Genomic DNA, 141,101 nt, shown 5'->3' with positions numbered 1-141,101 from the left:
ATGAGTCACCCCTAAATCAAGAGACAACTTCTACACAAACTAAGAACGGTGTGAAAGTATTAGAGATATTAGTATTTGTGTACTATATATGACATATTGTATAGGTTGTCTCTCAGTTTATGAGTAAATGATATGGATAAAATTGAAGGGGTAGTCACATCTCACATAGCACTTGCTCTTATCTCCAAACATACCCTACTACTCCTGCCTAGGCACATCTACCATAGCACTTGTTCTTATCTCCAAGCATACCCTATTACTCCTGCCTCTGCACATGTCAGACTCCTTTATCTTAGCCTCATGCATCATCTCTCCTCTTGGGTCATTAGGCATTGTTTAGTTCCCAAAACAAAAACTTTTCACCCATCACATCGAATGTTTGACACACACATGGAGTATTTGATAACAATCCGGCCTAGGTGGGGTTGGCCGAGGCCCAATAACTTAAGGTTATCCGGACCCCAACAGTTCTTTGGCACACCCACTCAGGGAAAGGCCCAATCTCCCTAAAAGACTAGTCCAATAGGGGAAAGGTGGCTCTCCCTTTTAAGGTGGCTTCCTCCTCCCAAGCTAAGCAAGGTGGGATTATTCAGAGGCTCACACGGTCGCCGCCCGACTTTAGCGTCTTTGCCAGCGGGTAATAGTGGAGGATGTCCTCATCAGTATTAAATGTGGACAAAACAAAAAAAACCAATTATACAGTTTGCGTGTAAATTGCGAGACGAATCGTTTAAGCCTAATTGCGCCATGATTTGACAATATGGTGCTACAGTAAACATTTGCTAATGTCAGATTAATTAGGCTTAATAAATTCGTTTCGCAGTTTTCAGGCGGAATCTGTAATTTGTTATTAGACTGCGTTTAATACTTCAAATGTGTGTTCGTATATCCAATGTGACAACCAAACCCAAAAATTTTCCCAAACTAAAAAAGGCCTTAGCCATGCAAGCTACTCAAACTGAATGGCCCTATGAAAAAGTTGCTTCCACATTGGATAGAACTACTCAAAAAAACTCATCCCACAGTGCAGAATCCCTAGACACGAAATTTTCTATTTTAGCCCTTATGTTTTCTATTCCAGTCCTCCCGAATCTGATAAATCTAGAATTTTATAGAGGGGACCCTAGCAACCACAAAATAATCACAAAGAGAATATAAAACAACCATCACTCTCCATTCCCCCAACCTCTCCCCGTCGGCCATCACTCCCTCTCCCGGTTTCTCTCGTCGGAAGCGTCGGCGACGCCTCTCCCTCCTCTATCTTTGCCGGCGCCCTACTCCTCATCTCCTCCTCACCTGGACGGAACGAGCTTGGCGGGATCATGGTCAGTGGGCGGGTCGAGCCTGGTAGGCGCGAACTGAGCTCAAGGACGGCGGAGCGAGCCCTTCCACCACCCGTTCCTCCCTCGCCGTGGCAAATCAAGGTTGCACCTCCTGCAGCGACAAGCTCGTGTGCCATCATCAGCACAGAGACGCGGGGCGGCACGGCCGGAGATGGAGCTTGGCGGCACAAATCTAGTCGGCGGCGGCTCTGAGCAGGGCTACAGCTGCCGCCTGCCGTCAAGCTCGGAGTGGCCCCATTCCCCTCGACGACCGTCGTGGAGCTTCGACGTTGACCAAATTAGGGTGCTAGGGTCGTTAGTCCCGTCGCAGGCTACCAGCGCCGTTTCTCTCCTCCACGTTCACTGATGGATCTGCCCGATGGCGGTGGAGGAGCCCCTGGTATATCCCTCGTAGTTGTTGTCTTTCCCTTACTCCGGTCGTCGTTTTCCCCTACTCCGGCGGCCACCTCAGCTTCCTCCTACCGTGTTGTAGCCAAAATCATACGGGGTAGGTAGTGCTAAGGGACTGCACGGGGACGCGCATCTCTCCCACAACGCAGCTCGTTCGAGTTCTTTACCCTTCTGCCTGACATTTTCTGACGAGGTTATTCGTTCCTCAACAGAGAGACGAATGGCTATATGGTGGCGCGACCAAAGCCGAGGTGGAGGGGAATCTCCTAGCCAGCACAACGAAGTAACGCTCCACGTCTACGCACTGTGAAAGGCCTTATATACTCTTATATACATGCATCACTATTAAAGTATTAAGATTTAAATGATTCTTTTAAAATTACTTTAATTATGATCAAACACACATCATTGTATTCGGTTAAAATTATATCTTTACAACAACTTACATGATTATATTCTATTAAAAATATATATTTTAACCATTGAAATTTGAAGTTCGACATGTGAGAAACAAATGTTGTCCAATGAAATTTGACTTTGTTTCATATTTCAAGTTCTAATTTTTATGAATTCTTTCGATGTTTTAGTCATAGTTGGGAATAATGTTTTGTTTTGTGGGTATCCGTGTTGCAGACATGCAATTAATATACATTAATTGTAGTTGCACTTTTTTAATATCAAATGAACAAAATATTGAACTAAGTGATGAAACAATTGTATTTGGAATTTTCTAAAAGAGTAAAATAACACCATATTTTTTAAAAAATAATTAAATCGAACGCCTGAGTCATAGTATATATCGTCCGATGGATTTTATTACTTTTAGTCATACGGGAAGAGCTGCATGCTAGCCGTGCTAGGCTGCATAATGCAACCAGAAATTGCATGGAACTGCGCAGCAAACTAGCTAGTCATTAGCCCATGAGGTATGTGCGTGCATTATCAGATGTTGTTGATGTTGTTTGGGCTGTTTTTGCTTAGGTAAATGACTTTGACTTGGACTTGACCTACATAGTACTATGTGGTAACTTAATGAGTGCGTGATGAGGTGTTGTTTGGTGGGTTTTCTTGCTAAGGGACAGGTAGCTTGCTGACCCATTTGCTATACCTCTTTGGCTCAATATAGTATCTCTGTCTCTCTCATGGCATCTAGAGAGCGCTCTGTGAAGCAACTTCGAGGAAGTTTCATCCCTAACTCAAATACTCACAATTTCACTCCGTAAGTATACAGAGAAAAAGAAACAATAAAGAGGTTTCTCTAACAAGCATTATTTCAGTTAGCCCCCTTGAATTCTTAATGCTCCCCTCCGTATAAAGAGGATGCATGCACTTAAAAAAAAAGGTCAAGAGTTATAGCTTTTAAGTAACAACTATAGCCAGATGAATACCCCCACCGTGTTGTTAAGGGAAATTAAGTTGCATAATATGTACAAATAATTAAGATGTAATATGATTGTTAAAACTAAAACAAATCAATATAATTTTGAGCTTAAAATAATTGAGATCGCATGGTTTTATGAGAGAAGAAAGAAGAGATAATTTGAATCATAGATCTATCATTTAAAGGCTAAAAATAATTGGGGTGATATGATTTAATAAGAGAAGAAACAAAATCCTAGCAGAAACTAGGGAGAGCGGAGGAAATGGGGCAAAGGCGACTGCAGTGCAAAAATCCTAGCAAAAACTGACAGGGGGAAGAGCTGAAGAGGAGGATGCCACCGGTGGTTTACAGATGGGAGGAGATTGGAGGAGCTATCCATCTCCGCTTGTAGCAGCGGTGCGGTTGCCACGAAGAGATGGAGAGCAAGAGGGAGGGACAGAAGAGATGGAGAGAGAGAGAGGGAAGGAGAGAAGGAGATGTTTATTAGGGCCTGTTTAGATCCCCAGGTAAAACATTTTACCCTGTCACATCGAATGTTTGGACGTATGTATGAAGTATTAAATAATATACGAAAAAAATAACTAATTATATAGATTGCATGTAAATTGTGAGACGAATCTTTCAAGCCTAATTGCTTCATGATTTGACAATGTGGTGCTGCGGTAAACATTTACTAATGATAGATTAATTAGGCTTAATAAATTTATCTCGCAGTTTACAGGAGGAATATGTAATTTGTTTTGTTATTAGTCTACGTTTAATACTTTAAATGTGTATCCATATATCCGATGTGACACGCTAAAACTTTACGCCATACATCTAAACACCCCCTTAGTTGTTTTTTCCTATCGGATCGGCTTTCTTGATGGATGAGCTTACCGATTTACCTAAACAACCGACATTGGTCTTATATCAGTGATGATTTATTAAAAAACCGACACTGAATACGTTAGTATCAGTTCATTTAAATAACTGGTGATGGTGACCTTATATTAGTGCCAGATATTTACTCTCGTACGCTCTCAGGGGGTGTGTAATCCCCTATCAGTATACCAGTTTTTTTTTGCTAGACGGCACTGAGCATCCTTGATGATGTACTCTCCAATGCATGAAAATTTATAGATTTCCAGCCAATTAGATGCTTAGCAAGAGAAACTAAGTAACTAAAAATTCAAAATTTATGACCGAAAGGAAATTGTTTCTTTAACCATAATATATATATATATATATATATATATATATATATATATATATGTTTGAATTATATGCGAATAGAATACTCTTGTGTAAATGTTTTTATGTAAATCATTATTCACATGCTATACAATTTTTTTATGCGGCGTATGTGATTCTTCTTTTATATGCTACATAAAAATAGTTTTGGAAAAAATCATGAAAGAAAATATTAAAATACACACAAACTTCTATATTTTGTAACAAGTCTATGTACACAAAAACTTTTATATCTTTTTTTCTGAAAGTGGGTCAATCAATTGTTTGTCCTTATATGACTTATTGGGTATTTTAGGTAGTTTTCTTGAAAAGTATCTACCCTAATAGTACATTGTAAAAGAATTTAACAAATTCAGTGTCATATTAATAAAGAGAAAAAGTTGATAGCAGAACTAAAGTAAACTCATTAGCGTAGAATAGATTCTCTAATAATTATTGCTCTACATGCATGTTCGATCAAGTACATAAGTACATAAGATAAACCAAATCACCTACTTGGAATATATCTCAATCACATCGGTGCTCCTTTTGTAAAGCATGCAACCCCAACCCCCAACCCTTCTTCTTCTTATTTATTTTTAACCCGAAAACGTTCTCCCTTTTGAACGTAGTTGGAGGAAAAGCAACCTTCCGATCGATACGGCCAGCAAATCACCAACATCATCATCATGTGTTACCCCAAATCCATTTTTTTCCTGACGGATTTTGTGATCAACCGACCGGAGAAATAAATGTCATGATTTTGGATGGTGGATAGCTCTTGTGGTCATGAACTCATGATGTGACTCAACACATTCTAAGCAATAGGACTCGATCCCGTAAAATAAGATTTAGTCAAACTTTAAGATTTCGATGATCAATAATTACTTAAAAAGGAGATAGGGCGTTTGCAGAATTGTCTTCAAAGTACTACTCCGTATTCTATATCACAAACTTAAAGTAGTAAGTTATTCTACTACAAAATTAATGTTCAATATGATATCATAAATTAGTAAAACTTATGAACTTATTCTATGATAAAAATCAAAACTGGATCTTGAACCATACGTGAATTGACACATAATTGAAAAGAGCAACCCCTACTGCTTGTATGGATAATTCAGTGATTCTAGAAAAAAATAATCAAGTGCTCGATACAGTCTGTTTTCTTAAACTAATATAATGATTAATACGATATAAAATAGTTAAAAATAGATGCGCTATGTCCGGTTTGTTCATGTCACCAGGTATTTGCACGTAGGAACACCACTGCGTTAAATAACTTCATAGCAACAAATGTCAACCATCCACTTTATGTTATTGACTTGAATCTTGGCAACGGGTCGTAGGTTTTCTTTTTTTCTCTGCAGATAATTAATGGAAGCAACAACCAGGCAGGCATGGTAATTAGCCCAACATTTTGACCTACAAATTGTGAGGGCCAGACCTATAAAGGGTTGTGCTAAAATTTAATAGTTTTTGCGCTAAAAATATTTAAGAGTTGAGATGGGTTTTGAAAAGGCCCATGGCCTAACCCATTACCACCCCTGCAACCAGGTCAGTCGTGGTTGATCATCGGTCCAACATAGTCGTTTGATCACATATCAGTTTACCAGATTGATAGTCTCTACATGCGTTGACCACCGCGATGTGTTATCGATTTTTTTTTAGAAATAATACGATTTTAATGGAAAATCGCAAAAATATAGGCTGGTTAGGTGAAATCGCAAGTTTAGTACCCTGTCGAACAACCGCCTATTGAATAACCGCAGTTCGACAGGGTACGGCAATTCAATAGGTGATAACAAAATTTTTTAAAAAAAGAGAATTATCACTGTAGCGGCAATGTGAACCCTAAACCCTAACATATTGAACATTGGCAGTTCGATATGCCCCTGTCGATCATTGTAGCAGCACTATTTGTGTACCTTTTTTTTATTGGACCAACTACCCTGTCGAACTGCCATTCAATGTTCGACAGGGTGCAAACTTGCGATTTCGTCTAACCAACCTATATTTTTGTGATTTTCCATTAAAAATCGTATTATTTTAAAAAAATCTGCATGCATTACACAAGTGAATAAGGTCTGTGCGTCGAACGAATAGTGCTGCTTTGGCAAATCCATAGCTAAGCTACAGTTATAGCTAAAGATTCTCACCACTGGCGACGACTTGCTACTTGAAAGCTATACTTCACTGGTTTTGTACTTCACTACTCCCATAATTCTTAATATTTTGAATAAGTTTGAGATCAAACTTTTAAACGTTAACTATAAATAGCTTTGAAATACTTAGTCTGAAGGCACTAAAACAAAAATATATAAATTAGTCTTAAAATGAACTATAATAAAAACAAATATTTATATATTTATTATATATTATATATAAAAAATATAGTTAAAGATATGTTTTGGACACATATCATTGTCCAAAATGTGAACCGGAGGGAGTAGCTAATTAAGCTTGCCGATTTGATCATTGCTACTTGTATAGTATGTTATTAATAGCCAGCTGTAGAATGGGTTCCAATAAAATATGAGAGAGATAAGTAGATTGAATATTAATAATGTAGTGGACTATTATATACTGGACTATTATATTGACTATAGATGATGTTTCAAATTTTGAACCTTTGGCTATATTATTAAACTTGCTCTATAACTATAGGGAGTGACTGTAGCATGGGCTCCAATAAAGATAAGTAGATTGAATATTAATAACGTAGTGGACTATTTTATATTGACTGTAGATGATGTTTCAAATTTTGAAGCTAGTAGTTGGCTATATTATTAAACTTGCTATAACTTGAGGGAGCGACTATTATTAACCGATTTTACTCATAACTAATTAAGCTGGCGCATGAATTAGAGTGATTGGTTGTTACTCCTACATCACAGGTTTAGCTTGGGTCTACTTGTGGTGCTCCTGAATATTCTATTTAAGCCTTCATATATGATTCAATAAAGTTTCCACCGTTTCACTAGATTGGTGGCTCGATACGAGTTGCTCGTATAGATGGTAATAAGGCCCAAGGTCCGAAGGCCCAGCCTACGGTACGGTATTTTGGCTCAGCTAAAACACGACACGGCCTGACTTGGGTCGGGCCCATGCTGGCCCGGCCTGACCATCGGGCTGTGCCTGGGCCTCCCCACCGGCACGCTGGGCTGGTCCGACACGATTGGGCCAGCTCGACACGATGGGCCGACAGGCCAGGCCCGACACACAAAGTATAGGGACTAAAAAAGACATGAATGTCACGGTCCAAAGAATAGGATCTAAAATAGGCTTATTTTAGCTATTTATATGTCACAGCCCAAACAAGAGGGAGGAAATATAGACTTTTTAGCTATATACATGTCACAGCCCAAGAGGGACCATCGTGCCTTCGAGCCTGCCCGGCACGGCCCGAGTCATGTTGGGCCATGCCTGGGCTGTGTGTGTAGGTCGGGCTGTGCCGGCCCGACTACCCTCGGCCCAGGCACGGCCAGGCCTAGGCCGTGCCACCCGTTTGGCCATCTATAGTCGCTCGCCATGATAACAAACTAATCCTTAGTCCAGATCAATCATTTTCATTAGAACAGATCTGAATATATTTGCCACATGCCTACTTTAGAAGGGTTCGGGTAAATTTGGCAGCATAGGCCAGCCCAGTCGATATTAGAGGAATCTAAATGACTCCAACAGGAACTAGCACAGTTTAGACAGGAGACAGGAGAACAAGTGACGGATCTTGCTAAACGCATGACGGATCCAAACCACTCGGTGAGGAACGACAGTCTTGCTAAGCTGCCTCTTGTTTGGACTCCCCTGGTACAAGTCCTCGAATCTTCACATCATAATACACCTCCTCTACCCTCCTCAAATCATACTTCATCCCTGCAAAACAAAGTACGGAAAATGAGAAAAGAAAACATGTCACAACTTAACAAGGAGTATCGTGATAAAAGTAATGCTCCTAAGTAAATACGAAGAGTGAGGCAATTTATCATGTGATGCCCAAAAATTATTACCTGCCAGTTACACGAATTATAGATTTTGCAAGAAACTCACCATCAAACTTCTTACGCAGAAAGTCATTGCGCAGGTTCAGCATCCTAAATGAAGCATGAAGGTCTGTCAGAAATGTCAACACCTTTCTTGGACAGTCATAGTCTCCAGCAGTGACACGATTCACTACATATCTCGGCTGCACAAAATAGCATTACAGTTATGTACTACATCATAACATCAATCAAAATGTAATAACCATACACATAATAATAAAACATTCAGTTCGAGAAAATACAGACATCATCGTGGTCACGCACAAGTACACATACAGTAAAAACGGTCTGGGTCAACTGACCAACTTTAAATGTTAGTACAATTCTACATGTGTATTTTTTTTATTCAGGTAGGATTTTATAGTTTGTAGACACATAAAATGAATGTTCATATAACCAGAACATTATCAAGTTTAAATGTTTTGTGTTTTACTTAAGTAGTGCTATAGCCTGTTTTTCTGTCTCACATGAAAAAAGGTGCTTATCGTCTCAAAAGGAAAATGAGATATTTATTCCAGTCATTTGTTCCCCTCTATCAACTAGTACCATTTAACAGATTAAACAAGAAAAATAGGTGGAGAATACAACTAAAGCATGACTACATGACAAAAATTGGAAAGAAGAATGCATAGGATGCTAGGATAGAATATAAGGATTTTGTTTCTCTTTTGTGTGATGGGCAATTCAGTTGCTGTTTTGCTTCAGTTTGCTGCTGCTGGCGTTCCCAGCGCTTTGTATCGAACATCTTTAAGCTTTGAGTAAAAGCCGGGCCCTCTGAGCCCTTTCTCTAAAATAGAATATAAGGATTTTCACAAGTGCAAAGTACAATTAAAGCATGAAATACATGACAGAAATTGGAAATGAGAATGTATCATATGATGCTAGGATAGAATATAAGGATTTGACAGAACGAAACCAACAAACCTAGGAAGCATTTCAATAAAAAAATACAAATCAGATTGACAAACTATGGATTTGGCATAACATTCATACTCCTATCACTGATCCTTTTGCCTTACAGGCAACAAAAAACAGAACCATCAATTTCATCTAAGCAGATCATTGCTGTTTCCTTATTTTGGGGAATAGTACATTCTACTACTTTATTGTGTTTAACTTGCTGGAATCCTCATGTCTCACAAAAACTTAATCCGCAGTCCATGAATGTAATAGAAATTCATAACCAATATCCATTTGCACCAACAAAGTTGCAACCATAATGTGCTCTATTACTGTACATACTAAGGTGGAACACTGGAACTTGTGTTTGTGAACTGAAGTGTCAAGAACTCTGACATCAATATTTATTTTCAATAATCAAACATAATCAGCTAGCAGCCAACCAGAAAATTCTAAAATATATTGATACGTAAATTTTAATCGTCCTTGAAGCCAGAATACAGTTTATACCAGATCACATGACAGCTAGTCCTAATTTCCCAGTTACCATTTTTTCATCAATCTGAACTAACACAACTGCACCAGTACTATTATATGCTACATTTTCAACTTTCACATGTAGTCAAGATAAATATATTTACTTTCTAGGTTGCAGGTTAAGCACACATACTGAGACAGAAAGGGCAGCATGCAATTATTTCTAAACATGAAAAAACACCTCATATATGAGGTAGTATATCTGTAGTAAGTATTCACCCAACGGTTAATGCATGGTTCGAAAACCGATGATTGTCTACATAAAAAAGGGTAATAGAAGCATATCTACCAAAAAAAGTGCCAAGACCCAATGAACAGCTTAAAATGTACTTTATGCTATACAACAAACCAAAGGATGAAAGGAATAGCACCATATGGTAATAGGCACTGAAGCTATCCAAAGTTGTACATATCAATTGATTGTTCTTTATATATATCACATTCTAGTTCTCAGACAATCTCGGGCTCTCGACAAAGTCAAATACAGTATTCTCTAAGGACACGTCAGATATGAAACTATGAATTAATATTTTCTAACACCGGTCCTTTGGGACTCTTCAGACAAGTCATACTTATTATTCTTTCCAAACACATAGCTAATGAAAAGGTAGCCTGTTACTGCAAGATAAAATCACATGAACACTGTATGATAGTAGGCAAAAAATTGCATAGTGATGATGAACTTACGAAATCGTTGGACATGAAGCACAGTCCTGCAAAGCAAAGAAGTTTCATGTGAGCAGGCAGTGTAATTTGAACACAACATGTTTCAACAAACATAAGTGTAATAGATATAGAAGAAAATCGATTTTTGACAAAAGCAGGTTCTGATATTTTTAGCATTTTTTCAACACATAAATTTCAATGCCAATAACATGCTAAATGATGTTATCTGCATAAAGATCACCACTTAGTTCCAATTCAAAAGAAGGGGCTAACCACCATTTCTATTTCCCCTGTATAGTCCAGGCCCATTTTTCCCCACTAACCAACATTATATAGCCCGTGAGAAAAACATTTTAACAACAATGACCAGTAGATGCCATGAATAACATCCAATTCACAAAGCAATGAAAATAGCATATAGCATAAAGCAAAACTAACCAGTAAGGTAATCTTCAACATCCAGACCAAACTCCCCGGAGCTCACTGCAAAGAAGAGAGACAGAAAACACCTTTCAGCTTCATCAAACACAAAACACAATCAATGTGCACCACGCCACCATCACAAGGTCCTGGCATACATCCTAGCTTCTCCTGGGCCTCGGCGTGCATGAGGAGGCCGCCGGTCTCAAGCCAGTGCATGAAGGCGAGCATCGACACCACCGCCTGCGTCTCGCTCCTCCAATCGCCGTGGTACCTAGGCAGCAAATGCAAATCCCCACAAGCACATTGAGCAATTCCTACAAAAACCCTATCCCCCCAGCATCATCCTGCGAAAGGAGGAGGAGCCGGAAGCGATCTGTCACCTGTAGTACTGGCCCGGGCACTCCTTGAGGATCTCGGCGAGCCGCGAGTAGAGCCCCTTGATCACCTCCACCTGCGCCTTCGCCTTCCCGAGCACATCTACACACACGAGAGTAGGAAACCACTTGCGGAATCAGCAACGAGGCTAAGCGCGAGGGAGCGGCGAAACCCTAATCTAGTAGGAGGTGGGGGGGATGCGGGGAGGAAGTGGAAACAACCTGCGAGGTGGACGGGCTGGTGGACGAGGAGGAGCGCGGCGGAGGCGACGCGGGAGGCGGACTCGACCTCGGAGACGACGGCGCGGATGCGGTCGCGGAGCGTGGAGGACTCGTCGAGCTGCGCGCGGAAGGACTCGAACTGCGCGTCCATCACCGGCGACGGCTGCGAGCTGCTTCCGGTGCCGGCGGCGCCTACCGCGTGGGGAGGGACGGAGCAGAGGCGGCGCAGGGGGAGGAGGAGGATGGAGGCGGTGGGCCGGCGAGGGAGGAGCCTCGAAGCTGCGGCGGCGGAGGCGGCGGGAGGAGGAGGAGGGGAGAGGAAGGCGGCTCGGAGTCGGAGCGCGGCGGTGGCGGTGGCTGCGGGTCTCATCGCGCCGGCGGCGAGGGGTTTCGGGGGGAGTTTTGGGAGAGACGCGTGAGATTTTTTTCATTTTTAATTTTTTTTAAAAAAAAATATTTACAGAAATAATCTATTGTCGGAAAAATTTAAAAAATAGACCCTGCCTCCCTAGTGGACGGCGGCAAGCTGACGTAGCAACGGAGAGGGATGGCCGATTGCTTTTTTACACCTAACACCCTTGCCGCCCACTGCTAGGGCGGTAAGGGGCCTACATGTAAAAAAAAGCCAGCCCGGATCTGCCATTTTGCAGGCGGCCCCTTGCCGCTCTCTGCCAGGGCGGCAGGCCTCCTCGCCTATAAAAGGTGCCGCCCTGCACTCCCTCCTCATTTCTCCTCGCCTCTACTCTGAGAAAAAAAAAAGAGAGGGGGAGAAGAAGAGAAGAAGAGGCGAAGCCATGCCGGTTTGAGAATCCGATTTCAGGTAAAATTTATAGATCATATATGTGACTATTTAGTTAACTAGTGTATATATTTTAAAAAACTTTCCTTGAATAAATGTATTATATTATCTAGGGTTTTAGTTGTACTGCTGTAGAACTGTGTGTTATATATAGGTAACTACGTAGATCTGTAGTCTTTGTAGTTTTAAATATTGTTGAGTACCATTATATTAGTATACATAACAAGATATTAGATGTAGGTAACTAAGTAGATATGTAGTCTTTGTAGTTTTAAATATTGTTGAGTACCATTACATTAGCATACATATAAGATATTACGTTGTAGGCGTTTATTACATGAAAGAATGATCTAGTTATTTCGTTGACAGATATGTCCAACAACTATATATTTCAAGTATACCATGACCCAGGAAACATCCGTTACGGGCCAACTAGGGTAAATCTGTCAGAATTTATTGTAACACCAAGGGAAATTGATAGACCGACTGATAAGAGTGTACCTTCTATAAAAGGTGGTTGATGAGAGACTTGGGAGTTGATCCACAGACAAGTGACGTAACAATCTATGTTGTAGTAAGTCGGGCAACTGAGGGTTTTTATTGGGAACTAATGCCAGTTCAAAACTCTCTGAAAGTGCATCTAGGCCCTTAATGTTTTTGGTGATTAATTACAATGCGATTAGAGAGGACTAATATTTTTATTTAAGCAAATGTGAAGGTTGTTATGTCCTCAATGAGTTAGCGTAATGTATATCCCGCCGAATACGTTGATCTGTGTGAAGCGGCAAATGAGCAAATGGTATATTGTACCTTTTTTCTTTCGTTTGAGTCAATAGGAATGCCGCACTATTAAGAGGGATGATGCATTGACATCTGAGGAGTGATCAAAGTGCTCAAAATCAATTTTTAAAAAGTGTTTCTCCTCAGTTTGGTGTGTTCTGGAAATTTTCGGAGTTTTCCGAAAGTCATTTTCGGACTTTCCGAAAATGCACAGAACCAATTTTCGCTTCTGGAAATTTTCGGATATGTCCGAAAGACATTTTCGGACTTTCCGAAAATGATTGTGAAGGCAAATGTGGTTCTGTTTATTTTCGGACTTTTCCGAAATTGATTTTCAGAGTTTTCGAAAAACTTCAGCAAAGGCAAAAATCGCTTCTATGTATTTTCGGACTTGTCCGAAAGTGATTTTCGGACTTTTCCGAAAACATCCCGAACGATGTTTTGGTGCTAGAAATTTTCGGACTTATCCGAAAAATTTTCGGAATGTCCGAAAAATCTTTCGTTGACTTTGCTGTTGGTGCTGAGCTGGAATTTTCGGACTTGTCCGAAAATCTTTCGGAATATCCGAAAATCTCAATTATTGTACATAACGGGCAGAATTTGGGCTGTGGCTATAAATAGCCCCCTCCCCTCACTTGTGAGGGCTGCTGGTTCCATTCCAACCATTTGTGCCATTGGCTTGCTCTCTCTCTCTAGCACTTTTGAGCCTTGCTTTCTTGTTTCCCCTCTCACCCGTGTTCGATTTGGATTTGGTGTATGTGTGAGAGATGTGGATTCGAGTTTATGTGAGTGCTTGTTGTTGACTTCGTGAAGATTTGTGAGCACTTGCATCATCTCCTGGAGTTCTTTGCTTCATTTGTTACTCTTGGAGGTTGAGGACTCCGAGGCGGCTAGGTGTCACTCCCGAGCCACTGTTCTACTTGTGGTTGGCCGGGAGAAGTTTGTGAAGGTCGGGTCTCACCTCCGAAAGGGAAGAGATACCCTTAGTGGAAGGAGGAGTGCTTAGTGCAACCTCTTGAGGAAAGGGTTAGCTAAGACCCGGCTCTTAGTGAGCTCCTCAACAGAGAGTAGAATCCCCTCAAGGATTCGAACTTCGGGAACAACTTCGTGAGCTTCATCTTTGGTGACTTTACTTCCTCCCTCTCCACTAGCTTTGCTTGTTTGAGCCGCTATAAGTCTAGTTGTTGTTTGTGCTAGCATATTCTTGTTGTAGGCAACTAGATCTAGGATTTACTTTGCTATTTTATGCTGACTCCGAAAATTTTCGGATATATCCGAAAATTTCGGAAATATCTGAAAATTACTGCTTCCGCTTTTAATTGATTTTTTGAATTAGCATATTCCCCCCCCCCCTCTAGGCCTAATTGACACTTTCAATTGGTATCAGAGCCTAATCTCCTAATTAGGCTTAACCGCTTGGAGAGATCATGTCGGGCCAAGCGGGGGATGGGAACGATGGTGATAAGGGAGCTAAGATCCCTTATGACTATCCCCCTACATCTACATCTTATGTGAGTACCTATAGCGGCAAAGCTCCGTACTTCAATGGTACAGACTATGCCGCTTGGAAGCATAAGATGAAGATGCATTTGAAGTCTATTAACCCATCTATTTGGAGAATAGTCGAAAAAGGCTATGTTTTGCATAATCCCGAAGATCCCACCAAGGATGATGACGAGAACGAGCACAAGAACGCTCAAGCCGCTAATGCAATACTTAGCGCCTTGAGGGGAAGTGAGTTCAACCGTGTGGATGGCATTAAGAGTGCCAAAGTGATTTGGGACACGCTTCGGAACTTGCATGAAGGCATGAATAGTGTTCGTGAGTCCAAGGTAGAGATCCTCAAGGGGCAATTTGAGAGATTTGTGATGTTGGATGTTGAGAGCCCAAGCGACATGTACGACCGGTTGAGCAAGATCGTCAATGAGATCAAGGGACTTGGTTCCAAGGACATGACCGATGAAGTTGTGGTCAAGAAGATGGTTCGAGCAATCACTCCAAGGAACTCTACCTTGGTGACCATCATTCGTGAGCGTCCAGACTACAAGACTCTCACACCTCATGATTTGCTCGGACGCATCCTTGCCCATGACATGCTCATGCAAGAGTCCAAGGATGTCATCCAATACATCAACCAAAGCTCAACCGCAAGCATCAAGAAGGATGACTTGGCTTTGAAGGCAAAGGAAGAAGAAGAGAACCGCAAGAGCAAGAGCAAGGCAGAGATTGATGATGAAGAGATGGCTCTCTTCGTCAAGAAGTTCGACAAGTTCATGAGGCGAAGCGGCTTCTTCAAGGGAGGATCTTCCAAGCACTACTCCAACAAGTCAAGTGGAAGACACTCCGCAAGAGTGTGCTTTACGTGTGCAAAGAGCCCAGGCACTTCATTACGGATTGCCCCCATCTCAAGGATGGTTCCCACATCAAGGTAGATAAGAAGAAGAGTGAGAAGAAGGATGAGAAGAAGGAGAAGCACAAGCATAGCAAGAGGGAACATTATGACCAAGCTCACCTTGGGATGATTTTCGGCTCCGACTCCGAGTCAAGCTCAAGTGATAAAGGAGTCGCCACGTTTGCCGTCAAGCCTTCATCATCACCGAGACTCTTCGACTACTCAAGTGATGAGGATGCTCCCGTTTGCCTCATGGCAAAGGAGCCTAAGGTACCTTCTCCTCACAAGTCATTTAATGTTGATCTTGTTAGTGATGAGGAGGATGAGGTTGAGGATGAGGTTATGGATGACGAATTGTTCAAGTCCATAACTAAGGAATCCCTACCACACTTGAGTTAGTTGCTTGGAAGAATTGAGGACCAATATGCAACTCTTGAGAGGCAAGAGGCTTTGCTCATTCGTGAGAAAGAGCGGTCCCATGAACTCAAGAGTGAGCTTGCTAAGGAGAGAGAGAAAAATGAGGCATTGGTACGACCTTACAAGCAAACCAAAGAGTCTCATGCTAATCTTGAGGTGGCGAACGCTCAACTTCAAGAGAGAGTGGATGGCTTGGACAAAGCATACCTCACTCTTGAAGAGAAGTTTGAAACCTTAAAGAATAGTGTCTCTCTCCCTAGCGAGCCATCTTGTTCCAAAATTGTCCCAAGCAATGAACCATGTGTGAGATGCAAAGATATTGATATTGAAGTTCCCACAAGCAAGACGAGGCCGGGGTCGTAATAAGGAACAAGGCAAGGTTAGTGGCGCAAGGATTCACCCAAATCGAAGGATTAGATTTCGGTGAAACTTTTGCGCCGGTATCTAGACTTGAGTCGATTCGCATATTGCTTGCTTTTGCTACTAACCTCAATTTTAAGCTATATCAAATGGATGTCAAAAGCGCCTTCCTCAACGGGCCTATCAACGAGTTGGTATACGTGGAGCAACCACCGGGCTTCGAGGATCCAAAGTATCCCAACCACGTGTACAAGCTCCACAAGGCACTCTACGGGCTTAAGCAAGCTCCTAGAGCTTGGTATGAGTGTCTTCGCAATTTTCTTGTGAAAAAGGCTTTGAAATCGGGAAAGCCGATTCAACTCTTTTTACTAAAAGACATGATAATGATATTTTTGTGTACCAAATATATGTCGATGACATTATATTTGGTTCTACTAACAAGTCTTTTAGTGAAGAGTTTAGTAGGACGATGACCAAACGTTTTGAGATGTCCATGATGGGTGAATTGAAGTTCTTCTTCGGCCTTCAAATAGAGCAACTCAAGGAAGGAACCTTCATTTGCCAAACAAAGTATTTGAAGGACATGCTCAAGAAGTTTGGAATGGAGAACGCCAAGCCAATCCACACTCCCATGCCATCAAATGGTCACCTCGACCTCAACGAGCAAGGTAAAGGCGTCGATCAAAAGGTATACCGTTCCATCATTGGCTCACTTCTTTACCTTTGTGCATCTAGGCCCGATATTATGCTTAGTGTGTGCATGTGTGCAAGATTTCAAGCCGCTCCGAAGGAGTGTCACCTTGTGGCCGTAAAGAGAATTCTTAGATATTTAGTGCACACTCCTAACCTTGGTCTTTGGTATCCTAAGGGAGCGAGGTTTGATCTCATTGGCTATGCCGATGCGAATTATGCCGGGTGCAAAGTGGATAGGAAAAGCACATCGGGTACTTGCCAATTCTTGGGTAGGTCCCTTGTTTCTTAGTCTACCAAGAAGCAAAACTCCGTCGCCCTATCCACCGCTGAAGCGGAATATGTTTCGGCGGGGAGTTGTTGTGCTCAACTTCTTTGGATGAAGCAAACCTTGAGAGACTATGGCCTCAATGTATCCAAAATCCCACTCCTATGTGACAATGAGAGTGCCATTAAGATAGCCAACAACCCCGTCCAACACTCTCGAACCAAACATATTGATATTCGCCACCATTTCTTGAGAGATCATTCCACAAGAGGCGACATAGACATCCAACATGTGAGAACCGACAAACAATTGGCGGATATCTTTACCAAGCCTCTAGATGAAGCTAGGTTTTGTGAGTTGAGGAGTGAACTAAATATTTTGGATTCTCGGAATGTGGCTTGATCTATTGCATGCATGTTTGCTTGGTAGAATAGGTTTGCATATCACTTTGTGACAAAATGGTCATTCAACTCATGGATGGACACTAGTCACTTTTGTGGAGAACTTGAATCTATGTGTATGGGGATCTCACTTTTGTGGAGAACTAAATATTTTGGATTCTCGGAATGTGGCTTGATCTATTGCATGCATGTTTGCTTGGTAGAATAGGTTTGCATATCACTTTGTGACAAAATGGTCATTCAACTCATGGATGGACACTAGTCACTTTTGTGGAGAACTTGAATCTATGTGTATGGGGATCTCATTTTTCAATGAATTTTGGTCCTAGCACAACTTGAAATAGATTCACACATTCCCTCTCTCGAGGGTGAATTATCTTGTCTCATGGTAATTCCCTCTCTTTTGATCCCTCGGATCGTCCATTTGACTTGTGGCTATTGTTTTGTGTGATTGATTGTGTGCTAGTCACAAGTTCAAATAGAGCCTCTCGTGCTCAACCATCCCCTCCTTCCTAAATCCTATAAAAAATCCTTGTGAAAATTGTTTTTGTCAAAATTCCCGGTGCTTGTCCCTTGCAAAAATCCTTTAAAAATGTTTGAAAAATAGTTTCATCAAAATTCCCGGCGAAATCTCATTGCAAAACTGTGTTTTCCAGGAATTTTTGGACTTTCCGAAAAATTTTCGGACGTTCCGAAAATCTCTGTCCTGTAGCTTTTTCAATCGTTGCAATCCCAGGATTTTTCGGACTTTCCGAAAAATTTTCGGACATATCCGAAAAACATCATAACCGTGCGCAACCCTTCTGGATCCTTTCGGACATATCCAAAATTTTTTGGAGAAGTCCGAAAATTTCGGGGCCCATATAATCTCACCCCGTGGACTCTCTTCTCTCTCCTTTCCACTCTTTTTCCCCACGGGTTGACTCCCTCCTCCCTCCGCACCGGCAACCCCCCGGCGACCACCTCCTCTCCGGCGACCTCCCGCGGCTCCCCTCCTCTTCAACCTCGTGGGAGCGCGTTTGGGGCCCTCCTTGGGATCTACATTGTCGATCTTCACCGCGTTCTTCAAGTGTTCTTCGCGTTCTTGAGGTATTCGCCCTAAAATCAAATCTTTGATTCCTCAAGTTTTATCTTGTGATTTCCTTTGGTGGAGATGTTCCCCTAGTGCCATAGGACCTGCAGATTCAATTTCACAAGTTTTTGTTGGTGGATTTGTGCGGCATCTGAGTTATAGGGTTTGGCCAGAATTTTTCGGACTTTTCCGAAAATTTTCGGATATGTCCGAAAATCCCTGGCCGACCCCTATCACTTCGGATTTGCACGATTCTTGCCTTCACTCACTTGTTTCTTGCTTCCTTGGCTTCTATTCACTTATCCCGTGTATCTCTTGTGTTTGAAGGATGCCTCCCCGCAAGCAAACCTCCCACAAGTCCAAGCGCCCGAGGGACCGCTCTCCCACTCCATCCTCTCATGATGATTCGGACAGTGATTGGTCCGGTGGAGAGGATGCAGTTCCTCAGGGTGCACGGATGGCTCGGGGCGGCAACCTCCCTCCTTGGCGATCAACTCCTGGTGGTGGTGGTGGTGGTGATGGTGAGGGCTCCACTCGTCAATCGCAAACGCCGCTGCACCAACCCAATGTCCCCATTGGGCCTCTCCGCATTCATACCCCCGAGAGGGATCCGGCGGTGATTCGCCAAGTGTATGATTGGAGGCGCAAGTCTGAGGTTGTTGCTCCTCGCCAGGATGAGGATCCGCGCTCCCTTCGCCGCACCGCCACGGATCCGCGGTTTTGGACTCTCTTTCAACAAGACTTTTATGAGTCTGTGATTAAGTCCAAAGCTCATCCCACTGTTCCCATGCAATGGATCAATTGGGAGGAGTTGCAGGCGCACAATGATCCGGTGATAGACTCTGTGATTGCCAATTGTGATCTCATGGGTATTCGCTCCTTCATGACCTTGCAGCAAAATTGGTGCAACGAGATCATTGCTCAGTTTTATGCCATCGTCTACTTTGATCGTTATCGTGCCATGCACTGGATGACTCAGGGGTCCTGGTATTCTGTTTCTTATCAACAGTTGGCTAAGATTTGGGGCTTCCATCTTCGTTCTTTGCTCAACCTTGATGACCTTCATAATCTTCAAATTCCTGCCAACACAGAATTGCTCCCTCTTTACACTCCAAATGATCCTAATGTGGTGTTGGGCAAGGTCGACGGCCTCAAGCCGTACTTTGCCTACTTGAACCGGATGTTTCGCCGGTCCTTTGTGCCTAAGGATGGTGATGCTAGCAGCATTAACCACCTCTATAGGACCGTGCTTCTCAGGTTTGATCCCCCTCCTCATCGATTTCATGTTTATCACTTTGTGTGGGAGGAGATCCGCATGGCTTCCATCCAGTACAAGAAGGGGTTGGTCTATGCCCCTCACATTATGCGGATGATCGAGACTGTCACTCAGCTGCAGTTTTGCCATGATGTGACTCATTCTCAGCTTGACTTGCGCCTTATTAAGGCCCCCCGCTCCTCTTCCACTCAGCTGCTCGGGACATCCCCTCCTCTTCCACTCAGCCGCCTCCTGCTCCTGAGCGCCCTGCCTCTGTGGCTCGTCGTGAGCCATCTCCCTTATTCCGTATTTTGTGGAGTCTTTTTGGTCTTTACTCCGCGGAGGCCAAAAAGAACTGCCGATTGCGGAATTCGGCGAAGAAAACGGCTCGTGACGTCAATTCCTCAAGGCAAGGTATTATGAGAACCACCACATTGATATTCCTCCTTCTCCTCTGGGTTTCGAGGCCGAGCCCGATGAGCCAGAGGATGAAGAGATTGAGGATCCATTTGCTGGGTTGCGTCCTGACTTCGACTTCTTTGGATATGGCCATGGCTATGGCTATCCTCCTCCACCACCTCCAGAGGATCCTCCTCAGGCGCCCTTCGCTTGAATCGTCGTCTCATCGTCCTCTCTCTTTTTGGTGTCTTGATGCCAAAGGGGGAGACTATCTATCAGGTTTTTAGATTTTCTATCTGTCCTTAGGGTCGAGCACAGTTGGCTTTTATCTGTATGAGACTATTTGTGGTTTTTATGTTAAGTTTAAAGCTTTGTAAGACTATTGTTTAATTATGGATGCTTGAGATGTAATGGATCTTATTATGTTTAATGTGGTGCAATGCCTTATTCTCTTTATATGGTGCTTGTGATAAGATGTAATTATTCTTTTGCATGTGATGTGTTGGATGTGATGAGCATATGTGATATATTTGTTCTCTTGTGAGCCTCAATGTGGATGCAAAGTTTTAGGGGGAGCTCTCCACTTGCTTTTATGCACACTCTTAGGGGGAGCTTTCACTAAACCTTTGCACCAAAAACCTCAAATTATATTCATTCTCTCTTGTGTTCTAATCGTATTGTCATCAATCACCAAAAAGGGGAGATTGAAAGTGCATCTAGGCCCTTAATGTTTTTGGTGATTAATTACAATGCGATTAGAGAGGACTAACATTTTTATTTAAGCAAATGTGAAGGTTGTTATGTCCTCAATGAGTTAGCGTAATGCATATCCCGCCGAATACGTTGATGTGTGTGATGCGGCAAATGAGCAAATGGTATATTGTACCTTTTTTCTTTCATTTGAGTCAATAGGAATGCCGCACTATTAAGAGAGATGATGCATTGACATATGAGGAGTGATCAAAGTGCTCAAAATCAATTTTTAAAAAGTGTTTCTCCTCGGTTTGGTGTGTTCTGGAAATTTTCGGAGTTTTCCGAAAGTCATTTTCGGACTTTCCGAAAATGCACATAACCAATTTTCGCTTCTGGAAATTTTCGGATATGTCCGAAAGACATTTCCGGACTTTCCAAAAATGACTGTGAAGGCAAATGTGGTTCTGTTTATTTCGGACTTTTCCGAAATTGATTTTCAGAGTTTCCGAAAAACTTCAGCAAAGGCAAAAATCGCTTCTGTGTATTTTCGGACTTGTCCGAAAGTGATTTTCGGACTTTTCCGAAAACATCCAGAACGATGTTTTGGTGCTGGAAATTTTCGGACTTATCCGAAAAAATTTCGGAATGTCCGAAAAATCTTTCGTTCACTTTGCTGTTGGTGCTGAGCTGGAATTTTCGGACTTGTCCGAAAATCTTTCGGAATATCCGAAAATCTCAATTATTGTGCATAACGGGCAGAATTTGGGCTGTGGCTATAAATAGCCCCCTCCCCTCACTTGTGAGGGCTGCTGGTTCCATTCCAATCATTTGTGCCCTTGGCTTGCTCTCTCTCTCTAGCACTTTTGAGCCTTGCTTTCTTGTTTCCCCTCTCACCTGTGTTCGATTTGGATTTGGTGTGTGTGAGAGAGTTGTGGATTCGAGTTTGTGTGAGTGCTTGTTGTTGACTTCGTGAAGATTTGTGAGCACTTGTATCATCTCCGGGAGTTCTTTGCTTCATTTGTTACTCTTGGAGGTTGAGGACTCCTAGGCGGCTAGGTGTCGCTCCCGAGCCACCGATCTACTTGTGGTTGGCCGGGAGAAGTTTGTGAAGGTTGGATCTCACCTCCGAAAGGGAAGAGATACCCTTAGTGGAAGGAGGAGTGCTTAGTGCAACCTCTTGAGGAAAGGGTTAGCTAAGACCCGGCTCTTAGTGAGCTCCTCAACGGAGAGTAGAATCCCCTCAAGGATTCGAACTTCGGGAACAACTTTGTGAGCTTCATCTTTGGTGACTTTACTTCCTCCCTCTCCACTAGCTTTGCTTGTTTGAGCCGCTATAGGTCTAGTTGCTGTTTGTGCTAGCATATTCTTGTTGTAGGCAACTAGATCTAGGATTTACTTTGCTATTTATGCTGACTCCGAAAATTTTCGGATATATCCAAAAATTACTGCTTCCGCTTTTAATTGATTTTTTGAATTAGCCTATTCACCCCCCCCCCTCTAGGCCTAATTGACACTTTCACTCTCAAATGTGGAGATGGTATGTGGAGAATGCATTACAACACGGGTGGCCTCTAGGTATGGTTCCGTATGTTCACCCGCAGGATCCGACTGTACAGATGAACATGGATGATGGCGAGGGAACAAGTGCTGAAGTGAATGAGACTTCCGTGGAAGAGGTCAACGCACTAGAGGAAGGTGGCGTAGTAGCACCAGTGGGCATTCAACCCGGTGGAGTGGCTGACCAGGAGGAGACTGTCGGTGCCATTGTGGATGAAATGGAGAGAGAGGATTCTAACAAGCGTGTAGAGGAAGATGATTCGTCAGATGATAAGGACACCGATATTAATCCAGCCGAATGAGCTAGTGAGGATTTTAACTGATTGGTGGGGCACACGGCGGCAAGGACCTAAGTGCAAAAATACACACACGGCGCCGTCGCGCCGCCGCCTGCCATGTCAGCTTGCCGCCCTCCACTAGGGCGACAGGATCTATTTTTGTAAATCTTTTCACCGATAGATTATTTCTGTAAATATTTTTAAAAAAATTAAAAACGAAAAAATTTCTCTCCTCGTAGGCTCATAGTAAGCATTAGTTAAACACACCTGATCCCGTCAAACAATATAAGCTAAGCACACTTTAAGCGATCTGACGCAGAAGCACTCTCGTTGAGTCCTCTCTATGGAGTCCTACCTGATTTCTCGTACTTAAGAGGGTTACACTGCAAAAACATTCAACTTTTCGGTACACCGGTCACCCAGACCCGTGAGCCGTGACCCCCCAAAAGCAAAAGACGAGGCAAAAAGTCGCACCAAATGCTCTGATTTCCGGTGCTTTCCTCCAAAGCCAGCCACTCGCCAGCCTTGCCAAAAGCCGTCGACTCCATGCATTGGCCGGATCGCCACCACTCGCGGTCGCAGCACGCAGCGCGTTCCTGCCCCATCTGCACCCAAACTTACCCCGTAAAACTGGGAGGTTGCTACACATCGGACGTCCGATATTTAGCAAAAGATCGAACTCGGACATTGTTCACCCACATATTTAACTGCATGAAAAAAAAACATTGTAGTTAAGCTGATATGCTGCAAGCCTATACCCTACTCTCGTGCATGCATACATGTAGTCTCTCTTCATCTTCCATACCAATAAACATTTAAACTATTTTCCCTTCTAAATTACTTATTGGATCTACCATCCAATTTTACCATTGTGTTCGTTACAATTAAATCTTTACAATAAGATCTCACTTGGCTATATTTCTAATAAAATTTATAAATATGATTATATTACTAATTGAAACATTTATATATTATACGTGAAACAGCAAGTTATAATTATTGAAACATTAGAAAATATTCACTGCAACATCCCAAGCAACACGTGCAACATTTATAAATGAATTAGTGAAACATTAGAAAATACAGACTGAAACATCCAATAATACCGTGTGCAACATTCACAAATAAACTAGTGAAACGTCAGAAAAATATTTATTGAAACATCGAAATAATGCCATGCACCATTTTATATGTGTTTTAGAAAAATCAACCTTTTGTTGCACCATAAAATTGTTTTATCACTTGTACGGATAACTCAACTCGCTTTAAAAAAATGTTTCAGAGAGAGATGTAACTTATAAAAATTACTAAATGCAGCAATAACCACCGTCACATAAAACATTAGGTCCTAACTACTTAAACATAAAAAAAATATGATGCAACATATTTGCAAATATTGATTTGTTAAATTTTATATCATTCTTGAAACATTAACCTGTAATTTTTGAAACATAAAAAATTTATTTGCTGAAACATATAAATAGATCACGTGCAACAATAACTATATAAAAATTATTGGCTGCAACAATAACCACCATTATATGAAACATTATGTCCTATCTAGGGAAACATAAAAATATATATGATGCAACATATTTGCAAATACTTTATATTGTTAAAACTTTATATCACTCTTGAAGCGTCAAGTTGTATTTTTTGAAACACAAAATATATTTACTGAAGCATATAAAAAGACCACATGCAACATTACATCTGAATCAGTGAAAGATGAGTAAATACTTATTGAAACATCGGAATAACATTATGTGATAAAAATCATCGGAATATTTTCATGTGAGATCTTGTTATAAAAAGTTAATTATAACAAATCCAATGGTATAATTAGTTCATAATTCCGATAAATAGTTTAAGAGAAAAGATCATTTAAATTTTGAATCCATGTGACTTGCATGCACGCTTCATTGGCTGCATGCACTTGTCATGCACCTACGCTACTACCACTCTGTTGGGTTGAGGTGTCCGATTTTTTCTCCTTCCTTAGACGTCTGACGACAAGCATTTTCAGTAAAACTCGCGCAGATCAACCAGCGTTGGAGTTGGATGGATGGATTTGGATGAATGGATGGGGACAAACTGAAAGATTCCGCTCCCCCCGGCCTGCGCCGGTCGCCAAACTGCCACCAAAAACCTCACTAAAACACACCATTTTATTAAATCAGTACTATACGTTTTTAATAGTGCTAGGGAGACCCAAGCCCCGCTCACCCTACAATTGACCGAATCGGATCACCCCGATTGGCCCAAATCCTCCTCCCCTTCGTCGCCGCTACTGCAGTGGCTACCCAAATCTCGTCGATCGCTGCCTGCACCATGTGCGGTGACTGCTGCGGCGCCGGTGCCGGGGGAGCCGCCGAGGCGAGGGCGGCCGGCGCCGGCGGCGGGAGAAAGCGGGGGTGCGTGGGGACGGCGCTCGCCCTCGTGGCACTGGCGGCCGCCGCGGCGGTCGCCGTCCTGGAGGGCACCGCCGGCGGGGTCTCCTACGTGGGCAACGGGTGGCTCCACGAGTGCGCCTAGTGGGACGCCGACGGGCAGCGCCTGCTCGTGTCCAACTTCTTCGGCGCCGGCGTGTCCGAGCTCCGCACCAAAACGAAAGGGAAGGAGGAGGAGGAGGAGCGCGTGGTCCTAGCGGATCCCGACGTCGCCGGGAGGGTCACGCTGGGTCTCACCGTCGACGCGCCAAGGGGGCGGCTGCTCATCGTCTACGCCGACCGGATACCGCGGTTCGGGTACTCCGCCGTGGCCGTGTACGAGCTCACCTCGTGGCGCCGCCTCTTCCTCACCCGCCTCGACGGACCAGGTGCGTGATGGATGGCCTCCTCCTGGCCGCACGATCTTTACCTTTCCCTCCTCCGTGGACTCGTCGTGTGATCGTGTCAGTATTTTTTTTTTTAACTGAGCGGTGGGGCCCAGGTATTTGACAGTGTGAAAAGCGTTCCACGAGAAGGTACAATATGACATGGGGACAGATACGCTGTGGCTGCATGGTCTGCGCATGTGCATTTAATTTGTAGGGAACGTCCATGAATATATGGTGGTTGGTTGCACTTCTGTTTGGGTTCTCTGGGACAAGAGAGATATGATGAAGAGCAGCAGCATATTTTCAGGCCTAAAACCCAAACTATGATTTGCCATTTAGATCCACTAAAGTCAGAAGCTTCTTTTCCTTCCCTTCGTCACCAAACACCAACTTCCCTCTTTGGCTACTCCAGTTTGCATCTAGCGAAAGTTTTACTGACAGAACTGAACACTTCCGGACTCCCCGTCCTCTCGTGTTCGCATACTAAAATCAACCACAAACCAGTGAGGAGAAGCTGCGAGTTCACACTCAAGTAGTAATCCAGAAGTGGCTTTTTTCCTGGCCTAACACCAACTGCACGCGCGTTGGCTGCCTCTTCCCCTTGGTCTCTAGGAAGTCCGAGGCCTCCTTTGCTCCTCATCTCATGACACAGGTGTTGATGCGAAAAACACGTATTGGCCTGAAAAATCTGTTTAACTCCTGTGCAGGTCTAGAATCTTGCTTTTAGGTTCGCGAGCGTGCCAGTTGATTTGATCCTGCAATCAATAAGAACAAAAGACAAAAAAAAAAGGAGATTAAATCCATAAACGATGATAACAACAGGCCGGTCTGGGCATCTACTCTATTTCGCTGTCAAGACATGCCATCCCCAATCACTTGACCAATGTGGCGCTCATGTTGTAAGGAACACCGGAATTTTTTTCTCTGTCCGTCACCATCGAAGTTAATCTTGCCGATTGACCTCATGCCTGATGCATCCATTTTGTGGTCCTGCGACTCACCTTTACGACTACGAGGACGCCATGTGCTTAAGGACTGAAGTATGTACATGAAACAACGAGTGAGTGATAAGTGATAGGTACTTGGGAGAGGAGGCTTGGTAGCGAATTGCTTCTCCTCTTACCACGAGAATAGAGGCGCGATTCCATGATACTCCCTCCATTTCACAATGTAAGTCATTCTAGCATATTCCCCATTCATATTGATGCTAATGAATCTAGACATATATATATCTATCTAGATTTATTAACATCAATATGAATGTGGGAAATGATAGAATGACTTACATTGTGAAACGGAGGAAGTAAGTTATCTTGATGATGATTTTTCACTCTTTAGAAATAAGATATGATAATTCGGCATGCTGACTTACATGTTACTGTACACAGCCGCTAAAAAGCGGCAAATCATCAAATTTCCACGGGACAATGCCCACCGTCTCCACTGCCAAGTTCTACCCTTATAAGGCAAATCAGGCAATCATCAAATTTTCACTCTTATCTCTAACTGATATATCTATACTTCTTACACTCGGCTCCTAGCGCCGCCTCTTCCTCGTCCGCCTCGATCGGCCAGGTGCGTCCGCGTGTCCGCGCCATCTATGGCCGCCATGGGTTTGTAGCTTCTAGGTGTCCATTTCGAGCATTGTTCACTCGAGAGGGAGCCACCAATCTATTGTTTATTTACTCTCCTCTGAGCAAATTACAACGATCATTATATTTTCCTAGTTTGTAGTAGTAAATTCAATTTGAAATTCAAGAAATTCCGGGGGTTCTTGCTGTTCGAGAATATGAATAGATTGTTGTCTAATTTTGTAGGTGATTCAACGCTCGCCGACGACGTGGCCGTCGACGACGAGGGGAACGCGTACGTGACGGACGCCAAGGGCAACAAGATCTGGAAGGTGAGCCCGGAAGGCGAGCCGCTGTCCGTCATCAAGAACGCCACCTTCTCCCAGAGGCCAGGGTGGATCAACAACCTCGTCGGCCTCAACGGCATCGTCTACCACCCCAGCGGCTACCTCCTCGTCATCCACACCTCCGGCGGCGACCTCTTCAAGGTCGACCCGAAGACGGGGAGCGTGCGCGTCGTCGAGGTGAAGGGCTCGCTGAAGGCCGGAGACGGGCTGGCGCTGCTGTCTCCGGCGAGGCTGTGGTCGCCGCCGGCCTGGTGAGCCGGCTGGTCGAGAGCGACGACGACTGGGAGACCGCCGCCGTCACCGGCCGGTACGTCGGCCCGGCTCACCGGATCGGCTCGTCGGCGACGGTGAAGGACGGCGACGTGTACATCAACCACATCATCGGGTTCGGGCTCGGCAAGAAGACGCATGTCATCTCCAAGGCGGCGTTCGCGCCTTTGTAGGCGCTGGCGGGTGGATCCAGGAAAAAAAAATTGGGGGAACTCAATTGCATAGTTTTTTCAATCTCTAGCCATCAGATATTTAGTTTATCATTTATAGTGAAAAAATCAAAGGGGTGCTCCGAGGGTATCCATGGGTTTTGTGGGTGTAGGGGGGACTTAAGCCCCCCCGCACCCACGTTGCATCCGCACTGGCGGGACTGATTGTTGACGCCTGAGGATTATGCTTCAAGGTTCTTAATTTGATCTCGTGTTACTTCGGTGACAGATTGATAGTTTTATGCCTGAGGAGTATGCATCTATGCATATGCTCGTCCAACGTCCTTTTTTGCAATCCATTGCCAGTTTGTTTAGAAATTAGAACAATCTCTGCTGCTTGCAATTGCACGTGTTAATTTTGTGCAAATACCAGATTAATAGGCGAAGAGTGCACACCTGACTGTCAATAGAAGTATGACTATGAACTAGTCCTACTATTTCAGTTTCAATTATAGGAGAGTAAATTTCGCAATAATGCAATTATTTTGTCAACCATATGGACAGGGATTCTGATTAGTGACTTGTACAGCAGGCAAGATGATTCCATTTCCCAGGGTTTCATCTAATTTAGGTGATGCTTCCGAAGACCGCAGAGTGCCGTGTGTCCGGGGCTCTCTCCATCCATGATTAATGATACTCTCCCCAGTTCTGGCATGATGCCGGGACTTCGTCACAGGCAGCCGGCACGTCGAGTCAAGGTCCACCACTGGACCATGCCGGGACATCGTTGGAGTACAGGTGGGCTTCCGCCTTGCACTTCGACATCAGCGACTTCGACTTCCAGCACTCGACAGAGGACGTCATCGGCCCCTCACAGCTGAGAGGCGCACCGCTGGTGCAGACGCAGGACCAGTCACCCTCTACTCCGCCACCATATAGTCGTGCTACCCGTGCTGTGCCACCGGATCGCTTCACGTACTCCCAGGACCACATGCGAGCACAGGCCCGGAGGACCAAGCGTGGTCGCGGCGCGGGGCAAGGCCAGTAGAGCGGCCTTCTCTTTGTTTATTTACTTTACATGCCAGTACTGTATGCTTGTATAATGAATACGTTGTTTCTATTCGGGTTTCGCATCCCTAAATTTCGCTGTTACTTTTTACGAAAGCACGATACCTTTCGGCATATGCACGAGTACTTTCTACCGCACCGATGCAGCCTCCTTTATTCACGTGTGATACGACCGCGGAATGGCTGACCCACCATGGCCCGCATACATCCAATCTTACTTTCGGCGCCAATTAGGCTGACCCACCATAGCCCACGATGTAGACATGTCAAGGTTATCACTAAGATTTTGGTGCCTATATAAGTCGCCATAACAAGCAATGCCTCACAATCTTTCATAACTCAGTCACATTCAATACTCTCTTCCTCACTGGTTTTATTACAAATACCACCAACTTTCGGTAATGGCTAGATGCCGGGGCGTTGAGGATTTGAACTGGCGTAGCGATCCTTGTGCATACCTACTACCACTTTGGTGCCAGCGGCCTCTCTGCCTTTGCTGTGACCGATGCCAACTAATGGCTTCGATGAATCTTGACATTCGAGGAAGGCGTTTTTTTAGGTACCCTAACTATGACTGTGAGGTATTTTATTATCTGCATATGCTTATTTATTTTATATGGGCAATTGTTTTATTCTTCATCATACTACTCTATTCGTCAGACCCACGCTACGGCTTACGGATACATCGAGTGGGTCGATACAGAAAATCCCGTTCTCGACCTAACCACTTGTTTACAAGGACGCTGGTATTTCGCATCCGAAAGTACTGAGCAATACTTGCAGAGAAAAGTGGCTTACGAACGACAACGTCGTGAACAACAGTGCAACTGGCGGGTGCTAACTACAGCACTCCCTCCATGGGAAGCCCGTCCAAGATGCAGATGCGGTGATCGTTGTTAGGTTCTTCGTTCCATAAACTCTACGACTTTGGGTTGAAGATTCTTTGTTTGTCCAAATATTCTAGACGACAATTTCATGGTAAGAATATTTAGGGGTATATATTTCTGGTTTTGTGGTTAAGGGACCTCAAAAAATCTCACTGTTAAGTTGAGGGACCTCCGGTGAACTTATTCCCAATCTGAAATAACTAATGATGCCCTGCGCCTTGCCGCAGGATATATGTTAGATATTGGAGAAATGATGAAATGATTTGGATTGAAATATTACGAAAATGTTTTGAGAATGATGATTTAGCGTGTGTATATTTAGTTTTAGAATGAAATAAATTATACATATAATTATTATATGCTTGCATATTGAGTTTTTGTGTATGTTGAATTTTTGTGTGTTTAATGAGTTGATGTGGTATGCTTGTATGTAAGTTTTAGGAGTTATGGTTGTATATTGAGTTTTAGGTATTTAGTGGATATTAGCTTTATAAAAAAAAAAGTGGATTCTATCGTGATGTCTGATCTTCTGTAAACTTCAAAACACGCTGTACATTTAAAAATTCGGAACAGATAGGACGTGGAAATGTCTACATGGGTAGAGAGGAAATCAGGCTATGTTTAAATAATGGGAAATGAGAGGTGAGATTGGGATTGGGAAATGAACGAAGGGTTAGGATTAAATGAAAGAGGAGGAATGAATGGTTAGGATTTAAAGATGTCTTTTGGTGGGTGGAAAATTATTAACCCATTAACCAAACAAAGCCTCAGGTTTAACACGCTGTACGTTCTTGAGGGGAAGCAGATGAGCCGAAATTTATTTATCACTGAATAGGGCAATGACAAATTTACATGTATAACAGTCTTATTTGTGCACTATATAGTATATACAAAAAAATATGGACTAATGTTCCAATTATAAGAAAAATTGATGGTGCAAATTTTTAAAAATCTGTACAAAAAATGCTATCATTGCAGTAATCTTATGTACAAATTCCAGAGCCTTCCTCTATTCTTCACTCTTCTGTACTCTTCAAGACAACAAAACACAACCCTTGTTTTTACCTGCCCTGCTGTCCAGTCCATAAAAGATGATCAGATATTCACGAATCACATGCTAAGATTGTTTAGCCCCGTGAGTAAAAATGTAAAAAAAAAAAACGAGGAAATGGCCAGAATTCAGTAATCTGCATACTTACATCTATTTTAGCTTCAACAGGCTAAGCAGAGCGATAAACCGGAAGAGTACCCCCATGAGCATGACAATGACGATGCAAAGAACAAAGTTGTTGATATCATAACCACCTTTTAGCAGTGCTCCACATCGAGTAATCAGCCACACGCCGGAATATCTGAAAGTTGAAAAAATGTGTTACACAAAAGTTCATATAGCTTTTGGGACATACAGACTTGAAAAAAAATCTATCTAATGCTGATTAGAGAGAGAAAAGTGCTAACTTTTTTGCTCCTGCAATAATGAGAGCCTCTAGTGCCCATTTGGGATAGCATAATCCCTTTATAAAGTTTGGAATGTTTGGTTGAGTGCCTACCAAAACCAATACCACAGGTATTAACGCAGAACACTGCAAGAGAAAAGTTCATTTAGCCAAATGACACCGCCAATGTCATGATGAAGATATTTTAAGTTATTATGCTTACCAATTGAGCTAATCCGAGCTCAAACCAAATAGCAAAAGTATAACCTATGCCAGTTACACAATAAACCAGTGCCAAAAACACCAAATAGTTGTCTTTAAATTCAGAACGTGGGTTGTTGAAGAAATAAAATGTCGAGAGGAAGGCAACGGGCTTCACCAAGGTGTTGAAATGATCAATTGTATCTCTTGCAAGAAAATAAGCTAGAGTGCTCATGCCAGATTCTCTTTCCCTCCAATATTGCAATCTTTCGGGTGAAAATGACCGCAGTGCTGCAAGCTGGCACAGCAGCGCTGTACAAAATACAGTAAAGTTAGCTAAAATGTTGCTGTGTCTTTTTTTAGGGAACATTGTGTATCATTGCATTAAGAAGTGATATAAGTGACCTGTGTGGAACTGTAGTTTATTTGGCAATGAAACAGAATGCTGCTGTTGTATAATCATTAGGTTTCATAACTGGAACTGCTAAATTTCTGGTATATCTTTCTGTGACAACAGGGAAGGTTAAGATGGGATTCTATTTCCTCCTATTTTTCTAATAGCGCACATTTTATGTTATCCAGGTATATGTTCGAGGCTGAAATGTGTATATAGCTACTTGAAAATTCAATGCAGTTAAAAATGTAACACTATGATGTTGTAAAGGATAAATGTTCTAAAATGTGGCAAGTGGTATTTGTGCGGTCACCCACTAGCAGTGATTTTATGGCCTAACTACAAATTATGTGATAATGATATATTATGCTGCTTCCTCCGTTTCACAATGTAAGTCATTCTAGCATTTCCCACATTCATATTGATGTTAATGAATCTAGACATATATATCTATCTAGATTCATTACCATCAATATGAATGTGAAAAATGCTAGAATGACTTACATTGTGAAACGGAGGGAGTATCTACCAAGATGCATTACTTTATGGAAAATTAAGAAGTTCCTAAAAACAACTAAGAAACTGACTTACAGACTGCAATTATGGTATATCCATATGAAGCTACACCGAATGTATCATCTTTAACTTTAGCAATTGTTCCGATGCATATGCCGGCGATACACAATATTAAGTAATCAACAGCTTGTAGTGTAGCTTCACGTAGGCGTTGCTTAGTTACCCTGAAAATAACATTTTGACTGTAGAGTTACAGACTGATTCACCCAAGAAAATAAGAGAAAATAAAGAAACTAATTTACCTCCCCAAATAATATTTGTATTGTGCAAGTACACCAGGTGTTTTCCTATCAAGTAAACTGTATGGTTCCCTGACATTTTGGTGCACTGAATCTGCATTCTCTGACTGATCACCAAAAGATTGTTCCCTAGACATGGATCCAACAGTATATAACTCATGAACATTATTGATATCCTCAAGATCTTTCTGCATATATTCTGGAACTTCATATCCATTACGTAGCATCCAAAGAAGTGGCAAGTGTTTAGGAGTAGCATGTCCCCTCATTTTAGTTTTTGTTATTCCCTCTAAGATGTCAATATAGTAGTCTGGAGGATTCTCACGCTCAGGAACCTTAATCCCCAGGCTTGAGAAGTATGTTTCAACTTCACTTATAGGACCAAGGTAAGCAATAAGACCACCTCTTGCCAAAAGAACAAAGTCATCAAACATGTTGAACAAAGTATAGCTGTGTAACAACAATTAATAAATGTCAGATCCAAGTTTGCAGTTGAATAAAGTAAACAATAATTTTAAAAACAAGTAATTTTAGTTCATAGAGGCAAATGTTACGCTGACCAGTTTTATTTTGTCTGACTGTCATACATAAAGGTTAGAATTATCTGAATCTGATTTCTTTTCATAAGGTTCGTGACACCTAAGTGACTTCGGGTATTGGAGGCAGCATATCGGGTGAACTAATTAATGATGTTAATACATAATGCTGTAAGAATATGTTGCTTCTGTATCTGAGCACAGTCATTATCCATATTCTCATTTGAATATTATTTAGGTAAGAATTGAGTACTGATTCTTCTGAAAGGAGACAAATTAATGATTCAATGTATGTAAGGAAAGTAGGAAACCTTGGTTGGTGAATCACTGCACAAACATTTACGCCTTGGAGTGCTTCATGACGAAGAGCTCTTAAAAGTAGCTGAGAGGAAGCACTGTCCAAGCCTGTAGTTGGCTCATCTAAAATAAGAAGAGAAGGTTCCATAACCATTTCAATTCCAACATTTACACGCTTCCTTTGTCCTCCGGAAATACCCCGCTTCTCCACTGTTCCAACAAGGGAATTTCTGATTTCTTGAAGCCCTAATGACCCGATAACCCGTTCAAGAACTATAATCTTATCAGATTTTGACATGCCTTTGCTTGACCTACTCCAGAAAAAAGAGTGTATAAGATAACTATTAAATTTATGACAATGCAGAGTACATATCATGAAAATAATTGATAAAATAAATTTGATGGTATTACTGTTTTATTAATAATAAACTAAAGAGTATATGCTATCACTTGAATTCTAGGCACAACATATATTTTACCTAAGAGCTATGGCTAAATTATCTACCAGGGATGGGAGTTGGCAAAACTGAATTTCAAACTGTAGATAACATATCATATTTAATAGTCAAATTACATTAGTCATTGATAGTCTTGCAGTGCTATGTCATAAGTTTTGATATAAGCATATTTAACGGAAGGAAAAATATTCAATAATGAAAGTAACCAAGCTATGCACCATATGCCTGTATTTAATACCTGCAGCACGCACTAAACCACAAGTTTTCCTCAACCGTCAAGTTCCCATGGACAATGTCATCTTGTGGCACAAAACCAATGATCTTCTTATATGACTGCATTGATCCAGATTTTCCATTTATAAGAACTAACCCGTCCTTCTTATATCCAGTTGTTTTACCTAACACAGCATTGAGAAAAGTAGTCTTTCCTGCTCCAGAAGGACCCATGATGGCTGTTACCCTACCTGGTGAAAGTTTTCCAGTAACACACTGCAGAAGTTTCTTTTTTCCAATGGACAGTGTTAGACCTTTGAAAACCACTTCAAACATTGGCCTTCTCGATCTGTTTTCAGCAGCTAGAGCCACTACTCCAGATAGTGTTATTTTATCATTGTCTGGCTGCAGAACTCTTTCCCTACCAATTTGACTATAGGCACGCCTGAACCTTTCAGTGCGTGCATGTGCTAGCTTTTTGCGATTTTTGGATCTCTTACCATTACCTTCAGTAGCATGCCGTGCCTCATTAGATGATGCAGCTAATTGATCGGACTCAGACATTTCTAACTCATGACTTAGTACAAGTTCTTTTGCTAATTTCCATCTTCCACGTGCTGTTGCTGATTCTTGTGCAATCGTTGCAGCCTTTCTACGAGATTTGGACAATATTTTAGCTCGAATTTTGATGAATTGATCAGAGCAGTTGTACACCAGTAGTAAAACAACGCTCAAGATAACCTGCAAGAGGAAGATTAAAAACGGAGAAATTTTACCACAAAATATCATTAAATAGTGGAGAAAATAGTGAGCATTCATAAAAATACTCTACAAAAAGGTAGTAAGTATTCATGAACATCTGTATCTCTCTTCTTTTAGGTGACATTTGATGAACACAGACATGTGAAAGAAACAGGGATACTTAAATAAATGCATGTATTGCCGAAGCCTGCAACTTATATTATTTGCAAGCATTATACTGAGACAGAAGTAACGGGTCATATCTACATGAAAGGAGATAGGACTTCTGTTCGAAACATGCGAGGTACTGATTACAAACCCAAAACTAGAGAACAACGGTATGAATAAAAAGAATTTGAGTAAGTGATATATCCAAGAAACTGTTGCAGAGAAAATATTTCCCAGCAATACACAATTATTTTAGGACTTTATATACATCCACGCAAAATGTTTAAGTTCAGATTTGGAAAATGAGAGGCATATCCTTTGGATGTAGTGCATGCACCAACCAAGTTCCAGGTCCCACATGAAACTAGCACCCAAAGATAGAAAAAGAGAGAAGAGAGAAAAATGGTAAAAGGTGGTACATACAATTAATATACCACCAAATAAAGCCGTCGCTTCTTTTGTTGAATTTTCCTTACATGTGTTTTTCCAAATACACTCTGCAAATACATATGACATTATTGAGCTTCTAACTATATATTCCAAAAGGAAAGGATAGCAAGTTAAATTTGTATGTTTTATCAGAAAGTATTGCAACAGCATTCCTTAAAGAAAACTTTGAAATAATATAGCTCACTAAACTATCTAATTTTAATTAAACAAATCTGTGTTAGACAGTGAAATTGGTGTGGTTTTGTACTTAGAGCAACTGCAAACCAGTTATTAGGATTTCAAGAGATTGTTCAACTCCAGAAGTAATGTTAAAGTGTTAACTTTGGTTTGAGGTTTACAGATAGTAATATAACTTTGAAGTGATAGGTAAGTGGCATCTCTAAATCATGATTCCCAATTAATATAATACGGAAAACAGGATATACATACTACGTTCCTCTGTGGAGCCTTTACGGCAATAGTACCTGCAAAAAAACAAGTTACAAATAACCATTAGCAACAAACAAAATGTTTCAATATATCGCAGATATTTCATAGAGGGGAGAAAGGGTAGAGACAGCACCCACCCCTCAGTACAGTTAAATTTTTGGGTTGTTGTTGGACAGTGATGCCCTGGAGGGCAGAAGACATCGTCAGTTGTAATCACATCTGCCCAAGAATCTGCAGTGCCGCATGCAGTGTTTGATCCTGGAGTTATTTGGTAAGAGTACCTAGCATTTTTTCAAACACAACAAAACAGTAATATGCTATGAAATTCTTATGAAGAACATTTAAATGTTGATGTTGTTATGTAGTATTGCCAAACGAAAATTCCCCTTACGGATCACAAAGGCCAGTAGTGTCATTCAATGTCGCTAGAGGACAATAAGCACCCAAAGGACAAGCTGTGACAAAAAAAAAACAGATTGAATTTGAGAAGATAATAAGAAACTATGAACAACAGACAAAAGAAACAATAGTGATTTACTATATATGATATAAACTTTGTTGAAAATAAGATGTATATTCTCCATAAAGTTATCCTAATAGACAACAATCAATTTTAACCAGGTGCATCAAAAGAATTTCAAAGACTGTTTGCACAGTTTTGCACATTCAGCATTTCAAAGTCTTGGCAATTTTTTTACAATGATTGAATTCACAGGACCTTCCAGAGTACAATAACATCCAGTCATGTAAAACTGATTTAACGCTGCGAGTGTTTGTCGCAAAGAAAGAACTTACGTATCATGCAGGTCAGGCCACGAGGGCAGAAGAAACCTGGACAGCATGGCCTGCAGTTCACCGCCCTGGATGGGACCTCTCGTCCCGATGAACTAGAATCCTGTCTTGCACAAGCCCAGCCAGGCTGGCACCCTAGTGCCCATGAGTTTTGGTCACAGTTCCTACTAACCCTCGTGCTGGGCTTTTTACCCAAGCTTTTGACATATATTTCTATTTCCACTTTCTCGCACAGCATTCCAGTCATTTGCCCTGCGTGCACAACATAATTAGGAGAGGTCATAAGTCATAACACATTTGGTTTGAGAGTTTTTAGAATTTACCAGCACCCTAACACTACATCCATAATATTGCAGCATCTGATAAAAGAGACAGTACAATATAAGCCAGAACTGAATTCTTCCTTTTCCAATGGAACAGTTCATCTCATTGTGATCAGAAATTGCGATTTCCCCCTGTTATCCTAACCCATTTTCAAGTATCAACAACATCCTATGAAAGTTCATACCAGCGTTTTATGAACTCATGAGATCACTATGTCATCACTCAGTTAACCAATTTCAGTAACCCATTGGCTGAATCAAAATATTGGCATAAATCTGAGAAACGCAAAGAGATTTGGCAACATAAACAGAAATTAACAGCAATTACATTCTCCATCCCCCTAATCCCCTTCCACGGTTTCCACCATCTCACGGCCACAAAAGGCACGAACCCTAAATCATTCACCCAATGAACTCTTCCCCCCACGCATTCCTCATCCCTGCTACTACTACTACTCCCCGTCCCACTCGTGTTGGGGATTCAAGAAGAAGAAGAGAGAGAGAGGGGATCGATGGTTGGGTTCGAGTTTACCACGGCGGGGGAGGAGCCACCGCGACGCTCCCCGTCACCAAGGCCTCCGCCCCGCTCTTCGAGGCCGCCGCACCGGCACCGCCGCCGCCGCGCCGTAGTCGCCGTGGCATTTCGGCGCTCGGCGTTGAAATGCTGTCCCTACGGCGGCGGGTTGAATCTGTGCCGTTCATTTTGGATCCAACGGCGAGCGGGGTCGCTCGTGCTCGCGGACGCAGCGAGGCAGAAACGCTGCTGCGAATTTGGAGCGGGAGGATTTTGGTTTGCACAAGAAAGAATCTAGAATCTGCCCCACACGTAATCGAATCCAAAATTATATTCTCCTTAAGAAATCGAATCCAAATTCCTATCTAAAATTCAGTTATCTGAATGCAAGTAACAAACCATTTCAGTGTTAATCCCAAACAAAAACACGCAACCAAATCCCTCTAAACAATTGCACGCGTAACTTGACCGAGACAAAACAAAGCAACTAATCACACAGGCCGCTGGTTTTCTTGTCATAATAACCAAATCCATTTGAACTAGCAAGAACTAATTAATTAATCTCCAATTGATCACACACGAGCAGATAGAAGGACCGTCAAAATACCATAAATAATCTTGCTAATTAAGATAAAGTCAACCAAGTAATCGAAGGAGATTACCTTGCGTCTCCTCCATGCAGTCGGAGACGAAGCTGGCGTTGGAGAAGCTGAACGCCTGGGTGAAATCCTCCTGCCTGCGATCGAATCGAAGAATTGATCATCTCATCATGATCACCTCCATCTCACGTATCAAATGCAAACACACGGCGGCGGCGGCGCGAGGAGATACTTACACGTTGGCCATGCAGAAGCCGTACTTGGCCTGCACCTCGGCGGCGAGCTCGTCGCGGACGGCGTCGATCCTGGCCATGAGAACCCCCGGCGGGACGCCCACCAGCGGCGGCGGCGCCGACGGCGGGAGCCGCACCGGCGGCGAGGTGGACGCGGGCGGCGGGATGGCGACCTGCTGCTGCTGGCATCGCGCCGGCGGGACGAGCAGCGCGGCCAAGAACACCGCCGCGGCGACGGCGGCGGCGAGGAGTTGGCTCGCCGCCATGTGGTAGGTGACACGCACTGATCACTGACCCCGTCGAGGCCAAGGCGAGCTTAGCTTAGGTTGTAGTAGTAGCTTACGTGAACGACCATGGCTTTGTGCAGTCGTCGGACGAGACACGGTCAGAGTGTCGCGCGAGCTAGGTAAGGTAAGGCAACGCGCGGGTGGACATTTTCTTCGCTTTGCTTTTTTTTAAAAAAAAAGATGAAGTGAAGGACTAAAAGTGCTTAAATTCTGTGAGGAATTGTCAGCAGGATGATGTGATTAGGGCAGAACTAAAAACTAGCTATAAGGTAATTTAAAAATAAAGTTAGAAGCAATATGTATAATAGAAATATAGAATAGCTATAATGTTATGTTTAATTCTTTTTCTTATACTTGTATAATCAATAAATTTATTTTGGAGTATGTGTGCTAGCTCTTTATATTTTTTTTCTCTCTTCTACATAATTATAATCATATAGTTGGTTTATAGTTTTCTGTTAAACTTATTTTTAAATCATTATCTGAGCAGCTGGCCCACGGGATTTACCCCTACATACTTGAGAAAAATTACCCACCTATACCATCAACCGAACAAATAGCTGAGGGCATTATAGACTTTAGCCTTTTAAACCCAATAATCCATACCTCCAATAATCCAGACAAACAAACAACTCACAGCTTATTATATGTCAGCTAATTATAATCCATCTTATAGTAATCTGGCTTAATAATCTAAATTATAATAATCATAAGCTGAAACAAACAAGGCCATAAATGTCATACTCGCGTAGTTAATCGTTGGTTTTTTTCCGTTTAGCTCAGGATTAATTAGCTCGATCAGTCAAAACATTTTCTTCGAAAATTAAAAATCGTCAAACATGAAGCACCAACTACTCCACCCGTTCCTAAAAGAGAGTTTATTTTTAAAGTAGGGTTTGCTATATCTTTTTAATACTTCTTTATTTTTTTCTTTATTTTCAACCATCAAATCAGTAGTACACGTTCTTTCCTTTTGTTTTATCCCCTCTTTATTTCTCTTCATATTAATGAAAGCTATAGTAATCTTAATTTAAACCTCTTACTTAATCTTTTCTATTAGTTAAAACTATGTTTTTTTTAAGGAACGGAGGTAGTAACAAGCAGCATATCAAGTTTTCTTTTTAAGAAAAGACTTCAAATAATAAGCATCGACTAACAAGAAGAACAAGGCGGCTAAGCAGACGTACGTTGATTATCATATCGTTCGTGAGCGGTTTGTTAAAAAAAAAAAAAGGTGTTTGTTTGTTTGTTCAAAATATACTGTTCGTGAGCTTGATACAACTGGGTGTGTTTAGTTGGGGAAAAGGAAATTTTTGGGTGTCACATCGAACGTTTAACCGGATGTCAGAAGGGGTTTTTGGACACGAATGAAAAAACTAATTTCAGAACTCGCCTGGAAACCGCGAGACGAATCTTTTGAGACTAATTAAGCCGTCATTAGCACATATGGGTTACTGTAGCACTTATGGCTAATCACGGACAAACTAGGCTTAAAAGATTCGTCTCGTGATTTCCTCCATAACTGTGCAATTAGTTTTTCTTTTTATCTATATTTAATGCTTCATGCATGTGTCCAAAGATTCGATGTGATGTTTTTGGAAAAAAATTTTGGGGAACTAAACGGGCCCAACAGGAAAAATAAAGTAACAGTAGTAGTATCGTTCGCAGGGGGAAAAAAAGGAGAGAAGAAAGCAATAGATTTGGCCTAACGGGCAGGATTGCAGGAAGAGGCCTACTGATAAGGAGCAAATTTTGGTTTCTTAGGCCCATGGGCCGATGAATTCATGAGGCCCGTGGCAATCTTAGCTGATATTCCACAGTTTTTGTGAATTTGTGATACATTTGCATTCGATACGGTTTGAAACATTTGTCATTTTTTAAATATTAAAGTGGCTCGAAAAATAAAGGTTTTATTAAAGATAGTATTCTCTCCCTCCTAAACTATAAGCACTTATGAAGTTTTCTGTATTACAGATACAACTTTTATTACAGATAAAACCTATATTACAGATCCCTAGTGCCTTTTGTCAAAAAAAAACCTCTTAGAATTTAGTGGTGTTTTCTATATTATAAGGTCCTTATCGTATTTATTAAAAAATAAAAACTTGGTTTTCGGAAGCAAATGTACATGACCAATTTCATCTTGTCAATGAATGGAATAAATAAATAGTATTCACTTATTGTATATTCCATCAGGGGCGGATCTACAGTATGATCATCGGTGTCAGGCGACACCAACGATTTTCGGCAAAACATATGATTAAATTGTTTGTCCATATATAGTAACACTATAATCGAAGTATGACACCGATAGACATATTATGACACCAACGAATCGATTTTCTAGATCCGCCACTGAGTTCCATTTGTTGACACATTTGTCCAGTTGAGATATTTCAAAAGTTTAATACTAGCACATTTTTTTAAAAAAAAACTTGTTTTGGGTCCTTGTAAGTTTCAACCACAAATATATTAGTAACAAAACCAAGCAGGGTTGCAGACTTGCAGGGGAGTTCATCATATACAATGTCCTGTCCCTTGAAGGGGCGCCAAAGGCATGCAGCGTCCAGGACCATTATGGTACCTTAATTTGCTGACAAGATCAATCAAATTAGTGATCAAATTAAACAAAGCCACAATTTATCCAAGTTCTGATACTAATCCAGATCCCTGGCCGGATACAAAGTTGACCAAGGAAGCAGAAGTAGAAGCAGCGGCAGCGGCTTAGGCTGAAAGATTCCTCGACAGCTCATGTCCGTCTAAATCTAAGGGAGTAGTTGTTGCTAAGGCTCACAAATTGATCTCACCAACTACTTTAGCATGTGTTCTTTGAATAAATTTTAATGCAATGAATTTGATAGTTCTCCTACCAATCTTTAAGCAAAATTTAAATGGCATGTGTTGCCAATGGAATAGTAGGGCAGCTGACAGTGCAGTATTGTACTGGTATTCTTACTAGCTAGTATAAATAAATATTTCAGATACGCCAAAACAAGCGACATGGGGAGATCGCTTTGACCACTACCGTTTTAAATGACTCGATTATTCATTAGTGTCATGATCTATTGAGTGCTAATTCTTTGCTTAGCTAAGTGCAATTACATTCCCGTAAAATTGCCGCTATCTACAATGGATTGCATATCAAATATTATCATGGCTCAGCTGATTTGCTATGTTAACTGGTTAGGAAACAATTGTGAAGTGGATACATGTTTATAAATTATGCAGAATTTCAACTCTTCAAGGTGATCTGTTCAGAGAATAGTATGATCAACCAAGAACAGAGTTAAACAGTATGTTTTCCTCAATAGCATACATTTCGACATCAAAGGTGAGTTGCAGGAATGCCAAAAATTTCCAGTGTCAAAGAGAAAATGTCAGCAGAGATGAACACAAAAACACGAGGGGAAAGTCATTGAAAGCAAAGGTGAAAAGATGGAACAGATAGCAGTTTTGACTTTGCTGGTTGATTATTAGCGGTCATAATCGTTGTTGTTACCTGCCGCAGCTTGCGATAACCAAGTCAGATCATAGCTCAAGTTTTTCTCCTGAGGCGAGTACTGTCATCTGGGATCCAATCCATTCAGTCATGCATCAACTAGGTAAGTTACCTGAAATCACTGGACGTAATTACTAAGGTACTTTACTAACAGAGAATTTGACTGAATCTGAATGGAACAGTCTCTTACCAGTAATTAAAAAAAATTGGTAGTCTCCACTGATTGCTGCTGAACCTAATTAATTATAGTTGGTGTGGTAGCTCTCCTAGCCTTGTAAGAATATTATCTTTCTTAGATCTGTCACCCACTCAACAAAAAGAGGACCTCCTTGGCAAGTGTTCATTGGATGAGAAAGTTGATGCCTGCAAGTTTCATCAATGGACAAGTGGCTAGGTTCATTGTTCACATGCATGGTGTCTCACGTCGTGCTTTATAATTTATGAAAAAGATTTAGGGAACAGCACAGCACGCGTATTATTATTTCTCTATTTGTGCATATCTAAGGACAAACCATCATTGTTAATTGAGAGCCAAAGATAGTTTAGCTCTAAATCACAAAGCTTTGCGCTTTACGATTAGGTGGCCAAAATAAAGCTAAGCAGCTCTCACATTACTGATAGCATTGTTTATTCTGTGCAATTTGCAGCAGCTGGGTGAAAATTCTCCAAAAATATGGTTTATGTTTTATTTCTATACAAACAATAACTAGTAACAAAAACTAGTGGATATAAAAAAATTAAATGGCTAACACAAACAACTGTGAAGTCATGTCGTTAACCATCACAACTAAAACAGCAGTGCATGTTACTATCTCACAAATCTATGTATGCTTAGCATATCTGATCAGGTACGGTGATGTTAATATTCCACCCATGACTTCACAACTACTGACCACGTGCTATATGTTGAGCCAAGAAATTTTGAAGCAACAGGACATGTCTTTTATTACTTCCACTGAGACAGGTACCCCTCAAAAAGTACTGCAAAAGAAATTCTATGCCATCTGATGTGGTACTAATGTTTTTTAAAAAAACGTGATATATCTCCCAGCCTAGAGAGGCAGAGATAGACTTCGAAGCAACTTGGTAATGAAAAAAGCATCAGAGTATCAAATTTATCCTCTCGGCTGGTACTGCAGAAAAGCAGAGGCTTTCTAATACCTTAGTTTGGGTTGTTTGGGAGTGACAACTTACTCTTCTATCAGTACGTTTTATAAATTGTTAACTTACTCCTCTGTTAGTACGTTTTATAAATTGTTTAACTTTTTATAAATTGTTAAACGGTATTTTTTTCAAACATTTTAATATAGAAGTTTCTTTTAAAAATTCAAATAAACACATTTTTCAAGTATGTAATAATTGACATTTAATTAGTTATGTGTTAGGGCCCCTTTGAATCGTAGGAATGAAAAAACAGAGGAATAGGAAAAACACAGGATTCTGATAAGAATACAATTGTAAAATAGAGGATTGCAAAACACAGGAATGGCCGTTTGATTGGACCACAGGAAAAACACAGGAATCAGATGAGAGAGATAGACTCAGAGAAAATGTTCCAAGAGGTTAGACCTCTTGCTAACTTTCCTCCAAAATGTGCATAGGATTACCCATTCTATAGGAATTTTAAAGGATTGGATAGGATTCAATCCTTTGTTTCAAAGGCCTTCGTAAGATTTTTTTTCCATAGGATTGAAATCCTCCAAAATTCCAACATTTTTCCTACAAATCAAAGGGGCCCTTAATGGATTAGCTCGTTTTACGTGCCATTGAGTTGCCACAGCCAACAGCAAAAGAAAAAACTCATCCATCCATTAGTAGTCCATCTCAGTGGCTGGTCCTAATGAAAACCACCACCGCTGCATCCATTTCCATTAGCTTCCAGCCTCTTAGAGAAGAAAGTTCTTCTCTTCTTCTTAGTACATCTTGTTCAACTCCTTGGCCTCTGCTTCGTCTCTACACCTCGTTTTCCAGACATTTAAGCCCTCTCGCTGTCTGAATCCCCTCACATTTCTCTCGCCCCAAAGCAACCAAAGAGACCAACCAAACGGAAAGAGACAACCAGACGATCTGGACAGTGCCCGGTTAACCCAACCCAAACCCCTCCCTCCTCCATTGTTGACCCGTTAGCCGCACACAAAGTGCATCATCTTCTTCCTCTCTCTCTCTCTTTCTCTCCTTACTCGTCTTCCCGGTGAGGCGAGATCCGAGGTCGTCGTCTTCTCCATGCGGAGGCGGCTGAGCTCGTAGCACATGCCACACAGGTGAGCAAAGAGAGGGATGAAGCTTTTGGTTGGTTAGTTGCTTGGTTGATTGGGTGGGGGATGATTCGTTTGTTGGAGGTGGGTTACGACGGCCATTGACGACGATGGGAGTTCTTCTGCCCATGGCTGATCATCAATTGTTTTCTTCTTTTCTCTCCCTTGAGATTTGCTGGTTGTGTGATTGGTGATCGATCCTTTTCTCTGCCAACCTAAATTTATTTGCCCTTTTCCATTTAAAATGAGATGTGATGATATCTTTTGTTTCTTTTCCATTCTTCCTTTTTTTTTTTTTGCCGGGTGGGTCGAAAGGATGGCCGACCAAATGTAATTAAGATTGAAAGGAGAAATGTTTTGTTTCTTTGGAAAGCATAAAGTTGATCAGTGGCAAACTAAACTACGAAAAGCTTTTAGTTTCTTTTCCTTTCCGGCTTGATTAGAACTATTTCTTTTCCCATTTCAGTTGTCGTTAATGATTAATGTTGCACATGAACTGAGTCACTGACCTTTCTTCCGGCGCCCGCGACGTTTGTGCAGAGCAGGAGAGGCGTCGTCATCTTCTCCGGGGACCATGTCGAAGGCGATGCAGTGCTTCGGGTTCGCCGGCTGGGAGAGGGAGGAGCGGCGTGGCCGGTCGTCGGCGGTGGCGGCCGTGGCAGCGACGACGCGGTCGCTGTCGGCGCGGTCGAACAGCAGCACGTCGACGGACCGCGACGCGCGGCGGTCGGGGTCGGAGTGCTCCCTGAACGTGTCGTCGGAGATCAGCGCCGAGTCGTTCGGCCGGTACCGGCAGCTGTCGCTGCCGCAGCGCGCGAGCAACAACCTCCGCATCTTCACCTTCCAGGAGCTCAAGAGCGCCACCCGCGGGTTCAGCCGCTCGCTGGTGCTCGGAGAGGGCGGCTTCGGCTGCGTCTACCGCGGCACCATCCGCAGCGTCCTCGAGCCTCGCCGGAGCGTCGAGGTCGCCATCAAGCAGCTCGGCCGCAAAGGCCTGCAGGTAATCAACAATTCTCAATATAGTATCAGAGCTCATTGAGTTGACGATTCTGAACACGAGCAAGTAAAGCAAGAATTTGATGATGATGTTGTTGAATTTGGTGATGGTGAACGCAGGGGCATAAGGAGTGGGTGACGGAGGTGAACGTTCTTGGGGTGGTGGATCATCCGAACCTGGTGAAGCTCATCGGGTACTGCGCCGAGGACGACGAGAGGGGGATGCAGCTGCTGCTCGTCTACGAGTTCATGCCCAACGGGAGCCTGGCGGATCACCTGTCGTCGAGGTCGCCGAGGCCGGCGTCGTGGGCGATGCGGCTCAGGGTGGCGCTCGACACCGCGCGCGGCTTGAAGTATCTCCATGAAGAATCTGAAATCAAGGTGCAGTATCAGAAATTCAGAAATTGCCCTGATTGCTCTGCCTCACTTGTTTGATTAATTACTGGCTGGCCTGACATCACCTGCATTGATGCGATGCGATGATCTTCCAGATAATATTTCGTGATCTGAAGCCTTCCAACATTCTGATCGACGAGAACTGGAACGCGAAGCTGTCAGACTTCGGATTGGCTAGACTGGTATCTCAGGATGGCAGCCATGTCTCCACTGCGGTACGTGACAAGAAAACCTATCATTTTTTTGCCCAGCATTTAGAGTTCCTTAGGGCACCTGTTCTCAACTGCAAAATGCAGGCATTTTGAATGATATGACTGATTTCAGAGGTTAAACATTCGATGTTGCTCGGTAGACAATCCGTGGTAGAACACCTTGGGTGTAGTTCTTCCTTTCCTGAAGACAAGCAGCAAACACAATGGCTGTTAGCCTGTTACTGTTCCAACATAGAACCATTTTGTCATCTTGATCTGATCAACCAGTTAGTGGCCCGCAAAAACAACAAATTGACACAACACATGATAGGAAAAAACCAACCCAACACAGGACATGGATAGGCACTTTCGGTTAGTCTGTGTGCTAGTAGTGCACAAGGACCGGTCAGAAAAGGCAGGTGCCTTTTTTTGCTGATTGGTTAACATCAACTTAGTAGCTTTCTGGCTGTTCTCCAATTCCAAACATTTGATCAGTGATGATCACACGTTTTTCTAACATTCTGCAATCCACTAGCAATGTCTTCATAGTTTGAACAGCTAGGTAGGTTTGCTAATGTCTCTTCTGGAAATCTTCTTTTAACAGGTGGTGGGGACTATTGGGTATGCAGCTCCAGAGTACATCCACACAGGGCGCCTCAGCAGCAAGAACGACATATGGAGCTACGGCGTGGTGCTCTACGAGCTCCTTACCGGTCGGCGACCTCTGGACAGGAACAGGCCGAGAGGCGAACAGAACCTCATAGAGTGGGTGAAGCCCTACTCCACTGACTCAAAGAAGCTTGAAATCATAATGGATCCAAGGCTTGAAGGGAGCTACAGCTTGAAGTCGGCGGCCAAGCTCGCCTCGGTGGCAAACAAGTGCCTCGTGCGCCACGCCAGGCACCGGCCAAAGATGAGCGAGGTGCTGGAGATGGTGCAGAAGATCGTCGATAGCACTGACCTCGGAACGCCGGAGCATCCCCTGATCAGCAAGTCAAGAGAGCTGACGCGTGATGAGAAGAAACGAAAAGGGCTTGACCTGAAGAGAAGATTCGCTGATATTAAAGCTGGAGGGGATCAGAGATGGTTTACATGGCAGAGATGGAGACCCAAACTTGTCAGAACACAATGACATGGGAGATATTCCTGCATGGCTCTAACTTTCTTAGCTAGCAGAGAAAACAGCAAGGATTTACTAAATAATGGGTAGGTCTGAATGTTGTGGATCACACGCAGGTGGTCTTCTCTATACGGTTGGAGGCTCCATGTTTTTTACCAGAGCTAGAAAAATCAAAGCTCAAGTAGTCCTTTTTGGAGTAGAAATATCACTGTACAGTTTAACTTTGTTTTGCTGAATGACTCTGAGCTGTATTTATACAGCAAATAAGAATTTTCAGGCAATGTCTGAAGCTCATTAGTTCCACTTCACTAGGTTTACCATTTGGTACAACTCTTGAGATTTTATTGATTTTGTATACATGCGGTCATGCAAAGTTTTTTTTTTTTCTTTCATAGTAAAACAATGGAGGAGCAGAGTTTGCCAATGGATTATATCTTTGAATATGTTAGTTTGATAATAAGAGGAAAGATCTGTCTAAAATAAAAGAAACAGAAAGAGAATGTAAAGGATGCACTGGCCATGTTTCCTAATTGCTCTGCGTACCATTTTCTATAAGCGGACATTGTTTTTTTTAGTCAAATATCACTTGACATTCTTTGGAAGTTACTTTATTAGGATGACACAAATCACAATTCTAACAAACATGGTAAGAATACAATTGCCCCTAATGTTAAGTACTAAAGAAAACTCAATTTTATTAGCACTGGAAAAATCAAGTTGCACAATGGAAACAGGAGTAATCAGAGTGCAGTTTCACCTTAGCATCGTGCAAACAATCAGAGGATCCAGGATCCAACTATATTTGTATTGTATGAGTGACATATCAGATCTCTGGTATGGTTCTTATAGTTTAGGCCCATCTTCTGCTAATAGTCCGCAACTCCACAAACTTGAAATATCCATTTGTCTATCCATTTGTCCTGTCTGACGATCAAATAGTCCATATAAGTTGAAGTTGAAGCCATAAGTTAAAATATTCTAGAAGAAAGCTCATCGAGATGCTTTATACTTCTACATGTTGTAACAGCAACAGACATGCAGTCGTTGAGATTGTTTATGTTGTTTGAATGCCTTGATTAGATGATAATAAAAGGCAGCTCGGAAACATACCAGAGTATTTTCACAATTCACACCCCCCCCCCCCCCCCCATACTTCTAGTTCTATATCCCTGTTTTCATCAGCAAACATGTTGAACATGCATTTATTTTCAAAATCAAACTATCTGCCTTTCTATATTTGCTCATGACTAGGCAATACCTGTTAGTTAACTTCCTCAAAACAACATAAATTCAGTGTATGCAGCCAGAACTGAGAGCTACAAATACTCTTGCACTATTCAAATTGCATCTCTGAATTTTTGTAGAGAGAAATCTACAGGTGCAACCATCTTATTAGCAGTACATACAGGTATAATCTGGAACAGTGGCATCATCCTTCATTTTCATATCCATTGCAATAAGTTTCAGCAAGGCATAAATCTCTGCTGAGCCCGGGTGAGTCTTATCTTGGGCAATGAATCTGCAGAGCCCTCTGCCAACATCAATCTCACTAAATCCAGGAACCTTTTTCACGCCTCTCTCCTCCATCACCTTTCTCGCTTTTTTTGCCTCTTGCCACCGCCTAGCAACAGCGTAGATATTCGACAGACCAATGTACCGGCCATCGTGGTCTGGCTGCAAATGGACAAGCTGCCTGCCGACTGCCTCCCCCAGCTCCACCCATCCATGGATATGACAGGCATTCAAGAGAGCACCAAGTACAGAAACACTCGGCTTCATTGGCATACTCTTAACAACACCATATGCTTCCTCCAAGCGGCCTGCCCGACCAAGCACATCTACCAGGCAAGCATAGTGCTCAACATGTGGTCTCAACCGTTGAGCTTCAAGCGAGCGAAAGAACCTCCAAGCCTCATCCACCAAACCACCATGGACGCAAGCACTTAACAGACAAAGGTACGTGATCTCATCCGGCACAACCCCAGCATGCTCCATCTTCTGGAACATCTGCAGTGACTCCCTGCTCATCCCATGCACCGCCAGCCCGCCAATCACAGCGTTCCATATCAGAACATCAGTACTCTCCACCGGCACGGCATGGAAAACCTCAAGCGCCTCAACGATTGCCCCACATTTCGCGTACATGTCAACAAGGGAGGTCGCAAGCCGGATGTTCAGCGGGAACCCGTGCTCCTCCAGGTACCGATGCATCTTCCTCCCCCGCACAAGGTCCCCCAGGTGCGCGCAAGCCCCCAGCACGCTGACCATGGTGACATCGTTCGCCCTGACCCCATCATGGCGCGCCGCGGTGGCCTCCATCATCTCGAACACCGCAAGAGCCTCCCGGTGCTCCCCGCACTTGACGCACCCGTCGATCATGGCGCTCCACGACACCACGTCCCGCTGGGGCATCCGCGCGAACACCCGGCGCGCGGCGGGGAGGTCGCGGCACTTGGCGTAGCCGTCGAGGAGGGCGTTCCAGGAGACGTGGTTCGGGCGGGGGATTTCGTCGAACAGGCGGCGGGCGAGTCCCGGGAGCGCGCAGGCGGCGTACATGTGGACGAGGGAGTTGGAGACGTGGAGGTCTTGGGGGAGGAGCCCCCTGCGGAGCGGCTGCGCGTGGACCGCGCGCGCGAGGCGCGGGGAGGCGAGGCGCGCGGCGGCGCGGGCGAGGAAGGGGAAGGTGAGGTGGGAAGGGCGCAGCGCGGAGCGGAGCAGGAGGAGGAAGAGGGAGAAGGCGTGGTGCGGCGCGGAGGCGGAGGCGGAGGCCGCGCGGATGAGCGGGTCGAGGAGGGGGGTGGAGAGCGCGCGGCCGTCGAGGTGGCGGAGGAGGTGCGGCGGGAGGGGAGGAGAGTGAGGCGGCGGCGGCGGCATCCGGCGAGCGGGATTTGCTCGCTGTGCATTCAAAGATCACTGGAAGCTGGAAGACTACAGTAGTTGGTTTAAAGCCAAAGGCAGTAAAAAATTATTTTCAAATTTTTTTCCCACCAAATTAAAGGCATGTTTAGTTTCCACGCAAAAACTTTTCACCATATCAGGTTGAATATTTGGGCATATGCATTGAGTATTAAATATAGAAAAAAACTAATTACATAAATTGCGTGTAAACTGGGAGACGAATCTTTTAAGTCTAATTGCTCCATGATTTAACAATGTGGTACTACAGTAAACATTTTGCTAATGACGGATTAATTAGGTTTAATAAATTCGTCTCATAGTTTATAGGTAGAATATGTAGTCTGTTTTGTTATTAGTCTACGTTTAATACTTCAAATGTGTGTCCGTATATCTGATGTGACACGCCAAAACCTTTCACCCCTGTAACTAAACAGGGCCTAAGAATCTCTCCTATTTTGGACTCAAAAGAATAAAGGCCTATTTTGGGCCTATTAGCTTATAAACCACTACCAAATTTTAAATTTTATTTTGAAAGTTGATTTTTGATGCATTTCAATGTAGTTTTTTTTAATAGTTGCTAAGAACATATATATATATATATATATATATATATATATATAAACATACATGTAAAAGTTTTATGTATGAATTATTTTTTAATTGGCAATTGATAAGGTCCTAGATTCCTATTTGTGTGTGTTAGTTTGACGTTTTGGATTCAAAACAAACAATTTTTTCTCCTATTTTGGATTCAAAATAATAAATTCTCCTATTTGTTTGTGTTAGGTCGACGAACATTTTCCTCTCCTATTTGTTCGTGGTCGACGAACAAAATTTCTCCCTTGTTTGTTTGTTTTCGTTTTTTCCAAATTTTTCCATGTTTGTTTTTTCTTTTCAAAAATTTGCCGTGGGGCACTCATAGACATGTTGGATGAACCTGGTAAATTAACGCAAAATTACTTGAGAATACAACTCACTTTGGGCCACTTTTATCTTAAGTCAGCATTATTTTCATTACACCATGAAGCTGTTTGATTCTTAATGTGAATTTTGCTGTCTATCACATCTATCACCGCTATGTTAGCATGTGTATATTACTAGTTAACCAAAATTTCACAATTCTTTGCACTTATGCCTTGAAATCTATTTTTTCCAAGTGGTGAAATTTGATATTTGAATGTTCATAGTGATGAAATCTATTTATCTTTGAATTTCATGTGGTAATGTAATCCTATTTATTATATTATAGGTTTGTAAACCCCCAGTTCAAAGTGATAAGGGAAAATATAGGCTTGATCCTAAGGTTGGCCCAAAGTAATTTTTTTTAAAAAAAATTGCTACAATCGGTCCTCCTTATATTTTGTTCTTAATATCATATAAGAACTGAAATAAACGCGCTGCCGTAATTTGATTTTGTGCCCAACTGGTAAATTTTGAAGAGCAATCTTGCTCTCGCCAAAACAAACTGTAGCATAGTTGAGAAGTATAAAAAAATAGCTGTATATTGTTGGGAAATTCAGAAATTGTCATCGTCCAGTAGCCAGCCACAGGAGGGCAACGGCTTAGGCCGAGGGCATCGTCCTCAGCCAAGCAGCACCCTATTGCACTGAAAATAAATATAACCAGAGGGCTTTGCCGTGTTTCAAGTACGATTAGTTTCAACACAAAGGCATGGCAGATGGAACCAATATTGAACACAAACTCGGAGGGCGAGCTAACGAAGGACACAACAGGCAACCTAACTATATAAATCGTCATCATCAGCGACGGCGGCAGCAGACGCAAAAGGATCAGCCGCAGCTCCAGCACCAGCTTCTGTCCGCTCGAAACGGAACTCACTGCCAAACCCGCGAGACTGCTGCAACGTCTGGGCGAACGCCTGGTACTTGCGGATGTCGGCATCGCTGACACTGCGGCGCGCGTACTTCATCGACTCCTCGAAGTGGGCTGCCTTGATCTCAGCAATGTCGTCGACTTCGTCTTCCTCCATCGCTTCAGGGTTCTCCTTACTCCGCCTTTCCCTCTCAATGTCCTGAAACAAACACGATAAGAAAAGAATTATTAACTGCATAAAAGATTTCTACCATATCAATCAATGCATTCTGAATAAGAGTGCTTACACAGATAAAATTGTAACAAATCAGGCCCAACTATATATAAGTATATATATATATATATAATACAAAGGGAACATGGGCATAATCTCATATAGACAACTGCAATTCTAGGAGTGGCAGATCTTAAACATAAGTAGTCATGAACATAGAACATAACATAGCCTCGTGTAATACTGAAAGCCAGAAACGTCCTTACATCTAGTTTGTTGTAATACGGATGAGCTGCACATGAATAAAAATTGTGCTATTTGCAAGGTTAGATGAAAATACCTTCTCGATGTTCTCTCTAATCGCATATTTGCATGCACGCTGACAGATTTCTGTAATATCTGCACCACTGAAGCCTTGGGTGTACTTGGCAAGAGCGTTCAAGTCCACATCCTTCGCCACAGGGGACTTCCTGAGGCAAGCTTTGAAAATTTGGAGCCTAGATTGCTCATCAGGCAGTGGAATGTAGATCAGCTGATCGAGACGCCCTGGCCTAAGCAAGGCCGGATCTATGATGTCAGGCCTGTTTGTAGCCCCAATAATGAAAACAGTCTTCTTGGCATTCATGCCATCCATCTCTGTCAACAGCTGATTCAGCACCCTATCAGCTGCACCTCCAGCATCACCCACACTGCTTCCTCTCTGCAACAGGGCAAGGAAATCTTCAAGTAACGGAATATATGGTAAAAATAAACAGGAGTGGATGTGGGGAAGGCAAGTAGACCTGAGTAGCAATTGAGTCAAGCTCGTCGAAGAAGAGCACACATGGTGCAGACTGGCGGGCCTTGTCAAATATCTCACGAACATTAGCTTCACTCTCTCCAAACCACATGGTGAGCAACTCTGGCCCCTTCACACTGATGAAGTTTGCCTGGCACTCATTGGCAATTGCCTTGGCCAACAAGGTCTTACCACAGCCAGGAGGGCCATAGAACAGAACTCCTTTGGATGGAGACATTCCAAACTTCTCGAACTTCTCTGGGTGCTCCACTGGATATTGGACAGTCTGCAGGAATTCAAGTACATAAATAGGCTGTATAGTGCAAGCCAGAAGCAGCATATATATATAGCATATATAAAATAAACAAGCATGTTTACCTCCTGCAGCTCCCTCTTGACATTCTCCAGCCCACCAATGTCCTCCCATGAGACATTAGGAACTTCAACAACCTGAAGACAAAGAAACTTTAGTACCTCTAAACAGAAAGAAGCCAAATATGCGAGCAAATAAGTATAACAGTACTCCTGAAGAAACTCACAGTTTCACGAAGAGCAGATGGGTTGCTTGTACCAAGTGCGGTTTTGAAATGGTCATTTGTGACAGCCATCGAGTTCAATATCTCAGCATCTATTGTCTCGTCCTCAAGATCTATGATATCCATCTTCTCACGAATGCACTGAAGAGCAGCCTCAGTGCAAAGGGCAGCAAGATCAGCACCAACATATCCATGAGTATCCTTCGCAATGAGTTCCAAATCAACCTGTTCATTAAGAAAAGTGATATGTAAGTGACGAGAACTTCAAGAGAAAGAAATTATGAATAAAATAACACCAGAAACAAGGAATCATGATTGAACACACTTACATCTTCAGCTAGCTTCATGTTCTTAGTGTGAATACGAAGAACCTCAAGCCGCCCAACCTCATCAGGGACACCAATGTCAATCTCACGGTCAAACCTTCCAAACCTCCGAAGAGCAGGATCAATGCTGTTGGGGCGGTTTGTAGCACCCATAACAATAACATGAGAACGAGCTTTGAGTCCATCCATAAGAGTCAACAGCTGTGAAACAATACGACGTTCCACTTCTCCATTGGTCTTCTCTCTCTTGGGAGCAATGGAATCAATCTCATCAATGAAAATGATAGATGGTGCATTCTTCTCTGCTTCTTCAAATGCCTTCCTGAGATTGCTCTCACTCTCTCCAGCTAGCTTTGACATAATCTCAGGTCCATTAATCAAAAAGAAAAAGGCTCCAGTCTCATTTGCAACAGCACGAGCAATGAGGGTTTTTCCAGAACCAGGTGGTCCATACAGCAATATGCCCTTTGGTGGCTTCACACCAATGGATTTGAAAAGTTGGGGATGACGCAGTGGAAGCTCAACAAGCTCTCTGATTTGAGCCATCTGTTTTCTAACTCCACCAACATCATCATATCCAACCTCATCAAGCCTTTCCTCATCTTCCCTCTTAATAGGCTCCCCATCACAGAATATTTCTGTATCTGGTGCAACGATGCAATACTCAGTAGGGTCAGTCTCTATGACTTTGAATTCCACACTTCTCATTCCACCCCTGACAAGGAAGAGATCTCCTTTCCTCACTGGGCGGTATGCTTCTAAGAAGTATGCTGCGCATTTTCAGAAGAGGGTTGAATTAGTACAATGCTATGTATGATCTGCTGTTTCACATTCACATCATAATGAAAAAATGTTCTGAGAAAAGCAGATAAACAAAGATTCTAAGGTTATGAACTCACGCTTCAGGAAGGCATCAAACAGGTTCCCGGTAATGCCTTCAACTGTATCATCAATCGGAAGAATGTGCACACGTTTCCCGTATTTCACATCCTGGCACTGGTGGACAGAAACAACATCACCAAGTCGCACCCTCAGGTTCTTCCTGACAACCTTGTTCATCCTAATCTTGGGCTCCTCACAGGTTTCATCCGCAAGGACAATGCAAATAGTATCTTTCCTCTTCTTGCCCTATATAGTGCAAAACATAGGAAAGGTTAGAACAAAATGAGATGCCAACAGCAACAACAGTCCACACAGTTAGGTGCAAACTCCATTGTCTGTTAATATGTATAGATTAGACTGATCATCAAAAAACAACCTTACAAAAAGATGACCTTTATATGTACATGTTAGAGAGAATTACATGTATCTCATTGAGACTCTTGTATGAAATTTCAACCAATATTAATGTGCACATGTTTACATATGCAAATATTATTCTTGATCATTTCCACACCAATAACCGCATTTAACACAAGTTCAAACATCATGTATGGTATAAAATAGAGTGGTATCTTGCACAACAGAGTTAAAGGTGGGTGACTATGAAGAACACGAACTACAACATGCGGTACATCACTGACTAATATTTCGATCACTCCTTCAAACTGAAGGAAGGCCGCAATGCAACACTTTTAACCAAAGGCTGCAATATAACACCTACAAACCATATCATTCTACTCAAAATTCCATCAAAACAGTGAATTTCGTGTTATCCTAGACATCAGACATGTATACTGACAAATTTACGATTTTGTTCTCAACAGATCTGTAACTAATTCTAATTTCGTGGACAGCGGCAGCAGATCAGATCGGCTCTACGATAACCCAAACATCCATGATATCACCATCAACAACTAAACAAGTAAATATCTCCGAATCCCAAAAGCTAAACAGCTCACAGATCGGCCCCGCGGCATCGTACCTTGAGGAGGACGGTGTCGCCGCGGAAGAGCTGCAGCCTCTCCATGGTGTCCGGGTGCAGCGCGACGACGGAGTTGTCGTCATTGGTGGCCTCGTCCACCACCAGCCGGTTCGGCGACTTCTTCCTCTCCAGGATCGCCGTCGAGTAGTCCTTCTTCCCCTTCCTGCAACCAAACCCCCAAACCACCCACCACCATAAACCATCAAACCCTAAGCACCCCCCAATACCCAGATCGGGGAAACGAAACGAAACCCTAGCAGGCCAGATCGGGTCGCGGAACTTACGGATCGGCGGACGACGAGGGCTCCCCCTGGCTCGCCATCGCGGCGGCGCACCCGGCGGCGGGCGGTGATTGGCGGCGGCGGCGGCGGCGGCGGCGTTAATTCGAGCGCGTGCGCGGCGGCGATGGCGGAGAAGGCGATGAGATTTGGGAGAGGCGAGAGGAGGCGGATTAAAGTGTTCTTTTATAAGCCTCTTTCTTGCAGCGGGGGGTTTGGTTTGGTTTGTTTTTTTTCTCTCTCTCTCGCTATCGGGTTCGGGTACGGCGGGGGCGTCACTGAGGAATGGGGCCAGTGGGGAGGTTGGGCCCACCTGGCATGGAACGTTCCGGGCTCTTCCGGATGTCAGAGTGGCCGGAGCGGGGGCCCACATGGAAGCGAGAGGGAGCGATGGTGGGGTGGGGTGGGCCCCAGTGGTGGATGGGTGTGGTTGGGGACGGATTGCGAGAGGGGGTTTGGTATCCGGTCCCGAACTTGTACCGAAGGAGAACAGGGGTGTGTGAATTGTGATGCGAAATTGAATAAAAATCAGTTGCAACTCAAAACACCGAAAGTAAAATCGAGTAAAATCAGCATCAAACTCAAACACAGGAACTGAATCCAGAAATTTCGACAGGGAAAGGGAGCAAGAATTCCATGAAAAATATTAGCTGTTCCTTTTAGGATTGGTCTAGTATAAAAGTGAGAACATGTGTCAACCCATCGATCGGCTGCGTTCTTCTCAGGTGATTGATTTAGCTAATTAACGAGAAAGCATATTATTAATTGAGTATTAATTATTAAAAAAATAAAAAAAATAGATTTATTTATTTTTTAAAAAAACATGTACAATTTTTAAAAAATATACCAAATATATCATTTAACAATTTATAAAAATGTGCAAAAGGAAAATAAGAGAGGCTGAACTGAATCAGCTCCTTAGAACGCAGCATCAAGCGGCAGGAACTATCTGCCTAATAATAAAGTAATAAACACAGAAACAAAATTTGGAGATCAGAGTTTTACGATCTTGTCTACTCCAACCCTTTTTTCTTTTCCTACATAAACTATGTTTTTCTTTGTTTCACTTTAGTCTGGGCGAACTTTGAATTATTTGCCATTGTATATTCTCGTCACAGTCATTGTAACATGGACATTGTTCCTTTTCCCCCCAAAACAATGGCCATTAATTCAATGGAAAAAGTGCACCGAAGGTCCCTTAATTTGTCATCGGGATACAAAAATATCCTCAAATCGCAAAACCAGGTATACGGGATCTCTTAACTATACAAAACCGGTCACAATAGGTCCCTCGGCGGTTTTGATCCCGGTTTTATCCTACGTGGCTGCTAAGTCAGCGTGGGACCCACGTGGGCCCCAAATGTCAGTATGACACGTCATCTTCTCTGTTTCCCCTCTTTTCTTGCCTCTCTTCCTGTTGCTCGGTGCGGCGAGGTGGTCGTGACTCTGGCGGTGAAGGGTGGCGGCCAGCCCGGAGCTCGGTGGGGCGAGGCGGAAGAGGAGGAGGGCGGCGCCGCGATGATGGCCGGCGACGGCGGCGGCGGTGGCGGCCGCAGTGGGGCTCCATGGCGGCCAAAGATGGGACCGGGGAGGTGACAGCGAGGGGTAGAGCGCCACCACTGCGCTTCTCCCCTGTCAGCGGCCAGACGCGCCGCCTCGTCGCCGTTCAACCTGGCCGCCTCCGCCTCCTACCGCCCGGCGCCATGCGGCGAGTTGGTGCCCTCGGCCCTCCTCCTCATCGAGTCCCTCCAAGATCTCCTGTATGTCAGGACAGGATTATCATCCATACCTTGAAATTGCTTCTCACCATTTTCTTTCTCATCTTTCAGATCAGGTTTTTATGCAAAGGAACTATCACGGGCTGGAGGACAAATCTCCTGGGTGTAGCAACTTCTTGGCTTTAGTTCCTTGGACACCACCACAAATTGCCACGGCATCTAATTGGTCTTCTTCTGATTCAGAAAAGAGAGAATTCTTTGAAGTGCCAATGGAGTCTGATGAGACAGAAGTCGATTATATGGACGTTGAGGAATCTCCTGAAGCAAATGCCGCAGCAATCGATGGTGAAAGCCTTCACTAGTGGGCAGTGGCAACAACACTGCATGACCCCATCATCGCGGATTGGGATCCTCTGCAGTCGACTGCACCGTGCCATTGTCACTGACATGTGGGCCGGCCCACATGTCAGTGACAATGGCACGGTGCAGTCGACTGCAGAGGATCGCACCTGTTATGTGTTCAAGGTGACGGTGAGATGCCATTGTTGTGAATTGACTGCTGCTGTTTACTTACAAGAAGGATGAGGAAATCCTCCAGTTAGTTAGCCACGACTAGTACCACACTACCACCAATGGCTGCCATGTAGTGCATAGTGATGGTCATTAGATCAGCGGTGGGGGAGATCGCGTGCGGGTGGGCGATGCCGGCGCTGGCGTCGCCACGGGCGGGCGACGCGATCCCGTGCCCGCCGTCCGCCGCCGTCGTCCCGCTCCCCGTCCCGACGGAGCTCTGCCTCCAGTACCTCGCCATGGCCATCTCGCCGCCGTCGCCGACTTGCTCCCCTGCTCCCGCGTCATCTCCGCCGCCGCCACCGGCCGCCGGCCGCCGGACCTCCTCTCCCGCCTCGCCCCGTCGGTCCGCCGGCCTGCCCAGAGCCCTAGAGAGAAGAGTGGGAGAGAGGGAAGAGGAAGGGAAAGAAGAGGGGAAAGAAAGAGAAGCTGACCTGGACAGGTTGACATGTGGGTCCCATGCTGACTCAACAGCCACGTAGGATAAAACCGGGACCAAAACCACCAAGAAATCTATCGTGACCGGTTTTGTATAGTTAAGGGACCCCGTATATCTGGTTTTGCGGTTCGAGTACGTTCTTGTAACCTGATGACAAGTTGAGGGACCTTCGGTGTACTTTTTTCTAATTCAATAGTGAAACAAGGACTGAGGTGTGCACCTTTTGGGCTGGCCCATTAAGAAAAGTTGATTAGTTATCTTTCTTTTTCGGTTTTTCCTTCTCTTTTTCCTTAGCTTGACATGGAATAGAACAGATTCTCCTTTCTAATTGACTGACGTGAGGTGTATAACTCATCAGTGTTTTCCATTAAAAAAGTGCAGGACACGATCAATAAGACCTTTACAAATATATACTCATCCCATTTCAATTCAATCCTTTACAAATATTTGCAAATGGTGCCGAGACCGGAAAAAAAATCCTACCTTTTAAATTAAACCACATTGATCAATGCGCAATGTTAGGAATGCATGTGGGCATGCAGCGATGGTATTTACTTTTGCACACATTAACGAACTGACATGTAACGATCTCATTTATACTTCTGCACAGATTAATGAATAGACATTAGATAGATGATGATCAATTTGGATAGACATTAATTCTCTCTGTAACCCCCTTTTTTAAGAAATTTATGTATTTGTCACTCAAAGTTTTTGAGCTTGCATATACGCCATTAGAAAGTTATATTTACATTTTATGTACATCTACTCCAAATTTATGGTCGGTCTAATTGTCATTATATGACAAACGACAAAAGTTGCACTACTCACCTCCTCTCCGTCTTTCTTTTTCTTCATAGGCGAGCTGGTTAGCCCAAATGGAGAAATAAAACCAATTTATATATGTTCCTCGTTTTCTACGTTCTACGGGTCACCGGCCACCGGCCTAGCTAACACTATTTTTTCCTTTATACATAGATTTTATACCAAAACGGTTATGCATACAAATTATATGCATAGATGCTTTGTTATATATAAAACTCTGTAATAGAAACTTTATACATATAAAAATTATACATATTAATTTTAAATGAATGTGGAAGCATAATAGTTCGGCCTAGAAAAAAAATACGTGAAAAAGTTTAAACATAGAAACTTTATGCATCTGAATTTAAAATGGATTCAAAAAGTAATTTGAAAAAAAAAACACGCACACCTGGGCTGCGAGGCCCAAGTTACTGGCCTGTCTCTTGTCAGATTTGGCCCGGTATAGGAAGAAATAAATTAAAAGAGCTAAGTCCAAAATAAGCGTGCATGAGGAGCAAGAAATTGGGCAGAAATTGTCCATTGAACTAGTTGCCACTTTTAAGATGTACTCCGTTTCACAAAGTAAGTCATTCTAACATTTATTAATAGAAAATAAAAAAGAATATTTTTTGAAAGAAAAATAGAAAAGAATATTGAAAGGAGAGTTTACAGTCCATATAAAAATGCAATTACATAATAAAAATAAATCCATATAATAAAAATAAATCCATATCAAGAGATACATTTAGCAAAATTTCTCACCGCTTCAATTTAGATAGAGTTAAATTAATAAACAGTAATAAACAATTAAAATGGTATTAATGCTATTTCTGAAAATTACAAAAATACTTAAAATCAATACGAGAGAAAAAAAACTAATTTAAGCCCGACCCAATAGAGCGGCCTTCTGTGCTTCGCACGTGCGGTCAGCCTATGGGATGGCCCAATAGCGCGGCGACCTAAAACGTTGTCCGGCCCGACGTGGGAGAAGCATGGACCGTCCGATCTGATGGACGGTCTGGATTGGTCCTGACCTAGATAAATACACGCAACCCTAACCCACCCTAAAATCTCTCTCTCGATCCCCTAATGCACTCTCTCTCTTTCTCTCTTGTAAAGCAACAGCGGTGGCGGTGACTATTCCAACGGGCGACGATGGCAGCGGCCTTCCCCACCTAGCAGTAGCGACGACGCCCTTCTCCCCCGCAAGCGGGCAGCGACGGCCTACTCTCCTGCAAGTGACGGCGGTGGTGGCGCCGCTCCCTCTCCCCACCGCAGGCTCCTTCTCTCCTTGTCGGGCGGTGGCCGCCACCCCGCTCCTTGCCATATCCGGCGGGTCGACGGCTCTCCAACGGCGCGGCGGATCGGGATATGGCTCATCCCTCTCTCTCTCGGTCATCGGTTTAGAATCTAGCCCCCCGAGTTCGCAACCTCCACTGGAGCGAGGCGGCGAGGAGCAGCATGTGATGGCCTCATCTCGTGTTAATATTTTGGATGTTCTTATTTCGGTTTATATTTGGACTATGATTTTGTTTTTATTTGGATTGTGATGATTTGACTTTTCAAAAAATATTTTACTATTCATCTTATTCAATTGTGTAAATAAGCAAAAGTATAAGTCATATTAAAAATTTCTTTAATGATAAAACAAGTTACAACAAAATAAATGACATTTATATATTTTTATAATAAATCGCATGGTCCAACATCATGCTATAAATCAATGGTGACACCTGTAATATATTATAGGTACCGGCACCTAATAATCGAGCCGAGCCGGCAACAAAACGAGCCGATCGAGCTGGTGGAGCCCACGCTAGTAGATAAGGATCGATCTCGATCCATCCAGCCACCTCCTCCCTCTCCCTCTCTTAGCTGTCGCCCCCTCTCCCACAGCCCTCCGCCCCTCCACCCCCTCTCCCCACTTCCCTCCCCCTCCGCCCCCCTCTCTCAGTCGGCCACCGACCACTTCCCTCTCCCTCCGCCCCCCTCTCCCAGCCGGCCGGCTGTTTTCCTCCGGCGAGCAGCGACGCATGCGACCGGTGGCTTCCCCACTTCTCCCCCTCTCTCTCTGTGCAGCGGCGGCGGGGAGGGGGGAGCAGGGGAGGTGCGGCAGCGGTGGCGGTGGGTCGGACGGCGTGGAGGCAGCCGGCCAGACCTTGCCTCCGTCAGATCTAGCGGCGTGGAGGCGGCTGCGACCCGGACAGCGAGGAGGCGGCGGCCCGGTGGGGGTGGGAGGGGCGGCGACCCGAACCTCGCCTCCGCCAGATCCGGGGGGCATGGAGGCGGCAGCGGTCTGGCGGGGGCAGGAGAGGTGGTGGCCTCGTCTCTTTCTCTCTTTGTGCGGCGGATGGCATGGTGGCGACGAAGGTTCATGTGTGTTCTTGGTTGAAAGTTTTGTTACGTGTGTTCTTGATGGAATGTTTTATGTGTGTTCTTGATGAATTTCGACTGGGATTTTTCTTGGGGTGGGTGGGGGCGGATGAAAAATCCCCACACAGATTTTTTTTGTAATTTTTTTCCATCGCTATTGCTAACCAAATCGGATTGCGTATGGACGAAAACACGTATGAAAATTAGATGCGACGAAAGGAAAAATACGAATATTTATATTATTATAGATTATAGATTTTGAATGGTTTTCTTGGGTCTATATTATTGCAACGAGCTACTTTTAGAGAAGTAACTCATATCCGGAGCCCCTCCGGGTCACCCGCGGGTTAATTCTGATCCCCAGCCCCATCCCCGGAAGTTTGCGGGCCCCACCCCTACTCACCCGCGGGTGAGAATTCTCCCCCGCCTCCACAAATTGCCACCCCGTCCCAACGGGAAAATTGCCACCCCTACCTATCAGAGTTGAGGTGTCACTGACGCCGAAGAAGAAGAGGAGTCCGCTAGAATTGGAGGAGAAGAAAACGATGCACAAATCTTGACACGATTCCAACGGTAAGATTTCTTTCACAAATTTACATCGAATGACACGTAGCAATTCCGTAAATTAAATATCTCACTTGCCGCACTGTTTGACCGTCCGAGCCGTGGCGTGGGCTATGCGATGCGATCGCGTGTCGGTGCTCAGCCATCTGCAGCACAGCACGGGCGTGGAAACGTAGAACGTGGGCGAGTGCGAGCGCGAGCGCGAGCGCGTGTGCGTGTAGTTGCAGAGGCTGGATCGGCAGCACAGTATCCATGACAGTTACATGGACGACGGCCAGGTCACACCACCCAACATAATATCTCAGACCAATCTGTCGTATATCGATTGGACATTTGTCAATTGCAGGAGTCTATTGCATCGTTGAAACAGTGCACTAGCTGCCGCCAATGCATCGATCGCCTGCATAATTGAGGCATAATTAAGGTCGGAGGCTATCTCCTGCTCGTGATATATGGTATACACATTCAATGTCAAGATGATACTATTACTATAGATGTTGACTTGTGAGATAATAGAAGGGTAAAAATTCATAGCAATGACTGTAATGTTAGTGATATTATGGTAGAAAATTATCACCTGGTGATATAGTGCATACTAGTTGATACACTGCGTTTTGCTGCGGGATTCATTCTAGAAATAGTAGATGTATATATTTAAATGATATAAAAATGATTTGAAGATAATGATATGACATTGCTTGTATATTGAGTTATAAAAATACAAAAAAAAAATTGTAAATGATATGTTATATTTATATGATATTAAATTACTCTAGATAATAATCGCTAGTTGGTGACGATGTGGCACACTTGCATGTGATTTAACATATTCCAGATAATATTTGCTAGTGGGTAACGATGTGACACACTTGCACGTTAAGTTTTATAAGTCAGTAAGCGTCAACTTTATAATAAGAAGATAAAATTAGTAGCTTTTTATATGCTCTAGATGGAGAGTGGAGACTGACCAAGCCGTAACTTGCTGAGCTGCTTTTAATTGGCCAAAGCTCCACTGTGCACAAAATTAATTTTTAAAACTTAATTTTAGCGTTGATTTTGATGTTTTCTAATCATAATTTATTTTTAATGTTAGTTTTAAGACACTAAAAATATATGACATAAATTATTTTTTACAACAATAAATGTTAACTTATAATCTAGAGTAATTTAAATGATGGGCAAGTTTTAGGGTTAGGGGGCGGGGAGCGGGCACGGCAGCCGCCGGTGAGGATGGTCGCACGGAGGGGTGTGAGCGTAGCGACCGCCGGCGAGGACGGTCGCAGAGGGGCGCGGATCTAGCCGAAGAGCTCATCGATGACAGGGGAAGGAGATGCCATGGCCGCCTCGCCTTCCCCGTCCTCTCGCCGCTCGCCGGCGCCGCCTCGTCCTCTCGCTGCCTTGCCTTCTCTCCGTGCTGGGGTGAGAGAGGAGGACGGAAATAGTGACAGGAGTGGCGTGGTTCAATTTAAAATTTTTTTTAGTGGCATCCAACCGATAACGCGAATAGTAGTGATATTTTTCTGATTTACCATATTTGTAATGGCATGGATCCAATTAATCCTAGTTTTATGTGACAATGACATGAGCATGCTGTGCTGTACTGTACTGCTTATTTATCGAACCAAATGAATTGGAATGCGAGGAAGTGCACTTGATTAGATACTCCATAAAAATTAACCACTCAACGCAACCAATGCAGGAGGTGGAGCCACAGCAAGATGAGATTAGCAGAATAATTAATTATTTGACACTCTTACGAGTGGTGAAAAATAATTTATCACTAGACCCACATGTCATAGATACATGAGAGTTCACATGTTATATACAATAAGTGATAAATAATTAATTGTCATATCTTAAAAGTAGAAAATAGTTAAATATCCCGAGATTATCAGTGCTCGCGACAAAATCTCTTTTCTCCTTGTCCGCCACTGTTACATTTTGTTTTGTGTGGTTTTCTGCAGAGAGGTTCTTGTCCCCGGCCGACGGTGCCTCATCTGCGTACATCGTTTCAGCCGTACCTATAGTCGCTGCACAATGTCCATCCTCGGCAGTACTAGGCACAAAACGTTTTTGGAGTATCCGATGATTGATAGACTGGTACACCTGAATCTTTGGGTACGATGGGCACGTGCTTGCTTGAATGCAGTCATCTCGATCGGATATGGTTTGGAATTTCGATTTACAGATATTTGATCCGTCGATTGACGGATTTGAGAGGGCAGGGCTCAATGTTATTGAGGATTTAATTGGCAGATGAAAGCATACTTCCGAAATTTCATATGGTTTTCTAGGAATTCAAATTTCAAAAAGTGATTTCGAGCAAACTTTAGTACCCCTCACAGACAGACACACACGCGAGAACGGCAATGAACTGTACGCAGTGACAGCGTGAAATCAAACAACCGGATGCCAATAATATGCCATCAAATCATCAATCACCTTCGCCGTAACAAAGCTAGCAGTACACGCAAGCTACTGGCTACTCACTCCAAAGCTAGCAGTACACGCAAGCTACTGGCTACTCACTCCGTTCTAAAAAAAAAATCTAATAATTGATGTGATATATTATAGTGCAACGAATTTAAACAGAGACATATCTAAATTTCTTGTATTAAGATATATTATATTCGATAATTGATTTTTTATGGAATGGGAGAGTACGCCTGAATTTTCAGCGATCACGACGTCCCTCCCTGGAATTTTAGCTTTGGCTAGACAAGTCAAATGTCATGACTTCACGAGATGATGACCTCCGTATCACGACTCACGCTGTCACGCACACGCCCCTCGCCCTCCAAACTCCACGGCGAGGATCGGAGTCGACACGGCCCTCTCGCGGCGCACCCTCGCGGGCGCAAAAGCGCCAATGCGCGCGCGACATCACGCGAGCTCCTTTCCATAATAACTCCACAACGTTTTCACCCCAGTGCTGCAACGCCGCGCGCACCATCTTCCGATCTGTTTGCCCCGGTTTACCTGCTTCTAGTTTCCTACTAGTTGTGGAAACTGGAAAATGACTGTGCCGGCTATCTAATTGTCTGTATATATATGAGTATGGTACCTCCGTTAACGTGATACGGGCTTTTTTCCGTCAATGTGCCAAAACTTGTTTAATTTCTTAAGCGTTCGAATGTTCTTTTATGTTTTTCTAGCACTGTTTATGTTTTGTAACATAAAAATATGTTTTACTTTACTCCATATATATATGAATCAAACTTGTGACTATTTCGTGTATAACGGCCAATGTTGAAAGCTATAGTTTAAGTTAATGTCAAGGTATGGTTGTTCAATTGAAAAGCAGCGTGAACATATTTGATTTATATAATTCTATATATTTAATTTCTAAGAAGGACGTACATAATATCATAATGTACTCCTTTGTTTTTTCTACTTTTAACGCAGTTGATTTTTTAACTATGTTTAATCATTCGTCTTATTTAAAAATTTTATGTAAATATGTAAATATATATATATACTCATGCTTATAGTGTAACGATAGAAAAACAACAAAAATAAATAATAATAATAATAATAATAATAATAATAATAATATTATTATTATTATTATTATTATTATTATTATTATGGTTTTGCTATTTGTTTCAAAGAACCCAGATTTCATTATTATCTATGACTATTTTCATATAAATTCCCAATAGTTGACTCAAAATACGCGATCCTCTTGCCTATTTTACCATTTTTCTCAATTTTGCACCACACTATTACACATCCAAACTAATAACGACGTGCTAATCGGTTAATACATACATAAATAATCAAATTTCAATAAACGATTCTTGTTAAAAAGCAACTAGTATTTATAAATACTAAAAATATCCCAATATATTTCTTTTGTAATTATAATGATAGATATATTAGCTAAATGAACCATATAAAATTTGTACATGGGGTTTTATGAAACAGTTTACCTTAAAACGTGGGGTTTCTAAAAAAATCATAAAATCTGATTTTTTACGCTACGGATATCCCAAAACCTATGCGAAATCTATTATATTATTAAAGGAATAGAAAAAGGAGCCTCCACGTTCGCTCTCATTGTCTAGAAATTCTCACATTAATCGGAGAAAAACAAAAACAGAGTCCATATAGAAATACAATTTAGAAAATAGCTGAAATTCGAAATTAAAAAATAATGAATATTAGAAGAGGAGACTAGAGTCCATATAGAAATACAATTAGGAAATAACTGAAATTCAGAATTAAAAAAATAAGGAATATTAGAAGTAGAGTATAGAATCCATATAGAAATACAATTAAAAAATAACTGAAATTCAGAATTAAAAATAAGGAATATTAGAAGAGGAGACTAGAGTCCATATAGAAATACAATTTAGAAATAGTTGAAATTCATAATTAAAAAATAAGGAATATTAGAAGTAGAGTATAGAGTTTATATAGAAATATAATTAGGAAATAATAAAATTTTGGAATTAAAAATAAGGAATATTAGAAGTAGAGTATAGAGTCCATATAGAAATATAATTAAGAAAAAAAAAGAAATTCGGAATTAAAAAATAAGGAATATTATAAGTAGAGTATAGGGTCCATATAGGAATTTCAAACTAACTACAATTTGGAATAAACATAATAAAATTAAAAGTAGAGTTTAGAGTCCGTATAAAAATATAATTTACAAATAACTAAAATTCAAAATTAAGAAAAACATGTGAAGAAATTTTAAAGTCAATATAGCAATACAATTTAAAAGTAACTTAAATTCGAAATTAAAAATTAAAGAATGAAAGATGAGTTTAGAGTCCATATAGAAATACAATTAGAAATAATAAAAATTTAGAAATAAAAATAAATAATATTGGAAGAAGAGTATAGAGTCTATGTAGAAATACAATTTATAAAAAAATTGGAATTAAAAAAATATTAAAAGACGAGTCTAGAGTCCATATAGGAATATATATAATTTACAAATAACTAAAATTTGATATTAAAAATAATTAATAACTAACACGTATATAAAATGCAATATGAATATTACGCATTAGTAGTTTTGTAAAGTTATTGTAAAATTTAAAATTATGTTGTCATTTTAATATATTTGAATAATATGATGAGAAAACATATATGCTATTATATGAGAGAAAATATAGTGATGCTAGCCGTGCAATCTACGCGGACCACCATGCTAGTTCATGAAAAAAAAAACAGAGGGAATCCGTATACTTACGAATCCACATGATTTCGATTGGTACCACACAAGTACACAACAGCCTTACATCACCCACAATAATGCTGCCCACCGCTACAAAAACGGCAGCACACCACCATAGTCCACGTACGCCGCGCTACTAGCTCTCTCTGCTCGCAGCATCTCACACGCACGACACGCACGTACACCGTGTGCGTTCTCGAGTTCTCCCGCGCACAGCGCAGAGAGATCGATATGGGGCAGCAGCCGCAGGACGCCGTGGCAGCGAACGGCAACGGCGGCGGCAAGCGGCCGCACGCGGTGGTGATCCCGTACCCGCTGCAGGGCCACGTGATCCCGGCGGTGCACCTGGCGCTCCGGCTCGCCGCCCGTGGCTTCGCCGTCACCTTCGTCAACACCGAGTCGGTGCACCGCCAGATCACCTCGAGCGGCGGCCGCCATGGCGGCGGCGGCGGCGACGACATCTTCGCCGGCGCGGGCGGCGGCGCGATCAGGTACGAGCTGGTGAGCGACGGGTTCCCGCTGGGGTTCGACCGGTCGCTGAACCACGACCAGTACATGGAGGGCGTCCTCCACGTGCTCCCCGCGCACGTCGACGAGCTGCTGCGCCGCGTCGTCGGCGACGGCGACGACGCGGCCGCCACGTGCCTCGTCGCCGACACCTTCTTCGTGTGGCCGGCGACGCTCGCCAGGAAGCTCGGCGTGCCGTACGTCTCGTTCTGGACGGAGCCGGCGATCATCTTCAGCCTCTACTACCACATGGACCTGCTCACCAAGAACGGCCACTTCAACTGCAAAGGTATAAAACCAAATAAGTTACTCCCTCAGCCTCTAAATATTTGAAGCCGTTTGATTTTTTTAAGCACGTTTAACCATTCGTCTTACTTAAAATTTTTTAAAAATTTTATAAAACTATATATATAAATAAAAGTATATTTAACAATAAATCAAATGATAGAAAAAGAATTAATAATTACTTAAATTTTTTTAATAAAATGAATGATCAAACATATTTAAAAAAATCAACGGTATCAAATATTTAGAGATTTTTACTCTCACGCAACGATCTTCACAGTATATACTACCGCTGTTCTAAAATAAGTATAATTGAAACACTAACAAAAAAAGTACCAAAAAATAGAAAGAAAAGAAAAACAAAAGAGCTTCGACGAGACGACGACTCAAGCTTGAAAGCTTGAGCTAGAACAGACATCACAAACTGAGAAGTTAGAATGGAAACTGAGAATAGTCAAGGAAAGCTGACGGGTTATCTACTTAATTATAAAACAAATAAATATTATATGTTGTAAGCCTAATAAATACTCCATCTATTTATAACCATTTCAAGTTATAAGATATCTTGACTTTAGTTAAAGTCAAACTGCTTTAAGTTTAACTAAGTTTGTAGAAAAAATAGCAACATTTTTAACCCAAGATAAATTTATTATGAAAATATATTCAATTATTGATTTGATGAAACTAATTTAGTATTATAAATATTACTATATTTTTCTATAATCTTAGTCAAACCTAAAACAATTTGACCAAAATCAAAACGTTTTATAACCTAAAACGGTGGGAGTAACTTGGACAAGTATACGGTTGAAGAAAGTTTTTAAATAACACATTTTAAAAGTATGGAACAAGTAATATGTGAAAACAATTTGATAGATAAACTGAAAATAACGGAGCCAATTAAGTTGGCTATGGCTTTGTTTGTTAGTATTAGTTGGGATCCTTTTCCTTCCGCATGAAAAATAAGGTACTAGCTCATTAGCTCATGATTAGTTTGTATTAGCCTAATTGTTTCGCTTATTTATGAAATAAGCCAAACATCATATTTGCAAACAAACAATAATTTATAAATAAAACTTTTGTATAAGTGTTCTTTGTGATCTAAACGCAAAGGCTGAAAAATAAACTTCAATGAAAAACCCGAAAATCAGCTCTACATTTAAGGTTGAAAATTCAAATTTTGTTTCATAAGTATAAGCATAAGCGAAAAGATGAGGTCTAACTTAAAAAATATTTTTTTTTCAAAATACAACGTTCCGAACGTTTAACTCAAACTGAAGGCAGAAACTAGACAGAAACTGTGTAGAACCACAAAAGTCACTTGGTTTTCGAGGCTCGATCTAGAACGGGAAGTCTCGAAGCAGAGAAGATAAATCAAAGCCTGACGAAAGCGTCACCCCAATCAGGCGGAGACAGGCCCATGTCACGCCATGCCAAGCCAATGCCATTTGCCATCACTGACTCACTGTAGCTAGTCGTCGTCCATATCGCTCTCGATCGCCCACCCGCCCAGCCCTGCAGGATCGGTGCGTGCGCACAGCTCCAGCTCTCGCCGCGCTCTCGCGTCCGTTGGACACACGGCCACGAGGGGCACGCTTCACCAGAAATTCGGAACGAGCCAATGGAGGGCTCGCGGCAGGCGGCGATGGAGAAGCATATTGTGTGTTGGCAAAGTGCAGGATAGGAACCCATCCCTCTACACGTAAATCAGAGCAATCTTTTAACACATAATTAATTAAGTATCAGCTATTTTTTTTAAAAAAATGATTAATTTAATTTTTTAAGCAACTTTTGCATCGAATTTTTTTAAAAAAACAACCCGTTTAATAGTTTGAAAAGCATGCGCACGGAAAACGAAGGAGAAGGGTTGCAAACAGCCATGTCGGCTCGTGTGTACTTGCTTGTACTGTATCTCTGAACGGAATCTATCGCGGAGAGATGCGGCCACGCAGGAGACGACGTCGTCAGTGGTGTGGTAGAGCCAAGGGCAGCAGTGGTAAACACGGTGGGTGGTTATTGTAAAACGCTGTTTAATTTTCAGTCCCTACTAAAACAGAGAAGTTCAATCGAACCCACACACTCGTCAACAAGCTTTGATTAGACGTACGGGTCACCGGGGTGATCACCCGGTCGGGGATGGGTTCACCGGCAAGGCATGGTGGCTGCAGGGTGAGCTGGGGCGGCGAACGAGGCGGCCAAGGGAGGAACACGACGAGCCAGGAGGTACTGGTAATTATTTGTCTTTCGAGAGTCTGGTTATAAAATTACATGTCGATGATTGGGACCGGTGGAAAAACAAATAATATGGGGTTATTTTATAAATAATGAAGTGAAAACATCCCGGCCTACCATGTTTAATTCATAAATATTATAGCACGTAATCATAACCAAGGATGAGAGATGCCTTTGTATCGCAACCATATTTCCATATAACTGTTTTTCCCATTTTCATAGATCTATTTCTTCGTGTCTTTCTCTCTTAGCCGCTCCGTCCTCCTCCTCCCTCCCTTCCCCGATTTTTCCACACGCATCAATCCTCGATGCTGATAGTATCCCCTATATTCTTTCTCTCACCAGCGATAGTATGGAAGTTGATGAGGTCATGGGGTCATCGGAGTCCGAAAAGTCAGCAAGAAGGGATGCGGTTACAGTGGCAAGGTTGATGTTATCGTAGTTGAGAAGGAAGAAGAGGGAGGATGCGGGGGCTAAGATGAGGTCTGGGCTGGGCATCAGCGATAAGGCACAGGTTGTTGTTCTCAGCATGAGGGGTGCTCACAAAGTGATTCATGCGGGCTTGAGGTTATCGCATCGTGCTCCTTGCCGGCTCATCACGTTGCTCATTTGCATTGTGTGTATGTACGCCATCCTCGGCTGATACCGTAGGTACCATATATGCCAAGTATCACGACATGAGGAAGGAATGCACGTCGTCGTCGCCTAGGTAGTGAACCACCTACCGTTGGCTCCTGCTCTCCTCTATGTGCTCCCTCCTTCCCTACTGTTGATGTGGCTGGCGAGGCAAGGAGCTAGGGAGTACAAAAGTTCACTCATGCGTGGAAGCTCGGTCGGATAGGTAAGAAAAGAAAGGGGGTCACTAAAGTATTCGGTCCCCTAGTCATCCTCATTTTAATTAGGTTGTTAAATACAATATTACCCTATAAAGTACTTGCATATAAGATATAATTTGAGTTTTATAAAAAAAACAACATAATTTTAATTTCTACAAAGCGGTAAAAACCAATACAGTGCAGATGCTCTTGTTAAAAATTTGTCTTTTAGTGTTAGCGTTCACTCGTACGAGCCAGTATCGAAATAAGTGGGATACAACTACAAGTAGGTGGATCCAAATCACAAGCCACATAAAACCACTCTCCGTAGAAACTTTGCAAAAAATAACATTGGAAAAAGAAAAGCTGAAATGATTCACTGTACATGCAAAAACAAAACTAGAATCATTGTCACGTTCAAATCATTCTATTTTCCATGGGGTGGCAGACATGGACCGAGGGCCCAAACTAGAATCATTTTATTTTACCGAGCTCATAATAACGTCAAGAAGTGACCTACCGGTCGTTCAAATCATTGTCACGTTGCCTCACTCCGCTGGACTTTTGTTCTGCATGAATATAAACAAACGTATGTAGGCTGTAGCAGCCGCAGAAAAAATAATGGGCCTGTTTGATAGAGATTTGCTGCGGCTGTACAACGCAACAGCTACAGTATAGCAGTAGAAATTACACCGCTTGTACTGTTGAGGCAGTGCAGCCATCGCCGTAGCCGGCTGAAGTGTCCAGCTGACGAACAGACCCAATAGTACTCTTCTCTCCTCTTCTCGCTTAAAGAGAGTTCCACGGATTGCCCTATAATAAGCTAAAGTAAAAGTCAAAACTTAAATTTTTAAATGATTTTAGCGTAGAAATGATTTTAGCGTAGTTTCTTTTAAGTGTTGGCCTTTTAATCGTCAAAAGAGAGCACACACGCACACGCGCGGACGCGCAAGTATATATATGCATATATACACACACAAATTTTTACATATAAATTAGTTTTTATTTTTTAATAAGCTAAAATAACTTATTAGAAAATGTGATGTGAGCAACCGATCATACCGAAAGACTTCAGGCCTGTTTACTTTGATGCCAAAAAAAACCTTGCCAAAATTTTAGCAGGATTTCTTACATAGTTACTAAAATTTGACAGCAAACTAAATATAGCCACTTTTTTAACAACTTAGTGATAAGGCCCTTCAGTGCCTGACGAGCGAGAGGCTGATTAATCAACGGAGAAACGAAAAAGAATGGTGACTAAACGTTGCAAGTAGCTGCCGCTGGGGCTAGACTGCTCCAGAAGATACCGAAGAAGTGTTTAGCCTCTCAGGTCTTTAGAGTTGTCACGAGAAGTCGTAGCTAGCTTACACTTCCATTTTATATTATAATAAGTCGTTAGAATATTTTTAATCAAAATTATTTAGATTTAAACAAGTTTATAAAAAATAGCAACATTTAATATTAAATATATTTAATAATATGTTTGTATTATATTGAAAATGATAGTATATTTTTATTAAACGGATGGAGTGTGTGTCTCTCTCTCTCTCTCTATATATATATATATATATATATATATATATATATATATATATATATATATATATATATATATATATATATATATATATATATATATATATATATATATATATATATGTGGTAAGCCTATTCTATACCCCTCCCTATCCAACCCAACCCAGCGGACATCACCTCCCGCCGTCCCGCACAGCCCACTCCAGGCGCGCGCGTGCGACGAGGGCGACGCCGCTAGGGCCCGCCTCCCTCCCAGCGCGTGGGAACCAAGGCACGCCGCCGCCTAGGCCTCCCTCCTCTCCGCGCTTCCCTCATGTCCCTCAATCTCTCGCATCTCCTCATCCTCTCGATCTCTCTGCTCTCTCGATTCTATCTATTCTTTGTAGATTCTCTTCTCCTGATCTCTCTCTACGCTCTAGCTTCTCTTATTTTGAGAAAAAGAATGGAAAAATTGACTACCAGTAGGCTTCTCCCGATCTCCCTCTGATGTACTGTTCTATGTCTTTTTTCTTCAGAGAATAAAAAAAGAAAAATTGACAACCAATAGGATTTAAACACTAGAACTTTAACTACAAATCACCAGAAGTACTAACCACTGGACTACACCTCCCATTTAAGCTCTATGTGTTGGAACCACGACCACATATTCCTTATTGTTCATAAAACTCATAATTAATTATTTACACCTGCATATTACTTACAATTCTACTATGCATTACTGCATACCCGTAGTAACACTACGAAACAAATATAGTAACAATAAATCTATTGTAGTAACAGAGTAAATACAGCAACAATAAACCTATTGCACAATAAATCAATCTGCTTATATCCATATTACTGCATGGTTCTTCTTGTGTTACTACAATTCGCAATAGGTGTTACTGCAGGTGGTTGACATGCAGTAACAAAACTACAGTAATATGAGTGAATATTGTCTTACTACAAAACATAATGCATGCCACTTCATGTACTATTTTTTAAAACCGCTTGCACAATGATGATATGTTCTAGTAGAAACATTATCACATAAGTACAGTAACACGTCCAGTTACTGCAAAAACAGATAGGACGCTTTGACAGTAACATCGTGGTGAAATTATAGTAAACTAGGAATCAAAACAAAAAAATATATGGGTTAATGTCTCACATGCTAAATATATTTGTTACTACACAAAAGTGGGGTTTTACTGCAAAGGCAGGTACACGTTACCACATGTTTATGCAGTAACACTATCCAAAAAATGTAGTAAAACACAGTTACTGCAAAAAATTATAATTTTTACTGCACTTTTACAGTAACGATACGATGGGATTGTACTAACGTGCAACTAACAGTAGTAAGAAGTCTACTAGTGGAGAGTCAAATTCTAAAAAAGCCCAAATTTGAAGTACAATATCTCTCACGTGATGTACTATTTTTTAAAATCGTTTGCACCATGATGCTAGAAAAAAACGCTTATCAAAAGTAGATCCATCATGACTATATTTTAACAATATTTGAGCGCTGTTACTACACATAAAACGTAGTGTTACTGCACGTTGACCGTCACGTTACTGCACCGTTCCGCGAGACAGAGCTGAGAAGAGGTGGGTGGTGGGAGGAGTTAGCAGGGGGTATAGAATAGTTTTTCTACATATACATACATGCATGCATGCATGCATGCATGCATGTATGTATGTATTTATGTATGTATGTATGTATATGTAGTAAATCTATTCTACACCCCTCCCCTAGAATAACTATTCTACACCCCCCTCCCTCCCATGGGCCAATCCCACCTCCCCCACCCTTCCTAGGGCCCAAATCCCCCCTCCCACCTCAGTCAAAGGCTGGTCAAAGCCCCCTCCCGCCAGTCAGACCTCGGTCAAACCGCCCATTGACTCCCTCCCCCGCCCACCACTTTGCTGTTCACGTCTCGCAGAAATTCCGCAGTAACATAACGATCATCGTGTAGTAACATGACAACTTTCTCGCAGTAACAACATCGAAAAATAGTCATGACGGATCTAGTTTTGTTAAGCACTTTTTTACGAACATCATAGTGCAGACGGATTAGAAAAATACTATATAACGTGAGAGATATTGCTCTCTAAAGATTGAGATTTACTATTTTTTAGTTCTCGTCTCGCTAGAACGACATAGTAACACGACGATCAATGTGCAGTAACACGATTACTTTCCGCAGTAACAACGTTATAAAATAGTCATGATAGATCTAGTTTCGTTAAGCATTTTTGTCTTGATCGTCCTTGTGTGTGCAATGAAAAATATTGTTAGCATGTTGTGCTAACTTATAGCGATGTGCCTCTCCCAAACCGAACCTCAATCAATGGAGTACTTTTCTTTGGATATCATGGTGGAAACGGATTTAAAAAACAATATGTAACATGAGAGATATTGTTCTCCAAATATTAAGATTTTAAAGTTTTAACTCTGCACCAGCACTAGCACCGTAGCAGTATTACTTTCCACCACAATGTCAGGGTTATGGATACCACATATCTAATAGTAGTTGACTAAATCTCGGCAGGATCCACCACATACCATGTCTTATACGGAAATTGACCTCGAGGGAGTTCCGGATAAGGAAAGACAACCAGTTCTACATGGAAATGACAAGGACTACTCGGATTGTATCCATATTGGTTTCCCTAGTTCTACTTGGACAAGGGGACACCTATGGATATAAATACAAGCCCCCCTAGGAGGACAGGGGGACACCCATCATGAGACGATCAACACGGTCAACACCCACCATGAAGGGATCAACACCCAACACAATCGACATAAAAGCCATAACATAGAAGCCTACATTCACCAAGACACGCTGCCGGATATCGACTTCAGGGATAAGCACGGCTAGTACCCTACGGTGTCTCCGGATACTGTCAGGAGAGACGAAAGCGCTATCTCTGATCTCGCCGGGCACGGATTCGAGGAGGAAGGCTACCCTGTTGTCGACTACGAGTCAGATCGTCAGACCGCCATGTCGACAACAGTTAGATGGGATACCCCAAATATTGTACTGGTGTGATTATCATGAATAAGAGCAATACCGGCTTCGGCCAAAAGGATGTAGGGTTATTACCTGACAATTCAGGGGCCCGAACCTGTATAAAAATCTCTGTCTCCATCTCTTTTACCTCAGTCTCGCGTATATCCTAGCACCAACGATCCCCATACTGTCCAAATACCATAGTCGTGACATCAAACGTCGACACACATGTTCTCCATTACTACAATTCCACATGATGTTACTACCGAAATTGTAGTAACAACTATCCAAAGTGCAGTAACAACCCATAAAATTTGCAGTAACACGATATGTTACTACATTTCAGCGATGATGTTACTATCGAAATATAATAACAAATTATGACTTCCACATATTTGTTCTACCGTGGTAGCAACAAAGATTATAATGTCACCATACTCATTTCTCATAAATATACAAACAATAATTTTCAAAACACACAGTGTTATACGGTTAGTTGGTTAAAATACTAGCTATAAACTATAAGGTTATAAGGTTACAGATGAGTCTTGATTTTATCAATTTAATTTTTATAGTTTTTTACATATGAAATTGGTTTTCTTGAAGAAAAAATGAAGAGAAAGGGAGCAGTACAACCGTGCATGGATGAAGAGAAAAAAAAAGTAAAATCATAGAGGGAGGAAGGGGATCATGAGGGGGAAGGAGGGAGAGATCCAGAGGATGTGAGGGGCTGCCGGGAGGTGGAAAAACGGAGAGGGAGAGAGGGAGGGGATCGTGATGGGGGAGAGAGAAGGGGAGAGGAGCCGCTAGGAGGGAGCGACAGAGATAGATCTGGGGAGGCTGAGGCGCGTGCGGGAGGTGAGGGGGAAGGACGCATGCGCAAGGGGAGAGGGGGAAGGGCGCGCGCAGGGAAGGAGGGGTGGGCCTGCTTGGGATAGGGGAGTGGAGGGAGGGGGTGTAGAATATTTATTCTAAGGGAGGGGTGTACGATAGAGCTACTATATATATATATGTGGGTGTGTGTATGTATGTTTATCTTTTATGGTTTTTTTGGAACATGGGAGTAGGGCTGTCAAAAAAGCTCGAGGCTCGCGAGCTGCTTGAGCTCGGCTCGTCCTAGACTCGATTCAAGCTTGGCTCGAGGTCTAGACGACCCGAGCCCGAGCCTCTCTCCAAGCTCGCGAGCTTTGTCGAGCCGAGCTCGAGCTTCCAACGAGTTTAGTAATATATGATTTTTGTTGTTATTTAATAAATTAGGAGATCAAATATGTTATTTGTATGTCTTATATTGACATCATATATTTATTTTATTCTTTTTTCCTCTTCTATTAATATGATGAACTAGAAATTAATTTTTTTTAAAACATTATCTTTGAAACATATATTGTTTTACTTAAAAATCGAGCTCGGTAGTCGAGCTTGAGCTTGGTCAAGCCCGAGCCGAGCCTATCGAAAAGCTCAAATATTTTATAGGCTGAGCTCGGCTCGTTGACAGCCCTACATGGGAGGTTCCTTTTTATTTTTCCGCTTATACGAGAGATACACGTCGACACAGGACTAGCTACTGCCCCCACGACTGCACCATTAAAACCCTCACTTATGCTGTATTCGGAACGTGGTAGTGGGAACTATTCCCACACGCACATGAAATAGAGTAACTCATTAGCATATAATTAATTAAGTATTAGTTGTTTGTAAATGGATTAAAATGATTTTTAAAGAAACTTTCGTATAGAAAACTTATGTGAAAACACATCATTTAGCAGTTTGAAATGCGTGCGTATGAAAAAAAAGAGGGAGACGAGTTGAGAAAGAAGGGGAAGAAGACAACCTTAGAGCATGCATCTCCAATGTGAAGATAAAACCAATTTTAAAGCGGAGAAACCAAATGATGTATTTTACGATAGTCGATGCGTGATTGTTAGAGGGAGAAAAATGGAACCTCAAAGTGAAATCTAACTTAGGCGAGTAAAGAAGTAAAAAAAATGGTTTGTTGTACATAATTGGCATATGCATGAAGCTAGGACGGACACGATTAGCGGATTCTTTTTACGTGGATTCCATAAATTGATTTTCACGTTGGAGCGATCGAACCGAATTTTGTATGACTTGATTGACTTCTGTCTATTACACTGGTCGAACCAACGCTGGAGGTGCGGAGGTGCCCTTAAGAGAAGAATAGTTTACTACTCCACACGTGTATGTTATTATGTGTTTCTTAGATGTTTTTAATTACTCGATGCATTAGAACATTGCAAAATTCCGGTAAAATTCCCATGATAGTGGGCTTGATTAAGCTCCTAGCCAAAACTACTTACTCCCTCCGTACCGAAATAATTATAATTCTAAATTGTTTAGCATATATTAAGGTTTGAGAAAAAAAAACTATAGTACCCCTTATTAAATGATGTATAGGTAAGAGTATGAGGGTAGTTGAGGGTAAAATAGGGAGAATTTTGAATGAGAAGTGATTAATGATATCATTAGTACTTTATCGTGGCAACTATTTTAGGATAAATTTAAATTCTAAAAATACAATTATTATGGGATAGAGATAGTAATTTGTAGTTATGTGAAAAACCAAACTCTCTTTCTCTCATATTCACCAAGATTATCCAATATCTATCCATCAATGTCAATGGCAAGAACAACCTAATTAACAAACAGATTAGCTGCCGGCCGGCGGCTAAAGCGAAAATATATAACAAAACCTATTAGGGTAAATTAAGGTTCTCAATCGCCGCCTTTGACACGATCACGAGGTTATCAGTTGGTGTGTCCACATATAGTGATGTCAGATGTCACTCGCTGGATCATATAAATTCCGAAAGTGGATTAAATACTCGAGAGGATATCTTCTTGTTATTTACATATCATTTAAATGAGTTAAAAAAATTAAAAAAATAAATATATAGTTTAATATGTGATAGATCATTCACAAACATACATGTTTCAATAAAAAACAAATTAACATATATTCACAAGTAGATTTGTTTTTCATTGTAACTTATAGAATAGAAGTTAAATTTTATCTTACATGCTTGTGTAGTATTTATCACATATTAATATATCTTATTTTTTTTAGTTTTTTCATAACCATTTAGATATATAGAGGATGTCTCTTCGTGAGTTTAGAATAGTTCTGTATAAATTCTTTTTGAACGAATAGTTCCCTATAAATTCCACTAGCTTAGTAGCAGAGTAAACCAGTGATAGAGCGGACGAAAGAATCATAGGATTGGTTGGTTGATTAGCTGCTAGCGCTACTAGCTTGGCGATCGGTAATGGGGGAAGAGGTTGCTGCCACCGCCGCCGCCGCCGCCGACGGCGGCAGCAAGCCGCACGCGGTGGTGGTGACGTACCCGCTGCAGGGCCACGTGAACCCGGCGGTGCACCTGGCGCTGCGGCTGGCGGCGCGGGGGTTCGCCGTCACGTTCGTCAGCACGGAGTCCGTCCACGAGCAGACGGCGCGCGCGCTCGGCGTCGCCGATCCGTCCGGCTACGACGTCTTCGCCGCGGCGCGCGCCGCCGCCGCGAAAGGGGGCGGCGGCGGCGAGACGGTGGCGGCCGCCATGGACGTGCGGTACGAGGTGGTGAGCGACGGCCTCCCCGTGGGGTTCGACCGGTCGCTGAACCACGACGACTTCATGGGGTCGCTGCTCCACGCGTTCGGCGCGCACGTCGAGGCGCTGCTCTGCCGCGTCGTCGTCGACGCGGCGGCGACGTTCCTCGTCGCCGACACCTTCTTCGTCTGGCCGGCGACGCTCTCCAAGAAGCTCGGGATCCCCTACGTCTCCTTCTGGACCGAGCCGGCGCTCATCTTCAACCTCTACTACCACATCAACCTCCTCACCGAGCACGGTCACTTCCGTTGCAACGGTACACGAACACGAGCACTTGGCACTTACACAAGCCATCTTAGGTCTTGCCAAAAGAGCTTACGATATAGTTGCAGTTTCGTGCAGAATCTCTAGCTTTCTCAAATAGTTTAGATTTTAATTCAAATAGAATTCATAATTTTAAAATCTAAAAATTAAACTATAAATCAGAAGTAAAAAAAATACAATATTACTAATTCTCGAAAGTTCAAAAAATATTAATTCTCAGAATCTGACTACCAAATAGTTGTGATTCTCATCATTTTAATCTTCTCAGTCACATTTCTCATTTTCGTGAATTGGTCGGTGTATGTAATTCAACTCTTTCACATTTTTCGTGATGCGAAACGAAGATCCTTGCAACTGTTTCACATTTTTCGTCATGCGAAACGAAGATCCTTGCAAGTACTTCCTTCGTTTTAGGTTATAGGATTTTCTTATGACTTGAAATGGAGGTAGTAAGTAATTTTATTTTACGAGTTGTTTTAATTTGTTGGGGGAATGTGTGGTGGTGGGTGCATGTAGAGCCGAGGAAGGACACGATCACGTACGTGCCGGGGGTGGAGGCGATCGAGCCGGGGGAGCTGATGTCGTACCTGCAGGACACGGACACGACGACGGTGGTGCACCGCATCATCTTCAGGGCGTTCGAGGAGGCCCGCGGCGCCGACTACGTGGTGTGCAACACGGTGGAGGAGCTGGAGCCGTCCACCATCGCCGCTCTCCGCCGCGAGCGGCCGTTCTACGCCGTCGGCCCCATCCTCCCCGCCGGCTTCGCCCGCAGCGCCGTCGCCACCTCCATGTGGGCGGAGTCCGACTGCTCCCGGTGGCTCGCCGCGCAGCCGTCGCGCTCCGTGCTCTACGTCTCCTTCGGCAGCTACGCCCACGTCACGCGCCGCGAGCTCCACGAGATCGCCCGCGGCGTGCTCGCCAGCGGCGCCCGGTTCCTGTGGGTGATGCGGCCGGACATCGTCAGCTCCGACGACCCCGACCCGCTCCCCGAAGGCTTCGCCGCCGCCGCCGCCGCCGACGGCCGCGGCGTGGTGGTGCCGTGGTGCTGCCAGGTGGAGGTGCTCGCCCACCCCGCCGTCGCCGCCTTCCTCACGCACTGCGGCTGGAACTCCATCCTGGAGAGCGCGTGGGCCGGGGTGCCGATGCTGTGCTTCCCGCTGCTCACCGACCAGTTCACCAACCGCCGCCTCGTCGTGCGGGAGTGGCGCGCCGGCGTGGCCGTCGGCGACCGCGGCGCCGTGGACGCCGGCGAGGTGAGGGCGAAGATCGAGGGGGTGATGCGCGGGGAGGAAGGGGAGGTGCTCCGGGAGCAGGTGGGCAAGATGCGGGCCACGCTGCACGCCGCCGTCGCGCCCGGCGGCTCGTCGCGCCGCGGCTTCGACGAGCTCGTCGACGAGCTGAAGCGCCGCTGCGGCGGCGGCGGCCGCCATTGACCCGGCAAGTCAAAGCACATGTACACGTCATTGATACACCGCCATATGCCACGCGTCTCGTAACGTGTCAACCTCTTGTACACTCGTACTAGTAGTATTATCGTTCTCGTACGTACACACACGTACAAGTCCTAGATTGTAGCCACTGTGCCAGTGACGTGCAGCAGATGTGTCTATGTAGAAGCTACTGTAATTTGGGGATTTGCTGGCAGAATCACCCAAATGTTTGCGAGAACGGTTGTGTTTCCGTTCAAACTAAGTTTGAAGCGATGTGTTTGTGTGTTGAAATAAAAAACACATTTGAATTTTTTTCTTTTGGTTACAAGGTGTTTAAACATTTTTGGGCTCCTTTTGTACTTCTATCTAAGCCCAGCATGTAATTCGGCCCGGTCCAAGTCCGCGACGCCTTATCCCCCGTTGGCTTCCGCCCCCCAACGGCACGGAGGCAGAGGCAACCCACCTCGCCGCGCCTCGCGCTCGCGAACTCCGCCACCTCCACGGCGAGAAGCGAGCGAGCGGCTCGGCGTCCTCCTCCTCCTCGACGGGGAGAGACGGTGGCGGGTGCCCGCCGGGGAGCGTACGCGCCGACGGGAGCGGCGCCGCGGCAACGAAAGAGCGGTAAGTCCCATTTCCCCGTCTCTCTCGCTCGCTCGCTGATGGCCCGACCCGCCGCGTCGACGCGGCGAAGCGAAGGAAGGCAGGGGATCCGGCGATGCTGCGGGGCCTGATAGGCTATGGCCTCCGCCCGCTGCGCTCGCGGTGCCGATTGAGCGCTGGGCTTGCAGCTTCGCCAATCTCCCAAGGGAACGATGGCCGCGTTGGTTGCCCGCACTTTTCTGCTGTAATTTGGTGACTGATTGTGCTCGGTTTACGGTTTCAAAAAAGATTGTGCTCGGTTTTTTATTTTCTCTTCTGCTGATTTAGGTTTTCGGATTCTAGTGCCAGCGTGCGAGGCGCTAGGAAGGACGGCTTGATGCAGAAGGCTTGCAGCGTCCAGTTGTTGAGGCCATCGAGGTCTCGTCGGCGAGAATCATGGCCACAATCGGGTGGATCCGTGGTTACAGGACGTCCTTGTTACTTACGGGGTGAGCTGGAGTAACATGACTTCTGTTCTGATTTTCATGCCAATTGTGTTGACTCTTAGTTCCATCTTACGGTAGGAAGTCGCGGATTATCCAGGCTTAATGGTATGGTACTGTGCTTTCAGCCACCACAATCTGCTAGTGTGGTTCATCTTGAGGAAGAGGTATGCTAGAATTTTCTGGGTTCTACATAATGTGGCATGTAATCCCCAATGATAATCAATTTTGGCTTATAGAGGCGGCATTACATGTCCTTTGTTTTGTGGAACACTGAATGCTAAGGATGAGTGAACTGTTTATAATCGATGGAGAAAAAAAACTGCACCCCTTTGATTTTTAGAAAATGGGATAAACCCGACCCCTTTGATGGAAGAGGTCTTTTATGGCACTTGAAAATGTACCAAGAGGTAATAATGAATATACTGTCAGATGTACTCAAAAGTCAAAAGAGACTAAATGCTTCCATGTTAATGAGATGGTGAGAATGGAAGTCAATAGTATTTGATCTTTAAGGCAGGTGTTTAACATTATTTAGCGAGGTATTCTTAATTTCTTCACCTTTTTGTTTTTAAGAATAAAATATACAAAGCCAAAACTTTTTCTCTTGAGACTAGTGTTTGTCACCTTAATACCTTATTACAATTGTTCTTTTGGTCTGCGCACAAGAACATCTTTGTCGTTGTAGCCATGATCATTTGCCTACCTCCTAGTTTGATACGGGATGTTAGATAACTTGTTTCTAGCCTGTTGGACATGATTAAATGCTTGACATCCTGGTACTGTGTATGGAATGATGTTATCCTTCTCAAGTAACAATTCCTTTTTCCGTTGTTTCCTGATTCCTTTGATAAATTTTAGCAACTTAACATGTAAATCCAGTTCTTGTGAACAGGCCAATGGCCTGGTGGTGATGAGGCTGTTTAACCTCAGTACCCACCCAGGTTCAAATGCTAGGCTTGACTTGGGTGCACATCTCTTTCGAAACAGCCCTTCTCGATTTTCAAAAGAAAAGGAAAAAGAAAACTCATTCCTGACATGGACTGTTAACTTGTTGTTTTTCCATCACTGTTTCAGGACAAATATTCTTGTATTGATCATTCAACATCATATCTGCACGTGCAATCTGTTAGGGATTTCCCCATTGAAAAACTCAATGCAGAGGTGGTTCTGGTGCGACTTGATTCCGAACTGCTCTGTAATCCTCTAGGATCATGTAATTTGTCGCTGGAAAGGACTGTGTCAACTATCAAATACTTGCACAAAGCTGGAGCAAAAGTGCTTCTGGTCACCAGTTGGACTCCCGTTCTTCAATCTGTTTACCCAGTACTCAAGTCAACTGAAACTTTTGCAGGTTAGTTGATTCATTATTCGCATGCTAATTTTAAATGATACTCATAATACTATACCTCTCTTTTTCTTTTTGTATATATTCAATGTGCAGTTTTTCTTCTGCTATATTCAATGAAATTGGCGCACTCTAAGTGCTGACTCATTCAAAAAAAGATACACATATAAGTTTTTTCAGGCCAGGATAAAAACATCTTTTCAGTTTTGATGCTAATATGCCAGGACATTTAATTATGCATCATTTCAGGACACACATTACATGTTTTTGAAACCAATGCAAATATTTTAGATTTTATTCATAAACCTGAAACCAATGCAAATATTTTAGATTTTATTCATAAACCTGAAAATATCTTCATCTTGGGAAACTGAGAAGCATTGCTATTGAATTCCTATGCAGTAGATATCTCTGATGCGTACTGTGGACACTATATTTCTCACTTGTTATATTTTCCATGTCAATGATTATAAATTGGTTTGATTTTTTATGACTTCTGACTCATTGTAATCTGTTTTTTGTTTTAATCAACTATAGTGTTATATACAATTTTTTTAACTAAGCTAGAATTGCAAATCAGAATAGCTTGTTTCTTTCATATCGATTATTTAAAATAATCTGTCATAAATGTTGATTGTCAGACTATATGTCATCGCTTCTTCAAGTAAAAGTGGTCCCAGTAAATGGTGTGCCAGGTTTAACATCATTTAATCCAGAAAGGTGGATGCAGAATGACATTATTTTGTTTGAAAATCTTTTTAACTTCAAAGGAGAAAATGCAAACTGCAATGATTTTTCTCAGAAGCTCGCTTCAGGTGCTGCAATCTTTGTCAATGATTCTTTCTCACTGTCTCATAAGATGCTAGCATCTACTGTTGGCATCACTCGCTTCTGCCATGCATCCCTTGCTGGTTTCCATTTTGAGGAGGAGCTTATGCAATTGAGAAAGATCACGGACACCACAAGGCGCCCATTCATTGCAATAGTAATAATTAGTCTTTGTTTTCTTTACAGTACATACTACATAGTAAAGGAACTAACTACAAGTTTTAGCCCTAAAAGTTTTTTATTTTTAGTTTCTATTTTACAATATTTAGCTCTTATAGTTGCTTATTTTCAATCTGTCCACTTTTCTGTTGTAAAATAAACTGATTAAGGGAGAGAGTTACAGAATACGTTATTCCAACCTGCTTTGTACTTTTGTTCCTCCTTGTTGAAAAGCTAAGTTAATTTCTGTGTTGACGGTGTGTTTTGTTAAGTACATACATGATAACCAAGTATTTTTTTTTTCTATTCTTCACAACAGTAAGCCTGCGTAGTTAGATGCATTTGACAACCAATCCTTATGTGTAAGTATATGCTTTAGCTTTTTTACACGATAGCAGATTATTATAGTTGCATTTCTCTTTAAAGCTGTACAAACATAATCTTATTACTTTACACTCTGACCCTGGTCTGTACTCTGTACATTAGGGGTCAAAGCAAGAATAGGTACTACAGAAAAGCTGACATGCTAATTATTGAAAGCTATTTATTTCTGATCTTTTATTAGAAAAAAAACGGATGCTAGGAGATATCATAATGCATGTTCAATTGATTGTCCTGTTATGTTCATTGTAGATAACAGATAAATGCTCAGTGGTTTTGTTAGTGCCATCTTTTTAGGGGACTGGTCAAGAATTTGTAAATGCTTGATGGCTAGTGATCATAACAGTTCACAAATGACAGATGAATAGCAAAGGCCAGAACCTTTGTCCCAGAAAATGTTTTCTATAAGAGACTTCTTTTACAGTCGTTGAGGGGGAAGCACGAGGTACCACCACCATCTAGTGTCAAATTGTAGTATCTCTTGGTATGTTAGAGGAATGTATCAGGATGCACTACAACTTAATACTAGAAAGTGTGGTGTATCATGGTCCTCCTCAGGGACCCTAAAGAACCTCTTTTGGTATACTATGAAGCAAAATTCATGCTTTGCACTGGGAGTTATTTTTTTGACAGTCTTAGTAGTATTTCTTCTACAACGATATTGATCTCACTCTGACACTGTTCTGGTTATTGCAGATTGGAGGCAGTAACTTCTTGGGAAAGGCACCTGCTCTGAATCTGTTAGCCTCTCTATGTGATGGATTATTCTTTGTTGGCAAATTGTCATTGCAAATAATGAATGGCTTTGGAATACCAGTGCCCTCTTGTTTTGTAGAAAAGAATTCAACTAAGGAAGTGCTACAACTTATACAAACAGCTCATAACAGGAATATTCCTATTTATTATCCAACTGACACCTGGTGTTTGAACAACAAGAACAACAATCATGAAAAGCTGGAAATTCTCGACTCTGCTGAACTATTCCCTGGTGAATATACTAGCCATTTCTCTGATTTTCGTTCACATGTTTTCAATAGGAATGTCCTATTTCTTGACAACTCATACACTGCAACAATTTCCTTAATTAGTGTTAACATCCTGTTTGTAATACATCATTTTCATCCTTTTGAACAACTTATATTTCAAAGTATTAGTTGTTTACATAAATCATACAATAATGGTGAAGCTTTCTGATACCTGTTTTTCCTTCTATGATTAATTTCTTTAGGCTGGACACCAGCTGATATAGGGCCATCAACATTGGAGAAAATTTCCTCTTTAATACCATTATACAAGGTAAGAAAAGAGTATTGATGAATATTTCCCTTCAGTTAGTGTAACTGAGCAATAAAAAGTATTTGTGCTACTCTGTGTAACACATAAAAACAATACATCAAAATAATTTATGCTCTAAAGTATTTCACAAACTTTCATGTTTCTGTAGTTGATTCTACATTATTTTAGCTTGGAAATACCAAAAACTACATGGTGTACACACCACACCTGTTTTGTGGCATCGACACGTCCCATAAGTTCTCAGTCTTAGACTCAGTTTACAAATGAGAAAGAAGTCAACACATTGAAGTACTACACATAATAATATACTTCAGGCAACTTGAGAGCAGCATTATAATTGATAAGTGATAATTTATGTGAAGTGCTCAAGTTGACTTTGTATGACATCATGGTTCATGCGTCATTGAGGTTTCTTTTGTTGTTATCATCTTATATCTTAATTCTCAGGATAATCTTTTTTTATTCCTAGAAAACTTATCACATTCATTTGTTTTCTATGTCTCAGAAGGTCCTATGGATTGGGCCGACAGGTTTTGATTTAACAGAAGAGTTTTCTGGTGGGGCAGCACAGTTGGGCAGGATACTGGACAAGGCAAGCCATGATAGCTGCGATGTTATTTTAGTGGGGAGTGCAGCATGCAAGGCAGTAAAAGGAATATCAGGATCATCATCAAAATATACAACATTTAAAAATGCATCTGTTGTTTTGGAATTCCTCAAAGGAAAAATATTGCCTGGTGTTGCAGCATTGGATAAAGTAAGTCATTGTCTAGAATTCTTATTCCCTTTCGGCAATGCATGACAACAAATTCTACCGTAAAACATACGTGGACAAAAATTTAGTCTGAGGCCCTAATGTTCCCAGCATTCCAGAACAAATGTGCATTCCTATACTATTAAACGTCTAAATATCCAAGTGATCCTACTTTGGACCTTGTGATGAGAGCACGATATCTTCAAATGGCATGTATAAAAGCTTTCACAATCTGCCAGGTTAATATCTGAGTTAATGAAAGCATATTCAATCATCTAACATGGCATTTTTCTCCTCTATATGCACTAATGCTACGGCATTGTCCTTTTTACAGCACTTTACACACTATTTATATTTCAAGTCTAGAATGTGCAGCTTCAGAACTCACAAATTACACTAAATACAGGGAATCAAGCATTGAAATTCTTTTTAATAATGCCTCTAAATAACCCTTTAACAATGTGTGTTTGTGTAGTGAATGACAAATATCCACTTAGTCAGGAGTACTCCACTCAGGGATTTCTAGTGATTGTTCATGGTCTTCTAAATGGGTAATGATTTGCATATAATCTGAACAGTGATGGACCTACTGTCATGTCTTCTACTGAATAATTTCTGCCAGCAGGTCCATATTTTTACCAACTAACACTGCATTAGTTTTCTGAAGTGGAATATTACGAAGTGCCTTATTTGTTGTACTGATCCTTATTGCTGGTCATTAAAATAAAATACCCTCATATTTTTTCAGAGTTATCCCTATCAGATACCATGGAATGCTATCTTTTCTGATTCTTCACAACCGTTAGTGGTTGATATTGGAAGTGGTAGGTCTCCCTCCTACAATGTTCAATCTCTGACAAAGTGATCAGTATGTGCTGTCCAATGAATACAAACTGGGAGGAACCTTCCCTTTTAATTATTTGTGTTGTCTTTGTACTAATTCCAGTTATTATAGGTTTTAGCTGATTTTTGGTTCAGCAGAACCTCTTTAAGCTGCATTGTCTGTTAACGGCTCCATTCATTTTCTGTGAACTCATATAGCATTGAAATACTCAAAACTTTTCACATCGCATATCAATATTTCTCTTCCAGTATAAGTTTCCCATTTTTAGAAGATCTTAAATCTCAGCTTCTCTTCTGTAGTGACTAGTGAGCACAAAGTACAATTCATTCCTTAGTGCGATTGCCTGATTGGCTTGCTGTTTTGCCAGAGTGAATGAATTACATGTATAACATCCGTCTTAGTATAGAGAATATTAGTTGAATTTTGTGGGATCACATCTCTGATTCTCTCACCCTTTCGAGTTCTTTTCTATTTGTGCAGGAAATGGTTTATTTCTTTTTCAAATGGCTAGAAACTGGGAAGGCTCCAATTTTCTTGGGCTTGAGATGAATAAAAAGGTAATAACTGTCCTGTAGTTTCTATTAACATAAGTGATCAAGCTCCTTTTGACTTGCTTTTCATGTAGCTTGTTGTAAGGTGCCTTCGGGATGTTGCTTCAGTTGACAAAAGGAATCTGTAAGCATCTCTACAGATCTGTTTTTAGTTGGTACTAGAAGTGTAGAGTGTAGACATATTGCTTGCTCTCTCCTCCTCGCCCTTTTTTTTTTGTTCACGCGAGTGGTCCCAGACTTTCATTTCCAGCAACTAGTGTGCTCATAAAACGACTGAAACAAAGTAACGAACTATCTTGTCTCTGGCTCTCTGCCCACCTGCTCACCTTGACTGGAAGTGCCCCTTCTCCTATGTGGCTATTCTGGATAACTAGAATTTGCGAAGGGATCCAAGAGTTGACTTACAGATGATGGTTTATAAAATCTAAGATATATTTTTTTGTGATGATCTCATGTAACACTTTATACAAATGTCGCTATGCTATCACGTTCAAACACCATACTGTGTAAATAACAAGGGTATGTTCTTGCTTGCAGTTAGTAATCCTTAAATATAAGGTTCTTCTGAGAAATCTTTTTATTTATTTCTAACCACTATATGAATTAATCTGGTATTCTTGTAATTTTTTTTTGGACCTTTTGGCTTCTATATTTTGGCAATTAGCATTAATGCCGCAGGTGTTTCTTCTGTTAGATATTTTGTATCAACAAATGCAACATCCACATTTCGATCAATTGTGTCAAGTTACCCTGGACAGTTGGCTCTTGTCACTATACAGGTATTCTTAACTCTTCTTATTTCTGATACAGTTTTGTCTTTGTTTACTTACACTTAAACTACACAGCTACCTGCTGGAAAATCTTATATAAAACAGTAACAAGATTTGCACTTTATGCTAGTTTTAATTTGGGACTGCTCTTAGTTGCATTTGTTGTATGCAAGCTTAGTATATAGCCGTGCCGTCGTATTGCGTACATTTACTGTTATCCTCTCCTCTTTGCAGTGCCCAAATCCTGATTTCAACATAGAGCAGAACAGGTGGAGAATGGTACGAAGAATGCTTGTTGAAGCTATTGCTGATCTTCTTCAGCCCAATGGAAAGGTATAGTGTACTCCCCACCTTCCCATTTCAGATGTTGACCGAGGTTATATATCCTTGCGTAACAGTACAGAAATGGTAACAAAATCTAGTCGGACTTCAGTAACACAGCAGCACAGCTGTTTGTTGTTATAGAAAAATATAGGTTGACCTTAGACGCGCATTACGCATCTGGGCACTAGTGTTTTTGTTATCACGGCACTAATTTCGATGTAATCTAAGGTCAGCTGTAATATATCATATCCTTGCTTGGTGAGTGTGGCACTGGGGGCGAGGAGCTTGCACGGGACCAGTCTAATAGAAAATGCTGATACCATCATACCACTAGAGAAGATGGGGAAGTTTTAATGTCTAATCAGAAAACAACTAGTCTCACCCATTGCTTAATTAGCAATTTACAAAGCAAAGCGAGGGAGTGGGTGTCTGGTCTGAGGGGAAAGAAGACGAACCAACCGTCCTCTAATAAACTTTTGCCTCTCCAGGTTTATCTGCAGTCTGACGTGGAGTCCGTCCTGCTTGGGATGAAAGAGCAGTTCATGACGCACGGCAAGGGCCAGCTGGTGGTGGACGACGATGGCGGCGGCGACCACCAGATGGACAACCCGTTCGGCGCTGCGTCTGACTGGGAGCGCCATGTGCTGGCTCGTGGAGCTCCCATGTACAGAACGATGCTACGCAAAGTGTGACGGGACGGGAGCACTGCGCCTCTTGACATTTTGGGTTTTCAGGTTCCATTGTTCGTCTCCTTACTAGTAGTACTATTACTTCATCATTACATTGTTTCACAGGTTTCGTGCAAAACAACAAAAGACGAAACCCAATCTTGATATACTAGAGAATATAAGGAGTGGTTTGATAATTTGACGTCCACAAAATGGGCTTGGATTCCAAGAGATCATTCCAGGTTACCCTGGCCTGGACCACCCATAGACGGACCTCCCTACACTACAGATCCCGGTCAGCCTGAACCACCTCCTTGCACTCCAGATCCTGACAAGCCTGAACCACCTCCCTGCGCTCTAAAAATCCTGGCCAGCCTGAACCACCTCCCTGTGCTCCAAATGCTAGCCTCTGCACTTCAAATCCTGGTAAGCCTGAACGACCTCCCTGTCCTCCGATCCTGGCCAGCCTAAACCACCTCCTTGCACTCCAAATCCTGGCCAGCTTGAACCACCTCCTTGGGCTCCAAATCCCGGTCTTCGCACTCCAAATCCTGACCAGCCTAAATGACCTCCTTGCACTCTAGATCCTGACCAGCTTGAATAACCTCCTAGCACTCCAGATCCCAACCAGCCTGAACCACCTCCATGTGCTCCAAATACTGGCCTTTGCACTCCTAATCTTGACAAGCCTAAACCTCCTCCCTGCACTCCAGATCCTGGGCAGCCTAAACCTCCTCCCTGTGCTCCAGATCCTGGCCAGCCTAAACCACATCCATGCGCTCCAAATCCTGGCCGGCCTGAACCACCACCAATCTGTCTAGGAGGGAATCCACCCTGCGGAGGTGGAGAACCTATGTGTGGAGGAGCAGACTGGTGGTATATCAATCTTCTCTCTGCCTCCCCAGTCTTCTCGCCCTCCCTCTGCCTCCTCCTGGATGAATCCGGTGCGACAGATGAATCCGATGAGGCAGACGACGATGGGCTGCTGCTCGGTGTAGGCGACCATGCCGGTTCCTCCGGCCGGGCCGCAGCACCTCCTCCCTGTGTCCATCCCTCTGCGCCTACTCCTGTGACGTCTACCGCATCGTCACCACCTCCGGCTACATGTCCGTAGTTACCACCAACATTTCTCGCTGCAGGCACTCGGTTGTTTTCAAAGAACTCGAGGACACGCTTGTATTTATTTGTACCTTTCCGAATCTGCAAGCAGAAGACAGACAAGAAGGTTTAACATGTGTGTCGACAGAAATGCAATAGACACGACAGTGCTGAGATGAAAATTTTTTGAACTGAAGACATAGCTGAACAATAGCAATTGTACAGAATTGGAACTACAATTAATAGTACAATAGCAATTGTACTTAAAAGTATTGCTCAAACAACCTACTTCCATTATAAATGCTATTCCCTCCGTTCTATCAAAATATATCCAATGTTAAATTTAATGAAACTAATTTGGTGTGGTAGATGTTGCTATATTTCTTTAGGAAAAAGTACGAATTACCCCCCTGAACTATCGCGGCCGTCCGAATTACCCCCCTAAACCACAAAACCGGACATTCTTCACCCCCAACTATGTAAACCGGACGAATTACCCCCCTCGACCCAATCCGCGGTGGTTTTGGTCTACGTGGCGTACACGTGACAGTCCAGTCAGCATTTTAGTTTTTTTAATGGTGGGACCCACATGTCAGACTCCACTTTCTCTCTTCCTCTATCTCTCTCTTTCTCTCTCTTCATCGGTCAGCGGCAGCGGCGCGCACGCTGGCGGCCGGCACGCATGGCGCGGCGCGGGGAAGGGCGATGGGCAGCGACACGGGGGCAGGCTGGCGGTCGGCGCGCACGCGGCGCGCGGGGAGGTGGAGGGGATGGGGGAGAGGCGGGCACCGGAGGCCATGGCGGAGAGGCGAGCCATGGCCGGAAGTGTCGGGAGGAGGACGGGGACGGCGGACGGAGGCGCGCGTCGGGAGCTGGAGCGGCGTCGGGAGGAGGAGCAAGAGAGGCGGAAGAGGGAGATAGCGGCGGTGGAGGAAGAGGCCGTTCCCGCGACTGCCGCTCGCCATTTCCTCCGCGCCCACCTTCTGTCCCGGCGGCCTCCCGCCTCAGCGTCGCGCCCGTAGCAGCCTACCGGTTGCCCGCTGCACGGAGGGGCGGGCGGCGGACGGTGGACGGCGGCGCGTGGGAGTGGGCGGTGGGCATCGGACGGCAACGCGCGGGGGCGGGCGGTCCCGCGCCTTGAGACGCTCAACCAGGGCGTCCACCACGTCCCCAATGCTGACCACCTGCTGGTGCCTGGCGGTGGCGCCGCCATTGTTGGCATGGTGGAGCAGCTGCGTGGGCGGCGCGGACGCCGCCATCACCGGGGAGGCGGGGACTGGGAACGGCATGGCGCGGTTGACGCCGTGGCGGGCGTGGCGCTCGCTGATGGCGACGGCGAGGCAGCGGCGCGGGAAGAGCGTGGCGAGCAGGTGGTGTTAAGTTCGGCATGCATTTCTTTTTTGTGAGATTTGGTTATTTTCTCGATCGTGGTCTGATACTAACACTAACGAATTCCTTTCCTTTTGTTAGTTCCCCGTGAAGATGACGACGCTCTTGCACCTGGAGAAGGAGACCGGGGAGCAGCAAACGTAGGTGGTCTCTACGAGCTGTACGCGACGTTGCTGCCATGCGGAGAAGGAGGAGGGGGCTGGAGTGGGCCTTCTTCTTCATATGCTGTAGCTGGACGAGCGGTATTGGTCGATGCAGTCCTCCGAGTCGTAGGCGAGCTCGCGGAGCTGCCTCATCCACTCCAGGACGAAGTGGTCCACGGTGCCGTCGTCAGCCTCGGATTGCATGCGGTGGAGGGCGTTCATGGTGGCCAGCTCGGCGACCTCGCTACCGATGCCGTTGAGCTGCCGGTATTCCTCGGTCAGCAACTGGCCAACGTTGCTTACGAGGTTCTAAGCCGCGTTCTCCATGCTTCGATCTCTCTAGCTTGGTTGGCTGGAAGCTAATTTGGCGGCCGTGGCGGAGATGCGAACGGTGGCCGAAGGCGGCGGTGAGGCGGGGCCGTGGCGGAGAGGCAGGCAGCGAGGCGCGCCGACCCAGCTCCGGCCACGGGCGCCGCTGTCCGCACCGACTACCACCGGAGCCGACCGAGCTCGTCGACCCGCCGCTGCCTCCCACCACCTGCCCCCGCGCGGCGCCGTGCGCGCCGACCGCCCTGAGCCCGACAACGCGAGAGAGAGAGGGGGGGAGAGAGAAACATGAGATAGATAAAGTATATATATGACAGGTCAAAGTTCGAAAGTGAATTGCGAGTTATTATGACAGGAGTATAAGATCTTGTTTTCAAGGTTCAAGGACACATGAAATTCAGTATATGGTCCGAAATTGAGGGAGACATAACTACATAAGTATTGTCTTAACATGTTGACAGCTTGTTATAACTGCAGTTGCAATCCAAGAAACAACTTTGAAGAGGTTATAAAATTCAGGGGCACAGATATATTGCCTTGAAACAAAGAGGGCAAGAGGCCATGCCAGCACAAACCATAAAGGGTTAAATTGGTATCGCAAATAGTAATGGTATTTTTTTTAAATTGATAAATTTACAATGGCATGAATCCAATTAACCCAAGCATAAAAAAGGGGTGAACACACTGCAGCAATGCCAACCCAAGAAAAAATATATAAAAAATTTTCAACTACTTTGTTCTATGATTAAGAATGGAAAAGCAATCCCAGCAAGCTTGGACATATGCAATAGTAAATAGAATGAAGTACTGATAACCAAGCATCGACAGATCAGAAGGCTAATATACTGTTCCATCCGTTCATAATATAGCAACCTAGGACTGGATGTCCAGTTTGATTGTACTATGAAATGAAATGTCACATCCACGGAGGGAGTACATTAATAATTTAATATGTCCTGACAGAAGACCATTAGAAAATAGTGCTATCTGAGTTCTGAAACTTACGGCATGAACCGTGGCCGTGTTGTCGTCAATGCCCATCAGCCAGCACCAGTTGGTGAACCTCCTGTGCGCGTGATCCCATTCGTTCCTAATCTGTTCTTGGGTGAAAGCTTTTCCAGTCTTCTCGCGCATCTTCCGGGCTATGTTGCGGCATTCATCGGGGTCAGGGGCGTCGCCGGGGATGTTGTTCGCCGCGTCCTCCTCGACGCAAATCTTGAGGAAGATTTCCAACTCCCTGTCGTTAAGCAAGGAACCCGACATCTGCCAGGACAGAACGAAACCAGCGTCAGAAACTCAGAATTAGTGCAGATTATTTGCAATGCACCTGGCAATTGAATAATTGATTGGAATTACCTCGGATGAGGAGGCAGCAGCCCAATGCTCGCCGTCGATGCAGCGAACGACGGTCGCCGGCGTGACCCTTCGCACGAACGAGACGGCGGCGTCGCGGGAGCTCGCCAAGTACGCCGTCAGCGCGCGAGCAATGGCGTCCACAACCTCCTCCTCTTCGTTTGCCCTCTTCGTCTTCCTCGTCCGCGATGGCCCGGCCTCACCGGCGGACGGCGGAGGAGGATCGCGACGCCGCTTGCTCCTCCTGCCATCATCGTCCATGGTTGGTTGCCCCGACGCGCGTCTTTTTTTTTTATAGCTCGCCGTCCAGCAGCGGTGCGGCGGCGCGACGCAATGACGCGAGCTCCAGCGGGGTGATTTGAATCTCGGTGGTGGATTTGCCGCCTCGCGCCGACGGAGGGAGAGGTCGTAATAAGAGGGGACGCGGCGTTGGGGAATGGCTATATGGGAATGAAGGAACAAGCTTTCATGACAAGCTTCCATGGCTTCCATGACAAAGCTTCAGTTGTGTTCCTGTTATCCACAGTTTAACAGCGTCGACTCATCGGTATCTTCTTCTTCAACAAGCCACCGTTCCGTTCTCTGCGTATCAACGTGTCCCTTGGTCTATGGCACCATCACTTGCCCTTGTGTTCAATCTATTGGCATGTTCGGGGAGCTTCTAACTTCGTTTCTCACAGAATTGGAAGCTTCCTCAAACAATTCAGATTTTTTTTTAGATTTTAAGAAGTTGTAGTTATAGAATCCAGAAATAAACTAGAAACTAGAAACTGGGAAACCCAGCTTTTTCAAATTCTCAAAAGCTGGTTACCAACCAGCTACTTCTTAAAATATTTAGCTCCCCAATCAGGCTCATTGTCTCTTACATACCCAATAGCTGGGCTAACTCATTTTATCAGCACCTGAATTCGAATACTTTGATCACGGCTAGCTCGACCATAGTTACTTCCTCCCAACGTACAAAATGGAGTGGTGGATCAGCACATAATTGATTAAGTATTAGCTTAAAAACTAAAAAAATATATTAATATAATTATTTAAAGTAACTTTTTAATGAAAATCATTCGTTGATTAATACCTCTACCCACACCGTTTTCTTGGTATTTCTGAATTTTTTGGCTCCCTGGTATGGTGACACTGTAATTTCATGATGCTAATGTCTTCTTGGATGGGTGAGTGAAACGGAAAATACGTGATTCCTCGGTCACCATGCTGTTCATGGATACTTGTGTGTTGCCTTTTTTTTTAAAAAAAATACCGTTTAGTAATTGGGAAGTATGTCTGTGAGAAAAGAGAGTGTGGAAGTTAGCAAAAGAGGAGGAAAGAACACATAGGCTGCGTTCGTTTCTCCAACAAGAGTTGAATGAAATTTTAGATACTCGTAGCACGTTTTTCAAAATGCTAAACGGTGTGTTTCGTGTGGAAACTTTCTATATGAAAGTTGCTCTGAAATATTAGATATAACTGATAGAGAGGGCTATTATCGACCATGGTATGGAGGGTTATTAGGGTTATTATCGACCATGGATTTTTTTTTTAGAATCGCTTGCACCCGAGTAGGGGGGCTTCTCTAACGTCACTCTCCCCTGGGGCAGCTCAGGAGGCGACGACCCAGTTGCCCCCTCTCACCCACCCCTCTCCTCCGCCTTGTCGCTCGGGTAGCGTCCGCCGGCAAAGCCACGTGGCTGTAAGGATGGTGGCGGCGGGGCTTCTCGCTTCCTAAGCTCATGCGGTCAGGGGACCTGCCCGGGCGGCGGCGGCGGTGACCGCCAGATCCGCGGCAGGTCGGCCGGATCTGGCGGGATGGTGACGGCGGCTAGCGACGAGGACGGCGACGGCGGCGCGCCTAGATCCGGTGGCCTGCCCCACGTCTGGCGCTTGGCCGGCTGTGGTGGTGAGGAGGACGGCCGGTTCTGGCTAGGTCCAGATCCGGCGCGTCCTCAGTCGGGTCGAGGGTGGCATGGAATCTAGTTGTTGTGCAGGTACCTTCGGTGTGCATGTGATATTTGGTGGTTTCCGCTGTGGATGCTATGGTTGAGGGGGACTTCGAGACGAAAGGCTTGCTCCGCTTCCGGTGCTAGCAACAGCGACGCCCTCGAGCGCTGTTTACCTTCTTAAAGGCATTGCTATTGGAGCTCTCGTTCATCGCCACTTCAAGGGAATTCTCCAGGTGAAAACCTTAGATTCGTTAGGATCGGACGATGTCGCCGTTCTATCGACGTAACCTTCTTGAAGGCTTCGTTTTAGGAGTTTTCTTCTTGTTGGACTGCTACTCTTAGGATCAGTATGTCAATGTTAGAGTTTTCGCCGGTTTTCCTTTAATTAACCGTGCTGTTGTAATATTTTTGGGTCCGATTTTCCTTATAAACGGGATCAAACTCTCTTCTTCTGTATAGTATATTGCAGGAACTCCTATCCCCTCGAAAAAGTGTTAAGAGTGTTTTTATTGGTTCTCTCTATTCTAAACGTATGCGCTACTCATAACTACTGTATATTAAAGGATGGATTAGTTTTTACCCCAAACTACTTGAGTCTCAATAAAACCAATCCAATATTTGCATTTTGCCGCACATCTTTTGTTCGTACAAAACCTCTGTTTATAAGGCTGTGTTTAGTTCCACGCTAAAATTGGAAGTTTAAAGAAAAAAGTTGAAAGTTTATGTGTGTAGGAAAGTTTTGATGTGATGGAAGCCTTGTTTAGTTCCCAACTTTTTCTTCAAACTTTCAACTTTTCCATCACATCAAAACTTTCCTACACACATTAACTTCCAACTTTTTTCTTCAAACTTCTAATTTTAGTCAAATTTCCAATTTTAGCGTGAAACTAAACACACCTTCGACCGTTCGAGACTCGTCCACTTTTTTTTTTCTGTCCATTTCGGACCAAGTCGAACATGTAGTACTAGTATTATTGTTGAGATCAAAGCAGAAGGAATCCTGAAACTGTTCAGATCAAAATGTCATACTAATCTAACAAACAAACGCCATCTCCCCCAAATAACATCTGTTGCTAATTGCTAATTGCAAGCTAAAAAGTCAAATCACAGCCTACAATTAGTGCTACCAACGTGAAGTTGATCCTAATCAACTGGAGTCCTAATGTCGAACACCTGGCCTACGTCATCTGCCGCCGGAGAGTCCAATGTCAGACACGGTGGCGACGCTCATCGCCGACGACCGCCGGACCGACCACGCCCCGAAGACGTTCTGGTGCGTGTCCATGGCGGCGAGCATGTTGAACGTCACGTACGTCGGCGGCAGCTCCGGCAGCGGCGCGCTGCCGTCGAGGTACTGCATCACCTGCCGCATGCTCGGCCTCGCCGCCGGCGACGGGTGCAGGCACGTCAGCCCCAGCCGCAGCACCAGCTCCGCCTCCGCGGCGTCGTACTCGCCGCCGAGCTTGGCGTCCACCGCGTCGGTGATGGCGCCCTCGCGCCAGTGCCCGAGCACCCAGTCCACGAGCACGAAGCGGTCGTCGTCGTCAGCGCCGGCGCCGGCGACCTCCTCCTCCTCCTCTATTGGCCTCCTGCCGCAGGTGACCTCAAGGAGAAACGCGCCGAAGGCGAACACGTCGGAGCGAGTGGTCGCCTTGCCGGAGCGAACCATCTCCGGCGCCAGGTATCCCATGGTGCCAACCACATGCGTGGTCTGCGGGTCAGCTCCATGGTCATACAACCTTGCAAGTCCAAAGTCACCTAGTCGTCCATTCATCTCGCTATCAAGAAGCACATTGCTCGCCTTGATATCCCTATGGATGACAACTTGCTCCCAATCCTCGTGCATATACAATAGGCCAGACGCGACACCTTTGATGATGTAGATCCTCTGAGCCCAATCGAGGATCGGCTTCTCGTCGCACCCGTGCAGGTACTTGTCAAGGCTACCATTTGGCATGTAATCGTAGACCAGCAAGAGCTCCCCTTTGCGCCGGCAATACCCGAGCAATTGCACGAGGTTGCGGTGTCGAATGCGGCCGATGCTGACAACCTCAGCGATGAACTCCCTCATCCCTTGTCTCGACTCATGTGACACCCTCTTCACGGCGACCTCGGTCCGGGACCGAGGTAGCACGCCCTTGTACACTCTCCCGAATCCTCCGGCGCCGAGCAGCCGCTTGTCCTTGAACCCGCCGGTGGCGTCGTAAAGATCTTTGAATGAGAACCGATGCGGCCCAAATTCAACCTCCCAATCTTCGCGCAGCTCGGCGTACCTGAGCCGCTGGCGGAGGAGGAGGAAGCCGACGGCGACGGCGGTGAGCACGATCGCCGTGGTGACTATGGGCAGCGCGACGGTGAGCGCCTTGGACCGAGGCTTGGGCCCAATGCGGGGTAGCTTGGGCAGCTTGGCGTAGTCGAGCGCCGGGGCGGCGCCGCCGCCGCCGAGGCGGAAGCTCCAGCTGAGGACGTAATGCTTGCACAGCACGATGCTGGACGCCGACGAAAAGCCGACGTACGCCGCGTCGGCGACGACGGTGGAGAGGTTGACGGCCGTGGAGAGGAGCGGCTTCTTGGGCCGCGGCCGCCGCGCCGGGGCCATGGCCACGGTGACCTCCGCCGCGGCGGCGTCGTAGTCCACCCACACCTGCATCGGCTGCCGGCTTATCAGGCTCAGGTTCTGGAACGCCGCCGTGGCGTCGTCGTAGTAGCCCGCCGTGGCGGCCGCCGAGGAGTTGAGGCTGTTGACGTCGACGCCGACGTGGTTGTTGTTGATGTCCGCGAACTCCGGGTTGCGCACCGTGTCGAACTCCACGGCGAAGATCCGGTTCCGCGCGTCGCCGTTGCCGCTGGCGTTGAACATCCCGAGATACTGCTGCGGCATCGCCGCCGACAGGTCCCTGCTCGGCGCCACCAGGAACGCGAACCCGCTCGTGCTCAGGTCCAGGAACTCCGACACGATGGCGAACACGAAAGTGGTCGAGAACGACGCCACCACGCCGCCGCCCCCGCCCCCGCCGCCGCCGACGAACCTCACCGGATCCGGGTGGAACGCGTGCCCCTTGTTCATGTCCGTGTCGTTGGTGAGCAGCAGCAGCCCGCCCGGCGTCACGGTGGCCATGCCGTCGAGCGCCAGCGCCGCGCCACCGAACCCATCATACACGAACTCCACTCCACCACCACCGCCGCCGCCGACGGCCGCGGCAAGAAGCAGCACCACCAGACACGGCAAAGAAACCATGGCGAAGAACGCGCGCTCACTTTCCCCTCGCCATTTGTCCCGCGGCGGAGTCATCAAGACATCAACCAACACGCAACGCGAGAGAGGTTGCGAGTACAAGAAAAAGGAGGAAGAAAAGGAGAGGCCGCCATGACCGCGACCTGCTGTGATTTGTGTCACCCAGAGACGCGTCCGGTTTGCAGCTGGAAAAGTTTGTAGTATTTCACCAGCTCTGTCTCCACCAAATTTCGTTAAATTTTAAATTCGAAATCCGGATGGGATGGCTGGCCACTAATCTTAAGACGATTAAATGATGTGACGTTTTTTTATTCTCAAGTCTGATTTCTGAACGGACTAACCACTAATCTAAGACGCTTGATGTGATGTTGTACTCGCTAAAACCCACAAAAAATGGTCAATAAAAACAGCGCGGTTGTGGGCCACGATGAGTTGACCGTGAACAAGAACGGGAGAAACAACTGTATTTTTTGCCTTCTTTTTAGGGCAAAACATACAACAATAGGACATGGGATAGCTGCAAATTGCATTGGCAGCATTGCAATGTTGGGACAGGGGAAAAAAAATTACGCAAAATAATGGAGTGGTGGATTGATTGGACCATGACCAGCATTGTTGACCCAAATGCCTTATTAATGATTAAACAGTTCTCCGCAACCATTACTGGGATCCAGAGACTACCCATGCCACTGAATTTGAGATGTGAGAGTGCATTTACTTCACTTGCTGTGTGTAGCACTGGATCTAAAATCCACATTTGCTTAGCAAAGGAATTTCGAACCAAAAAAATGCGCGGAATTGTTCACAATCTCATGTTGTATCAGAGAAATTTTGTAAGTGATGGTTCGTTATGAGGAGTTCCGAACAAAATTATGCAAGATTGTTTACAGTCTCATGTGATTTCAGAGAAAAATTCTAAGTGATCGCTTGATACGCGGAATTTCAAACAAAATCGTGCAAAATTGTTCACAACCTCATGTGATTTTCAGAGACAATTTTGCGTCAGAAACATACTGATTAGAATGTGTTTGAATGTACATGTTTTGAAAGTTTACAAATGATGAAATGAAATTTCTAGGTTCCAAAATGTTTGTAACTTGACTGTTTCTAAGGAGGGTCAGTTAGTATTGGTGTTCGATCCATCACCGTCCGCCGGAGAGGACGGAGGACGCGCCGTCGATGCTCGTCGCCGTGGACGGGTACGACACGGCGCAGGAGTCGAAGCCGTCGGCGTTCTGCATCATGGCCAGCGTGGTGAAGCTCCGGTACGTGGGCTCCGGCTCCGGCAGCGGCGCGTCGCCGTCGAGGAAGTGCACCACCTGCCGCATCGTCGGCCTCGCAGCGGCCACCGGGTGGGAGCAGAGGAGTCCCAGCTTGAGCACCAGCGCCGCCTCCTTGGCGTCGTAGTCGCCGCACAGCCGCGCGTCCGCCGCGGCGGCGATGTCGCCCTTATGCCACCGGTCGAGCACCCAGTCGGCGAGCACGAGCTGGCCGTCCTCGTCGGCGGCGGCGGTCATGGCGCCGCCGCGCTCGATCGGCCGCCGCCCGCACGCCACCTCCAGGACGAACGACCCGAACGCGAACACGTCGGTCGCCGGCGTGACCCGCCGCGTGTGCGCGAGCTCCGGCGCGAGGTAGCCCATGGTGCCCACCACCCGCGTCGTCTGCGGGTCGGCGCCGCGGTCGTACAGCCTCGCCAGCCCGAAGTCGCCGAGCCGCGCGTTCATCTCGCCGTCGAGGAGCACGTTGCTCGCCTTGACGTCGCGGTGGACGACCACCTGCTCCCAGTCCTCGTGGAGGTAGAGCAAGCCGGCGGCGACGCCGCGGACGGCGTGCAGCCGCTGCGCCCAGCCGAGCGGCGGCGCGCCGTGGTCGTGCAGCCACCGGTCCAGGCTGCCGTTGGGCATGTAGTCGTACACCAGCAGGAGCTCGCCTCGCCGGCGGCAGTAGCCGAGCAGCGGCACGACGTTGCGGTGGCGGAGCCGGCCGATGCTGACGACCTCGGCGACGAACTGCCTCATCCCTTGCTTCGCGTCGTGCGACACGATCTTCACGGCGACCTCCGTCCCGGACGCCGGGAGCACGCCCCGGTACACGCGGCCGAACCCGCCGACGCCGAGCAGCCGCTTGCCGTCGAAGCCGGCGGTGGCGACGAACAGGTCCTTGTACGCGAACCGGTGCGGGCCGAACTCCACCTCCCAGTCCTCCCGGAGCTCGGCGTACCGGAGCCGCCGCCACACGAGGAAGGAGACGCCGGCGACCACGGCGAGCGCGAGGAGCGGCGCGGCCACCGGAATGACGACGTCGAGCGCCTTGGACCGCCTCTTGACGCTCACGACCGGCATCTTGGGGAGCTTCGCGTAGTCGAGCGGCGGCGCGGGCCCGTCCATGGCGAAGCTCCAGCCGAGCACGTAATGGCGCGTGTGGAACGGCCCCGTCGACGACGAGAGCCCGACGTACGCCGTGCCGTTCACCACCGGCGAGAGGTCGACGGCGACGGAGATGAGGGGCCTCCTCGGCTTGGCCACCTCGACGGGCGCCAGCGTCACGTTCACCACCGCGGCGCGGCCGTCGTAGTCCACCCAGACCTTCATGGCGGCGCCGCTGAAGAGCGTCAGGTTCTTGAACGCGCCGCCGGTGGCGTCGTCGTAGTAGCCGGCGGGCTCGGCGGCGACGGACACCAGGCCGTTCACGTCGACGCCGACGTGGTTGCTGTTGATGTCCCGGAACTCTGGGTTGAGGATGGTGTCGAGCTCGACGGCGAAGACGCGGTTGCTGGCGTTGCCGTTGTTCTCGCTGTTGAAGAGGCCCAAGAACTGGCTCGGCGACGCCGTGGACATGTTCTTGCTCGGCGCGACGAAGAAGGCGAGACCGTTGCCGCTCACCGTGACGTAGTCGGCGGCGATGGCGAACACGAAGGCGGTCGAGAACGACCTCGCCGCGGCGGCGGTGCCGTTCGCCGGCGGCGGGTGGTGGAACCGGAGCGGCGCCGGGTGGAACGCGTGGCCCTTCATCTGGGACGTGACGTTCGTCAGCATGAGCTTGCCGTCCGGCTCCACCACGGCCATGCCGTCGAGGTCGAGCGCCGCGCCGGCGAAGCCGTCGTACCTGAACTGATCGCCATCACCACCGGCCGCCGCCACGTGGAAGAGTAGCAACAGCACAAGGAAGGAGACGATGGAGTGAGGCTTGAGATGCATGGATGGATCATCAATCATCAATGGCAAACCTGCAGAAAATGCAGAGGAAAGCTGAATTCTACTAGGTAGGTAGAGGGGATTGTCAGCTATAGTTTCTGATTATTAGGTGTTGGGTTAAGCAAGCAATATTCTAATAGGCGTTTGGTTAAGCAAGCAATATTCTAACACTTAGGCCATTTCTTGATCTTTTAGGTAGAAATGCATCTAAGATCTAACACCTGGCCATCTCTTGATGTCTTCCTATCTTATCATCACATACAAAGAGAAACATTTTCTCTGTTTCTCTATCTTATCATCACATAAAAGAGAAACATTTTCTCTGTTTCTCTTCTCATTTTTCAATAGCAAGTCAAATGTTAGATGTGTGTGTGACGTCTAACCCACCTCTTTTATTTATTTATTTATTTATTTTAACAAAACATGTTACATGTCTGAACTCCCAAATCTTTGTTTCTAGAATAATACTGCTGGAGCTAGGCAACAGGTCAACTGAGTCACCACTAATTGGCAGAGAGAAAAATCCAAAGCCAGGAAGGACAAGCGAAAATTCCCGGTTTGATTATTAGGCTGGCCATCAGATGTCCTAGTCCATACGATTCGTTCTGCAGAATGGAGTTTAATTGCACATGGGCAGCGTCGGAATTCGGGAACCTGTGTACTAGTATAGTCCAGGCTGAGTCAAGTCAAGGCTGAATCAGGAAATGATGCTACAAGTGCATTGATCAGATGGAAAGGCCATGATCAGCTGCTAATTGAGCATCCTCCTCACTGTTAAACACACCGTAGGTTTCAGAATTTTTCAGATGTAAAAGAACCAATTTGGCACTGGAAATAAAGGCTCTGTTTTGAACGCAGGAATTTCACAAGATTTTCACAGGAAACGGTTAAATTCCTGCAGCATAATGCAACTGCTAATGACCATGTGGCCATGCGTATAGCCTATCAGCTTGTGCTGAGCAAAACACTGAGCTCACTTGACCAAGCTGGAAACAGAAGCAGCAAGGAGCAAAGTAGTTGCTTTACATGACAGTTGTTGCATTTCCAAACAATGTGCATACAGAGCTTTTACTGCTGTTGTACAATACACAGTTGCCAGCCTGTTTCCTGGGTCAGTTACCAATCAGGAATTCAGGATGGTGTTGGCCTGGGCAACCTCTTCGCAATTTCCTGCCATGATAGTACAATCTGTTAAGATGATTCCTAAATTTACCTTAGAGAACAGCTCAAGAATTGAACGCAAGAAAAGTTAATCATGGTTTCTACTGTCATGCTCCAGTTTCTGTTCAAGCCAACTGACTCGGAGATACTCCTGATGCATACCTCGAATAGTTGGTTTATGTTATCAGCCGTTTTCGCTGATGTCTCGATGAAAAACATAGTGTTCCTCTCTGCATACTCTTGTGCATCCTTCAGAGATAAGAACCAAAGGATACAGTTAAAAATCTCTTTATAGTAGCTTCGGCATCTAATATCTCCATTAAAAGTGCAACATATTCTTTCAGAAATATATATATGCACACCTGAGAGGATACACTACGATTGTCATGTAGATCAGCCTTATTTCCAACCAAAGCCATGATCATATCTGGACTACCGTGTTTCTGAAGTTCCTGAAAATGTAAAAGGCAAATTGTGAAGAAGTTGCATTTTCCACATACAAAAAAAAGGGGTGGGAATCATCATAGACTTTTGTTCATAGGAAAAAAACCCACAGTTGATACTGAATAATAAAAGCTGTAGAATGGGAATGTAAACCATTTCCATTATCTAAAAAGATAAAAGCTCTTTGGCTATGTAGTATGAGGGATGTAGAGGTTGGATTGATATCCATTATCTATAAAAAATGCTCTTGAATGCATGATTAAAGTAGCAACAGTTAGCCTTTGCATTTGCCATGATGCTGCTTGCAGAACTTACATGATTTATCGAAGTCAAATGTAGACCATGGTCAACATACATCTATTTGTTTACAAAGTGCACACATACTAAACACAACCCTAGAGAGAAGGGTTATAGAAGGGCACACAAATATAATAATGGACACTAAAATGAGTTCTCCAATTATACCAGGATTAAAATCTAATAGAGTGTTCCAAAATACTCTGTATTTTCCCATGGTAAAATACAGAGTTAGAAGCAGCGATACAAATCGAACCACAAATTGTATAAATGTAGATTACAAAAGCTTTGAGCAAATTCATTCAACTTGTTCATTCATGCATTTAGAACAGATCACGCAGACACAATCGATAAGTACAACAGAGCAGATAGGAAAAAATGTTATACCTTCACCCAGTATTGTGCCTTGTTAAATGATTCTGAACTTGTTATGTCATACACAACAATTGCGGCACCAGCTCCCCGGTAGTAAAGAGGTGCCAATGCAGCATACCTGAAAATTAACCAGTTCTCGTGACTTCTTTGGTAACGAATAGCAACACATATGCTTGCAAACAATGTAAATCAAGGGTGACGAAGACATATGTGAAGCAAAAGATGGTACAGAAATTCCATAGTACAGAATTAATGCAAGGATGCACTTGGGAAAATAGTTAATCAAAGCTTCTAATATTTATGCACCTCTCCTGACCAGCAGTATCCCATATTTCAAACTTTACTGTTGTGGAATCCTCCAACGCCAATGTTTGTGACAAAAATGATGCACCAACAGTCACCTAAATTCATTTAATAAAACAAACAGAATAGAATAAGCCATATTATAGGGAGAATCAAATGGTGTGTCCTCTGTACAGGAAACCTGTAAAAAATAATCAAGTGTCTGTTTCACCTTTGAAGTGGGGTCAAACTGACCACGGACAAAGCGAAGAACAATGCAACTTTTCCCAACACCTGAATCTCCAAGCAATACCAACTACAGAATAGGGTAAAATAAAAACGAAGGGCATGAACCTTTTCATTCCAATTCAACTTAATGTCAACAATGGAGATGAGAAATATTAAAAGAATTATGAAGACACTAGTGAGTAAGTCCAAACCTTCACTCGCAAGTTCTTCGGATCAGTACCAGAATTCTCGTTGCTGATAGTACCTACCCCTCCAGCATTATTAGCTGTAGAAAAAAAAAACAATGGATGCATCAATATGTGATACATAAATGTGTTTGCTCCCCAGAAAGTGCCAAACTGATTTGAGTTCTGAAGGAACATAGAGTAACTGAACAGAGAATAAAATAAGCTGGAAAGCTGGAAGAATTAATGTGAAATATTACAACACTACACCCAACAAGGAATAGTAATTTAGCATGTCCATATCAGGTTTGATTTAGCAGAGCCACACGATGAAAATAGGGGTTACATGTTTTTAAGGCTTCTCCATAACACTTCAGCTTACTAGAATTATGTTACATCTTACATGTGGCTGACATGTGAAAGAAATATAGCAAAGCATCCTTGTTCACACTATTCTTCTTCCCCATAATCCTGTTATAGCGTATATTTAGTTAAACAACATATCCTACTTGTAGCTGTGTTAATCATTAAATGCTTTTTTGTCAGCACATCAGAAGTTAGGATCTCTTTTGGACAGTTTTCAACAAAGAAAGTTCCGCTTCATGAAATCAAGATGTTTTTTCTTCCTTATTTTACTTAAAAGCAGTAAGTGGAATGTGGTCTGTCAAAAAAGCAAGAAACAACACACCGATTTTGATGGATGAAACCAAGTTCCACATTGATAGTACTCAACAAATAAATACAGCCGAATGAAAACCATTCTGTCCATATCCCTTGCATTCTAATTTCCTGCACCTTTGCAGAAGATTCACATCTAGCACGCGAGAACCTCCCTACAATGTTATCGTGAAAAATTGCATGCAAGCCGAGTACTAGTAGGTGACCAACCTAAAAAACCAAACTTTCCCCATTACAAGCTCCACCAACCTCCATGATCACAAATTCACAGCCCCTCTGGTGCTACGGAACAAAATCACAAATCAAGAAAGGAAACCCAGGACCACATGTACTGCGGATCAAAACACCATCAATCAGGAAATTTTACCGCTGGACAATGCCACGGCCAAGATTTTACACCCAAAACCAAACCAGCGTTGACCCAACCTCTCCATCCACTAATTCTAACAGTCAACACAGTCAATCCTACTGCCTCTTCAGAGCTTTCAGAGCTGACAGTAGTACCCACAAGCAGCAGCATCGCCGGAAGCAGAAGGAAAGATCCAAGGTCCAAGTAGGCAAGCAAAACAAGAAAGTGAAAGAAAAAAAAAACTATTTTCATCCGTTGGTGGGGGAGGAGCGACGACCTGGCAGAGACGAAGAGCAACCCATGGCCGGGGGGTCAGGAGGCGCCGGAGGCCGAGTAAGGCGGAGGTGGGCAAGCGGCGGCGGCGGCGGCGGCAGGCCGGCGACGGGGTGGAGGTGGGTTTCCGCTCGCAGGTTGCAACTGCTTCTGTGCGACAGCTGCTCGGGGACACGCAGCATGCGCAGGGTCACGTGTAAGGCTTGCAATGGCAAGAGAGGTCTAGTCGTCTACTACTTTTGTATACTTGTAGGCGTATTCGCATACTGTATTTTCCAAAAAAAAAAAAAGGGAAAGAAAGGAATAAGTTCACATTGACTCCCTTAATTAGTGGTCGAATCTGAATCATATCCCTGGACCACAATACCGGGTATTTCGACCCACAAACTATTAAAACCGGTGCAATTTGACTCCCTCAGCGGTTTTGGAGGGTGGTTTTGCTGACGTGGCGTATACGTGGTGGCATTGACTTGGTCTCTGTTCCATGTGGAGCTGACGTGGTGCTTATGTGTATAAAAGTAAAGAAATATGAGCGGGACCCATTTTTCATACACACAAATATAATGTGGGCCTCGGGAGGTACCTCTTCCACCGGAACGCGTCGGTGAAGGACACGCTCTTCGATGACCTCGGCGGGTGGCTGACGCGGCGGCCGGACCGCCGGAGTGGCACGCCATGGGAGGCCGCGACCATTTCTTCGTCGCCGGCCGCACCACCTGGGACTTCCGGCGACACCGCAACGAAGGCTGGGAGTGGGGCAGCAAGCTGCTCACCTACCCCGCCGTCCAAAACATAACAGCGATCCTCGTCGAGGCGAGCCCATGGAATCGGAACAACCCCGTCGTCCCTTACCCGACCTACTTCCACCTGGAGACCGCCGCCGCCGTGGCCGCGTGGCAGCGCCGGGTGCGCGCAGCGGCGCGGCCCTGGCTCTTCTCCTTCGCCGGCGGGCCGCGCAAGGGCAACGACGCCATCCATGCCGACTATAGGAAAACTAGATGGAACGCGATTCCCTCACGCTGGGTCGCGGTACGTATTAAATAGGGTAGAAACAGCCTCTACCGTGGCGATTACAAAGGGATAACAACATATGGTTACAAGAGATAAGGATAAAGAGATAACAACAGAAACAGGATAACTAAACTTATCTATATTTCAACACCCCACCTCAATCACAACTTAGCCCAAGTTGAGATTGTGTCTATACTGTGCTAAACTCGGCGCCGGCAGGGATTTAGTGAAACCATCAGCTAGCTGATCTGTTGTAGATATAAATCGTATATCAAGTAGCTTCTTCGCAACTTGCTCTCTCACAAAATGATAATCAATCTCAATGTGCTTTGTCCTTGCATGAAAGACTGGATTAGCTGATAAATAAGTAGCTCCCAAATTATCACACCACAATTGTGCTACCGAAGGTCTTGCAATTCTCAATTCATCCAAAATTTTCCTTACCCACGTAACTTCAGCCGTAGCATTAGCTAAGGCCTTATACTCTGCTTCAATACTAGATCTAGAAACCGTAGCCTGTTTTCTAGCACTCCAAGAAATTAAGTTAGGACCCAAGAAAACTGCAAAACCTCCTGTAGATCTTCTATCATCAGAACAACCAGCCCAGTCAGCATCAGAAAAAGCACTAATAAGCATAGAATCATACTTACCAAATCTAAGTCCAAATTCCACAGTCCCTTTTATATACCTTAAAATTCGTTTTACTGCTGACCAATGCACTGTAGTAGGACTATGTAGAAATTGACAGACCTTGTTTACCGAGAATGATAAGTCTGGTCTAGTCAGAGTGAGATACTGCAAAGCCCCTACAATGCTTCTATAATGACTAGCATCATTTTGTCCCAAGAAATCTCCATCTTCAATAGACAATTTTTCAGTAGTAGATAAAGGTGTACTAGCTGGTTTGCAAATAGACATTCCAGCTCTCTTGAGAATATCAGAAGCGTACCTGGCTTGTGATAGCACAAGTCCCTGAGTCACTTTCTTGACCTCAATTCCAAGAAAGTAGTGTAGATCTCCAAGATCTTTCAATGCAAAATTTTTCTCCAAGTCCTTAAGTAAGGCTGCAACAACTTCTGAAGAAGAACTGGCAACAATGATATCATCAACATACACAAGAATAAATATAGTGCAACCACCCTTGTTATAAAAGAACAAGGAGGTGTCAGCCTTTGAAGAAATAAATCCAAGTTCTTGCAATTCCGTACTTAAGCGAGAGTACCATGCCCTTGGTGCCTGTTTCAATCCATACAAGGCTTTGTCTAACTTACACAAATAATTAGGCTGGCCTTTTTCTCAAAACCTGGGGGTTGTCTCATATATACTTCCTCTTCTAAATATCTATGCAGAAAGGCATTTTGAACATCAAGTTGTCTCAAACTCCAACCTTTTGAGACTACAATAGACAGAATTAGGCGAATCGTTGCAGCTTTAACAACTAGACTAAAAGTGTCCTCATAATCAATACCATACCTCTGCTTGAACCCTTTTGCAACTAATCTAGCCTTATACCTGTCTATTGACCCATCAGCTTTTCTTTTAATCTTATACACCCACTTGCTATCTATTATATTTTTATCTTGGGTTAGTGGAACTAGATGCCAAGTTTTATTACTCATAAGAGCAGAGTATTCTAGTTCCATGGCAAGCCTCCAATTACTATTTGCCATAGCCTCTCGGAGATTTTCTGGCTCACCAGTAGTAGTAAGACATCCATACCTAATAGTCCCATCTGTATACCGCTTGGGTTTAGAAATACCTTTCTGTAGTCTCGTGACTGGTCTCGTCTGATCACTTGCCTGTGTTGTCTGCTGCTCCTGTTCAGACTGCTCTGACGCTGCTGACGATGGCGACGTGACTTGGTCAGCATGTGTGCCATGCACTGCTCCACCACTCGGTGCACTAGTACTAGGTGATGAAGAGATTGGTGCAGCATCACTGTCTGACTGCAGCTCTGCTGACACGTCACGTTGCACTGGTGAACCATCATCATTTCCTGCGCCAGCTGCACCAATAGAAAACTGAGACTGCACAGGACCATGCATAAAATCATGCGTTTCCTCCGGTGAAACGCTTTCTTCTCTGCTGGCGCTACCCGGCGACCTGGTTTCTGCTTCGCTGCTTCCAGTAGCTGAACCACCAATCTGAGCAACTCCTGTTCTTGAAGAATTCTCACCAATTTGATCAGAAAAATTAGGAGGACAATTAACCAGCGGTTGGTGCACTATTTCACCCCATGATCAGATTGAGTGGTAGGAGAGAAACTATCGGGAAGAAGGAGGAGTTCAGTACGAAGCCTAGCGCCAGCATTCGGATGAAGAGTAGCGAATAGATACACAGTTTCATCAAACACAACATCGCGAGAGATATAAACCCGACCGGAAGCAACATCCAAGCATTTAAACCCTTTATGAAGGAGGCTATATCCAAGGAAAACACACTGTTTAGATCGAAAGGATAGCTTATGAGCTTGATAAGGACGAAGGTTCGGCCAGCAAGCGCAACCAAAGGTACGAAGGGCAGAGTAATCAGGTTTGATGCCAAAGAGACGTTCTAAAGGTGTCTCAAAGTTGATTACCCAGCTAGGAACCCGGTTAATGAGATAGGCAGCTGTAACAAAGGCTTCATCCCAAAACTTGAGGGGCATTGAGGCATGGGATAGGAGAGCTAGGCCTATTTCAACGATATGCCGGTGTTTCCGTTCAGCTGAGCCATTCTGTTGGTGTGTGTGTGGGCAGGAGACAAGATGTGCTATGCCAATCTGAGAAAAGAAGCTATTGAGTCTTTGATATTCACCACCCCAATCAGTTTGCATAGCTTTGATTTTAGTATTAAATGAATGTTCAACAAGGGTCTGAAATTCACGAAATTTGGAGAAAACTTCAGACTTGTGTTTGAGCAAATAGACCCATGTAAACTTACTAAAATCATCAATGAAACTTACATAGTAGTTCTTATTGCCCACAGAGGAGGGAGCTAGTCCCCAAACATCCGAAAAAACTAGCTCTAAAGGAGCTTTAGACACACTAACAGACTTAGGAAAAGGTAATTGATGACTTTTACCCTGCTGACAAGCATTACAAACTTGATTCTGAGTACTCTCAGAAGACACGGGTAATTTATTTGAGCTAAGGACTCGATCAACGATAGCTGACGACGGGTGGCCAAGCCGACTATGCCACAACGTCGGGGAAACCTTGAAAGCGCCAAGGACTTGCTAAGCTTGTTTATGTGAAGCATAGATGATAGAAGTGGGCATAGGCCGGCTCTACATCTGCCGCGGAGCAGCGGCATCTTCGTTGCCTGATCCTTGATCAAAAAGAAGGAAGGATGAAGTTCAATGAAGGCATGGTTGTCAAGCATCAAGCGATAGGCAGAAATTAGATTTTTCTTTGTATCAGGAACATGAAGAACATTATTCAAATAAAGCTTGCGAGTGGGAGTGTGAATAATGGTGCGACCAACATGGTTAATGTCCATACCTGAGCCGCTTGCCGTGTGCACTTGATCGTTGCCGGCATATTTGTCCTTCACCGTCAGCTTGTCAAGTTCACTGGTAATGTGGTCGGTGGCGCCTGAGTCGATGTACCAGTTTGTGTCAACCTCGTAGGACAAGGCTGCGACATTGGCACTCTTGTCTTCCCAAGTGAAAGAGGCATCAAACCTCTTCCAGCACTTGTGCACGGTGTGGCCGATCTTGCCGCAGAGTTGGCATGTCGGACGATTGTTGTTGCTGAAGGAGCCACCGTCACCTTTGCCACCGCCGCGGCCGAAACCACCGCGGCCACCGCGGTTGGCATCTCCATTGCATCCGCCGCTTCTGCCGCCGCCGCCGCGCCCTCCTCGCGACACAGCATTGGCGGAGGACTGAGAGCCTCCTTGAAGGAGATCAAGACGCTGCTCGAAACTCAGCAGCTGCGCATAGACTTCACCAAAGGAAACAAACTCGGTGCGTCCCGTAATCGAGGACACAACAGGATTATAATCAAAATCCAAACCAGCAAGGATATGGGAGATCAGATCATCATCATCAAGGGCTTTTCCAGCAGATGCCATCTCGTCTGCAAGCCCTTTCATCTTTCCAACATACTCGGCAATACTACGGTTACCTTTCACAGTAGATGACAGAGCCATGTGCGTGTTGATGATACGCGCACGGGACTGCGAGTTGAAGATCTCCTCGATGGCATCCCAAACGTCTGTTGCGTTGGTGAAGGTTGCCACCTGAGCGAGGATGTCCCTTGACAGAGATGTCAGCAAGTAGCTGAGAACTTGCTGTTCTTGTGCCTGCCATTGGAGAAGCGCCGGATTTTCCACCTTCTCGGTGGCCTCCTTCCCGTCCTTGTCCTTCGTGGCAAGGATGATTATTGCTGGTGGTGGTTGGATCGAGCGATCCAGGAACCCCGCCATCTGCGCTCCTCGCAGGGTGGCGAGAACTTGCGCCTTCCAAAGAACATGGTTGGCCTTGGTCAGCTTCTCAGTCACCGCCTGACCATGGAGAGAGGGAGCCGCCAAGGACGACGTCGCCATGGCGAGATGAGCTAGATTGATCTGGAGGGAGAGGGCTCTGATACCATATAGGAAAACTAGATGGAACGCGATTCCCTCACGCTGGGTCGCGGTACGTGTTAAATAGGGTAGAAACAACCTCTACCGTGGCGATTACAAAGGGATAACAACATATGGTTACAAGAGATAAGGATAAAGAGATAACAACAGAAACAGGATAACTAAACTTATCTATATTTCAACACCGACATCATCCAGCAGCACAACAACAAGCACACACCCTGGGCAAGAAGGCGCCATATCTAAGCTAAGGCAAGCAGGCTAGCTCAGTTCATCTCCTCCAGGTGCTAGGTACCTGACGGCAACTGCATGCATCACCATCTCCATCTACTTCTGCTAGCTCCTTAGCTAGATTCGTAGCGAACAACTGTTCTTGTTGGTTTTAGGGGAGGTGATGGTTGTTGCTGGTGCTGCTTTTGCATCTTTCCTTGTTTCTTCTGCGACAACGAGGTCGACAAGGCGGGCGGCGTGGGAGTGCGATGCGAGGAAGAAGTCGAGCCCGCCGCACGGCCGCGCTGACGCTAAGGGTGTCGCCAGCGGCGCCGTGGGTTTCTTCTGCTCGAAGTAGAGCAGCGTGCAGCGGGAGGACGAGGGGAGCGGCGGCGGCTAGCGGCATCGAAGCGCAGCGGAACAGGGGGCGGCGGTCGGCGGCGGCTCGGCCGCAGAGGCTTGCGGTAGTGGGAGCACGAGGGGAACGACGGCAGACCTTCGGCTGCCGCTCCGTCCACTCCCTGTTCAGCACCGACGAGAAGGGCGGCGAGGAGGCCGAGGCTCCTCGTCCCCGCTCAACCACGACTCTGCTTGGGTAGTCCCGCTCATCGACGACGCCTTCAGCGGCGATGACGACTCCATGGCGCTGCGGATACTCAACGCCATCACGCCCATGCTCCTCGGCAAGCACAGCTAGCACGTAGCACGAGCGCCGCCATCCTCCTCCTCGACGAGCACGAGGGCAGCGGCCTCAACTCCGGGTGGTGGGAGGTGTGGTTCGCACGCGCTACGGTACTACGCCACGGCGTTCGACGCGGTGGACGTGGCGGGGCTGCCGGATGGGAGCTCGCCACTAGCCGTCGCCACCGCTCCACTTGTCCTCCGACTGCCGTGAGAGCCACCGCCGTTGCTGTCGCCGCCGCTCCACTCGTCCTCCCACTGCCGTGAGCCGCCGCTGTCACTCCCTTCATCCTCCCATTACCGCGAGCCTCCGTGGCCGAGCCGCCGCCACTGGTTTCGCTGCGCCCCCATGCCGCCGACCGCCACTGCCAACGAAGGAAGATATAGTATAGGAGGGAGTCGCTGACAGGTGGGCCCCACTTTATTTTTCTAGTTTATTTGATGACTAGGATGCCACGTAGGCGCCACGTCAGTGAAACCGCCCTCCAAAACCGCCGAGGGAGCTAAATTGCACCGGTTTTAAGAGTTAGGGAGTTAAAATATCTGGTTTTTTGTTTAGGGTCACGGATTAGATTTCGATCACTTTTGAGGGTCACAAAGTGAACTTATTCCAAAAAGAAAACACTGTATCCGTGTGACAATGGGCTTCTACATTGTTAAAGATGGGCTGGCTTGCCCAAGGAGGTTAGCACACACTACGCAAATATGGGCCAATAATTTAGGCCCGCAGAGCATTGCCTAAACTTTACTCCCTCCGTTTCATATTATATAAGTTATTTGACTTTTTTTTTGAGTAACTTCATTTTCACGTTTCCGATTCAAAAAACATACACATACTTCGATCTATTATCCACTCTTTCACGTGTCCGAGTCAACATTTTACACCTACTTCGATTAAATCTCAACCGTTATGTCGAGATCTATTACGATCTAACGGTGTAGATTTTTTTCTTCGATTAATTTGAGAATCTCTAAACATCTAGAGCGAATCTGTGGTGTCTTCTTTTAAAATTATTTTAATAATATAATAGATTGATAGATAGATACATGGGTTAATTGGATACATTGCCATTAAAAATTTTCTAGTTTTGAAAATTGCTACTACTATTCATGCATTTAGAATTATGCCATTGGTATTTCTCTGAAATTGTAATGGTGCCATTAACATACACATTTTACATAAATGTGACGGAAATGCCCTCATCTTCAACCTCTCTCACTCTCAGTTCCCTCGGTAGAGCAGTAGAAGCAGGAGTGCTCTCTCACTCTCACTCTCACTATCGACGAGCAGGAGCTGTCCCTGCTATGGAGTTTGGCGTCCCTCTCACTGACACTGGGGGCTGCTCTCGTCAGCTGCGCCAAGGCACGCCATCGGGGGCTGCTCTCTCTCACTCTCGTGTTGTCGGGGCCCATCCAACGTCGAGACATGCCGCTGCGCATCGAGATGAGCAGCAACTCATGCTCGATCATACGCTCGCGTTGGCAGCAACCATGGCACATGTCGCCGCTGGGCTTCGACTGGAGGGGAAGCTCCTCGAGAGTCGAGATTCCGCCGGGCACGGTGGGCAGCGCGGTGCTGGACCTGCAGTACGCAAACATGATCATCACCACGGAGCGGCAACTGTTGGAGACGGAGGCTGAGGAGCGCTGGAGCGGCACCACGAGGAGGCGCGCGCTGCACGCTATGTTGTAGTCGAAGTTGCAGGCGGCCGTGCGGGTGAAGCTACGGGGATGGTGGAGGGAGAGAGGCGGCGGCGGTGCTGGAGCTGGACGTGGGGCTCGCGGAGGGGTGGAGGTCGGCGGCGGGGCGCATCCTAGCGTGGTTGGTGCCGATGGCGCGCTGACACGCTGAGCTGAGCATGGACATGCAGGGGCGGTTCGAGGTGGGCGGTGGTGGTGCGCGGGCGTGGGGGTGCTGCGGAGAAGGTAGAGGCGGCGGTGGTGGAAGGTGCTCGATCGTCACGCTCAGCTACGTCGGCTGGTACGAGAGATGGAGGAGGAAGACGGGGGCATTTATGTCCAATATGGCTAAAATATGTAGACTAGTGGCAGTTTTCAAGCTACATGCAAATTATAATGACACTAATACAAATAAAAAATTATAATGGTATATCTCAAAACAATCAAATTTATAATGGCATATCCAATTAACATAGATACATAGATAGATCATGGAATTAAACTAGCGAAAATGCAAGGATCATCTTGCGAGAGAGAAAGGCCGAAATCAACTAGGGCATGGCGTGCCAACTCCAATACGGCTAAAATATGTAGACTAGTGGCAGTTTTCAAACTACATGCAAACTATAATGGCACTATTACAAATAAAAAATTATAATGGTATATCTCAAAACAATCAAATTTATAATGGCATATCCAATTAACCTAGACACATAGATAGATCATGGAATTAAACTAGCAAAAATGCAAGGATCATCTTGCGAGAGAGAAAGGCCGAAATCAATTAGGCATGGCGTGCCAACTCCAGGGTTTCCAGCAACGTTGACGGTAACGCCGGCAGGGAACTTGGCAACACCACACAAGTCGTTGTCGCTGGCGTCGAAAACGCGGAGGTTGGCGAGACTGGTGGCGTCCGGCAGCGGCCCCTTGGACACGTTGCGCTGGAGGTGTGCCTCCACGAGGTTCGCCATGCCGGAGACGAAGCTCAGGCCCCCCCTGCATGACGTCATCGGGCCTAGCATCTTCGTCGTGCCCCTGCTGGCTGACGTCGAGGAACCTGATCTTGCTGTTCTTCCCGAACTCCGGCGCGATCTCCCCCCACAGCAGGTTCCTCGCCAGCGAGAGGCTCTCCAGCTCCGGGAACAGCGTGGCGTTGCTGAAGTAGTTGGGGAAGCCGCCGGCGAAGTGGACGTTCACGGCGGAGAAGCTCCGCAGGCCGGGGCACGACGTCACGTCGGACGGGATCCACGGCTTCAAGGTCGACATCTCGTTGTCGTCGAGGTTGAAGTCTCGAGCGCCGGGAAGGCGGCGAAGAAGCCGTCGGTGATGGCGAAGAAGGAGTTGGAGCGGAGGTCGAGGGCGCGGAGGCCGCCGAGCGGCTGCGGCAGAACGGGGAGGTCGTCGCGGAGGGCGTTGAAGCTGAGGTCGAGGTCGGAGAGGGACGCGAGCGTGCTGAGGTCGGCGCCGACGAGGTGGCCGGTGAGGCCGCCGCGGCTGGCGTTGATGGCGGTGACGCGCCCCTCGGCGTTGCAGGTCACGCCGACCCAGGTGCCGCCTCATGGGTCCGGCGAGCTCGCCCCCCACTGGAGCGTCTTGGCGGCGCCGGTCGTGTTGGCGAGGGATCGCATGGCGACGGCATCGCCGGGATGCGTCGCCGCCGCCGCCGCGACGCCGGCGGCGAGAAGAATGAACAGGGCGAGCACCGGCATTGACATGATCATGATCGATCGATTTACTTGTGTCTCGTGTACGACGCACACAGACACGATCGATCGATTTGTTTGCCGTCAGTTTATATATATTGCTGTGGCGTTAAATATGCGAATTACTACTATATCTCGCCTCTTGACCGTTTCTGTGATTACGATCTTCGATTTGTGACATTAATATTTCGGAATGCAATCGCAAGCCATAAGTTTTCTTAAGGAGGCGAATTGCCATCTTTCGAAAAGAAAAGAAAAATGCCATGTAGTACGATCGAATTTGCTATATATTTGTGGAAAAATTTTCCACCAAAAATTAATTACACTGTAATGTCTTGTATGTGCATATTAGGTTCGGCCGCTTGGGCTGTGTGGGCTAGCGTCCTTTGAGCGAGCCGCGGCCCATCGTTCAAGCCTGAAGCCGATGGCACGCGCAGCCCACAAGCATCGGCAGATGCGTCGCCGAGCCCACCTCGCACACACGACACGAACTGTCTAACACTATAGTTCCCCCCATTTTTTTCTGGTTCACCCCGGTATTCTCCGCCGTGCCACTCCACGTCCCCACGTGCCGCCCATGAACGAACCTAGCCGGCCACCACCATCACCATCCACGGCAACGATACGCTCTGGCGGCACGCAGGCAGAGCGTTGCGTACGCGGGTGGGAGAGCGAGCGAACGATCGATCTCCGGTATCTTGCCCCGCCCGCTCGTCGCCCCGTCCGCATCACCCGCAGTCGTCCACCGATCACACGACCGTTCGTCCGAAACCGGCGGCGGCGGCGGTCACTGCGGACAGCCAAGAGGAAAGCGTGCTAGCGGGCGTCCGCGCGTCTCGCTCGTTGCACGGTGCAGTGCGGCTTCTGCGCGGGAGGGGCGCCTCGGAGCTGTCAAAATCCGTGGAAACGGACGTGCGAGTTCCGCAGAGCTGGATTTGGATGGTCCAACTTCATCCGGTGAAGGCACGGCCGTGCAGTCTTCACTTACCCACCGTTCATGTAATCCAAGATCCAACGACTCACGTGCCATGCCCATTTAACTGCTGTTGAAAGTAACCAGTCCATGGCAGCCCACCAAGAAGCACTCATGAGTCATGAGTCAACCGATGACGCATTGACGCCTCCTTGTCACCGCTGTCGCCGCCGCCGATGCCGTCTGTTGGCACGCACGCGTCGTCACCAACCGTCGTCTAGGCCCAACTATTTGTTGTTGTTCTTCAATTTTTGGGGTCAAAATACCAAATTTGCTAAGTTATTTCTTTGTTCAACTGTTGATGGTATGGTAATGAAGACAAATTGTAGCTATGGAGATTGTAGTTTCTAGGGGTTGCTTTTGTTCTTTCCAATATCGTATACTCTATTCACTATCTCTTTTCTTTTGATTTACGATGTGGCTTGCTCACCATTGTACTTAGTAATGAGTGGTGTTGTTTAAAACTTATGATGCCTTATGCAATGCATGCTTTACTTACTGAATAATGGTTGAATCGAATGCATGCTTTGCTCTCCACTGCTCATTATAATCATGTCCCAAAATCCAAATTCCAGGCAGCAAGAAGATGGAATGGCAAAGCTTCAATATGATGCCCAGGACGGCGGCGGCGGCGGCGATGGCGAGTTGGCGACAGTGGTGGCGGCACTACGTGTCTACCGAACTGACTCTGAAGTCTGGAGTACTTGCCTCTTGTTGGGATGCCGTGGGCTGTCAGGAACTGATTTCAACAGCAGTTAAGTGTGCGTGACACGTGAGCCGTTGGATTGCATGGACGGTGGATAAGTGATGACCGCACGCTCGTGCCTCCACCCCTTGTTATAAGAGGTTATATAAGGCCATCCCAATCCAGAAACCATCTACTAGTTTCCATATTTGCCATGTCATATAGACACTATGCATAGAAACTATCTATCCAATGGATGGTGTCTTCAAATTAAATTCTCATTCAATCATCTATATTCTCTCTCTTTTTATTCACCTATCATCTTGTTTTCATTTTTGGTTCTTGTGTAGAGATGGTTTCTTGCATGAGAAATGGTTTCTTCATCTTTTTACCTTCTCCTCATTAACTCTCTTGCCACATCACATTTTTGCTTATGTGGCAATGTATTAAATTCTATGGACACTAGATGACATGGAGGGTTGGGGATGGCCTAAGACGTGTATGCATGCATGACAATTAATTAGCACCTCATCTCTTCTAAATTATTATTTTTAAATTCTACTCTAACAAGATCTTTAATTCTATTGGGTACATTGTATTGTATTAGTTAGGATTGATTCGAACAAAATTATGATAATGATTGTTCCTTAGTTTTTTTAGTAAGGAATAATTGTTTCTTATATTTTAGAATGGAGGGAGTATTACTACTACGCTGCGCCCTCCTATGCGCGCAACAGATAAAGGCGTGGTACTAAAATCACCTATCACCTACTGCATCCATCCAAAAAAAATTTTGTAAAACTGGATGTGACATATTCTAGTACAACAAATCTGAACAGATGTATATCTTAATTCGTAGAACTAGGATATATCACATCTAGTACTAGGTTATTTTTTTATGAGACGGATGGAGTACCACCAGAGGAAAGGTGTATTTTTTCCAGAAAGAAATTCAGCACCCTCCGTTGGACAAGACTCCGTACTTACCTACTATCTCCGTCCTAAAATAAGTGTAGTTTTGCACTGTTAATTTCTAACGTTTGAATGTCCGTCTTATTTGAATTTTTTTTATAATTACTATTTTTATTGTTATTATATGCTAAAGTATTAATACTATTTTATGAGTGACTATTTTTTAAAAATATATATAAATAAAATGGATAGTCAAATGTTGGACACGGATATACACGGGTGTACTTATTTCGAAACGGGGTTGTGTGTGCTGGCCTCGTTCAGCAAGATGGCACGCAGTCCACAAGCTATGCGTAGACACCCAAAGTCTCACTCCAAGTATCCAACACGAGTTTTCTAGTTCCACCCCACAGCACACCGCCGCGGCCCGCAGCCGCGCCACTCCACGTGCCGCCCATGCATGCACGCACGCGCGCGCGCCGGTGTTCCACCGGTGTTCCCGCGTCATCCACGGCAACGATACGCTCTGGCTGCACGCCGTGCGTTGCGTGCGCGAGCGGGAGATCGATCGAGCGCCCGCCTCGTCGTCACGTCCGCATCACCGCAGTCGTCCAGTCCACCGATCGATCGGTCGATCACACGACGGTTCGCGGCAGCAGCCGCCGGCGGCGGCGGGCGGTGACAGCCACGGAGAAAGCGAGATGTGAGAAGAAGCAGACGTCCAGGCGGGCGGGCGGGCTAGCGGGCGCGCGCGCCCGGACGCACGCCTCGTGGACTCGGGCGCCTCGGATCGGAGCTGTCAAAATCCGCGGAAACGGACGTGTGCCGCCGCAGGGCCCCACGGATTCCATTCCTGGAGCTTCCGCTGCTCCCTCCTGTGCGCGCAACCAAAAAAGAAACGCAAAAAGAAAATCACCTGTCACCTACCACACCGGAGAAATAAAGTTCTTATTTTTTCAGAAAGAAATTCAACATCCTCCGTCGGAAAAGGAACACAAATTTCAAAGACGTCCAAACGCCTCTCCATCTCGTAGCTAGAATCAGTGGTCATTTTTCACACAACCAATTTTCTTTTCGAGGAAATTAATTCGCACGACAAAGTTAAACCGGCGAGTATAGGAAGACGGAGGACTAAAGGAAGTCTATCTATTGGCGTCGGCCGGGATTGGAATTCTTGAGTTCTTGGTTGTCTTGGCGCTCGGATGGAGCCATTTTCTGTGAACACGTGCGTTCCATGCATGGCGTTGCACGCGAGGTTTCGGTTCATTTTAATCACGTAACACTTATTTTAAAGATGAATTCAATCACCTAACCAGTCAAAGATGGAGAAGTCGATCGGCAAGATCAGCTAGCCCTCGAACACGATCGAGTGTTTCCATGTCGGTTCACATTTGCTCCATCCAACCATACACATCTCTTTCGTTGCTGACTGCTACTACTCTATAAGCTACTAGATACTCCTTGGATGGATCCGAACTAGTCAAGCTATGCTGCAGGAGACAGATCGTGATGGACCGGGAAACACAGTACACTATCCCGTTTTCTATCCGGCCACGATTCTGGTTGGCCAAACGGTTCCATCTGCCCCTTATATCGTCGGATCCAGGGAACAGCCCTGCACCTCCTCGCAGCATGTAGATATATAAGGAGAGTCTGGACGGCACTAGTGGAGTGGGCGACGTGCGAGCAACTAAATCCTAGCCAATGGAGGCAAACTTCAACAGTGCTAGATTGGTGGGAGGCTACCGCAAACATACAAGAGACACCTAAGAAGTCACTCCGCACTTTAATGTTGTTGGTCGCCTGGGAGATATGGAACGAAAGGAATTGCAGAACCTTCCAACAGAAGGAACTTTCAGCTACCTCCCTTTTAGCCAAGATCAAGGAAGAGGCCAAAACTTGAGCCTTAGTAGGAGCGAGAAGTCTTAATAGCTGGTTTTTTTAGTTAGCTCGGACCAAAGGTCCTAGCTCCTTTCTTTTTTCCTTTCGCTTTGTAAAGTTCTCATTATATATTCAATGAAATTGGCGCTTGTCGATTCGTTAAAAAAAAATCTGGCCACGATTCTTGGGAGGAAAAGGTACAAAATATTGGATTGAGTTCGGACGAATGCATGGTTGTGCAACGTAACATCCATCCACCGTTATTAGAAAGAGAAAAATTAGAACATGAAAATTGAATTTACTCCAGAAAAAAATATATATCAGTGGTGTTACGTTTCAGACCTTCCGGCCGTCTGTTTTTCTCGATAAAACAAGAGAGACAGGATATTGCTTTGGCAAGAAGCAAACGGAACCAGCAATTAATAAGTCCAAACGAATTTAATGGTCACACTTGCGCTCGAAGAAAAATACTCGATCAGGAGAGTTTGGATTTGTTCGATGGACGACTGATAGAGGAGAATTCAGGGTTAAATAGCTCAACATCACACACTATCAGTGTCCCCTCGCTCACCATCGTCTATCAGGTCGATCTGGTTCAGGCCAAAAATTAACGCAGAAACGACCGGCCCAGCCATGCCGGGGGTCGCTTTCCTTGCGAGAAGAAAACCGATACTCCCATCAAACGCGTATTGATCCATTCACACTCACTAGTCACTCACTCCCGTTAGCCAAAAGCGCTAGCTGAACCTCCCCACATCAATCACTCCAAAACGATCGAGTTGATGCAGTCATGGGTCCCGTTTGACATCGTGTTGGATACATTCTACTGTTCAGTATACAAAAGGGTTGGTTTGATATTTGTTAAAAATCTGGAAAATGTTGTTTAATCATTTAAAGCTGAGATTTATTTTCATCGGGAGTAATTGTTCTGTATCTCGTCGTCCGTTCATGCATGCTACCGCTTTTTTTTTTTGACAAATCGATCGAGTACGTACTAGCGTACATGCCGACCGATCGACGACGACACGGGCAAGAGACTAAGACTCTGGCATGCATCTATCATGGATGGATAGATGAGTAGTACATGCACTTAGGGGCGGAGCTAGAACGAAATGGAGGGGTGTGCCATTTGTTTAATTTACTCTACTTTATATCAAGTTTAAGTTGATACGGGTGTCTAAATTAATATTGAGGAGGTGCACACATGGTGAAAATAGGTAAGTTTTAGTTACAATTTTTTTTCACCGGGTTCCTGGGAACCCCCCTGATGACTCTAGCTCCGCCCCTGCATGCGCTGGATTTTATCGTCCGTTCGTTTAGCGCAGCGTGGGGCAGCGCTTGCTCGCGGTGGATGTCGACGGCGAGCCGGCGGCGCGGTGCGGTGGCTGGCGGTGGTGGGACGAGGAAAGAGAACGGATTTCATATGAGCCACCGTCTCTCTCGAATGGGTTCTGGAAACATGATAATACAAAAATACCCTCACGCAAAAAGATGGAAAGACAAATATACCCTTTTCAATTTATACTGCACAAAACTAATCTGATGGAATATCAGATGAACCTACACCGTTAGATCATTTATACTACAAGTATATACTTGCAGTATATTGTACAATAAAAGTCCTCTCGTGCTAGGCATGAAAATGGTCCGAAATGATATTACTGTTTGGAAAAAGTATGAATTACCCCCTGAAGTATTGGGTGAGTATGAATTACCCCTTTAAACCTGGAAACCAGTCATTTTTCACCCTCAACTATCGATACCAGATGAACCTCCCCCCCCCCGAGCAGGTTTACAAGCGGTTTTGGTATACGTGGTAGCCCAGTCAGCAATTCTTTTCTTTTTAAATTAGCGGGCCCCACATGTCAGTCTCTCACCCTCTCTTTTACCCCTCACCTATCTATCTCTCTCCAAAATCCTCTCTTCTCCCTTCCTCACTCCTCACCTCGAGGACGGTGGTCGGCAGAGCTTGGGGCGATGAAGGGGGCGGCGGAGCTCGGGACGGCGGGAGGAGCTCGGACAATGGCGGGCTGAGTTGGTGGCGGCGAAGAGGGGGCGACGCCCGTGCCCCCGTGCTACCGCGCCGCCCCACTGCCCTCCCGCGCGCTGTGCCCGACTCTGCCTGTCGCGGCGGAGGGCGGCGAAGTGGCGATGGTGGAGGCGGAGGTCGTCTCCGCCCTTCCGCTCCGAGCCCCCGGCGGTTGCTGCCATCACCACCACCGCACCCGAGCTCGTCATCGTCGTCTTCAACCTGGGGATGCGGAGGATGGCGCCGGTGGCAGGCGGTGACGGCTCGAGCAAGGGAGGCCGGCGGTAGAGAAGGAACCGGAGGAGGGCGCGGCGCACCGGCGTGGCTGGTGGCGAGAAGATCCGGTGGGGGGCAGGCGGGAGAGGAGGTGTCGGTGGCAGTGAGGTCGTGGCGGGCGGCGAGAGAGGAGGCGTCGGTGGCGGGCGGCGGGAGAAGAGGCGTCGGTGGCGGGGAGATCCGCCACACCCGCCGCCCGCAGTAGCCTTCCGGCCGGCGGCCGCCGCTCCACCATGCCCGCCGCACCCCCACCACGCCCATCGCCGGCCGCTGCTCCACCACGCCCACCGCGCCACCACCACGCCCGCCGCACGCCGCGCCCATCGCCGGTCGCCGCTCCACCATGCCCACCGCGTCCCCGCTGCGCCCATCGCCGGCCACCAACTCGCCCTAGCGACATCTGAGACAGAGACGGAGAGAGATTGAGAGAAAGAGGAAAAGAGAGGGAGATTGAGAGGAAGAGGAAAGAGAGAGGTAGGAGAGTATGACAGGTAGGCCCAACCATTTTTTTATAAAAAAAGCTGACTGGATTGCCACGCATATGCCACGTAGGACAATACCGCTTTGGATTGGATCGAGGGGTTTATTTGTCCAGTATAGATAGTTCAGGTTTTACAATCACTGGTGGATAAACCATCTTTACTCCCCGTTGGGAATCCCCTTTTAATCCCGATTTTCCAACCGGGAGTAAGGATCCGGGACTAAAGATGGACATCTTTAGTCCATCTTTTGAAATAACCGGGGATCTTTAGTCCCGGTTGATGTTACCAACCGAGACTAAAGAGACAATAGCGGCAGTGCAGATGGTCCCTTTTTCTTTTTCTTTTTTCCTCTTTATTTTCTCCCGAATCAAGTAGGCAAATCCCCAAATCAATCCCCAAATCTAACTAACATCCCAAATTCACATCACCAAATCCACATCACAAATCATAAAGTTACTTATATACACAAATCAAATACATCATAATATCCTAAGAAATTACTCAAATACATCACAGATCCAAACAATGAATCACAAATTTGTAACTTCTCGGATAAATACATATCAGTGAATCATCACAAATTAAAAAAAAAGAATGCCGCTGCCGTCGCCGGTCGCCACGAACGACGGGCGCGGCCCCGCCGCCGGCCGGCCCGCCGAATGGGAAAGGGAGGCCGGCCGGGAAGGGAAGGAGGAATGGGAGAGAAGGGGGAGGAGAGGAGGAAGGGGAGGAGTTGGAGAAGAGAGTGAGAGAGGATAGATCTGAGGAGAGGTGGTGAGATTCGATATGTTAAGTTGTAACTGTGGATGAGAGGATAAGGGATATGGATTATATAGTACATGTTTAATTTTAGTCCCGGTTGGTACTACCAACCGAAACTAAAGATCATCATCTTTAGTTTCGGTTGGTAGTACCAACCGGGACTAAAGTGGTGATCTTTAATCCCGGTTATTGACACCAACCGGGACTAAAGATCCTCGGCCCCCTGACATACATCTGACAGGGGATTTACCAACCGGGACTAAAGATCAAAATTTTTATAACCGGGAGTAAAAACAATCTTTAGTCCCGGTTTTTTTTGGATCCAGGACTATTATGGATTTTGCCGGACCGACCAAAGATGGTTTCTCCACCTGTGAATATCTGGTTTTGTAGTTCAGAGAGGTAATTCATACTGTCTTCTTAGTTCGGGGGGTAATTCGTACTTTTTCCTTACTGTTTTTATTTTTTATTCAAAACGGTTTCAATACTATTAGAATTTTTTCATATTTAGTGATGGCTTTAATACAAGAAAAATACTACATGACGGTATCCTGTTCGTACATCGTACATGATGATATCTTGGAGATATCGCCTAATACCTAGTAGGTATCAGCTGATACCTTATTTCTATATATGGGACCTAAAAGTATCGCCTGATACCTCATCCAGTCGGAACAAGGTACCGTCATTTAGCACTTCCCTTAATACAATACTGGTAGAAATTTGAAAATCTATATTAATAACGTATGTCTAGAAACGAAAATAGTAAAAGAAAAAAACAGTTTTACGATAGTCCTACGAAATTCGAAATCGGTAAGATCAGGAATTCCGTACCATTTTTACCCTGCATCGCGCCTTTTAATTTTCGCTTGCTATTGCTCTTGGGCATGCGCGCATGCGGCATGCAGTTGGGCGTTTTCCGGGCAGAAATTGCGTTTGTTACGTGGCGTCTCGTCCACATCTCGGATACGACGCGTGCCTGATGGTGTCCGGCACAGCCAGTGAAATGTGCGATGTGTGGGAGAGGAGACGAAAAGGAGAAGCAGACAGCCGGTGTAAGTTCAGTTGTACCGTACCTGACCAAATCAATTTCCACTAGTGATGTGTATGTACCACGGCACTTACTTTCTCCGTCCTATAAAAAATCAATTTAGTATTAAATATTGATACATTCTCCATGAATCTAGACAAATCCTTATTTAAATTCGTATTATTAAGATGCGTTGATGTTTAGCTAGATTGGTTTTTATGGGATAAAGAGAGAGTACAGCTTAGCGTTCGATTTGCGGAGTTGTTGGGACAGGACGGGGTATACGGTAGTGTAACTGTTGGTACGCAAAGAAAAGGCAGTTTGGTAAGAGCAGGTATAATAGAAGACTATAAGTCAGTTATAAACACACATCGAGGAGATAAAACAGAAGAGAGAAGAGCAGCGGAATACAGATTTGTAGCCAGCTACCGTACGGACTCTAAGATATAATGTGTGTATGATAGGTAAGACCATGTATTGATATTGTAACCTATTGATTATATGTAATCACTGGTGGAGAAAGCATTTTTCCTCCCGGTTGGTAACCCCTATACTCCCAGGAGTAGCAATCTGGGACTAAAAATGCATCTTTAGTCCCGGTTGGTGATGGCAGCGCCAGTCCCGGTTGGCCACTATTTTTTTTTCATTATTTTTTTCCCAAATCAAGTTAGAACTGCACAGATCTCTTCCCAAATCATGTTGCTCCCTCTATCCCCAAATCAAAATCAAAGTATCATCACAAACATAGATTCACATCACAAATTCTCAAGAAAAAACACATCTCAAATCCTAAAAGAAATACATCACATATCCAATGAATCACAACTTCTAAAAATTCTCAGATCGAATGAATCATAACTTCTAAAAATTCTCAGATCCTATGTATCACAAATTCTTAAAAAAAAAAACAAAATCGAGTTGACGCCGGCTCCAGCCGCCCTCCTACCCGCCCGCCAGTGCGGCCACGCTGCCGCCTGCCGCTCGCCAGCGTGACCACGACGCCGCCGCCCACCCGCCAGCGCGGCCACGCCGTCGCCCTCCCATCCACGCGGCCCGCCGGCTCCAGCTGCCCTCCCATCCGCCGCCGCCTGCCCGCTCTCTACGCGGCCCGCCGCGCCAGTCGACGCCGCCCGGACTCGGCCGCCTGGAGAGGAGGAGACAGGGAGACCACCAACCGGGACTAAATATCAAAAAGTTTTAACCAGAACTAAAAATGATCTTTAGTCCTAGTTCCTATTTAAACTGGGACTATTGTGGATTTTAGGTGACCGACCAAAGATGATTTCTCTAGTAGTGAACTATTGCATGAATTGGCTATTAAGTTGACTATAGATGATTTAAAGCTAGTAGTTGTCTATACTATTAAACGTGCTTTAATGATAGTGATTAATTAAAGCTAAGCAGCTATAGCTAGCTAGGAACCTGTAGCTACGAGCTATATATACGTACACGTACGTACTGTACGTGATATATGTGCTCGTTTAGTCGCTTTTCTTTCTTTTCGACTCGTTAATTTTAGACGTATGCCTATACAACAGTACACGTACGTACGAGACTTGAATAGATCAAGAGAAAGCAAGCTCTCTCTTTCTTTTCTTGGACAGTGATATCCATAGCTAAAGTTGGTGAAAAAGCCCCAACCAAGGTGGTGAAAAAGCCCTAACCCCAGTTTATTTTCCAACGCATTATATATATGCTTTTTGACAGGTTTGCTTTGATCCGTTTCATGATTATATTCGGCAACACTCGAAAGGAAAATTAATCACATGTTTATTTTCGGGCTATTAGTAATTAGTGTGTGACAGTGAGATATGTATACGTAGTGTGTTGCCTACTCAGTTGGAGTAGGTACTATGTTGTGTGACGATATTGTTTCGTATTTTTGAACTCCCGTAACAACTCCATTGATATTTTGGTGATCCCTTGCTACTCACTCCACTATAGCTCACTCAACAAACATACAGACGATATATAATTATTTGGGGGGCAGATGCATGCAGATCGATCGAGGAAGCAGGGTTAATTATATCATCATTTCCAGGAGGAAAGTCGAAAAAGGCTTCACTAGCTAGGCATGCACACGGTGACCCTAATGTGGGAAACCTTCAAAGTTGACACAACGCATCGTCTTTTTCCTCGAAACCGAAAAATTCTCCAGAATCTTTCCCTGCGTGGTCGATCGACTCCCTGCATCTACTTTTGATAGGTATATTTTTAAATTAAAAAATTTATTTTTGATAGGTACTCCCTCCATTTACTTTTGATAGGTATATTTCCAAATCTGAAAATTTTATTTTTGATAGGCATATTTCAATTCAACAACCTATCCTCTTAATGACTTTCTCGGATTTAATGCGTGACTCTCCATTCTTCCACATAAGATTGGCTACATGGGCATCGAGAAATGTAAATATTAATGAATCGCTTGTTTACGAGGAATGACTAGTAGCATGTTTAAATGGATGATAAGTAGAATTATTTATCCTTGGTCTGTGTGCTAAGATAAAATATGACGATCAAAATTAGATGGAGGGAGTATATTTCAATCCAACAACTTATCCTCTCAATAACTTTCTTGGATTTAATGCATATCTCACCATTCTTCCATACAAGATTGGCTACATGGGCATGAAGAAATACAAATATCAATGAATCGCTTGTTTACGAGGAATGACTAGTAAGTAGTAGCATGTTTAAATAGATGATAAGTAGAATTACTTATCCTTGGTCTATGTGCCAAATAAAATATAGTGATTAAAAGTAGATAGAGAGAGTATTTAATTAGTACTTTGGAAATGCATGGCTTGTCCTGATACATGTACTCCTTTGTAGCAGCAGAATAAACTAGACTACTGCAAAGGCCAAAGCCCCCACTATTTATATTATCACCAGTTAGCTAGCCATGATTACAAATCACTCGTTACCTTGTTGAGGTCAGTTATCTAGCTATTCTCTGTATTTCGTATTATAAAATATTTTGACTTTTTCTTAAAGTTAAACTTCTATAAATCTAAAAAATATTGCAAATCTTATAGCACAAAATTAACTTCAGGAAACATAACATTAAAAATATATTTTGATACTATATTTGTTTATTGTTGAAATTTTGATATATTTTTCTATAAACTAGTAGCATCGTTACATATTTCTCACATAGTAGCTTATATGTTTTCATATTTTATTATTATAAATATATTAAAATAACACTATAAATTTATATTCTGCACTAACTTACCCGAACTCACCAATGTGTAATATTCATATTTTATTTTATATACATGATATTTAATACTTATTTTTTAATTTCTAATTTTAATTGTATCCCTATAGGAAATAAGACTCCTCTTTCAATATTTCTTTTTTTTAAAAAGATCTAAGTTCTATTATTTATAAATTTTATTTATATATATATGGACTCTAAACTCTTATTTTAATTTTTCATTTATAATCCTGAATTTTAGTTATTTCTGAATTATATTCTTACATAGACTCTAGACTCCTTTTCCACCATTCCCTATTTTTAATTCTTAATTTCAGTTTTTTCTAAATTGTATTTCTATATGGACTATTGACTCTTCTTTCAATATTTCTTATTTTTTTAATTTTGAATTTTAGTTATTTATAAATTGTATTTTATATGGACTCTAGACTCTTATTTCAATATTAATTATTTATTAATTCCAAATTTTAGTTATTTCTAAGTTGTATTATTATATGGACTCTAAACTTTACTTTTAATTTTATTATATTTTAATTCCAACTTTTAATTAGTTCTAAATTTCTCTATGGACTCTAGACTCTTCTTTTAATATTATTTTTTAAATTCTGAATTCTCGTTATTTCTAATTATATTTCTATATAGATTCTAAACTTATCTTTTAATATTATTTATTTTTTAATTCCAAATTTTTATTATTTCTATATTGTATTCCTATATGGACTCTATAATGTTCTTATCGTATTCCTTATTTTTTATTTTTTGTTATTTCTAAATTGTATTTTTTTCTATGGAATCTAACCTCTACTTTTTAATCTTCTTATGTTTTAAATTCCGAATTTCAGTTAGCTCTAAATTGTATACCTGAAAGGGCTCTAGTCTCCTTTTCCAATATTTATTTTTCTTAATTTCGAATTTCAACTATTTTTAAATTGTATTTGTATATGGTCTCTGGTTTTTTTTCTCCAATTAATATGAGAATTTCTAGGCCGTGAGAGCGAACTTTAATGCTCCTTTCTGTATTTCTTTAATTAGTTAATATATTTAGTTAAACTCAAAGACATTTAACTTGAAGAAAATCAAAACGTATTATAATATAAAACCCAGGGAGTATTTGCCACTAGAATATACTAATACACTATTTACGCTGTCCAATTAATCATCGATCGTACGTAGATGCACGTACTAGGTAGTATGTGTATACCTGAAAAAAGAGCAATGCAGGTGATGCGGTCATCATGCGGACCTTGCACTAGCAGCTATAGCTGCCATCATTCCTCGGCTCTTCTTTTCAGCACGTCTATGGCTATAGCTCTAGCTAGCCTCCCTCAACCCAACGACGCACGGACCCAGCCACACACACCCCGCACCGGAACCGGGGAAAGCCGGAAAAGGGAATGGCTCCGAAAACTTCAGACATTCAGAGAAACAAAATACTTGCAATGGCAGCCTGGCATTTCGTCCTCCACATCAGCTACTACTGGATGCAGCAAACAACACACAGTGGCACACACAGAAGAAAGAAAAACACGCGCACAAGAGGGAATTGGAAAGGAGAGGCTGATCAGTGATCACCTGCATGCTTGTCCCAGTTCGCCGCCGTCGAGTGGATGGAGGTTTCCTCGAAGTGGCATGAACTAAAGAGCCCCGGAGCAGAGGCATGTGAGAAAAGGTCGCTCGCTGCCACTGCTGCTGCCACTTCACTTCCATGGATTACACATTTGCAAATGTTTGCATCATCTACTACCGCTGTGTTTAGATCTAAAGTTTGGATCCAAACTTCAGTCATTTTCCATCACATCAACCCGTCATACACACACAACTTTTCAGTCACATCATCTCCAATTTCAATCAAAATTTAAACTTTGCGCTGAACTAAACACAGCCTACTACTGCACATGAGCTAGAGATGGATGGAACTTGTGTTGTCTGCTTCCCTCCTGTCCTTTTGGTAGATTCCCTGGTCAGTGTAGGTAAAGGGTAGGGATCCCCATGCTTTCTTTCATGATGAGAGGCTTTCGCTGATGAGAAAGGAAAGGGGAAAAGGGAGTTAAAGGGAAGGAGGATTTTGGCAGATGAGCGCGAAACGGAGATGAGACTTTGCGTAAAGGGCTCGTGTCTTTCTACCCCTTTTGGCGGGAGTTTCGATCCATGTATGCATCCAAGCTAAGCTAGCGGTTTCAAATCTCTCATATACTACTTGAAACTCGATCTGCGTTGTTAAAAAAAAGGGTGTAAGCTGTCAGTTGCAGTTTAATACTAATAGGTCTACGTTGACAGTCATACATGCATAGTAGAAAAATGTGTGGAAGTTAGCTAGAGATACTCTGCTTTGTGGGATTGTGGTTCCAAGTTCCAAATAAGAGCACACGAAACCCGATAACCCAGTAACCAGTCTCGACTCTGGAAAATGGACCAGTTGGCGGTAACCAGTCGGAAGGGCATTTAAAATTTTGTATTATAACGTTTAAGTAAGACTAACGGCTATTGGTAATTCTAGTACAAAACATAACATATTTACTTGCAGTGCGCATTCACGAATCCTAATTTGTGTACACGCGCGAGGGGAAAAGTTGCGCACGTTTTTCAACCACGTCACGACAAGATCGGGATAGGGGGTTACAGTTAGAGTTAGATTTTCGGTGATGGGGTGAGAGGAGTGGGAAGTGGAGGATCGGGGTTTAGAGGGATGGTCTGAGAGACGGCGAACCGACCGTGGGTGACGAACAAGGGTGGGCGACGAGGCGGCGACAGCGGCACTGGAGTGGACGGTGGGCCAGTGTTGGTGGTGGAGGCAAAGTTGGGGAAGGGGAGAAGGCCAGCCAGGTGAGGTCACGCTAGCACATTGATGCCTTCCTGTGCTGGCGAGGCCGAACAACGATAAGGTGGGTTGGGGATACGGAGAAAGAACTAACGTGGAAGGGGTGGCGGTGGAGCATGAGGGGGCTCGCGATCAGGCGATGTATCATGCGGCTGATGAACTAGCTCGCGGTGTACATTGCATGCTTAATCCGGATACTATTACAGAACACCTAATAATTAAGGGATGGTTTGTAGGTGCCGGTTCAATCGTAGTGTACGTGCCCTACGTTGGCAATCCGGACACTACTGTAGAACCTGTAATAGGGGACGGCTGGTTTTGGTTTTGATTGAATCGGTATCCTATCTTAAGTTATTGTTGTCTGTTAAACGGAGATCGCCGTCGGTCTCGTTGTTGCCATGGCGCGCGTATGTGCGTACGTGTTGCGAGCACGAACGTACGGGTGGCCGGCCGGCCGGCACGGTCACGCATGCACATATTCGGTAGGCGCATGTATGGGTATGTGGTTGGTGGTTCGCGGTTGGAACTTGTGTGCGATTGCTTCTGCTTGTCGTCGTATATACTCCCTCCGTTCAAAAAAAAAAAAAAAGACAAACCCTGTTTTCCATGTTTAACGTTTGACCGTCCGTTTTATTTGAAAAAATTATAAAAAAAATTAAAAAGATAAGTCGCGCATAAAATATTAATCATGTTTTATCATCTAACAACAATGAAAATACGAATTATAAAAAAAATTATATAAGACAGACAGTCAAAGTTGGACACGGAAACCAGGGTTTGTCTTTTTTTTTTCTTTTTTACGGAGGGAGTATATGTGTGTACCACCCGCTCCACCCTGTGTTCCACTCATATATATTTGTTTATGGCGCACGGTGCATGATCAATCTCTTCACGAATCTCACTGCCAAACAGTTAGCGGCCAGCGTAAAAATTAGTAAAACGTTGGGAATCTGAGAGTGCGCGCCCCGGCCTGACGGAGGGTTTGAAATTTCTGAAATCCAACCCCCCCCCCCCCCCCCCCTCCCGCAACAACGGTATGCTCAAATCTCACCCGAAATTTTCAGTTTTTTATATTTTTTTAATTCGTTTAAATTTTATTTAAATTCAGTCAAAATTTTAAATAATTTTAGCCAGAAATTTCGGTGACCCCAGCGTAAAATCCAATTTCAAAATTTCAAACCCTAGCCTGATGCTTAAATTGCTCATTGGCATCGAATTGAATTGAATTGGGCGAGTGGGAATTTAAGCTCCCACACAAACAGAAAAATTATGTAATGCAAACCAAATACAGTAGAAGCTGAAAACTATCGTTGGATAAAAAATGGAGGTCTGAGATTCATCTATATCACAGTAAAATTTTTACTCATGAGTAAATCTATAAGTATTTTTTATTCATGGTGATGTAGACGAATCTCGTAAGTTCAATTCTCGATTCAACGGCAGTTTTCAGATTTTCATTACATATTTAGTATTCACCATATTTTTCCAGCACGAATGCACGATTTCAATATATACGGAGTACTCCCTCCGTCCCACAATATAAGGGATTTTGAGTTTTTGATTGTAACGTTTGACCACTTGTCTTATTCAAATTTTTTTTGCAAATATAAAAAATGAAAAGTTGTGCTTAAAGTACTGTAGATAATAAAGTAAGTTACAAATAAAATAAATAATAGTTTTTAAAAAATTTGAATAAGACGAGTGGTCAAATATTATAAGAAAAACTCAAAATCCCTTAGATTATGGGACAGAGAGAGTACTTGATTAGATCATGATTCGTAATCTAAACTTGAATTGGTAGACAAATCCAAACAGTGTACGTCTTGTTGCAGTTATTTCTTTCTTTGGTTTTCTTTGTCTTTCTTTTTGGGGTTTTGCAGTGAGTCGTGGTTCTCAATAGTATATAGTTGGACAAAAGGTAAGAAACTCCAGCGTTTCATGTGTGAGAGGCTGAGAGCTGACAAAATATTTGGACCAAACGAAGAAGCTAGCTAGATGATAAAATTGGATAGTGACGGTTCATGGTCATAATGTTCTAATGTTAATCTGTGACAGTCGACGACGGGAGGTTGGCGACGACGATGGTGGATAAGAGAAGTACTCCCTCCGTCCCAAAAAAAATTAATTCTTAGGGTTTCTGTGTCTGATGTTTGACCGTTCGTCTTATTTAAAAAGTTATGAAAAATTTAAAAACATAAGTCATACATAAAGTATTATTCATGTTTTATCATCTAACAATAATGAAAATACTAATCATAAAAAAATTCATATAAGACGAACGGTCAAACATTGAATAAAAAACTCAGGAATTGAGTTTTTTTGGACGAAGGAAGTAGGCAGGTTCATTGTTTAGCCATCGGGGTGTTGACATATCAGATGAACTGGTTTAACCCAGACCAGTTCCTCTTGTCTGAACTGTGAATCTGTGATAGCCATGGGCCCATGGCCCGTGTGACCCACGTACGAATCGGTTATGTTGACAAATCTTGATAAGTTACGGCCAAATCTTGACAAATCAGGAGAAATTCAGGATTGGATATGTTCATGCTTTGGCTAGAACTTAAAGCTGACTTCCAGGCCATTGGATTTAACGGCCAGGGAGAAGGTGATTGAAATCTCCTTAGAGCATAAGCAATGGGTACCCTCAGAGCGTACCCTTGCTCACGTCATCCGCCGTCCGTCCGCCAGCCGTGTCCCTAGAGGGAGGCGCGACCCCCATGAGGGGAACGAGCGCCACTCCCTTTTCCCGAGGAGCGGCTCGTGGTCCTCGTCTTCCCCCACCTCCTCCCTCCATATTTTGCCCTTCTTGCCCCTTACTGGGCGGCGTGGTGGCGTGGTGAGGAGAGAGGCGAGCGGCGGCGACGACGGATTCGGTCGTGCCGCGGCAGTCGTCGGCCACCAGCCAGCGACCAGATCTGGCCACCGGCCTCACGCGTCGTCGGCTGCTCCACCGCGCCTCATGTGTGTCGTCGCCGGCGGTGGAGGCGGCGCTGGGAGCTGGGACGGCGCCAAGGCGGACCATCTCGGCGTGGTGCCACATGCGGGGATATTGGCAGCGGCAGCGGGACAGGGCCGGCTACCGGTGTGGTGGATGGCGACGGGCGGGGGGAGAGAAAACAACGGGAGGAGGGGCGGAGACTTGCGCCGGCGACGGGCGGGCAGAGGAGGTGGACGCGTCTCGCTAGAAAAAGAGAAGAGGATGGGGAGAAGTGGTCGGTTTAGTTGTTGGGTGGGTTGCGGTATACACAAGAGAGAATAGGTTAGGGGTAGGGAGAGAAATAATACCTGTGGCTATATGGGTTGGGGAACCTCGTTGTGGGCTGGAGTACATTCATCCGGTTGCCTCAGATTTTGAAGTACCCATCTAAGGGCATCTTCCATTAGGATATGAGTGTCTGAGAGTGCCACACTCTATGTGTGGTTTTGGTTGTAGATGCTATTAAGAGTAGCCTTTCTAAAACAGAAAAGAAATATCTGAACTTTCTGAACTCATCAAAATGAACGCGCTCTCCTTGGGCCTTCCTTTGAACCGTGGCGATATATCGCCCAGCTAAGCAATACGTATGCCTAGCTCGCTGCCGACACACATAGAAGGAGCTACTAGCTAGCCATTATTCCCCCGCAGAAAACAAATGAAACTAATCAAATTCGAGCAAGTACTACTTGACAAGCCCCGATGACCTAACACGCATCTTAATTCTGATAGAAAAATTAAACACGTAGTACATCGCGTCCATCTCACTCACTCCCTTCTCAATTTCTCATCCAGGACAGCTGGTCGATTCGCCGGCTAGGTGACGACGAGACGCAGGAGACAGCGGCTGTTTTGTGATCAGTTGATCACTGTTTACGCGATCGAGTCGAGTCCCAGGATATCGAAGCATGCAACGTACGGCTAAAATTAAGAGGAATTTTACGTTACGTTCTACTTCTACTACAAGTATACACTTACAGTATATAAAAGAGTAGGTTTATGTATTTGTTAAAAATCTAAAAATGGCTGTTTAGTCATTTGAAGTTAGGATTTATTTTCATCGGGAGTAATTTTCCACCGGTAGTAGAGATTTTTTTTGTCGCACTTACATCTGAAAATATTTATCAGCACTGTTAAGTTTTGGTATACATAGCCATAATCCATAAAATTGATAGATGGTGACTAGTTAATTGGTCCATACTTCTTTTGCCACACATATCAAGTTCTCAGTATTTACTATGTTGATTTCTCAGTTTATGACGGGATGATTTGCCAGTTCTATCAATCCCTGCACGGAGGCGGCACTAGGAGATAGTCATGCAAAATGAAAATGGCTATCAGTACTATTCAGTAGTTTATGGCGAACGAGAGGCTGGGACGCGTCGTCGCCGACGGTACCGAGTTTGGCTCCGGCGCTTGGAGAGTTTTGGTTGTCGGCGGTGGCGATAGCGCATGAAACGAAGGAAAGCTAACCTCTCGAGCGGATTTCTCTCAAGCCGGATCTGACAAAAAAAAAAGAAACACAAAAATATAAAAATACCTTTTTTAATTTATACTGTAAACTAATTTAGAGAGATCAGATACTTGTAGTATAGATATACTTGCAGTATAGATATACTTGTACCATAAAAATCCTCAAAATTAATTAATTGTCTTTAGCTGATGTTAAACTCCCCACGGTTTTAATTAGTATACATAGTTTCCAACCGGTTGGTGACATTGATTAATCAAATCAAATAGATCAGGCTGGCCACACCCGGTATGAGTCGTCCGTACGGCCGGTCAAAGCGGGTTCAGGGAATAGTCTTGCAAATCCAAATCCAGAAGAAAGAAGAAATGCGCATGACTGAAAGTCTAAAATAGTGATATTTTGGAATGCACGTGAACAATACCACTATCACATAAAAACCTATTTGCTAGTGCATTTTTCACATGGTAGTATAATTTTTTAAAAAAACATGAATTAGAAAAATGGTAAACAGGAAAAAGAATCCCACCTGCCAGCCTTATTATTTGCATCCCTACTGAAATTCCGTAGATGTGGAAATTTGAGATGAAATTCTCGGACAAATTTTGATTTTGAACAGATTTTACTGAATATGATTTTTAAGCAAGTTCAATTAAATTTGGTACTATAGTTTTAGATTTAAAATTTCAGATTTTTTTTAACCTAAGGCCATGTTTAGTACACTCCAAACTTCCCCCCAACTCCCAACTTTCCATCAGATCACATCACATCTAAAATTTTCCTACACATAAACTCCTAACTTTTTTTCAAACTACCAACTTTCTCCAAACTTCTCTCCAATTTCAGAAACTGAACCCATCCTAATTGTCAAATCCTGTTTTAGGCAAAACATCGGTTAGAGCAGGTACAATAGTAGGCTATAAACTAGCGGTAAACATATTTTAAGGAGATAAATGAGGAGAGAGAAGAGCAGCGGCTATAGATTTATAGCCAGCTGTAGCACGGACTCCAAGACGCAGTGTGTGTATGACATGTGGGACCAGATATGAATAGTATAGTATGTAACTATTGTATGAATGAGCTATTAGATTGGCTATAGATAAATTGGAGCTGGTAGGTGGCTAAACTATTAAACTTGCTCTTACGATGCTACGGCCGCCGGCGGCGCGAGGCTCGTTGAGTGTACGCCTCCGTGACGTTGATTGCGCCAATAATGGCGATTATCATGCTATAGGTCCAAGCGACATGGATGGTAGATTATTAGTAGCAAATGTGGTCAAACACCGGAGAGTTTATCATCTGAATACGACTTGCTTTTGGAAAAAAGTTTAGATGATGCACGCGTGGGTTCTTGACTTTTTTGTGCATGCAAACAAAGTTCAATTTTACTTCAACAACATAAAACAAAACTTAGCTAATTCCACATACGATTGTACGTGGCTATCTCGATGTAATATAATCTGAACTAGTCCTTTTCCGATTAGCATGATAATTTCTAGTTCATAAATGTTAGTAACTCCTTTAAACCCTATCGAGATCCTGTCCAAACGTGATGTCAAGGTCTATGTATTTTTTTCACAAACCTATATAGCCCTTATATATCTTTTATAAAAAATATATAAAAATTTGGTCCACTTTATTTTAGACTCAAGACTTAAATTTTAAAGGCTAAAACGTTAGACCCATTATCACTATATTAAGTAGGTATCAAACTTCGATACCTTAATGGGTCGATACCTTAATGATATCAAATTTATTACCTCACAGGTATCGTTTGATACCCGTTGGTATCAGCCAATACCTATTGGGTATCATATCTAACCTACGAAGGAAGAGAAGAAGGGATAGAGATAGTTATTGATGTTGGTTCAACCACCTAGAGACAACGACAAAGAGTTAGGGTGGCACTAAGTCCAGTGGCTGGTGATCTTGGGATTTCAAATCCACCTCGGATGTGCAACGGGGAGAGCACTGATATTTGTTCAACCATCCACATTTTTCATCGTGCGAACATGAAGTCCCGGTTTCGACGGTAATAGACACTTCCTTCCTCGACACAATAGTTGGGGCGCTTCACATCCTCCGCTGCCTAGGTGAGAGGAGGAGTAGCACGAGAAAAAAACAACATGCGAGAGGCGGAAGAGGAGCATGAAGGGTGTGGAGGAAGAGGACAAAGTAACATGAGACGACGCTATTGACGATAGGTGCGGAGCGGGGGTAGAAGGCTGAGCATTCCATTCCGATGTCCTGAAACAATAACAATATTATTAAGGAGGCGTTCCCTATCTACAGTATGTAGTTCGTCAATGGCAAAAAGGTTGCATGTTCCATCGTACTCCCTCCGTTCCATTTTAAGTGTAATTGTAGGTTCCGTGTTCAATATTTGTCCGTCTATCTTATTTGACTAATTTATGAAAAAATTAAAAAATAAGTCACGTGTAAAATACCATTTATATTTATCATATAATGATAAAAAATACTAATCATAAAACAATAAAACAATTTTAAATAAGATGGATGGTCAAACGTTGGACATAAAAACTCAAAATTATAATTAAAATGGTACGGAGGGAGTACTATTAAGAAGTAAGAACCCATGTTCCGTCATATTCGAAACGTGATAGTGGTTGACAAAATGCTGGAGTCTTGAGAGTTGATAGGCGATGCACACGATGCCGCCACACCTAGTCATCACAGTAGTGCTCTTATTGTACTGGACGCACACGTATGGCAAATTAGCATGTTGCGTTCGATCATGCATATAGTATAGGTTAGGTTTTACAGCTAGCAGGCGAAACGTGTAAACTCATTATAACTTGATTAATTTTTAATATTAACTATTATAAATTTAAAAAATGGATTTATTTGATTTTTTAAAATAACTTGTATATAGAGATATGTTGTAAAGTACGCATCATTTAATAGTTAAAAAGTTTACTAATAAAAAAGAGGAAGATGAAGTTTAGAGTTGAACAAAAGAACGGAGCGGACAATATCTAAAATTAGAACATATCCTGAGCAGGAGAACAGAGGAAGCGGAAAAGAAATGCTAATGATGCAGCCTGCACCATGTTGGTTGTAAAACCACCTTCAAAACAAACGACTTCAAGGTTGAGTGTGCCTTTTACTCCCAAAAGGGGGTCATAGCAAGGGGCAACTTAATTCTTCGTAAAACGTTCTATATATCTAGCTTTATTGATTACTCCAACTTTGGGCTAAAACATATTCTAGAATGAAAGCAACAATCATTACTTTTTTGATATCAAGTACTCAAGAAATGATGATGGGTAACAGATAGTTTCCACGTGAATCAAGAAGTACATACCAAAGGAATGTAATAATGTAAGTTTACTATGGATAAAACAAATGATCTCAGTATAATTAGTGATAATATAAGAGGTAACAATTAGTTAGTGACAAGAGAGAAAACCCACATAGGTTCATATAGAACATGGACAATGAAGGTCACTCATATCAATGGTCTTAGCTACCAATGAAACCATTTGAGACCACTCTTCTCAAGATACATGTCACTTTTAACAGGATCTATAAATATTTTTTATTTCAGCCCCTTCCATTATTATATCAATTATGTTTTATTTCAGTTTATCTTTCGTATCTTCTTCTCACGTGATTTCTCCTCCTCTCATTTCTCATCTCCTCTCTCTATTTCTCACCTCTCCCTCTCGAGCGGCGGGTTGGAGCGGCAGGCTCGCTCAGGAGCGACGGCGGCAACTACTGCGAGTGGCACCAGCGGCAAATCCGGCTGCGCGGCCCTTAGGAGCATCAATGGCGACAGTGGCAACGGGAGGTAGATCTGGCGGCACCACCCTCAGGAGAGGCGGATTCATGGCCCCTAGCCCCCGGCGTGATGATGGCGGCAGCGGCAAACTCTGGTGACGTTAGGGTTTCGGCTAGCAGTGGCTAGGGTTTTGATTTTGGGTTTTTTATTTTTTTTGCATGCGGACAACATAAACACCCACATGAAAAAATTAGTGATTTTCGCAACACTTTCAGGCGGACTGGCTGCTCAACCGCACGTAAAAATAGGTTTTGCCCATTTGAAAAAGATTGCTTTTTAGTAGTGCGTCCCCGACGAGATCTCTCAAGGTCCACTTTCCTTTATCTTACTTTTAGGGCATTTTTTTTCTCTCCATAACTTAGGCCTTGTTTAGTTTAGTTGGGAAAAATTTTTGAGTTTAGTTATTACATCGGATATACAGACACGCATTCGAAATATTAAATGTAGTCTAATAACAAAACAAATTACAGATTCTATCAGGAAACTGCGAGATGAATTTATTAAGCCTAATTAATCCGTTATTAGCAAATGGTCACTGTAGCACCACATTGTCAAATCATGGCGCAATTATGCTTAAAATATTTGTCTCGC

General features: G+C 44.2%; 11 protein-coding genes, 1 long non-coding RNA gene, 1 other non-coding gene and 2 pseudogenes across 17 annotated transcripts; 5 read left to right on the top strand and 10 right to left on the bottom strand.

Annotated features, from left to right (window-relative positions):
- Positions 1 to 7,892: 7,892 nt before the first annotated feature.
- LOC127785593 (uncharacterized) lies at positions 7,893 to 11,913 on the bottom strand. Its single transcript, XM_052312990.1, has 7 exons — positions 11,492 to 11,913; positions 11,276 to 11,372; positions 11,051 to 11,166; positions 10,911 to 10,955; positions 10,494 to 10,519; positions 8,377 to 8,512; positions 7,893 to 8,202 (listed from the first exon to the last, which is right to left on the bottom strand). The coding sequence occupies exons 1-7, from the start codon at positions 11,859 to 11,861 to the stop codon at positions 8,108 to 8,110; spliced, it is 885 nt and encodes a 294-aa protein (XP_052168950.1). The 5' UTR covers positions 11,862 to 11,913; the 3' UTR covers positions 7,893 to 8,107.
- Positions 11,914 to 25,183: 13,270 nt separating this feature from the next.
- On the top strand, positions 25,184 to 28,361 carry LOC127785624 (uncharacterized; annotated as a pseudogene).
- Positions 28,362 to 30,750: 2,389 nt separating this feature from the next.
- LOC127785623 (ABC transporter G family member 25) lies at positions 30,751 to 38,934 on the bottom strand. Of its 3 annotated transcripts, none has more exons than XM_052313022.1 (15): positions 38,565 to 38,934; positions 38,392 to 38,465; positions 36,896 to 37,144; positions 36,492 to 36,555; positions 36,238 to 36,381; positions 36,101 to 36,135; positions 35,645 to 35,718; positions 34,338 to 35,053; positions 33,656 to 33,952; positions 32,812 to 33,258; positions 32,585 to 32,733; positions 31,622 to 31,911; positions 31,421 to 31,545; positions 31,162 to 31,314; positions 30,751 to 31,035 (listed from the first exon to the last, which is right to left on the bottom strand). In XM_052313022.1, exons 1-14 carry the CDS (start codon positions 38,825 to 38,827, stop codon positions 31,164 to 31,166), a joined length of 3,078 nt encoding a protein of 1,025 aa, XP_052168982.1. In that variant the 5' UTR covers positions 38,828 to 38,934; the 3' UTR covers positions 30,751 to 31,035; positions 31,162 to 31,163. The 3 variants fall into 3 exon arrangements, with proteins under 3 accessions (XP_052168982.1, XP_052168981.1, XP_052168983.1); XM_052313021.1 differs by having other exon boundaries at positions 30,751 to 31,032; XM_052313023.1 differs by lacking the exons at positions 38,392 to 38,465; positions 38,565 to 38,934 and adding an exon at positions 37,748 to 37,870 and having other exon boundaries at positions 30,751 to 31,032.
- A 1,967-nt stretch (positions 38,935 to 40,901) lies between these two features.
- On the bottom strand, positions 40,902 to 45,278 carry LOC127752725 (uncharacterized). The gene is made up of 3 exons (XR_008012402.1): positions 45,112 to 45,278; positions 42,538 to 42,710; positions 40,902 to 42,459 (listed from the first exon to the last, which is right to left on the bottom strand). It is a non-coding gene; the product is annotated as an uncharacterized LOC127752725 (long non-coding RNA).
- LOC127752724 (serine/threonine-protein kinase PCRK1-like) lies at positions 43,758 to 47,608 on the top strand. Its single transcript, XM_052278124.1, has 5 exons — positions 43,758 to 44,608; positions 45,143 to 45,602; positions 45,719 to 45,979; positions 46,090 to 46,209; positions 46,790 to 47,608. Exons 1-5 carry the CDS (start codon positions 44,598 to 44,600, stop codon positions 47,315 to 47,317), a joined length of 1,380 nt encoding a protein of 459 aa, XP_052134084.1. The 5' UTR covers positions 43,758 to 44,597; the 3' UTR covers positions 47,318 to 47,608.
- LOC127752723 (pentatricopeptide repeat-containing protein At5g08305-like) lies at positions 46,205 to 50,197 on the bottom strand. 2 transcript variants are annotated; one of them, XM_052278123.1, is made up of 3 exons: positions 48,564 to 50,197; positions 48,063 to 48,229; positions 46,205 to 46,387 (listed from the first exon to the last, which is right to left on the bottom strand). In XM_052278123.1, exon 1 carries the CDS (start codon positions 50,177 to 50,179, stop codon positions 48,698 to 48,700), a length of 1,482 nt encoding a protein of 493 aa, XP_052134083.1. In that variant the 5' UTR covers positions 50,180 to 50,197; the 3' UTR covers positions 46,205 to 46,387; positions 48,063 to 48,229; positions 48,564 to 48,697. The 2 variants fall into 2 exon arrangements, with proteins under 2 accessions (XP_052134083.1, XP_052134082.1); XM_052278122.1 differs by having other exon boundaries at positions 48,712 to 50,197.
- Positions 50,198 to 51,673: 1,476 nt separating this feature from the next.
- LOC127786405 (cell division control protein 48 homolog E) lies at positions 51,674 to 56,204 on the bottom strand. The gene is made up of 9 exons (XM_052313810.1): positions 56,039 to 56,204; positions 55,755 to 55,917; positions 54,790 to 55,018; positions 53,894 to 54,660; positions 53,568 to 53,789; positions 53,407 to 53,478; positions 53,033 to 53,314; positions 52,591 to 52,950; positions 51,674 to 52,235 (listed from the first exon to the last, which is right to left on the bottom strand). Exons 1-9 carry the CDS (start codon positions 56,074 to 56,076, stop codon positions 51,942 to 51,944), a joined length of 2,427 nt encoding a protein of 808 aa, XP_052169770.1. The 5' UTR covers positions 56,077 to 56,204; the 3' UTR covers positions 51,674 to 51,941.
- Positions 56,205 to 67,778: 11,574 nt separating this feature from the next.
- Positions 67,779 to 81,702, top strand: LOC127753124 (UDP-glycosyltransferase 86A1). Its single transcript, XM_052278596.1, has 2 exons — positions 67,779 to 68,490; positions 80,472 to 81,702. The coding sequence occupies exons 1-2, from the start codon at positions 67,926 to 67,928 to the stop codon at positions 81,389 to 81,391; spliced, it is 1,485 nt and encodes a 494-aa protein (XP_052134556.1). The 5' UTR covers positions 67,779 to 67,925; the 3' UTR covers positions 81,392 to 81,702.
- Positions 81,703 to 81,842: 140 nt separating this feature from the next.
- On the top strand, positions 81,843 to 90,740 carry LOC127753163 (uncharacterized). 2 transcript variants are annotated; one of them, XM_052278634.1, is made up of 14 exons: positions 81,843 to 82,009; positions 82,331 to 82,476; positions 82,552 to 82,637; positions 83,548 to 83,824; positions 84,460 to 84,803; positions 85,883 to 86,174; positions 86,415 to 86,482; positions 86,988 to 87,239; positions 87,985 to 88,060; positions 88,561 to 88,637; positions 88,706 to 88,755; positions 89,326 to 89,410; positions 89,636 to 89,734; positions 90,214 to 90,740. In XM_052278634.1, exons 2-14 carry the CDS (start codon positions 82,365 to 82,367, stop codon positions 90,415 to 90,417), a joined length of 2,022 nt encoding a protein of 673 aa, XP_052134594.1. In that variant the 5' UTR covers positions 81,843 to 82,009; positions 82,331 to 82,364; the 3' UTR covers positions 90,418 to 90,740. The 2 variants fall into 2 exon arrangements, with proteins under 2 accessions (XP_052134594.1, XP_052134593.1); XM_052278633.1 differs by having other exon boundaries at positions 82,316 to 82,476.
- A 55-nt stretch (positions 90,741 to 90,795) lies between these two features.
- On the bottom strand, positions 90,796 to 95,020 carry LOC127785899 (uncharacterized). Its single transcript, XM_052313248.1, has 3 exons — positions 94,707 to 95,020; positions 94,356 to 94,613; positions 90,796 to 91,593 (listed from the first exon to the last, which is right to left on the bottom strand). Exons 1-3 carry the CDS (start codon positions 94,962 to 94,964, stop codon positions 90,796 to 90,798), a joined length of 1,314 nt encoding a protein of 437 aa, XP_052169208.1. The 5' UTR covers positions 94,965 to 95,020.
- Positions 91,587 to 93,933, top strand: LOC127753165 (uncharacterized; annotated as a pseudogene).
- Positions 95,021 to 97,710: 2,690 nt separating the features above from the next.
- LOC127753166 (L-type lectin-domain containing receptor kinase SIT2-like) lies at positions 97,711 to 103,759 on the bottom strand. Its single transcript, XM_052278636.1, has 2 exons — positions 101,082 to 103,759; positions 97,711 to 99,540 (listed from the first exon to the last, which is right to left on the bottom strand). The coding sequence occupies exons 1-2, from the start codon at positions 103,091 to 103,093 to the stop codon at positions 97,824 to 97,826; spliced, it is 3,729 nt and encodes a 1,242-aa protein (XP_052134596.1). The 5' UTR covers positions 103,094 to 103,759; the 3' UTR covers positions 97,711 to 97,823.
- A 330-nt stretch (positions 103,760 to 104,089) lies between these two features.
- On the bottom strand, positions 104,090 to 107,547 carry LOC127753164 (ras-related protein RABF1-like). The gene is made up of 8 exons (XM_052278635.1): positions 107,349 to 107,547; positions 106,072 to 106,145; positions 105,864 to 105,947; positions 105,656 to 105,750; positions 105,362 to 105,467; positions 104,596 to 104,685; positions 104,396 to 104,482; positions 104,090 to 104,242 (listed from the first exon to the last, which is right to left on the bottom strand). The coding sequence occupies exons 1-8, from the start codon at positions 107,524 to 107,526 to the stop codon at positions 104,204 to 104,206; spliced, it is 753 nt and encodes a 250-aa protein (XP_052134595.1). The 5' UTR covers positions 107,527 to 107,547; the 3' UTR covers positions 104,090 to 104,203.
- Positions 107,548 to 108,354: 807 nt separating this feature from the next.
- LOC127785898 (uncharacterized mitochondrial protein AtMg00810-like) lies at positions 108,355 to 110,025 on the bottom strand. The gene is made up of 2 exons (XM_052313247.1): positions 109,971 to 110,025; positions 108,355 to 109,650 (listed from the first exon to the last, which is right to left on the bottom strand). The coding sequence occupies exons 1-2, from the start codon at positions 110,023 to 110,025 to the stop codon at positions 108,524 to 108,526; spliced, it is 1,182 nt and encodes a 393-aa protein (XP_052169207.1). The 3' UTR covers positions 108,355 to 108,523.
- Positions 110,026 to 112,254: 2,229 nt separating this feature from the next.
- Positions 112,255 to 112,393, bottom strand: LOC127753597 (small nucleolar RNA Z247). Its single transcript, XR_008012652.1, has one exon. It is a non-coding gene; the product is annotated as a small nucleolar RNA Z247 (small nucleolar RNA).
- Between the last annotated feature and the right edge of the window lie 28,708 nt (positions 112,394 to 141,101).

Source organism: Oryza glaberrima, chromosome 10 (assembly GCF_000147395.1).
Source record: "Oryza glaberrima chromosome 10, OglaRS2, whole genome shotgun sequence".
Taxonomy (NCBI): Eukaryota; Viridiplantae; Streptophyta; class Magnoliopsida; order Poales; family Poaceae; genus Oryza; species Oryza glaberrima.
Note: the sequence above shows the minus strand (reverse complement) of the source record. Positions and strands in the feature narration are given on the sequence as shown.

Bases quoted from the DNA above. Each gene is read 5' to 3' on its own strand.
- LOC127785898 (XM_052313247.1), bottom strand. From the start codon at position 110,025: ATGGCAAATAGTAATTGGAGGCTTGCCATGGAACTAGAATACTCTGCT. The intron at 109,651-109,970 runs GTAATAAAACTT...CCAGGTTTTGAG, and splicing joins AGAATACTCTGCTCTTATGA to AAAAAGGCCAGCCTAATTAT.
- LOC127752724 (XM_052278124.1), top strand. The intron at 45,980-46,089 runs GTGCAGTATCAG...ATGATCTTCCAG, and splicing joins ATGAAGAATCTGAAATCAAG to ATAATATTTCGTGATCTGAA. The intron at 46,210-46,789 runs GTACGTGACAAG...TTCTTTTAACAG, and splicing joins GCAGCCATGTCTCCACTGCG to GTGGTGGGGACTATTGGGTA.
- LOC127752723 (XM_052278122.1), bottom strand. From the start codon at position 50,179: ATGCCGCCGCCGCCGCCTCACTCTCCTCCCCTCCCGCCGCACCTCCTC.
- LOC127753166 (XM_052278636.1), bottom strand. From the start codon at position 103,093: ATGATTGATGATCCATCCATGCATCTCAAGCCTCACTCCATCGTCTCC. The intron at 99,541-101,081 runs GTCGTACCCGTC...GGTGGCGCCGAG, and splicing joins GGCTTCGACTCCTGCGCCGT to CAGGGACCTGTCGGCGGCGA.
- LOC127785899 (XM_052313248.1), bottom strand. From the start codon at position 94,964: ATGGACGATGATGGCAGGAGGAGCAAGCGGCGTCGCGATCCTCCTCCG. The intron at 94,614-94,706 runs GTAATTCCAATC...CTGTCCTGGCAG, and splicing joins CTGCTGCCTCCTCATCCGAG to ATGTCGGGTTCCTTGCTTAA. The intron at 91,594-94,355 runs GTAAGTTTCAGA...TTCTGCTTGCAG, and splicing joins ACACGGCCACGGTTCATGCC to ATTCGGAAAGGTACAAATAA.
- LOC127753164 (XM_052278635.1), bottom strand. From the start codon at position 107,526: ATGCTGCGTGTCCCCGAGCAGCTGTCGCACAGAAGCAGTTGCAACCTG. The intron at 104,686-105,361 runs GTATAACATTTT...TTACATTTTCAG, and splicing joins AGGCACAATACTGGGTGAAG to GAACTTCAGAAACACGGTAG. The intron at 104,483-104,595 runs GTGTGCATATAT...TTATCTCTGAAG, and splicing joins ATCGTAGTGTATCCTCTCAG to GATGCACAAGAGTATGCAGA.
- LOC127786405 (XM_052313810.1), bottom strand. From the start codon at position 56,076: ATGGCGAGCCAGGGGGAGCCCTCGTCGTCCGCCGATCC. The intron at 55,918-56,038 runs GTAAGTTCCGCG...GTTTGGTTGCAG, and splicing joins CCCTCGTCGTCCGCCGATCC to GAAGGGGAAGAAGGACTACT. The intron at 52,236-52,590 runs GTATTTTCATCT...TGTTTGTTTCAG, and splicing joins TTAGAGAGAACATCGAGAAG to GACATTGAGAGGGAAAGGCG.
- LOC127753163 (XM_052278634.1), top strand. From the start codon at position 82,365: ATGCAGAAGGCTTGCAGCGTCCAGTTGTTGAGGCCATCGAGGTCTCGT. The intron at 82,477-82,551 runs GTGAGCTGGAGT...ATCTTACGGTAG, and splicing joins ACGTCCTTGTTACTTACGGG to GAAGTCGCGGATTATCCAGG. The intron at 87,240-87,984 runs GTAAGTCATTGT...ATATTTTTTCAG, and splicing joins GTGTTGCAGCATTGGATAAA to AGTTATCCCTATCAGATACC.
- LOC127753124 (XM_052278596.1), top strand. From the start codon at position 67,926: ATGGGGCAGCAGCCGCAGGACGCCGTGGCAGCGAACGGCAACGGCGGC. The intron at 68,491-80,471 runs GTATAAAACCAA...GGGTGCATGTAG, and splicing joins CGGCCACTTCAACTGCAAAG to AGCCGAGGAAGGACACGATC.
- LOC127785623 (XM_052313022.1), bottom strand. From the start codon at position 38,827: ATGGCGGCGAGCCAACTCCTCGCCGCCGCCGTCGCCGCGGCGGTGTTC. The intron at 37,145-38,391 runs GTAATCTCCTTC...TTGTGCACGCAG, and splicing joins CTGCATGGAGGAGACGCAAG to GGCAAATGACTGGAATGCTG. The intron at 33,259-33,655 runs GTTTCCTACTTT...GTTGTTACACAG, and splicing joins GCAGTGATTCACCAACCAAG to CTATACTTTGTTCAACATGT.
- LOC127785593 (XM_052312990.1), bottom strand. From the start codon at position 11,861: ATGAGACCCGCAGCCACCGCCACCGCCGCGCTCCGACTCCGAGCCGCC. The intron at 11,373-11,491 runs GTTGTTTCCACT...TCGTGTGTGTAG, and splicing joins CCAGCCCGTCCACCTCGCAG to ATGTGCTCGGGAAGGCGAAG. The intron at 10,956-11,050 runs GTATGCCAGGAC...TCTTCTTTGCAG, and splicing joins GGCCCAGGAGAAGCTAGGAT to TGAGCTCCGGGGAGTTTGGT.